The sequence below is a fragment of the Apodemus sylvaticus genome, chromosome 11, assembly GCF_947179515.1.
Source record: "Apodemus sylvaticus chromosome 11, mApoSyl1.1, whole genome shotgun sequence".
Lineage (NCBI taxonomy): Eukaryota > Metazoa > Chordata > Mammalia > Rodentia > Muridae > Apodemus > Apodemus sylvaticus.
The window spans coordinates 79968021-80109056 of NC_067482.1; the positions used below are offsets into that span (position 1 = coordinate 79968021).

The 141036-nt window shown below is 48.4% G+C and overlaps 4 protein-coding genes and 1 long non-coding RNA gene across 9 annotated transcripts in view; 3 read left to right on the forward strand and 2 right to left on the reverse strand.

Annotated features, from left to right (window-relative positions):
- The first annotated feature begins 1023 nt into the window (after positions 1–1023).
- On the forward strand, positions 1024–24121 carry Nipsnap1 (nipsnap homolog 1). Its single transcript, XM_052199740.1, has 10 exons — positions 1024–1147; positions 13346–13473; positions 13685–13730; positions 13997–14091; positions 18558–18628; positions 18770–18910; positions 19172–19203; positions 19525–19619; positions 21175–21258; positions 22847–24121. Exons 1-10 carry the CDS (start codon positions 1050–1052, stop codon positions 22909–22911), a joined length of 855 nt encoding a protein of 284 aa, XP_052055700.1. The 5' UTR covers positions 1024–1049; the 3' UTR covers positions 22912–24121.
- Positions 24122–24841: 720 nt separating this feature from the next.
- Thoc5 (THO complex subunit 5) lies at positions 24842–55746 on the forward strand. 3 transcript variants are annotated; one of them, XM_052199737.1, is made up of 21 exons: positions 24842–24932; positions 28706–28821; positions 30652–30795; positions 31920–32033; positions 32169–32266; positions 33840–33986; positions 35891–36005; positions 37701–37833; positions 38504–38539; positions 39856–39933; positions 41249–41289; positions 41511–41610; positions 42094–42202; positions 44746–44847; positions 46523–46619; positions 47152–47266; positions 48856–48959; positions 49070–49157; positions 51599–51714; positions 52896–53086; positions 55558–55746. In XM_052199737.1, the coding sequence occupies exons 2-21, from the start codon at positions 28726–28728 to the stop codon at positions 55619–55621; spliced, it is 2088 nt and encodes a 695-aa protein (XP_052055697.1). In that variant the 5' UTR covers positions 24842–24932; positions 28706–28725; the 3' UTR covers positions 55622–55746. The 3 variants fall into 3 exon arrangements, with proteins under 3 accessions (XP_052055697.1, XP_052055698.1, XP_052055699.1); XM_052199738.1 differs by lacking the exon at positions 38504–38539; XM_052199739.1 differs by lacking the exons at positions 51599–51714; positions 52896–53086; positions 55558–55746 and adding an exon at positions 50285–51300.
- On the reverse strand, positions 39927–49443 carry LOC127696829 (uncharacterized). The gene is made up of 3 exons (XR_007980306.1): positions 49390–49443; positions 41215–41353; positions 39927–40132 (listed from the first exon to the last, which is right to left on the reverse strand). It is a non-coding gene; the product is annotated as an uncharacterized LOC127696829 (long non-coding RNA).
- An 11495-nt stretch (positions 55747–67241) lies between the features above and the next one.
- Nefh (neurofilament heavy chain) lies at positions 67242–76068 on the reverse strand. The gene is made up of 4 exons (XM_052199380.1): positions 75142–76068; positions 73251–73450; positions 71873–71997; positions 67242–69669 (listed from the first exon to the last, which is right to left on the reverse strand). The coding sequence occupies exons 1-4, from the start codon at positions 76022–76024 to the stop codon at positions 67809–67811; spliced, it is 3069 nt and encodes a 1022-aa protein (XP_052055340.1). The 5' UTR covers positions 76025–76068; the 3' UTR covers positions 67242–67808.
- A 41708-nt stretch (positions 76069–117776) lies between these two features.
- Positions 117777–141036, forward strand: part of Ap1b1 (adaptor related protein complex 1 subunit beta 1) — a 55824-nt gene continuing 32564 nt past the window's right edge. The window contains exons 1-2 of one of the 3 annotated variants that reach the window (XM_052199354.1): positions 117777–117983; positions 140238–140300. In XM_052199354.1, coding sequence (XP_052055314.1) covers positions 140264–140300 — 37 coding nt within the window. In that variant the 5' untranslated portion in view covers positions 117777–117983; positions 140238–140263. Of the gene's footprint in view, positions 117984–137058; positions 137148–140237; positions 140301–141036 lie in introns of those variants that run through there. The other 2 variants (XM_052199353.1, XM_052199356.1) reach the window with 2 other exon arrangements.

Consider the following 141036-nt stretch of genomic DNA (forward strand, 5'->3'; position numbering starts at 1 on the left):
GAGAAAGAGCATCCTGCCTGCTCAGAGTCTTGTCCGTTGACTTAAATGGCCCAGGAGACAGTTCATCCTTTAAAAGCTCTTGGAGGAGACCTGAGTTTGAATTCAAGAACCCATTAGAGTGCCTCAAAACCTCCTTTAAAACTCCAGCTCCAGCATATTGGAGGCCTCTGGCCTCCGCAGGCGCGAGAGCAAGCACACACACACACACACACAAAATCTTTTCAAAATTGTTATAGAGACCTGGAGAAATGGCTCACAGGTTAAGAGCACTGACTGCTGGTTCTTCCAAAGGTCCTGAGTTCAATTCCCAGCAACCACGGTGGCTCACAACCATCTGTAATGGGTTCGGATGCCCTCTTTTGGTGGGTCTGAAGACTGCAACAGTGTACTCACATATATTAAATAAATAGTAAGTAAGTAAATAAATAAATCTTCAGCTGGGCAGTGGTGGCACACACCTTTAATCCCAGCATTGGGAGGCAGAGGCAGGCGAATTTCTGAGTTCGAGGCCAGCCCCAGGACAGCCAGAGTAAACCCTGTCTCAAAAAGCCAAAATAAATAAATAAATCTTTTAAAAAATTGTTACAGAGTTTGTTCTTTTGATGAGATAAATATTGCCTGTTGATGCATTGACCCGGAAGAACACAAGTGTAGACAGAACACTAGCCACGTGTGAGGTCCTGGGTTCCACCTCCAGCACCCAAGGAAGAAGGGAACTCACAGGTACACATAGTTTGTGAACAATTTTAGGGGTATAAAGACTATCTTTAGTTTATCCTCAGAATGTCCAGGTCATTCGATGCCCGCAATTATCGAGAGGATTTCCCAGGTACAGAGGGGGAAAGGTCGCTGAAGGGAACAGAGCCAGTTAGCTGCAGAGTTTCAAGAGCTCGCAGGTGTGGGTTTGGACTGTGCATTTATAGATTTGGGGGACACCCACTTGGTTGTGTTTGAAAAAGAGGCTGGGGAGGGGAGGGCGTGGTTTTCTCTAGTCCTGCCTCCGCCACTGGGCTGGGGCGTGGCCTTCCTCTAACCTGCTCCGGTCCAACATGGCTCCGCGGTTGTGCATCATCTCTGCAGCGGCACGGCGGCTGCTCACGAAGCCGGGACCCCGTGCTGGGGACCTCGCGGCTGCGGGTGCTGTGCGGTGAGAGGCCGACGGGGCTGACCGCGTGCTTGGAACAGGGCCAAGGGAGGGGGGCTGGAATGAAAAGCAGAGACTCTCGGGTTTGGAATTCAGGGGTTAGCGGCAGAGCTGCCAGGATGTAGGCCTGAGGGGAGGGTGAGAAAGAATGGGGAAGGTGGAAAGGTATGGGGAAGGCTTTGTTTTTTAAACAGGTTCATACTACATGTGATTCGACCTCGGAATCCTCTTGCCTCTGCCACCTAGATAGTGCTGGTGTGCACGACCATGCCTAGCTAGGCAGGTTCTTTGTCCTGTTTGGGACCTGGATCTGGGCTGAGAATAAAAAATGAGGTGAATGGGAGGGACAGGTCTTGAGCCCTGGAGCCGGCACGAAGGAATGGGATAGTGGCAGCCTTTTGCCTGGCCTTTGTGGTTTAGCATGTGCTGGGGTCTTTCTGAGCCGAGCGGCTCTACCCTCAGGAAGTTTTAGAAGGAAGGAGAGGAGGACTAGGGTACGGTGGGAAACCCCAAAGTGCTTCCGCGCCAGCTTTGTACAGGTGGGTCAACAGAATGGGGTGGGAGCTGTTCAAGGTCAGCGTTCGAGCCATGAGGAGGCAGCTCTGGATGCAGGACCCAGGTCTCATGATGCACTCTGCACTTTGTACCACCACTGGTGGCCTCCTAGGAGAGAGGCCCAACTCTGCCTTTGGAGGCTTGGCTTCCCCTGACTGGCTCTGGGCTGCTCCTCCCTCTTCGATACCACGCCCAGTGCTACCCCCACCTCTGCACTTATCACCAGGAGCACTTGTGACCCTGTGCTTTTCCCTGATCTCCTGTTTCCCCAGCCCAACACCCTCACAGGTTTTAGGACAGGGTCTGTGCAGAGAGCATTAGCTAAAAGTGAGAACACCTGCCTCACACCTGTGGAAGGGGAGTTGCGTTACTCCTGCCCCAGCCCAAGAGTGTAGCCATGGAGTTCCATTAGATCGCTGTGCATTGGGACGCTAGGAAAACTCACATAGAGGAGTTGGGACATGCGCCCTTCACCTCCGTGCTAGGTAATGAGGAGAAGCCGACATTGGGAAATGAGCCTGGAGTGTAGCCTGTAAACTCAGCCTTTTCTGGAGGGATGACCTTGGGTAGGAGGAGAAGACAGGATGCGTCTGATAGGCTTATTTTCTATTGCTAGGAAATGAACTCGGGAGTTCAGGTATGCTAGGCAAGTGCTCTCTCCCGAGTAAACCATAATCTCTCCAGCCCTGGTTGATTGCTTAGGCTTAAAGAGACCATTCTTCTGTTACCCAGTGCCCAAGCTTACGCCTCAAGCAGTTTCTGACACTGTGAGAACTGAAAGGACATCCAGGAAAATAATCTTTTATAATATTAAAAAATATATTTTAAGCCTGGTGGTGGCGCATGTCTTTAAATCTAGCACTCAGGAGGCAGGCAGTCAGATCTGCGAGTTCAAGGCCATTCTGGCCTACAAAGAGAGTTCCAGGACAGCCAGGGCTACATAGAGAGACCCTGTCTCAAAAACCAAAAGAAAAAAAATTATTTTGGGCCAGGTGTGGCAGCATACACCTTTAATTCCAGTACTTAAGAGGCAGAGGCAGGAGGATCTCTGGGTTGGAAGCCCTCATAGTTCTACCTACCCAGTTCCAGGATGGTTAGGACTACATAGAGAGCCAAACAAACAAAACTATTCTGGGGACCATGGAGATGGCTTTGCACCTCCGAGCACTGGTGCACCTCCGAGCATTGGTCCTTTAAGAATACAGGGGTTGATTCCCAGCTCAAGCAAGTGCTGGCCCACAGCTGTCTGTTTCTCTGCTTCCAAAGGCCCTGACACCCTCTTCAGGCCTGGTCCAGGTGTGCAAGTGTTGCACTTGCAGGCAAAACACTGACACATAACGTAATTTAAAAACTCTTTTGTGAGCTGGGTGGTGGTGGCACATGCCTGTAATCCCAGCACTTGGGAGGCAGAGGCAGGCGGATTTCTGAGTTTGAGGCCAGCCTGGTCTCCAGAGTGAGTTCCAGGACAGCCAGGGCTACACAGAGAAACCCTGTCTCCAAAAACAAAAACAAAAAAACCCAAAACCTATTTTGTGTTCATATGCAAATGAACATTTATATTCATGTGTGTGTGTGTGTGTGTGTGTGTGTGTACATGTCTATCCTGTGGCACATGCGTGGAGGTCAGTCACCTTGTGGCCTCAAGCATCTATCTCAGGTTGTCAGGCTTGGCGGGTGGCTGGTGCCTTTACACTGGCCCAAGACCATCTGTTTTTTCTAAAAGAATTTTGCTTTTATGTATGTGTGTAGAGGGGAGAGAGAATGAGAATGTGCACAGAGTGCAGGTGTCCACTCAGGCCAGGAGATGAGCGGAATCCCCTGGAACCGGAGTCCAGGCAGTTGTGAGCTGCCCTACTGATGGAGGTGCTGGGAACCAAACTCCGGTCCTCCTCTTAGGCCCCCCCACCCCCCAGCCAGGTGGCCAGCCCACAAGGTCATCTTTTATGAGACCGTGTTTCCCACATGAAGGTACCGAGGCACAGAAAGGAACGGACAGTTAGTGGTAGCTCTTTCACGCGGCAGACACCCTGAGGGCGCAAGGATGGGGGAGGGGCTAGAGGCAGCCTACTGCTTCCAATTTGGCGATCCTGGATTATTGACTGTGAGCCTCGGTTTCCTTTTGTGTAATATGGCCATGGTGATCCCTGCTATGCATTTTCCCCTGGATTGCTGTGAAGACACTGAACACTGGCCAAACCCAGTAGTGAGTGACTTGTGTGGTTTTATGCTCTGGTCCTACACTGAGACCTGAGACCTCCTCTTCTTGCTGACCTGCCTGCTCTCTGTCTCTCTGGAGTCACTCCCGGGGCCAGCAGTAATACTTTCAGCCTCAGAGATTTGGAGTAAGCCCTTTGCGTGATGAGTCATCTGGCTGGCCCCTCACTGTTTTTAAAAAGGTACTGCAATGGGAGAGGTGAATATGATTAAAACACACGGTACAAAACCCTCAAAGAACTAATACATTTTTATTTTTATTTTTTGTCTTTTTTTTTTCTTTTTACTAATACAATTTTTAAAACGTACTATAAGGATTAGCTTTTAGTACATAGTAGTTGCTCAATAAACAATGCTATTAACCAGGCTCAATGGCTTGTGTTCCTATCACTGGTAGACCGAGGCAGGGGAATCATGAGTTAGAAGCTAGCCTGGGATATATAGTGGGACTCTTTTTTTTTTTTAATTACTTATTATTTTATGTATGTGAGCACACTGTAGCTGTCTTCAGACACACCGGATCCCATTACAGGTGGTTGTGAACCACCAAGTGGTGACTGGGAATTGGACTCAGGACCTCTGGAAGGACAGACAGTCAGTGCTCTTACCCACTGAGCCGTCTCTCCAGTCTTCAGCAAGACTCTTTTGAAAGAAACAAATAAAAAGCCATTCTTGTTGCTCCTACACTAATCTTGTTAAAAAAACTTTAGTGAGTTGTGCTGGTTTTGCTTGTATATGCGTTTATGTGTTTATGTGTTTCCCCTTGTGAGGATTGAACATAGGACCTAATGCATGCTAGGCAAGTATTTTACCACTAAGCTATAGCTACAGCCCCAAATATTAGTTCTTGTAGCTGAAAACACCTCTCTCGTGACAAGCAGAAATGTGGCCTCTTTCTAAAGTTAGCCAGCTCAAATTGAGATGTTTTAGGACCTACAGAGAGCTGAGCTTTCCAGTCTAGAAAGTTCTGAGGTTCTTGAGCCATCTCACTTGGAGAGGCATCAGACTGTTGAGTGGCAATGTCAGTAGGAGTGTGACAGCTACAGCAGCTGCCTAAGGAGATGGAAATGCTCCAGTCTAGGCCAATTAACTATGGAGTTGTTGTGTCAGAGGCATTGTGTTAGGTCTCCGGGAGGATGGGCGGGCGGAGGATGGGCGGTCGGTCGTCTGGCTAGTCTGCGGCTTGCTCTACAGCTGTGGAAAAGACAGAGCTGTTTAAAATGAATGAAAGTTGAGGTGGAAATGTTTTCCCAGCCCTCTGCATACCTGCTACCATTCCTAGCCTGGGCTACTTAACTGGTTAGGGTTTATTTTTTTGTTTTCTTTTTTTAAGATTAAAAAAACCGATTTGCTTTATGTGTTGGTTTGCTGAGTCTATGTGAACTGTGTTTATACAGGAGCCTGCAAAGGCCAGATCTCTTGAGACTGGAATTGTAGAAGTGAGATGCCTGGGAACCAAACTCAGATCTCCTGCCATAGCAGTGATGGCTCTTCACCACTGAGCCATCTCCAGCCCTTGGTTTGTGTTCTTGCCACAGGGTCTAGCCTGGGACTCTGTCACAGACCACACGAAGTTCTACCAGCCTCTGCTCCCTGACTGTTGGGATTAAAGCTGTCTGCCACCAGGCTCAGCCTGTTTTCATCTTTAATCATGCGTGTCTGTGTGCATCTGAGTGTGGACTTGTGTATGGGAGTGTAGACCAGGTAGACCAGAGGGTCGGATGAGAGCCCCTGCAGCTGGAGGTGTTTGTGAGCCGCCAGATGTGGGTGCTGGGACAGAGCTCAAGTCCTCGGCAAGAGCAGGAAGTGCCATCTTACCTGAGCCATCTCTCTAGCTCCATTAGTGTGTGTTTTGTTTTGGGGACAGGGTTCCCTCTATGTAGCCCCTGCTGTCCTGAAACTCATGTAATCCAGGCTAACCTCAAACTCACAAAGGTTGGGATTAAATATGTAAGCCATTATGCCTGCATCTGTAGTGGTTTGTTTGTTTGTTTGTTTGTTTTTGAGACAAGGTCTCAGAAGTCCAAACTCACTGTGTGCCTGAGGATGACCTTGAGTTATTGTAGGCCTGTTTTACCAAACCTGGCCTGTACAGGCTTTCAGAACGCTGGCTAAGGTTGGAAAGATGGCGTCATAGTTGACAGTGCTAGCTGTGTAGCCATGAGACCTGGGTTTGGATTCCAGCACTCATGTGACAATGGGTGTTGTCTTTTATGTGCCCTTAGCCCAAGTACTATAGTGGGCAGGGACAGGAAGATCACTGGGGCTTGCTGGCCACCATGCTGACTTGGGCAGGAGGGCAAGCCCCTGGGTCAAGGAGAGACTATGTCCCAAAGGAATAGAGGATGAACCAGCTGCCTGTTTCTTGTGAGCATAGACGTGAATGTATCTCTCTCTCTCTCACACACACACACATTCACAGAGAGATAGAGACAGACAGACAGACAGACAGAGACAGACTCTAAAATGCAGATTGTAGCCATGTGCCTGTGGTTTTAGCATTTCCAGGCAAGATCAACAGTTTGAAGGCAGCCTGTGTGTATAGGGAGTTCCAGGCTAGCCCAGGCTGATTAACCACCCCCCTTCTCCAGTCAAAAGTTAAATTGCCGGGTCCACCAGATAATCCCATCCCCAGAGCTTTTGTAGGCATGGGATGGAGCCTGAGAGCTTTGAATAGAGTCTTAGGCTGTGCTGATAGTGCTGCTCCGAGAAGCACTGTAGGAGGGACACTTGCTCCAAAATTCCCGACTTTAAAAAGGAGGTAGAATCTCCAATAGAGATGTAGAGATATTCAGACTTTGCTTGTGGGCATAGAGTAGGCAGTGGTTTTTGACTTTCCTAAATCTGTATCCCTTTGATACAGTTCCTAATGCTGTGGTGACCCCCAATCATAAAATTGTTTCATTGTTACTTTATAACTATGATTTTGTTAGGAATTGTAACATAAATATTCAACATACAATTCCCAAAGGAGCTGGGACCCACAGATTGTGAACCCCGAAGCAGAGGCGTGTTATAAAAATGCCTTATGGTTAGGGCAATGGCTCAGCCTGTAAAGTGCTTGCCATGTAGACGTGAGAACTTGGCTTCAGATCTCCAGCATCCATGTAAAAAGCCAGGCGTGTATGTCCCTGTGTCTGAGTGCTGGTAGGAGAGACAGAAGGCTCCTTAAGCTTGCTGACTGGCTTGTCTTGCCCTCCATTGAAGTGAGGTGATGTTGCAGAAACTGAAGGAGGAGAGCAGTAGATAGCTAATATCAATTCCTAGCACTTGCGCGCACACACACATGCATGTGTGCACACACATACACTCTTACACACAATGGATGCTCATACATACATGTACATATACACGCATATGAATGCATGCACATACTCTCACACATAGACACGTGCACATACCTGCATGTGCTTACACACAACACACACACACACACACACACACACAACTTTAAAGAATAGAGTGTAGGTCAGAGGTGAAGTGACCGTGACCGTCTGACACAGGCCAGGCCTTGGCTTCTGTCCTAGCACTCTAGGAAACAAAATACTTTACAAAAATTGAGGGGCAGATGAAGGAGAAGGGGAAATGGGGAGGAGGAGAGCCATTGGGAAGCCAGAAGAGGCCATGTTAGCTGCTGTCCACCGTCAGACCTTTCTTCTAACAGTCCCATCCTCCAGCCCCTATTTTACAGATGAGCGGAAGGTGAAGAAGCATTAGCTGGGTTTGTCCCACGACACTGACACGTTCTTTTGTCCTTCTGCTGTGGTGGCTGGAATGAAAAGGCCCCGAGTCTGAGTTCACATTCTGGGTCAAGGTCTCCCTTTTCTTTAACTTTCAGGCTTTCGTATTTATCTTCCTTCCTTCCATCCATCCATCCATCCATCCATCCTACGTCTGTGCCTCTTTCCCATTCATTTGTTTCCTAAACACAGACTGCGCATGTGCTGTGTGCTAGTCTTGTTCCAGTTCCTGGAGACACAACAGAACACAGCAGGTCCCCACCTGTCTTAGTAATGGTTCCATTGCTGTGAAGAGACACCATGACCGTGGCAACTCTTCCTCCCCCCACCCCCCTAAGACAGGGTTTCTCTGTGTAGCCCTGGCTGTCCTGGAACTCACTCTGTTGACCAGGCTGGCCTCGAACTCAGAAATCCTCCTGCCTCTGCCTCCCAAGTGCTGGGACTAAAGGCGTGCACCATCACGCTATTGGCAACTCTTATAAAGGCAAGCATTTCACCGGGACTGGCTTACAGTTCAGGAGGTTTAGTCCATTATCACCATGGTGGGCAGTAGGGCAGTGCCCATGTAGATATGGTGCTGGAAAAAGAGCTGATAACTCTACATCTTGATCTACAGGCAGCAGAAGGAGACTGTGTGTCACACTTCCTCTAACAAGGCTACACTTACTCCAGTAGGGTCACACCTAATAGTAACACTCCCTATGGGTCAAACATTCAAACCCATGAGTCTATGGGGGCCATTCCTCTATTCAAACCACCACACTACCCTAGTGATGTGTCGTGGGGGCAGGGCAAATAAAGTGTAATTATCAACTGAACAAAAAGAGGTCTTTTGGGTTTTGATATGTTTAATTTTTCCCTCAGTGCTGAAGATGGAACCCAGCATGTCATGCATGTCTGCATGCTGGGTTGGCAAATATCTCCTATGGAACTATGTCTCTAGCTTAGGCCTAGGGCTTGGCATGTTCCTGCAGAACGAAACAAGGGAGCAGAGTTTAGGCAGGACAAGGGTAGGAGAACAGCAGGAAGTCACTGGAAAAGTAGAATTTAAAAATTTTATTTTATTTTATTTTATTTTGGTTTTTCGAGACAGGGTTTCTCTGTATAGCCCTGGCTGTCCTGGAACTCACTCTGTAGACCAGGCTGGCCTCGAACTCAGAAATTTGCCTGCCTCTGCCTCCCAAGTGCTGGGATCAAAGGCGTGTGACACCACCGCCACCCAGCAGAATTTGAATTCTTAAAAATGTGTACCCGAGGGCTGGAGACATGGTTCAGTGGGTAAGGGTGCTTGCTGCTTTTGCAGAGGACCTGGGTTCAGTTTCCAGCATCCACATGGTGGCTCCCAACTCCAGTTTCTAGGGATCCAATGCTCTTTTCTAGCACCCATGTAGTATACATATATACATTCAGGTAAATGCATCTTTTTTGAAAATGTACTTAAGGGTGTTGGCTTGAAATTGAGACTTCCCTTAGGTCTGAACAAGTCTCTATTAAATATAAAAGATCTTCCTGCTAAGCCAGTTAAGAGCACTGGCTACTCTTCTAGAGAACCAGGGTTTAATTCCTGGCACCCACACGATACTCACAACTGTCTGTAACAATAGTTCCAGGGGATGATCTGATACCATCTTCTAGCCTTCTGGGAGCCAGGCGTGGAAGTGGTACACAGACATACATGCAGGCATAATATCCATATACATAAAGAAAAATAAGAATTAATTAAAAAAAAGAAAGAAAAGCTGTGTGGGCTGCTGTGTCTTGTTTACTGAACACATGGGAAACAGACCTGCAGGCAGGATTTGAAGGGTTGGAAGAGACCGGAATTAGAGCCCCAGGGCCCCCCCCTCCTGGGGTGGTGAAGCCCCAGGCCTGCTCTTCAGGCCCAGCCTCTGGATGTTTATCTTGGCCGCTACTGAAGTTAATGAGTTACTGAGAGCCTAGCTCTGGAGCAAAGGTCTGAGTGGGCAAATGGAGCCACTTTTCTGTGTGCCACTACCTCTTCCACGGCCATTCAGAGCACAGGCCACACCCTTCAGTGCTCCACTTGAGGGGCTGGTTTTCAAGTGCTGTTCGCTGATTTGTCCTTATGACCTTTGGAAGTTGCTTAAATAGTGAGCTTCTGCTTGATCCCGAAGGTGCCGGCAGTAGAGCCCACACTAACGGTGTGTCGCTTAGGAAGTCCCGCCTGGCTTCCCAGAGCCTGGCTCAGAGGCACTGTAGGTGCACCCTGCCTCACCACGCCTCCCACCTAAGGACACCGTCCTTTTGCATTCTGCTAATTGAACAGACACATGCACAATAGCTGAAGGAGCCCGTGAGTTTAGAAGTGGCTAAGCCAGTAGTCTTTTGGGGTTATAAGAATTTAAATCCTCCTTCTCCCCAGTAAGATTCCTCAGTTGTGGTTACTACCTCGCCCTTTGTTTTTGTTTTGTGACGTGATATGTATGGGAGAGCCTGTTTGGGTCAATCAGTAGAGGCTGAGAAATTGTTATGAGATGGAAATATTGTCTCTCTGAAAGGTCTGTACTTGGTGCCACGTGAGAGCTTGCAGCTGCACTCATCTTGGTCTCAAGACACTCCCAGCAAGCTAGGAGTTCTCATTTTTGGTTATAGCTAAGGGACTGAGATCTTTGTAGGCTGTCTGCTTTTGTGAGGAGCAAATTGGTAGCTGGGACCTCTCCCAGCCTCATTAACCTTGTAAGATGTTTGAAGGAATAAAGTAGCTGAGTGGGCCGGCTGGGTGTCAGTCTTTTCCAAGAAGGCTGAACCCCTTCTTCTCTTTCAGAAAATGAAGGCTTAGCATCTTGGTGAGTTTTCTCTACTGTGGCACTTACTACTGCATTAATCAATAGTTTAGCTTTGGTTTTTTTGAGACAGGGTTTCTCTGTTGTAGCCCTGGCTATCTAGAACTTGCTTGTAGACCAGGCTGGCCTCTAACTCAAAAATCCACCTTCCTCTGCCTCCCAAGTGCTAGGGTTAAAGGCGTGCGCCACCACTGCTCAGCTGGTTACTCTTCTTGTGACCAGACACCCAACAAGAAGCAGTTTAAGGGAGAAAGGGCCTGCTGTGTTTGAGTGTGCAGTGCATCGTGGCAGCCAGAGCCTGACGTAGCTGGTCTATTGTGTGCAGTCAGGAAGCAGGGAGATGAATTCAAATACTCCTCAGGTCTTCCTTTCCAGCCACTGTGCAGGGTGAGTTCCCTCAGTTAAACCTACCTGGAAACCCCCTCACGGAAATGCCCAGAGGTGTGTCTCCTAGGTGATCCCAAACCCAGTCAAGGGAGGAGATATTATAGCCTTTATTTCTGGTTTCACTTTCTGTAGTTTTAGTTGTCTGCTAGCAACTCTTGTCAGAAAATATGAAATGGAAAATTCTAGAACTAGACCACATTCACAAACACTTCATTATGGAATAATTGTTTTAGTTTGTCATTGCTAATTTCTCACTATGCTTAGCTTATGAATTAAATTTTATTCTCTCTTTCTCTTTCTCATTCTCATTCTCTCTCTCTCTCTCTCTCTCTCTCTCTCTCTCTCTCTCTCTCTCTCTCTCTCTCTCTCTCTTTTTCCGAGACAGGGTTTCTCTGAGTAGCCCTGGCTGTCCTGGAACTCACTCTGTAGACCAGGCTGGCCTCAAACTCAGAAATCCGTCTGCCTCTGCCTCCTAGAGTGCTGGGATTACAGGCGTGCGCGACCACCACCCGGCCTCATTCTCTCGTCTATCCCTCTCTCTCTGTGCACTCTTTCTCTCTCTTCCCCCTCTCCTCTCGGTCCCTTCTCATGACGACTTCCCTGGCCTCCTTCCTTGGGGCCAGTGAACTTACCTGTCCCGAGAACAGCTTCCCAATAAACCTACCTTTAATATAAAATTAAAATTTATCATAATTATAAATGTATAATATGAAAAATACATTACTTATGGATTAAACTTTTTATAAATATGTGCACATAAAAATATCATATATCATGCTATATGAAACATTTGGGGAAAATGATGTCTTGGCCATAAAAATTCACCAAGGCATTAACAGAGAGTTTACTGAAAACCACTGCAGGAATGCCTGAGTTCCCTGAGAGGGAAGCCGCACCCCTGAAAAGGAATGGAAACACTTCTTAAAAATAATTAAGGGGATATGCTTGGTTTTACCATTGTGAGATTCTCGGAGCCACATCTGAGGGAATACATGGAACCCTTGCATTGTCTTGTTTAAGTCAATCTTTTTTTTTCTTTTTTTTCCGAGACAGGGTTTCTCTGTGTAGCCCTGGCTGTCCTGGAACTACTCTGTAGACCAGGCTGGCCTTGAACAGGGAAATTCACCTGCCTCTACCTCCCAAGCGCTGGGATTAAAGGTGTGCAACACCACTACCCAGCGTTTAAGTCAATCTTATAAACTGGCGGTTGATGTGAGGTACCAAGAGTCGTTAGAGGTTAGATCCATATGTCTGTGTAAGATGAGGACCTGGGCTGGAGAGATGGCTCGGTGGTTAAGCACACTCCCTGGTCTTCCAGAGAGCCCAGAGTCAGTTCCTAGCACCCACATTTTGGCTCACAACCATCTGTAACTTCAGTTACTAAAACTCAGATGCTTTTCTTCTTCTGGCCTCCATGTGTGTAAAATGCATGTGGTGCAGTTACATGCTGGCAAGACACTCAGGCACACTTAAATAATAGCTTTTTAAAAAGATATTATGGGTGCAGCATAATGGTGCACACCTTTAATCCCAGCACTGGGGAGGCAGAGGCAGGTTAATCTCTGAGCTGGAGGCCAGCCTGGTCTACAGAGTGAGTTCCAGGACAGCCAGGGTTATACAGAGAAAGCTATCTTGAAAAACCAAATCAAACCTAAACAGAAAAAATACCATGGGTAAGGAAGGTCAAATTGTTAACGTGGGACTTTTGTCTTGCTTTTGCCTTTTTCCCCTATGAGTCAGGTAGACTGGGGTGGTGATGTTCTAAAGGGGCTCAAGGTGGGAATCTAACAGTGCATTTTGTAGTACATTCTGGAGTTTGTACAAAAGTTTGATATTTGCTAACTCTGCTAAGATCCAATAGAAGGCTTTTGATTGACGGGCGTCAAGGACCCAATGAGCATATAAGCAGTCGTACTCTATTCCAGAGTTAATTTGGAGGCCTTTCCAGCCAGAAGAGCAACAGCTGACCCATGCCATGGGGTCCAATGGCGGGGCTCTCAGAGGGGCCCAGGATTTGAGTTCAGAATTTCCAGTTGTGTTCTTCTCTCTTCACGGACATGCAAAGAGCTTGGTGAGGCAGGGGAAGCTGCTGGTGCTACAGAAGTTCTGTAGCACATCGAGGGAAATGGAAGAAGGAACTTGTAAAATTATATCACAGAATCCAGAAAGGCAAAAGAAAGAACCGTGGCTACTCATGAGAGTAGAGGGAAGGCCTGCCTTTGGACGTCCATGGGTCCCACCTAGTAGGTCAGGCAAGGTGACTTTGGGGGTTAACTCTCTTAGCAATAGACTGCAGTTGTGTGGCCAGAGATGCTGGAGAGAGGTGGCAGGCAGGACTTCCTCTCCTGTGTCTGCCCAGATGATGCCGTTTCACTCTTTCTAGCTGACATGGGATTCCATGGCCCTGTTTCCAAAAATGTAGGTCATGAGGCTAGGGGAGCATGGGAATTATTGGGACTCCAGGGCCTCCACATGGCCCTCTTAACTCCTCTGTCCTGCAGCTTCTATTCCAAGGACAGTGAAGGCAGCTGGTTCCGCTCCCTCTTTGTTCACAAGGTGGATCCTCGGAAGGACGCCCACTCCACTCTGCTGTCCAAGAAGGAGACTAGTAATCTCTACAAGATCCAGTGTGAGTAGCTGCTAAACTGGCTAGCTCCACCCTCAGGCTTTTTTTGTGGGTGGGGCTGGGGTGAAGGGATGAGGATGAGAGTCCATGCTGTCCTGAGAGCCTTGGCCCTATTCGGGCCAGCTCATTCTGACACTCCTCCTCCTCCACACACAAATACATGCGTGTGTAAGTATTGCACGCACCTCACTTTCTGCCCTGTCCTGTGTTGCAGTTCACAATGTGAAGCCCGAATGTCTGGATGCCTACAACAGTCTGACGTGAGTGTCATGAATTGTTTCCAGCCACTGCTGGGACGTAAGAGGTTAGGGGCCCCTGTCCCAAAGAGAGCCTTCGGACATCCTTTGCCTATTCTCCTGACCTAGTCCAGGGGTGTAGATTCTAGAGCTGGAAGCCCTAAGGGTATTTTCCCACCTCTGCTTCTTAGAGAAGAGACAAGCTCAGACCTGGGGCTGGGTTGGGACCTCCATCTCAGGGCCCTTGGTGGCCAGTGCGAGCCCTGCCCCTCCTTATGCCCCTCCCACAGGGAGGCTGTGCTGCCCAAGCTGCACCTGGACGAGGACTACCCCTGCTCGCTTGTGGGCAACTGGAACACATGGTACGGGGAGCAGGACCAGGCAGGTGAGGTTCCCTTGTCTCCGGTGCCACTGCTGCCCCCCAGCCCTGGTCTCCAACAGCTCTCATATCTGTCCTTCTCTTTCTCTGCAGTATCTCTGGGGTACGGGGAACTGTGTTTCTTTCATACCTCATCGCCCTACTCAAACACGTGTTGGCTATTCAGTGTTCTGAGGTGGCCCGAGAGGCCTGAGAGGCCTTCCTTGCCAGGCCCACAGCCATACTTTGCCACATTCTTCCCTCACTGTGGCGTTCTGCGTATGACTCCTCAGTTCCCCAGCCAGAACTGCTCCACCTAGAACCGTTCAGTTTGGTTTGCTTTACCTGTTTTTGTTTTGTCTGAGATAGGTCTTACTGTGTTGTCAGGCTGACCTTGAATGGGTACTCTTTCTGCCTTAGCCTCCTGAGTGCTGAAATGCTTTGATTGCTCGTCTTTTGTTTTGCATATTTTTTGAGTCAGCCTTTCTCTGTGTCACCCTGACTGTCCTGCCTCTGGAGACCAGGCTGGCCGTGAACTCAGAGGTCCACTTGCCTCTGCCTCCTGAGTGCTGGGATTAAAGCGGTGGTTCTCAACCTTCCTAATGCTGCCACTCATTAGTACAGTTTCTCATGTTGTGGTGACCCCCCAACCATAAAATTATTCTCATTGTTACTAGGTAGGCGCACTTTTGATATTGTTATAAATTGTAATCTAGATATCTGATCTCTGTTGTCTGTGGAGGCTGTGACCCACACATTGAGAAACAGTGGATTAGACACGCGTGGCTGTGCTTGACTTATTCATCTGCCTTTTAAAATTATTTTTAAATCTATTGTGTGTGTGCGAGTGCAAGTGTGCGTGCACGTGCGTGTGCACGTGTGCCATGTTCTGCCTGTGGAGGTCATCTTGTTGAGGCAGGGTCTCCTTTGTTTCCGCTGGTGCACAGTGTGCACTCCAGTCTAGACGACACATGTGTGCTTCTGCACCTGACTTTTTCATTTGGGTTCCGAGGAGCGAGCTCAGTTTGGCAGGCTGGTGTGGCAGGAGCCGGTCCCTGCCAAGCCATCTTACCAGCTCTCACCTGTCTTATGGTTTTGTATTTTTGTGTAGACATGGCGTCCTCCTGAAAGGCTGCGTTCTTTGCACTCTTGCTGGTTCAGGGGCTGCCCCTGACTCTCTGGCCTCTACTACTTGGCTCTTCGTTCCTTGGCCATGTACCCTGTAGCTGCCGATATACTTGTCTGTCTTCTCGTAGGGTTCTGAGAACTATATCTCTTTGTAATATATATATTACACCACTGCCTAGCTCTCTTTGTAATATTGAATACCTAATAAAAATATTTCCTCTCTTTAAGAGATTCATGCTGTAGGGGCTGGAGAGATGGCCCAGTGGTTAAGAACACTGGCTGTTCTTCCAGAGGGTCTCAGGTTCCTTTCCCAGCATCCACATGGTGGCTGGCAAGTTCTGTAACTTCAGGAAATCCCATACCCTCTGCTGGCCTCCACTGGCACTGCATGCCCATGGTGCACAGAGAAACCTACAAACATGTCTAGATATAGAACAAAAAAAGTAAATCGTCTCAAAACATTTATGTTACCCGGAGAGGGAGGTCAGCAGTTAAGAGCAATATTGTTCTTATAGAATTCAATTCTGCCGGGCAGTGGTGGTGCACGCCTGTAATCCCAGCACTCTGGGAGGCAGAGGCAGGCAGATTTCTGAGTTCAAGGCCAGCCTGGTCTACAGAGTGAGTTCCAGGACAGCCAGGGCTATACAGAGAAACCCTGTCTCGAAAAAAAAAAAAAAAACCAAATCCAAAAAAAAGAATTCAATTCTGAATTCAATTTCTGGGACCCATTTGGTTGCTCACAACCATCTGCAATCCAGTTCCAGGAAATTCACAACCTCTTCTGATCTCCATGGACACCAGGAACACATACGGTGTGCTTACATGTGTGTATGCATGTAGGCAACACACTCAAATACATAAATTTAATCTTGAAAAACAAAAACAAAAACAAAATTTGAGATAGGGTTTCTCTCTGTAGCCCTGGCTATCTTAGAACTCTGTAGACCAGGCTAGCTTTGAACTTAGATATCTTAATTTTTTTTTTTTTTAAGTTCATGCTGGCTCATCCTATAATCCTGGAATTCAAGAGACTGATGCAGAAGGACTGCTGTGAGTTTGAGGACAGACAGGTCTATAGAGTGAGCTCCAGGCCTATAGAATGAGGCTGGGTCTCAAAAAACCAAACCAAAAAACTACAAAAAGTTTCAATTCCTCGGTCATCTTTGACACACATCAAGTGCCCGCTGATAGGTCTGCCTGACTCATAGCTGCTATCGGTAGGGAGGGGTAAGCATTGCCCGTGTAGTAGAGTATGGTTTGGGATGGTTCAGCCAATGCAGACAGGCCTTCTCAGCTTCCCTTGCATACTCTTGACAACAGGCACTCGATTCCTCATCCACCAACCTGTCTCAGTCCCGATAAATATGTGTTTGCAAAAGGAGAGAAAAAAAGTCTATGAGCCTGGCATGGTGGGGCACATCTGTGATCCTAGTACAGGAAGTAGAGGCAGAAGTTTATGGGCAGCCTGGTGGTCTTATCAAGTTCAGGCCAGTGAGGGCTTTGTAGAGAAATCCCGAGTCAAACAGTAAAGTGTTTCCTGAGTTCTAATATGGGCACCAGACACTGGATTGAAGTTCTATTCAGTGTTATGTAGGCTTAACTCAGTTATCTACAGAGACCCTGTTTTCAGACCAGGTCACACAGTGAGGCTCTGGCAGGGCATACATTTTTGAGGGGCTACTGTTCAGGCCAGCAGAGAATATGACTGGGGGAAATCTCGTAGGATAAAGGGTTCTCAGGGAGAATGCGGCTGGCCTTTCCCTGGGCCTCTGCTGGGCCTCTTGGGTGTCTACCAGGAGGTCATGCGCACATTGGCATCTCTCTATGTATCTTCCTACCCCAATCATACGCTGGTTCGTTCCTGGTGTCCCAGTCTATTCCTTAGTTTTTTTCCCCCTTCCTTTGCCGCCGCCTTCTTTCCGTCCCTCCGTCCCTCCATCCCTTCCCCCTCCCTCCATCCCCTCTCCTTTCCTTCCTTCCTTCTTTTATTTATTTATTTATTTATTTATTTATTTATTTATTGGGGACAGAGCTTTTATATAGCTTGGGCTGGCCTTGAACCTTTTGACTCTCCTGTCTTCTGTGTGTCACTAGCTAAGTCCAGTTTTTTTTGTTTTTTTGTTTTTTTTGGTTTTTTTTGTTGTTTTTTTTGGGGTTTTTTTTTTGGGTTTTTTTGGATTTGGTTTTTTTGAGACAGGGTTTCTCTGTATAGCCCTGGCTGTCCTGGAACTCACTTTGTAGACCAGGCTGGCCTCGAACTCAGAAATCCGCCTGCCTCTGCCTCCCAGAGTGCTGGGATTACAGGCGTGCGCCACCACCGCCCGGCTCTAAGTCCAGTTTTATGCAGTGTTGGGGATTTGAACCCAGGGCTCAGCAGGCTACCAGCTGAGATACACCCCTAGCCCCTGCTTCCTTCCTTCCTTTCTTTTTTTTTTTTCTTTTCTTTTTCTTTTTTGGATTTGGTGTTTTCAAGACAGGGTTTCTCCGTATAGCCCTGGCTGTCTTGGAACTCACTCTGTAGACCAGGTTGGCCTCAAACTCAGAAATTCGCCTGCCTCTGCCTCCCAGAGTGCTGGGATTACAGGCGTGCACCACCATGGCCCAGCGCTTCCTTTCTTTCTAAGGTGGGGTTTCCCTCTGTTACCCAGACATTGGCTCAAGACATCATCCTGCATCAGCTTCCTAAGTGGCTGGGACTACATGCCCCCCCCCCCCCCCCATTTCATAGCTGCAGCTGTTTTTATTTATTTATTTTTCTTAAATTCCTTGCCTTGGAAGATTCCTGTTTTGTTATTGTTGTTTGGTTGTCTTTGCAGTGCTAGACATGGATACTGGGGTCTCCTGCTGTTAGGCAAGTGGTCTAGCTTGAGCCCTCTTTAGAGTGTCCTGTGTCTGTCCTTCAGACTTATTCCTCCTGTCCGTCCAGCCCCTTATAGTTTCCTATCGATCTGTGTGTACACTGCTGTTCCTAGGATGGAAGACACTTAGATCATCTTTTGCTTGGTTTTGTTTGTGATGCTACAGATGACACCCAGGTCCTTCTGCATGCTAAGCATGTGTTTTATCAGTAGCGACCCCCTAGCCTCCTCTGATCCTCACGTTGCTGCTATTTAAGGAATGTTAGTGGGATTTTATGGAGGAGGACATTGAGTCCTAGGAGGGGTCAAAGGCCCTCAAGCTGAGCAGAACTGGTGGTCTCCTGGGCTGGCCACTGAGGTCAAACCCCCACCCACCCACCCAGTGCTACACCTCACCAAGACAAAGGGAACTAGGAGACCTCCGTTCCGCTGCCACATACAGCCAGCCCTGGTGTCAGGCAGGCAGGGCCCCTGTAGCTCCTTGACCTGCATTCCTATTCCCAACAGTACACCTATGGCGGTTCTCAGGTGGCTATCCGGCCCTCATGGACTGCATGAACAAGCTAAAAAACAACAAGGTATCCCAGCATCCTGTGTGCATGTGGCTTCCAGCCCAGCCCTGTGTGGGAGTGTGGGATAAATTCCTCTGCCACCCACAGGGCATACTGGCAGGGTAGCATGTTCCCCTGGCCTCGGTGCCTGCAATGCTCTTCCTCCAGGAGTACCTGGAGTTCCGGAAGGAGCGGAGCAAGATGCTACTGTCCAGGAGAAACCAGTTGCTTCTGGAGTTCAGCTTCTGGAATGAGCCACAGCCCCGGGCCGGCCCCAACATCTATGAGCTGAGGACGTACAAGCTGAAGGTACCTCACTTCCACAGCGGCCCACAGTGCCGCCGTCCCCGTGTCGTCGTCCCCCCCCCCCCCCCCCCCCCCCCCCCCCCGTCCTCCAGCCTACGGCTCGGAGCTGAGGTGTGTGCATTGGTGTGCACAGCTGACCTCAGGTATGAGTCAGGGCCTAGGAATGAGGCCCTCTGGGTCTGGGAAAGGCTCGTTTCCCATCCCTGCCCCATGATGTTGGGAGTCCAGGTGGGGCTCACTTGTTTCTCTCTGGGTCTCTTTCAGCCAGGAACCATGATTGAATGGGGAAACAACTGGTAAGTCGGCACTGGGGCTGGGAATGTGGCAGTCCCTGATGTCCTGGGACATGAGGGAACCCATTAGGTTCCTAGTGGGCTTGTCTGGGCTGTGACCCAGGAGCCCAGCGTGCCCTTGTCCTTGAAGCCTTCAGAGAAAGGTCTGCCTGCGCAGTGCCGGCTCTCTGGAGGAAAGTGCTACCAACAAGCCGGCAGCAGCACTCCCAGAATCTATTCCCTTGGCCCCACTTTGGACCCCTTCCAAAAGTGGCCAAGGAACCATCTGGGCCACCTTGGGGAACCACTGGCTGAGCTTCTGTCCCATATCTCTGCCATCTCCAGGGCTCGGGCCATCAAGTACCGTCAGGAGAACCAGGAGGCCGTGGGAGGCTTCTTTTCACAAATAGGAGAGCTCTACGTGGTACACCACTTATGGGGTAGGTTGGAGACACCCAAGCCTCTGTCCACCACTTTGTAAAACATGTGGATGCATTTGTGTTCCTGTAGCTCTTACATCTTAGCAGAGGGAGACTGCACCCTCAGACATAAACTAGCAAAAAGGAAAGTTTCAAACTTCACACTGAAACTGGGGGAGACAAGGCAGGGGAAGACAAGGACTTTTTTTTGGCTTGAGTAGACAAGATCGTTCTGAAGGATGAAACACAAATCCTGAGCTGAAGGGTGAGAAAGCCAGCTAGGAACTGTGGGAGGCAGGGGTGGGGGTGGGGGTGCGGGGCTTCCAGTGGAAGGAACGGCATGTGGGCTGGGGAGGCCGTCGATGAGGGGACGGGGGAGAGTGAAGATGGGCTGGACAAGGGCAGCGACCAGACCAGGCTGAGGTGGGAGAAAGCAACAGCCCCATATGAATGAGTGCTGTAGCCGCCATGTGCTTTGCCAAGAGTGCCTGGTGGGGATCAAGGTAGGAAGGTGACGTGGGCTCACTTCCGGTAGTGGCACCAGCATGCTCAGACGGATTCATTGCTCTGTGATGAGTGGGACATGAGAACAGATTGCTGGAGGAGGAAGGAGAGGCTAAGGGAGCATTCCGACTCATTCCTAAGCCGCTCTGTGCCCTTGTCTAAGGCAAGGAGGTCTAGGAGTGGTACGAGGTCATGGGCTTGGAGTGTAATTCTGGGAGTATTATATACTTAGGATGCCAATGCAGGGCTCGTCAGATGGCTCAGTAGGTGGAGGCACTTGCCACCAAGCCTGACAACCTGAGTTTGACTTCCAGGATCCACAAGGCAGAGAGATCTGACTCCTGCCTCTTATCTTCCGACCTCCACACACTCACCCCTCACCATAAATGAACATGTAAATGCAGGAAAACAACTAGAAATATCACATGGGCATTGAATATAGGAGTCCATGGGAGAACTTGAGAGTGGAAGGGAGTCACCAACATAGGTATATGCTTCCAAACCTCTAAGCCCTACCACAGGACCTTTGTATATGCCAATCCTCCCCACACCCAATGTTTTTCTTCAACAGTCTACACTTGGCTTTTTTTCATCTGCTAGTTCTGGAGCTTAGATTCACTGTCCTTAGAGTCACTGTCTTCTCATTACCTAAGACCTTCTGTCATCCCCAGTCCCTTTCTTATAAACATTTGTGGTCATCTGAAATTGATCTTTTTAATATGTGTAACTGAGCAGGGCAGTGGTGGCGCACACCTGTAATCCCAGCACTCTGGGAGGCAGAGGCAGGTGGATTTCTCAGTTCGAGGCCAGCCTGGTCTACAGAGTGAGTTCCAGACAGCCAGGGCTATACAGAGAAACCCTGTCTCAAAAAAAAAAAAAAAACCAAATTAAAAAAACAAAACAAAACAAAACTATGTGTAACTGGATGATATTGACACAGCAGTGTTTGTTGAAAGGCTAAGAAGAGGGATCTGGGGAGGAAGGGACAGTAGGGATTGGGGACAGTGGGAGGGCTCCTATGCTGAGGAAGGGACTGAGTTCTCTGAGGGATGAGTCTGTGCCTTCCTCACAGCCTACAGAGACCTGCAGTCCCGGGAGGAGACTCGAAATGCAGCTTGGAGAAAGAGGGGCTGGGATGAAAACGTGTACTACACAGGTGAGTGTGTCCTCTGGGCTCAGCGGCACCTTTGCGAGGGCTCTGCTGGGAGACCTGGGGATGCAGGGCTCCTCTGCTTTCTCTGCAAGGACAGCTAACATCACATGATCACCTCCAGTGTTTTGTCTCCTGTCGTGCTCCCCATCCCCCACCCCTCACCTTTTGAACCCATGTCCTGCTGCATTGCCCAAGCTCATTCTGAATGAACATCTTCCCTCAAGTCTTTGAAGCTGCTGGGTTTACGGGCATGTGCCACTGTGCACAGGTGGGAACTTACTCTGACATGACTTTGACGTTCCACACGATGCAATGTGTCCCAAGGCTTTAGGACTCTAATATAGAGACATGTGGCCCAGGCTCAGTTCTGTACCTCTCAGAGGCTGCTTTCTTGTCAGATGGCGATTTAGAGGCCATCGCAGCTGCAGGGAGGACTGGGAGTTAGTTTGTGGAAAGTGTTTTGCCCTGATAACATCAAAACATGCAGCAGCTATTTTGAGTGAATTTTTCCTGAAACTGTTGCCATTGCTAGAAGCCCAAAGATGCATGTAGGGTCAGGAGACAATGCCTGGACCTTCACTGTGTGCTGTGTAGTGGGGGCATATGAGTGAGCACGAGGTTGTCCCGCCCTTGATGCCTTTAATCTGTCACACGTCTACTGGGTGGGCAAGCACATGTCTGCTGAAGGAGGTGGCATGAGCCTTGCTATCCCAAGTGTGGTCAGCACTGGCATCCACTGGTTACTTCAGAAAAATGCCTAGTTTGCATCTCCTAACCTTCTGTGAACTAGATTTGTAGGGATTTGTATACACATCAGAGTCTGAGAGATTAAGCACAGGAAGCAAGGATCTAAACTCCAGGCTGGAGAGAGGGCTCCATGGCTAAGCATAATACTGTCCTTAGTGAGGACTCAAGTTCAGTCCCCAGCTCACAGCTAGCTGCCTGAAAGTCCAGCTCCTGTGGATCCGACCTCCATGGGCCCTGTACTCAAGTGTATATACCCACATGTAGACATATACACATGAAAAACAGATAAAATCCTTTAAAAACCAAAACTATCCTCCAAGGCACTCTCCGCTGACACCCCTCCCCCACTGTCATGGCCTCCCGAGCTGTACCAGGGGCAGCTGCACCAAATCTAACCTCAGGCTTTGCGGCTCTTACCATGCCGGTGTATCCGCCACAGTTCTCTCTTGCTTGTTGTTTTGGTGTTGGGGATCGAATCCAAGACCTCTCTCATGCTAATCAGCACACACTTCCTCGCAGAAGCACTGTCCTCGCCTTGGGACTGCTTCTTCAGCCAGCCTGTGTCTTTATTTTCACAGCGTAGGCTTGTGTGGCTTGCTTGTTTTGGAAGCACTGACATATGTTAGGGAAGTGTACTACCACTGAGCTACCTTATGTCTACTTACACAGAAGGTGAATAAAATTTTCAACATATTCAACATACTCAGCTTATTAACACTGGGAACCATGGGTCTCTCTCAGTAGAGACCCCTTCCTGTCTCAGGCTTTTGTGAGCTTTTGGGTGGTGCCCAAGGGTACCTCCCTTGCCTCAAGCACCCTGTAACCTCTGCTTTTCTCTCCATAGTCCCCTTGGTCCGGCACATGGAGTCACGAATCATGATCCCTCTGAAGATTTCTCCTCTCCAGTGAGGCTGGCACGGCCTCCACCTCCTTCCCTTTCTCCTGCGGACTAGCCTGGAACGGAGGAGCTTCTAGGCCAGCTGGCAGTTTCCTTTCAACTCTGGAAGACTTTTGATGGGCGGTGTTCAGCTTAGACAAAGATGACGTTTTTCTGAGAACTTAAGTCTATTCATACCCAGCCAACCTTTCCCATGCTGGATAAGTTTTTAACTTCCCTAACTGCAGAATAGCAACCTTTTAAGCAGTCGTATATTTTCCTCTTAAGATTCGTCATCTCCAGGACATAAGTCCCTAGCTAACACTGTGGCCATGGCTTCGTTGCATAAAGGCTGGTATAACTGGCCATTACGAGGTATGGTATGGCCGTTAGGGGGTATGGTGTGAAGGATGTCACACTGTTAGGGGGTACGGTGTGAAAGGTCGTCAGTCCAGGTGTGGCCCAGGAACTCTCGGGGGGTCTACTGTTAAAAACGCAAGCCTGGGCCTTTAAAAACAAACAAACAAACACAGACCTGCCATAAACTCTGAGGTTATCAAAGTCAGGAGAAGATCCAGAATTCTGCTTAAAGGGCTGGGAAAAAGATGGAAGTGGGAAAGATTGGGATACGTGAAACAGGCTTGAAGCAGGAACCCTTCAGAAATGGGCACATAGGGTCCAGAATTTAAAATACAGAATTAGGAAGATAGAACACAGATAACAGGATCTTTGTTTGTTTGTTTGAGAAAAGATTTCTCTGTGTAGCCCTGGCTGTCCTAGAACTCACTCTGTAGACCAGGCTGGTCTAGAACTCAGAAATCAGTCTGCCTCAGCCTCCCGAGTGCTGGGACTAAAGGCGTGTGCCACCACTGCCCAGCGAGATGACAGGATCTTAAGGGAGGACCATGTCCCTTAAGACAGATGGAGAGGCTTTATCCATGTTTTCCTACACAATGTGGTTAGAACGTGAACATGCCTCAGTTCTTCTGCACGTCTTCCTTCCTACAGGCAGAAATGCAGGCTGAGACCTATAGTCCTGTCGAATTCTTTCTTTCCCTACTTGACATTGTCCCCCAAACCCTCATTTTGCAGAACCATTAGGTCTGTGGAGTGGATACAGTGATTCTGGGGTCTCTTCAATGACCCCCATACCTCATGATCCCCTGCTTAGATAGTCTTGCTACCACATCAGGAGAATGCACTGGAATAGTTGATGGAACCAAATTAAATATTTACTGTAAATTGTGGTGCTGTCTTCATCTGCAAGGAATCTCAGTAGCTGTCTAAGGCAGGGCAGCTTTCAGTTGGCTGAGTGGTCTTGACCTCTTAGGGAGAGCGTCTTCATCTTCATCCCAGGGCAAGAGAAGGAACTGTTTCTGCAGTCAAGTATTCACCGTACTTGTTTCAAGCTGCAAACAATAGAATTTACCCCAGAAATGCCACGAATCGGAAATACCTGGAGCTTACAGATGCTGCATTAGAGTACTGATTTTTGTCTTGGGAAAAATCAAAAATCTGTGATGCACTTGTGTGAAGCAGGAAGCAAGTGTAATATAGGATTATGCCCCTGCCTAACTCAGTTCCTATTTTGGTGTAGCGACTCGATAGTATCAAGAAGTCAAGTTAGAGCCGGGCATAGTGACACCTGCCTTTTAAGTCCAGTGAGACCAGTGCAGGCGGATCTTAGTCACCAGCCTGAACGACATAGGTTCAGGGCCGGCAAGTGATACTACGTGGTGAGCCCCTTTCTCTAACGAAATCAGAAAGCAAAATCCACTTCTGCCCAAATTATAGCACAGCGATAACTGTGCTATCTTCAAGTGAGTCGGCGGACGGCACACAGCTTCACGCGCCGGTGAAGGGGCACGAAGCACAGAAGCACTCCACTTTCCCAACATGATAGGTTGCCCAGCTGGGGCACGCCCCTTCCTTGCTTCCCAAGCTGCATCTGGCTTTTTATGTCTCACTTCCGGCCTGTGGCTCTCTTCTTCCGCTTCTCTATGGTCGCGAGCCGGAAGTGGCTGCCTGGCTGGAAGGCGTGAGGAGCGTTCTGGTGAGCGAGGGTGGAGGGCTGCTGGCTGGGGTTGCGGGTCCTCGCTGTGCGCACGGGGCTTGAGGTGCAGACGGCAGGATGCGTGTTCGCGGGCTGGGGTCCTCACCAGTCGGGTTCCCCCAGGCTCGCGGCGGTTTTCTGGGAACCAACCGGAGTTGCATCCTCTGTCCCCATTGTAGTCTTCTGATCGTGCTGATGGCAGTGGTGCTGACCAGACCTCGTCGATGATCCTCTTGTGTGTGAAGGAAACACACACTCCTGTGTAGCGGTTGGGATTTCCCGGGTTTTGCGTGCCACCCATGTGGTTTTCGTCAGATGAGCCCGCCACTTGGTTAGCTGTCACTGGCAGCTGCGGTCCTCCGAGGAGAGGCATTGTTGACTTAGTGTACTTGTTTCATTAAGTATTTTGCTTATCTTAATTTTTAAGAAAAGGAAAACAAGAATTTTATACTGCAAAGGGCCCGCGCAGTAAGAAGAGGACCCACCTGCTCCGTTTTAATGAAGATTTTAAATGCAGTCACTATTAGTCCAGTCTGGCAGGCAGCCAACTCCAGGTTGGCTTCACATTCGTAAAGATCCCTCTGCTTCAGTCACTCAAGGGCTGTGATTACTAATGTTTACCACTATCCTGTCTCACAGCCTCCACCCCTTTTTTTTCTCAGAGACGGGATTTTATTATGTAGCTCGTACTGACTTTTGAATAAATTATATAGCATAAGATGATCTGGAACATCTCATCTACCAGTTCTAACTGTGACCTGCCCTCATTTTAGACGTGTCCCACCACACAGTTTTATGCGGTCCAGGAGATCAAACACAGGTCTTTTGAGTATGCTAGGCCAGCATGCTACCAGCTGAATAATATTCCCAACTTCACAGTCACTTTTTTTTTTTTAATTTGGTTTTTTCGAGACAGGGTTACTCTGTGTAGCCCTGGCTGTCCTGGAACTCACTCTGTAGACCAGGCTGGCCTTGAACTCAGAAATCTGCCTGCCTCTGCCTCTGCCTCTGCCTCCCCCTCCCAGAGTGCTGGGATTACAGGCGTGCACCACCACCGCCTGGCCATCACAGTCACTTTTTAAACTTATAGTTACTTTGGTAGAAGTAAACTTGAGACCTGCATGCCATAAACAGGAAACAGCTTGCACTTATCTTATGATAATGATATGACTGCATATTATACTTAGTATGATGAAGGCATTTATTAATAAATTCTGTCTTGGTTTCCTTGTCTAAGACTCTGAGAGAGAATCTATTTCTTTTTCTTTTTAAATTATTTATATTTTATGTGCATTGGTATTTTGCCTGCATGTATGTCTGTGTGTGGTGTTAGGGTTTGGAGTTACCGACAGCTGTGAGCTGCCATGTGGATGCTGGGAATTGCAGCTGGATCCTCTGGACAAGCAGTCAGTGTTCTTCAGAGTCATCTCCAACTTGCGAATCCATTTCTTACAAGAACCTTGGCGTTTGTAAACATTAACAATAAAGTAGGAAACTTGAAGCAATTAGACATGTCGTTTGTGATTATTTTGTTTTTTGAGATGTTGTCTCACTGTGTAGGCCAGGCTGTCCTCTGCCTCACAAAGATCCACTTGCCTCTGCTCCCCACTCATGGAGTGCTGAGATTGAACGCATGCGCCAGCACAGCTAGCCAGAAAACTGATAGTGCAGCACTGTGACCTATAACTATAATTTCTGCACTCTTGAGGCTGAGGCAGCACGGTCTCCATATTGAAGCTGCATGAGCTGCATAGACTCGTCCAGAGAGAAGGCCAGGCCTATTAACCCGTTCTCTGGTGTTTAGCATAATGAAGGATCACTCAGGCTCCACCCTGAGTCAAGTCCCTCACCCTCTGGGATGCGATTCACACGACAGCGCTCCTACAAGCCCTGCAGGACTTTTTAATTTGATAGGAAACAAGAATGAAGTGGTTTGTCCATGGGTCTAGAACAGTCAAGTGGAGGTTCCAACTCAGGCTTCTCCCACAAATAAGGGACAAAACTACTCCCGTCCCTTGGAAGTTGGGGGTGACTCCAAGAGGTGGAACCTCATAAAATGTAGGCTTCAGTCTTTACTTGTGTTTGCTTCTTTTGGCCTGGAGTTCATAGAGATCTTCCTACCTCTGTCACCCTAGTGCTGAGATTAAAGGTGTGTGCCACCGTGCCTGGCTATTCTTCATTTGAATATTAGAGCCAGACTGGGAGGCAGCAGGGATGCTGTTGAAACTGGGCGAAGTACTGCAGCTGTCATAAGTACTGATGTAGCATCAGATGGGCCCATATTAGCTGTGCAGTTTTGGAAAAGCATCACCTCTCTAAGCCTTGCTTTTCTCATCTGCGAAATGGTAGAGATGGTGGTGGTTCTTATCTCACTGGCTTTGTAAAGTAGCCAAGTATCCAGCAAGAGCTTACATCAGAGTCGACTATTCAGTGGTCAGTCAGTAGTACTGCGAGTAGGTTTATACAGCAGGCAGGAAATAATTCTAAATTTATGAAGTGCTTTGACAAGCTCCTGAGTAAGAGCAGAGCTCATCATCCTGGCAGGGACATGGTTGTTTGTTTTACTTAAGATAGGGTATCTTATCTTAATATATCCCTGGCTGTCCTGGAATTCACTGTGGACCAGATCGGCCTCAGACTCACAGAGATCTAATTGTTTCTGCCTCCTGAGTGCTGAGATCAAAGTTGTGTACCATCACACCCAGGTTAATTCTGAAACATCTCAAAGCTTTCTTTCTTTTTATGATGGTTGTGAGCTACCCAATGTGGGTGCTGGGAGCTGAACTCAGGTTGACTGTAGAACAGAACATGCTCTTAATTATTGAGCCAACCTTTCAACTGCTGATCCTGGGAAATCTTTTTTTTTTCCTTTTGAAGTGTTCCCTGATGAACCTCTGAAACTCATTAGTATCCATGTGACTTTGAATGTTTGTTTCTAATATCGATTAGTTAAATTTTTTTCTCTCTCGTGGTTAGTTTGGCTGTGAGTTTGTCTTTGTTAAGAACCAGCTCTTTTGCTGACATTTCTTTTTTTCTCTTTTTAAATGCAATTTATTTCTTCTTATGTGCCTTCATGTTTTGCTTGTATTGATGTCTGTGTGAGGCTGTGGGATCCTCTGGAATTGCAGTTACAGACAGTTGTGAGCTGCCATGTGGGTGCTGGGTGTTAACGAAGGTCCTCTGGAAGAGCAGCCAGCACTCTTAACCCCTGAGCCCTTTCTCTCTCCCTTTTTTTTTTTAAAAAGCAAACAGGACAAGTTTCCAGGTGCTGCTACAGGTTATTTCTGATTTTTGGCCTGTTGACTTTAAGATTTATTTATTTTATGTAAGTACACTGTAACTGTCTTCAGAAACACCAGAAGCAGGCATCAGTTCTCATTATAGGTGGTTGTGAGCCACCATGTGGCTGCTGAGATTTGAACTCAGGACCTTCGGAAGAACAGTCAGTGCTCTTACCTACTGAGCCATCTCTCCAGCCCCTTTTCTCTCTTTTTTTAAAAAAATACTTTTATTAATTATTTGAATTTTTCATACAATGTAATTTTAAACATTTATATGTATGTGTGTTTTTCCTACATGTATATCTGTACACCACATGTCTACTTGGCACTTTCAGATGTCAGAGGGCATCCATCAGATGCCCTGGAGCTTAGTTCTAGATGGGTGCAGGGAGTCTAACCTGGTTCCTCTGGAAAAGCAACAAGTGCTCCTCATTGCTGAGCCATCTGTCCATTTCTCGGTGGGAAATCCTTACAAGAGTTCTCTCCTTACAGCCTTCTGACCTGGAAGCACAATGTCATCAGAATCCAGCAAAAAACGGAAACCCAAAGTGATCCGAAGTGATGGAGCTCCAACTGAAGGGAAACGGAACCGATCTGACACGGAGCAGGTGAGATTAGCCAGGGCTGCTGGCTGGGAAACTGCCTGTGAGTGTGGAGGAACTGAGGGTCACGTGTGCCAGAGACACGCTTCTGGTTGCCCATACTAGACCAGATGACTTGAATTCCCACAATGTGACAAAAGATGAGCGTTCGCACCCAGTGCTTGTCTGTTGGATGTCAGCATTGCACAGAGAGCATGTCCCAGCACACTGTTCCCAGCTTGCCTACCCGCTGACAGCTCGGCTCTAGAGCTTCCAAGAAAGCTCATGTTTGGTGCCAGAGGCACGTTCCCACAGGACTTCTGTGGCCCAGGAGCTCATCACCAGCACAGTCTTCTCTTCTTTTATCTATTTCTCTCTCTTGAAATCTGTCAAGCTGGTCCATGACTTAACATGTAGTTTGTTTGTTTGTTTGTTGTTTGTTTGTTGAAACAGGGTCTCAGATAGCCCAGTTAGCCTTGAACTTGGTATGTAGACCAGGCTGGCCTCAAACTCAGAAATCCGCCTCGCCTGTCTCTGCCTCCCAAGTGCTGGGATTACAATGCGCCACCACAGCCCGGGAACCTTGAGTTTCTGATCATCTTTCCTCCACCCTTACCCATATAACTTAGCTGTTTTGATTGTTTAGCAATTTTTTAAAAAAGTTTATGCGTATGGGTGTTTTGCCTACATGTCTGTTTGTGTAGCTCATGCGTGCAGTGCTCCTGGAAGTCAGAAGGGGACGTTGAATCCCTAGAACTGGAGTTTCGGATAGTAGGAAGCCCTTACGTGGATGCTGGGAATTGAACCTAGGTCCTTTAGGAGAGCACTGGTTGCATTTAACACCTGAGCCTTCACTCCAGCCCCAGGCTAATTGGCTCCTGATTGATTTTTGTTGTTGTTTTGAAACAGGGTTTCACTATGTAGTCTGGGTTAGTCCAAAACTTAAGACCATCCTGGATCATCGTCTGGATGTACTGGGGTTCCTGGTGTGTGCCACCACAACTGGCTTGTTTGTTTTTTGAAGTAGACCAAGGAAACGTATCAGTTTAAATTTAAATAAAAAAGCAACATGGGCTTGTGTGTAGCTTAGTGGTAGAGCCTGTTTTCAGGCCCTGCAAGGCCCTGAAAAGTAATACTACTTTTATCGCTTATTTAAAAGTAGACATTACTTTTAGCACTTGTTTATTTGTTTAACTTGTAAGCAGTAACTTCTAAACAAGTGCAGGAAATAAGTCCTCTTTTACAACCCAGAGCTCATTTAAAAAAAAATGTTTGTTTTTATGTGTATTAGTTTTTTTCCTTTCAAGTGTTTTAAGCTCACCATTGTATGCAGTGCCTGCAGGGGCCAGAAGAGGGCGCATGCTGTCGGGAGTGAAGCTGGGTCTTCTGCACAATTACTCCAGATCCTTAGGATTCAGTCTGTATACATAAATGGGAATTTAAGGACAAAATGAAGTAAAGAGAAATCAATGAAATAACAGCATTTTCCTTAGTTGCAGGAAATCAAGATTAATGTAGAGATTTTTTTTTGTCTTTTTGCCAGTTTATTTGTTTTTTTGAGACAGGCCTGTATTGAAGTCAACATTACCCTGCCTCCATCTCCTAAGTGCTGCACTTATAGGAATAAGCCACAATGCCTGATTAATAGTGTTTTTCACATTTTTGTATGCGTATGTGTGTACACGTGTGTGGAGGTGTCTCACTGTGTTGTCCTAGTTGGCCAGGAGTCACTGTGTAGTCTAGACTGACCACACACTGGCAATTGTAACGTCCTTACATACTGAAGGTTTTCATTATTACTGTCCCTGATCCTGGCATGGAGACCCTCACCCAGGACCTCTCTTCTTGCCTTCGCAGGAAGGCAAATATTACAGCGAGGAGGCGGAGGTTGACCTGCGGGACCCTGGCAGGGACTATGAGTTGTACAAGTACACTTGCCAGGAGCTGCAAAGGCTGATGGCCGAGATCCAGGACCTGAAGAGCAAGGGCAGCAAGGATGTGGTGAGGAGGGCCCGCGTGCTGAGCCTGGTGTGGCTGCGAGCCGCGCCGGGGTCCTGAAGCACCAGCCCCAGGACAGACCCATGTCCCATTATAGTAATCAGAGTACAAGATATCTTTTTTCCTATGGCTATAATGTGATATTATTGATTTAATTTTTTTTACATGCCAGTCATTTTGCTAAGTGTTAGAAGTATATTCAAATAAAGCATAGATTCCAAAATAAAATTATTTGTGGATGTTAAATGCATTACTCAGGGAGATATAAAACTAAACAATGTCTAAAAATTAGATGGATGATTTAAAGAGGAATTCACTTTTCCCAGCACAGCAGTCTTACTTATATGACCAGTATTGTTAAGTTAGTTATATTCTATAGCTCTAGCCTTATATGACCAGTATTGTTAAGTTAGTTATAGTCTATAGCTCTAGCCTTATATGACCAGTATTGTTGTTAGTTATATTCGATAGCTCTAGCCTTATATGACCAGTATTGTTAAGTTAGTTATTTTCTATAGCTCTAGCCTTATATGACCAGCATTGTTGTTAGTTATAGTCTATAGCTCTAGCCTTATATGACCAGCATTGTTGTTAGTTATATTCGATAGCTCTAGCCTTATATGACCAGTATTGTTAAGTTAGTTATTTTCTATAGCTCTAGCCTTATATGACCAGTATTGTTAAGATAGTTATATTCTATAGCTCTAGCCTTAGATGACCAGTATTGTTAAGATAGTTATATTCTATAGCTCTAGCATTATAACCAAACTTTATATAGTAGTTCACCTGCTAACCCTCCCTCCCTCCCTTTCTCCTTCCCTTCTTTTCTTTCTTTTTTGTTTTTTTCCTTTGAGACTATGTAGTCCTGTCTGGTCTTGAAACTCCCAGTGTAGACCAGGCTGGCATTGAACTGTTGCCTCTGCCTCCTCATTACTGGGATTAAAGGCCTTAGAGTGCCATCATGCTTAGCCTAACTCTTTCATTTCTTTCATGACATTTCTCCCTGTTCCAGGCTCCCTTTTGGCTCTGCTTATGGCCCTGCATGGGGCTGGCTTGGCAGCCAGGGTCTGGAGGGAACTGAGCTATCTGTCGGCTGTCAGACGATCGTCTGGTCTCTTTGTGCACAGGCCATTGAAATTGAAGAACGAAGGATCCAGAGCTGTGTACATTTCATGACTCTAAAGAAGCTTAATCGATTAGCCCACATCAGGTTAAAGAAAGGGAGAGATCAAACCCATGAGGTAGAGTTGAAAGGCTTAATATCTGAGCTCTCATCCCTCCTCTCTGTCCTTCTTAACTAGCCCTCTGCCCTTCTCTGACTTTGCTGATGGTCAGTCCTGCCCCAGATTGCCCTGCTCACCTCATCCTCTCCTCAGGCCAAGCAGAAAGTTGACGCCTACCACCTCCAGCTGCAGAACCTGCTCTACGAAGTGATGCACCTGCAGAAGGAGATCACCAAATGTCTGGAGTTCAAGTGAGTTTGGGAGGGCAGGGCTTTGGCGTACTGTCTGTGGTAATGCCTGTTCTTCTTGGCTTGGTGTGAGCCATCCCTCTGAGGAGAATGGGTGAGCTTACAAGACGACAGGATTTGGGGGAAAGATCGGGAGATTACTTTGACTGGAGAAGCTCAAGCAGTCATTTCAGACAGCACAGAGATGCCCCTTTTGAGGTTTGCACTCAGCACTTGGTAAAAGCAATTTTTCAGCCAGACAGTGGTGGTGCATGCCTTAAATCCCAGCTCTTGGGAGGCAGAGGCAGGCAGATTTCTGAGTTCGAGGCCAGCCTGGTCTACAGAGTGAGTTCCAGGACAGCTGAAGCTACACAGAGAAACCCTGTCTCCAAAAAAACAAAAAAACAAAACCAAACAAAACAAAAAGCAATTTTTCTCCTCAACATGTGTTGATGTTTATTCAGCTTCTGTGCCATAGAAAACCAGCTGTCCTCTCCCTCTCCAGTGCTGTTTTCGACAGTATGGCAGTCGAGAATGTATAAAGACAGCATCAAAGAATGTTGCCCTCCTGTAATCTTAGTCGGCCAGATCAGACTATAACGGATCAAGCAGGTGGCCACAAAGGATCCAGGGCTCTGCAGTTAATACCCAGGCTCTGCCTCTCACTAGCTGTGTAATCTTGGGCACATTTGAAAAAGGGAAAAAGAACCTGATAGTGATGGCTCACACTTTTAACCCCAGCTCTTGGGAGGCAGAGGCAAGCAGATCTCTGTGAGTTTGAGGTCAGCCTGGTCTACAGAGTAAGTTTTAGGACACCCAGAGCTAAAAGAGAAACCCTGTCTTGAAAAAAAACAAAAACAATAATAAAATTCCAAACACACAAAATGAAAAATGCAAGAAGAATAGAGTATGGTAAATTATAATATATATAATAAAGGGTGAAAGGTTTAAAACAGAGCTTAAGCCCCATCTCCTAAGAACTGCGTGAGGCGAGGACAGAGGTGAGCTAGCATGTGTCGATGTTTAGTGACTGTGGTGGCTGTGATGTGGCCATGGCATGAGCACTCATGACATTAATCCCACATTCGCCTTTTCTCTAAACAAACAAGATTTAAAGCCTCTAGATTTTGTTCACTTCTAGTTCTGGCAAGCTGGCTTTTTCTTATCTTACACATATGCAGTGAAAATGTTTTAATTATGATTAGACTCTTAGGTTTCTTCTTCCCTGGTGACGTGTCTTGGTTTCAGCATGATGGCATAAGCCTCGGCTGCAGGGATTCTGAGTTTCTTAGCTAATACTTCTCCTGTTCAACCAGGAGATGTTTGGAAATCCATTACACATCCCTTTCAAGCCTTCAGCTGATTTGTGGATAAATAGGTTGGGCAGCATGGGCAAATGACTTTGTGGATGTCACTAATAACCTCGCATCACACTGAATGGCTGCCACTGAGCATTTGCTGAGATAGAATTCCAGGATCTCTGGTAGCTATAGGCTGGGGTGGCGTAGACAAATGGACACCCACCCCACCCCACCCCCGCCAAGCCACAGCTTGGGGTCCTGAAAATGGCTGCCTGAGAACTTCCTTTTGCTTGTAGGTCAAAGCACGAAGAAATTGATCTGGTCAGTTTAGAGGAATTTTATTCAGAGGCTCCACCAAACATCAGCAAGGCCGAGATCACCATGGGAGACCCTCACCAACAGACGTTGGCACGTTTGGACTGGGAGCTGGAGCAGCGGAAAAGGTAGTGCTTCCCCCTTCCTGACCTGGTTAACCACACAGTGACAGTGCTTGGTCATAACCCACGACTAGCCGATAGTCTCCAGGACCAAATCCCACTTTCTTATTAATTCACCCTGGAGTATTCAAACGTGCCTGACCTCCTTCCGACTGTTAGGGTTATCAGTAGGAAGTTGGAGGTGACGGTATGTGGCTTAGTGGTGCAGTGTTTGCCCACCATGCACAAGGCTCTTGGCATAGTGCCCAACACTGCAAGGGGGGGTGTCTGCACTGGAAGATGGCTCAGTAGGGACCGTACTTGGTATACAAGGCTGTGGCCCTGAATTTGGATCCCAAGTAGATGTGAAGAAGCTGGGTGACGTGGCGTTCGTTTGAGGTGTAGTAACAGCTCCCACGGCGTGTCTAGCCAGCCAGCCAGACTAAGCAGCGTGCTCTAGGTTCACAAACTAGGCCGAGAAGAGTGAAGAAAGACAGTTGGGTTGACCACTGCTCTCTGCATCTGCACTCATGGATGAGTGTACCCACACATACATTAGAGAGGGAAGGAAGACATGGGGACACACAGGGGGAAGCAGTCAGGGTGACAAATGACAAGGTAAACAACTATTCATGAAAATGTCCCCGTGAACCCCATTTGTCTGTTTACTAACTGTATGAGTTACTTTCCTTGTTACTCTGACAAAATACCCTAATAGACAGCCTCGGGGAAAGGCTGATTTTGCCTCATGGCTGAGGGTGAAGCCACTGGTCACTGTGTTCCCAGTCAAGAAAAGAAGGGAACACTGGCGTTTGCTGGTGTTCTCTTGGTCTTAGTATAAAACCCAAGCCAAGGGAGTGCTGCTGCCTGCTTTAGAGATTCCAAATATTATTTATTTTTTAAGATTCATTTATTTATTTCATGTGTATCAGTATACTATAACTGTCTTCAGATGCTCCAGAAGAGGGTATCAGATCCTATTACAGATGGTTGTGAGCCACCATGTGGTTGCTGGGATTTGAACTCAGGACCTCTGCAAGAGCAGTCAGGGTTCTTAACCACTGAGCCATCTCTCCAGCCCCAAGATTTCAATTATTTTAAGCAAGCGTGTGTGTGTGTGTGTGTGTGTGTGCACACAACTGTGAAATTAGTTCTCCTCCCACCTTTCCATCAGTTCCTAGGGTGGATGTCAGACCATTAGGCTTGCCAACCAAGTGCCTTTACCCAGATGTACGGCGTAGCCAAGGGTGGCCGACCTTCTCTTCTTCCCTCCCACCCCTCTCAGTGCTAGGGTTTAGATATGCATTGTCACATCTGAATGTATGTGCTGCTAGGCAAGCACTCGACCGTCTGAGCTGTATCTTCAACTCCTAGATGCCTTTGTTGCTTGTCTTAGGTAAGGTTTCTATTGCTGTGATAAAACACCATGACCAAAAGCAACGTAGGGAGGAAAAGGTTTATTTCAGCTCACAACCCTCAGCTCACACACACTCCACACTGAGGAAGCCAGGCGGGAACACGAGCAGGAAGCTGGAGTCTACCTGGAGCAGAGCAGTGAAGGAAGGCCGTGTACTGGCCCATTCATTCCCCTTGGCTTGCTATAGTCCTAGCTACAGCTCGGAAGGAGAGAACTGACGAGTGTAAGTTGTTTCTGATCTCCACACGCGCCATAACACAAGGACCTCTCCCTGCCTCACCCCCACACGAAATAGAATAAATATTAAAAATAGTTTTAAGTCAACATATTTGAGAGTTTATGGAATTACTAAGATAATAGTGCTTGTATGGAACTTACTAAAGGACTTGGCACAGTCAGTGCTGGCTGTCATTAGAATAGTTGGCGCTGTTACAGTAGTGCCGTTCAGAGAGTGAATGGAATTTGGCGGAATCACTACAAGGCGTTCCTGACAGTGCCCTGTGTGCCCCTTTAGGCTGGCAGAGAAGTACCGAGAATGTCTGTCCAACAAGGAGAAGATCCTGAAGGAGATTGAGGTGAAGAAGGAGTATCTGAGCAGCCTCCAGCCTCGCCTCAACAGCATCATGCAGGCGAGTGTGACTCTGCTTTACCACAGCGCAGCCAGAGTCCCCATGTGCTGGGCTTCCCCAGCTGGCACCCTCATCAGGTTCCCCGGGACAATGGTTTTTCTGAGAGGGATGAGTTATGTTCTGAAGTAAAAAAATTCTGGGCCTCTGGGTCAGGAGCATACCCACATGCCTGAACTGTTGTTTATCCATAGCTTTCAGGTCCCTCACCAGCCTGCTGTCTCTAGACAGTTAATATGTCTTGCTTCCTGCAGACATATAGTTGGTTCACCCAGTACCTTAGGGGCTGGGGAAGAAAAGTGGATGGTCCTCTGAAAAGAACTGGCCTCATTGGGGCTGGAGAGATGGCTCAGCACTTGAGAGCACTGACTGCTCTTCCAAAGGTCCTGAGTTCAAATCCCAGCAACCACATGGTGACTCACAACCATCCATTACGTCACAACCATCCATTACAAGATCTGACTCCCTCTTGTGGAATGCCAGAAGACAGCTATAGTGTACATATATATATTATATATATATGTTTTTTTGGATTTGTTTTTTTTTTTTTTTTCCCCGAGATAGGGTTTCTCTGTATAGCCCTAGCTGTCCTGGAACTCACTCTGTAGACCAGGCTGGCCTTGAACTCAGAAATCCGCCTGCCTCTGCCTCCCAGAGTGCTGGGATTACAGGCGTGCGCCACCACCGCCCAGCTGTAAATACATCTTTAAAAAAAAAAAAAAAAAAGAACTGGCCTCATTTGGAAAAGCTTCCGCTATACATATATAGAATCAATCTGTGTGTGTACATACAAACATATATACATATATATATTTGTGAGTATGTGACCTGATTTTTGTTTGTGATGCCAGATTTGGTCTAAATTCTTATAATTTTATAAAGCAAGATAAATGGTTAATGAGGAACTTTGTAAAAGGAGTCGAGAAAAATTTAAATATGTTTTTCTAGGACTTGGCAAGGTCTTCACTTCTTCCTGTCAGCTGTAGACATGGAATTAGAATTGTTAGCAAAAACATATTTTTCTAGTAGAACTTCCAAGTAGGAGAAAAAGGAACACGGAGCTGGGCTGCTGGGCCTGGGAAGCTGCAGCAGGAAGCCTGAGTCTGAGGCCGGCCTGTGCGGAAAGAGCAGGCTCTGTTCTACCCAGCTACCTAACTAAAGTTGTACTTGCTGGTATATGCCTTGAGGCTAGCCTGGTCTGCATAGGAGCTCCAAACTAGTGGGGTCTACATAGTGGATCCCATCTCCTAATCAAGCAGGGGGGTAGAGGAGATCCAGGGAGAGCGAGGCGGAGCCTGGATGGGACGGCAGTGCAGGCTGCATTTGATCTTCCAGCCCTCCGCGTTGCTCTGTGTCCTGCACTTACTGCTTGAAGGCCCTGCAGAAGCCAGGCAGTGGCTGTGCATGCCCGTAATCCCAGCACTCTGGGAGGCAGAGGCAGGAGGATTTCTGAGTTCGAGGCCAGCCTGGTCTACAGAGTGAGTTCCAGGACAGCCAGGGCTACACAGAGAAACCCTATCTTGAAAAAACCAAAACCAAAAAACCGAAAAAAAAAAAAAAAAAAAAAAGAAAAGAAAAGGAAAAAGAATAGAAAAAAAAAAAAAAGGCAGCCCTGCAGAGCATGGGCACATACCTTGGAGAATAACTAGAGAGAAAAATCTCCGTGTGGGTAGACTAAAAACCTTGTGTTGCTTGCAGGCTTCCCTGCCAGTGCAAGAATACCTGTTCATGCCGTTTGACCAGGCACACAAGCAGTACGAGACTGCCAGGCACCTGCCCCCTCCGCTCTATGTGCTGTTTGTGCAGGCCACCGCGTACGGCCAGGCCTGTGGTGAGTATGGGGGCTGGGCAGGGAGGGGGCTACGGGAGAGCAGCCATAGTGAGGAAGGACTGCCCGCCAGGAGAGCTCCCCAGCTTTGCCCAAGAGCCTTCGGGTGGCAGATGCTGCCCCCGCTTTGTACCCTCAGCATGGCTACTACACCAGCTAGCCTGAGGCTTGACCACTGTGACAGGCATGTCAGAATGGACGGCTTTGGATTTTTATGAGCCTGGCTGTACAGCCCTTAGGTGCAGCCTGTCGGCTCTCAGGTGCTCCCTCTGCAAGATACACATGGCAGGTGGATCAGTGTTGTGTTTTGGGGGGTGGGGTGCTTGGTGAACTCGGGTCCTAGGCAGCACTCCCAGGCAGGCTTCCCCATGCCGGAAACAGCCTGCATGAGAGAATGCAGCGTGCAGGTGAGAGGATGGACCCCTGGCCGCTCAGCTCAGCCCTGACTCTGCTAAGGATTTGAAAGTTTTTGCTCTGCCCAGGGCAGCTTTCACTCAGCACTAAACTTTTCTTCCTTGTTCACACTTATCCCATGGCATCAGACAGACATACACTGTTCCTGTGCATGCCCCGTCCCAGCCATGGCACCAGGACATTACTGTGTCTTTTCTTGTGTCTCCCTGGTCCGTCTGCCTCCTCCTCCCCCTTTGTTCTCTTCCGTTGCCATCCTCAGCTCATATGAAATCCTCCTCCCAGCCCCCTAGACAGGGTGAGTAACCTTCTTTTGTGTTTCAAGTTCTACTGTTTGCACTTCTCTTTTCCTGTAGAATTCAAGACTAAACTAGTAAAGCCTGTTGTAGGTGAGGACTGCCTCTGGTAGGGTGACAGCCTGGCGCGTGGAGAACTGGACCCTCAAGGACGCTTCCGGCGCTCACCCGGGGCCAGCTTGCTTGCTTGGGATGGGATGGTTTCTGTGTTGTTTCCAGATGTAAAGCAGTAGTCGGCTGTTGGGGAAGGCCTCCTTCCTTCTTCACAGTGTGGTGGGCAAATGGCATCAGGGGTCTGTGACGCTGCTACCCTTAAGTGGAAGAGCTGGGGTGTAGCTTAAGCCCTGATTCCATCTCCCACTACCATCAGGAAAGAACAGGCAGAGAAACTAGAGAGTCTCACTTGCTCACAGCGGTAGGCTCCCAGAGCTCCACAGAGACAAACCGAGAGACTGGTCATGACACATTGGACAGATGGAGCAGATTGTTACTGAGTGCTTGAGAGACAAGCTCAAGTCCCGCTGACCTGAAGTGCACTCTGCTCTGTTTCCCGGGTGTGGTTCATTACTTCATGAGCACTAAGTTTCTCTACTGTCTATACTAATAGCATGCCCACACGGTTGTGAGACTTGGGAGTGTATTGCTTTACTTGTTTTGTGGTGCTCGGGCTCAAAGCCACAGCCTTATGCACGCTAGCCGTGTGCCCTTCTGTGCTACGATCCTCACCCAAGACTAATGTATCTAAACTGTAACCCTCAGTCATTGATCTGCCGCTCTACAGCTACTGGTTCCCAAGTGTGTCTTATAGATATGGAAACTGAGCCTCAGGTCAGTAAGTTCATCTTTCAGGTCACCAACGTAGTCATGAGTGGGACAGGAATTCATTCATTAGGCCACAGTACCCACATTCCTATCTGTTCTTCTCTGCTGCCCAGGAAGATGAGACAAGGCAGGCCAGGTGCTTGGCGACATGCGGAATACAGAACGTTTTATAGAGAGTGATCCATCATCTTTGGGATGGGGATGGGGATGGCTTGTGGACAGCTGGTGAAAGAGTCCTGTGGGGTGACAAACCCCAGGTCTATGTGCCTGGGCTTTGCACCAGTCTTGGGATGTTTAGCTGGGAAACAGTGCTCTGGATTTGTTCTTAGTAACCATAGAGAAAAGAGTTTAGGTGCCGTCTCCTCTGTGTGGAGCGTGTGCCCTCCCACTCAGTCGTCAGGAGTGGCGGGCGGGCGGGGGGTGGGGGGTGGGATGGAGAAGTGTAACTGCTCAGCAGCCTCCAGCAGGTTTCCAAGAGGCCTTTTCTCATCTCCAGATAAGACGCTGTCTGTGGCAATTGAAGGCAGTGTGGACGAAGCTAAAGCTCTTTTCAAACCCCCTGAGGACTCCCAAGGTAACATGGTGAAGGGGATACTCACCAAGGGCACCAGTTCACTCCTGCAGTCTCGGTCCTGGACTGGTGCAGTATAGAAGGAGGCGTGGCCTTATGTCAGCCTTAGGGTAGGCCCAAGAGAACTCAGTCCCCAGAATCACCACGCGCAGCCTTTGGATCTCAGCCGTGCCACCCACTAGCACCCAGCAGCATTTTGACCCTGAGGAAGGCAGATAATGTGTTTGACTCGTTGTAAAGGTAGCTGGTAGCTAGTTATAGGTTAATGCCCATAATCCCCGAATTCTAGAGGTTGTGGTGGGAAAATTTACACAGATTTGAATCCAGATTGGTCAATAAAGCGACTTCCAGGCCAGCAAAGGTAACATATTGAGATGTCTCAGTGTTCCCCTTTTGCCCCCCAAAAAGAGAGACACATTTTTCATAAAGAATCATTGTGTAGATGACACGAGAGAGCGGTCTTGTCTTTTGCACACAGCAACATCTAACTATACCAGCAGCATTGTTACTTATGCTGCTCTCAAAACCACCTCCAACAAAGGGCTTTATGCTTCATAAAAATGACAGTTAAAAGACCTTTGAAACCAGGACTGGGGCTGGGGAGGTGGCTCAGCAGGGAGATTGCTTGCTGCACAGACATGGAGACCTGAGTTCTGGTCCCCGGCACCCACATCAACAAACAAAGCAAAGTAAAGCAAAGCCTAAGCCTGGGTATGGCGGGTGTGCTCTGACGTCAGTGCTGGGTGATGAGGGCAGGCCCCAGGAGCTGACTGGCCAGCCCTTCAACACGAACGTCCAGCTCTGTGAAAGACTGCCTCAGAATAAACACACAGCTGGGCGTGATGGTGCACGTCTTTAATCCAGCACTCCAGGAGTCAGAGGCAGGTAGAGCTCCGAGTTTCAGGCTAGCCTGGCCTAGAGAGTGAGTTCCAGGACAGCCAGGGCTATATAGATTCTGTTTCCAAAAATAAAACCAAAATCAGGTGGAGTGCATCCAGAGTACAATATCTGGCCTTGTATGTCCATAGGGGCAAATCCACACCCAAAAAATGCACATGCACGCACATGCATTCACACACACACACACACACACACACACACACACGCACGCACAAAACCAGGGCTGATGGAATTATAAGTGATTCTTTCCATGGTACTTTCTATGCCAAGTAAGAAGTAGCTAGTTAACTCAATACTTATTTGAAGAACTCATACAAAGGACCGTGTGGGTGGCCCCTCAGTCCCTAAGGATGAGGTTCGTCATTAGGGCACCTCTGCAGTTACCTCGCTTCTCACTGCCTTCTCTGTGTGGCTTCAGATGATGAGAGCGACTCAGATGCTGAAGAGGAGCAGACCACGGTGAGCCCATTTTCTGTTATGAGAATATTATGTAGCCATGCTGATGTTTTCAAGCACTGCACCCCTAAAAGCAAAAGGAGGAGGGCTGAATAAGTGTCTGCTGGGACAAGAACCTGGCAGCGGGTAGCTGAGGCAGAGGGCCCCAGGCAGCTGTGAACTGGGAGGTAGAGATGCAAAGGGGACAGTCGTGTGACTTATGCTTGGGTTTTTCTTTTGTCCAGAAGCGGCGTCGGCCCACTCTCGGGGTTCAGTTGGATGACAAGCGCAAGGAGATGCTGAAAAGGCACCCACTGTCTGTCCTGCTGGATCTGAAGTGCAAAGGTCTGACTGTGTTCACGTAGCTCCATAGTGCTGACGAGCTTGGCCAGCTGTTGGTACAAAGCTCTGGGAAGCTAGAGGCTCTGCCTGGAATATTTCAGTGCCCTATTTATGATTTTTCTCCTTTAAAACGTGTGTGTGTGTGTGTGTGTGTACCACTGTAGCAGGCATATAGAAGTCAGAGAACATTGGGGATTGATTCTCTATGTCTCAGGAATTGAGCCAAGACCATTAGGTGACATGTGACTTTACCTTTTGAACTGTCACTCTGGCCATAGCATGGTGTTTTTGTTTCTGTTATTCTTTTGAGATGGGGACTTTAGTAGTCCTGACTGTTCTAGAACTTACTATATATACCAGGTGGCTGTGAACTTAGAGATCCTCTTGTCTCTGCCTTCCAAGGGCTGGGGTTGAATATATGCACCACCACACCTGCCCTCTGGTGTGCTTGATTCATAACCGAGTTCTTCTCTTCCTGCTCTGCAGACAGCAGTGTGCTTCATCTGACATTCAGCTATCTCATGAACCTCAACATCATGACAGTGAAAGCCAAAGTGACGACCGCCATGGAGCTGACCACCCCCATCAGTGCAGGGTATGGGGATGGAAGGAAGGGCGTGGGAGGGGGACATGCCACAGCCCTGGTCCCCAGTCCTCCCGCTGGCTACCAGAGGATCCTTTGCCATGCTGATTTCTGTTACTATGTCCTCAGAGTTTGGGAATCCAGATAGTCACTGAAATTTAGAAGTGCTCTCTGATTTGCATTTGTGAGACCTCTTACTAGACAGCAGATAAAACAAGTGATAATATCATATTTGCTGTTTAGAGCAGAGCCACACAGGCTTTTTACAGCCAGTAATGCATATAAATGCATGAATGTGGTATGAGACATGACCAAATTGACGCATTTTGGCCCTTTTCTCGTTTTTGTCCCAAAGTGCCAGGATATTGTTTCCCAGCTCAGCTCAGGCCCCAGTTTTGTCCTTAACTTGGTGGTAAGTGGAGAACTATAAACAGGCAGCAACAGTGTTCCAGAAAGCCCCGACATTGGGGCTAGAGAGATAGCTCAGCAGTTAAGAGTACTGACTGCTCTTCCAGAGGTCCCGAGTTCAATTCCCAACAACCACATGGTGGCTCACAACCATCTGTAATGAGACCTGATGCCCTCTTCCGGTGTGTCTGAACACAGCTAGAGTGTACTTATAAATAAATAAATAAATCTTTAAAAAAAAAAAGAGAGAGAAAGAAAGAAAGAGAGAGAGAGAGAGAGAGAGAGAGAGAGAGAAAGAAAGAAAGAAAGAAAGAAAGAAAGAAAGAAAGAAAGAAAGAAAGAAAGAAAGAAAGAAAGAAAACCAGCCCCAGCATTGGTAGTCTTGTTCTGCAGTCCAGATTAGAAGTGTTGGTCTTCGTGGGATGTGCTGGGTGCAGATAACCTTGTTCCCGCAGAGCGAGCCCAGAGCTTGTTTCTTCTAAGTTCCACATGGTAGCCATGTTTTTCCTTCTTAGCAGTTCTAGGACTCTTCCTCTCTCTGTCTCTGTCTCTCTATCTCTCTCTAGGTGTCCCTGTGTAGTCTTGGCTAGCATGGAACCTGCTATGTAGATCTTCCAACTCGCAGTGATCCTCCTGTTTCTTGAATTCTTGAATTCAGGTTCTAGCTGTGCTAGGCTGTGTAGAAAGTTCCAGGCTAAGATATGTAGTAAAACCCTATCTTCAAAAGAATAAATAAGTTTAGAGAGGTAGAAACACTAAGTACTCTGGTCATTACTCGTTGAATTTGTTTGTCAAATTACTACACCATAGTATGTATACTGTCTTTCCATATGTACAATATAGAGAAATTGCATGCATCAAGGACTTAGACTCAATGTTCAGCTCACTTATAAAAATTGAATTGCTCAGGTAAAATTATTGTGGTAACTATTTCTGGCAGTATTTCTTTCTTTTTTTGGGGGGGGTTGGTTTTTTGGATTTGGTTTTTTCGAGACAGGGTTGTCCTGGAACTCACTCTGTAGACCAGGCTGGCCTCAAACTCAGAAATCTGCCTGCCTCTGCCTCCCAAGTGCTGGGATTACAGGCGTGTGCCACCACCACCTGGCTCTGGCAATATTTCTATTTATAAGTTCATGTGGCTTTCCTTCTCCAAAGTGCTGCCTGGCTACCAGACACCTGTGTGTGTGTGTGTGTGTGTGTGTGTGTGTGTGTGTGTGTGTGTCTCGCGCGTGTGCAGATACACGTGTGGAGTCCAGTGGCTCGGCATTGGCCTTCCTCAGCCACTCTCCACTTTACTTTTGAAACAGGTCTCACTGAACTTGGAGCCTATAGACTGAGCTAGACTGGTTGGCCAGGGAGCCCAGGGATCCTTCAGTCCCACCCCCTCAGGGGTGATAGGTGTGTGCTGCTGTGCCTGGGTTCTTATTTGGATGGTAGACATTGAACTCAGGCTGTCATACTGTACAGCGAGCACTTTAGTACTGAGTTATGTTCTCAGGGGCCAGGGACATGGCTTCTTAGATAAAAGCACTTGGTACCCTAGCTCAATGACCTGAGCGCAGTTCCCAGAGCTCCTATAAAAAGCCAGCTATGGTCTCTTCTTTCTCAGCCCAGATTGCTTGGAGTATACCATACCAAGCAGAAGCAGAGAGACCTTCTTCAGTAAGATAGAGGGCAAGCAGTGACTACTGAGCACTGTCTTCTGTGTGCCACAGTATACACATGCACACAGAATAAAGAAAAAATGCTCTTCTTTCTGATCAGGGGCTGTGATTTGAGCTTCAGTGTCCCACTTTTAAAGCCTTGAATTTATACATTGAGAAATGGGATGATAATCCTTTCTGTCCACTGGCTTAAAGCACATCTGACTGACAAGAAGCAGTGAAAGGTAGCAGTGCAGCCAGGTTTGCTGGTGCACGCCTTTAATCCCAGCGCTCAGAGGCCAGTCTGGTCTACAGAGTGAGTTTCAGGCTACACAGAGAAACCTTATTCCCCTCCATCACCACCCCCAAACCCACCACCAGCCAACAACAGAAGACGGTGGTGGACATCCTGAAAGCTGAGGGGTACACTGCCACTCTCCAGCGCCCAGGTCCCTTGGAGCTCCATGCTAGCCGGCATTCTCACCGCGATCTTTCCTTCTGCAGAGACTTACTGTCTCCTGACTCCATCTTGAGCTGCTTGTATCCGGGAGATCATGGGAAAAAAACTCCAAATCCAGCCAATCAGTATCAGTTTGATAAAGTTGGGTGAGTGAACAGGGTTTCAACTTTTCCTGGTTCTGTGGCTCTATCTGGAAGTTCAGGCCAAGCCAGAGACCTTGGGGCTGGAGGGAACAGCTTCCTGTCCTTAGGTTGCCGGCACGGGGATGTCATGGGAGGAGGAATGCTTGGGGACTGTAGGGGTGCTAGTGTCAGGGATATGACTCTGTGGTAGCTCCCTAGTGCCACACACACACACACATACACACACAGACACATTCAGGGATATCATTCTGTGGTAGCTCCCTAGTGCCACACACACACATACACACACAGACACATTCAGGGATATCATTCTGTGGTAGCTCCCTAAACACACACACACACACACACACACACACAGAGTATTGATGATAAAATGTATGGAAGTGGCCTAAGGTGAAGATGGGCCACTAATCTCTTGTCCCAGAAACCCTACAAAATCATTCAAATCAAGACATTTAAATCCTCATGTTCCCTTTCTGAACACCCAGAAACTGCCCAGGCCATCAAGGGTATCCATATCTGGAAAGTGTCTGAAAGATGTCACATTAAATAAGCCATGGGTGCCATTGGGCTGTACAACATGCGGTCAGTAGGTGTGCCCAGGCCAAGCAGTAGGGGTTGGATACAGGGTCAGTGGTCAAAACAGAGTGTTGAAGTTTTGCTCCACATGCTTAAAAATGCGAGAATAACGCTGACTATACGGGCTTGGATATAGATTCTCTGTCATTGAATAAAGTGCATAAGATGTGCAGATGCCCCCAGAGCTCATGGCCAGATTAACCTGTACCAGCTCCCCACACTGTGATGATCTGAGAAGAAAGGAACAGAGGGTTCCAAAGCCCAAAAAGGATGCCACACAGAAGAAAAAGATATCCATAAAGAAATGAAAACTTAAGGCATGGGAATGAATTCAGCATAAGTTCAGATAAAAGTACAAACAAACAAAGCCAATAAAATGTCTGCATTTAGTTCTCTTTAAGAGAGATTTAAAAGCCATTTGCAGGCAGGTAGCACAGCGGGAGAGGTCAGTATACTGCCATTTTGAGATCTGTCTTATGACAAAAAGATTCCAAGGCAAAAATAAGTAAATATTGGAGATAAACTCCAGAAAGCGATCTTATACAGTTAGGGAGTTCAGCTTGTGGAACTGGGATGCAGGGGACTGTATCCTGGGGCCGTGTGGGATGCAGGGGACTGTATCCTGGGGCCGTGTGGGATGCAGGGGGACTGTATTCTGGGGCCGTGTGGGATGCAGGGGACTGTATTCTGGGGCCGTGGGGGATGCAGGGGACTGTATTCTGGGGCCGTGTGGGATGCAGGGGGACTGTATCCTGGGTTCGTGTGGGATGCAGGGGGACTGTATTCTGGGGCCGTGTGGGATGCAGGGGGACTGTATCCTGGGGCTGTGTGGGATGCAGGGGGACTGTATCCTGGGGTCGTGTGGGATGCAGGGGGACTGTATCCTGGGACCGTGTGGGATGCAGGGGGACTGTATCCTGGGGCTGTGTGGGATGCAGGGGGACTGTATCCTGGGGCTGTGTGGGATGCAGGGGGACTGTATCCTGAGGATGTGCAGCATTAGGGACGAGCATCAGGCCTTATGTGAGGATGCCACTCCCTCTTGGGCTGCATTCCCAACTTATAACATTATTTTATTCTCTCTTGATTTTTTTACCAGCATCCTGACTTTGAGAGACTATGTACTTGAGTTAGGTCACCCCTACTTGTGGGTACAGAAGCTGGGTGGCCTCCACTTCCCCAAAGAGCAGCCCCAGGTATGTATTCTGACCCTGCCCTCTTGGCCAAGGGGCTGTACCTCTTCTCATCCTGGACATATTATCGAAAGGCCTCTGATAGCTTCACAGGATTTTGATGTAGCAGAATATCTTCTTTTGAGGCTATGATCTGACCTCCATTTAATATCCTACCTAGTCTTCTAGTGTTGAAACGACTTGGCCTTCCCTAGGGGCTTGGCAGTCATCTAAACCAAAGATATCTTGGTCTTGCCTCGGATATGACACAGCTACAGCTCTGCTGCCCTTGGACTTATGAACGAGGATATTACAAATGATGGGCAGAATCCTGGGCCAGACACCTTAGAAGCCTCTTCTCAGAAGCTGGCCACAGATTCATGGGAACCCTGGTATCTTGTGTTTTTGCCAGGGCTTAGCATTTTACCTGCTGTAGTGGGCAAACTCTGCCATTCCCAAACAGCACCTGTCTTAGGACATGGCCATGCGGTGTGGCTGGTCCCAGGGGAAGGGAAGGGGAGCGCTCACGTGTATCCTTCACTGTCATTCACTATAGCACACAGTGATGGCCGACCACTCACAGAGCGCCAGCCACATGGAGACCACCATGAAACTGCTGAAGACCAGGGTACAGTCCCGCCTGGCTCTCCACAAACAGTTCGCATCTCTGGGTAAGCTGGGCAGGGACTAGGGCCTGACAGCCACTCCTTCAACATCCTTTTCCTCAGAACTTGTGAATCCTGATTACAGATCAAAGTTACCTTACTGAGCATTGGATGGTAGGGCCGGTGGGGAGAACTGCAGGCTCATTCAGACAGAGGCCTGAGCTCCCTGTACGCTCGTCAGTTCTGTGTCAGCCCTCTCAGAGGACAGCAAAGCCATTGGCACAAGGTCACAGGTTCTTCAAGGCAGTGTATCCTAGGTGCATGAATCACAGATCCATGTGCATTTCACAGGTTTTGGGTTTTTTGTTTGTTTGTTTGTTTTTTGTTTTTGGCTTTTTCGAGACAGGATTTCTCTGTGTAGCCCTGGCTATCCTGGAACTCACTTTGTAGACCAGGCTGGCCTCGACATCAGCAATCCACCTGTCTCTGCCTCCCAAGTGCTGGGATTAAAGGCATGCGCTACCAGCACCCGGCACTTGACAGGTTTTTAATGAGAGTCCAATTCATGCTGGTGCCCCATATAGCCTGAGAGGGGGAGCAGTGGGACCCTGTATGCACTGAGTTCACACTGAGCTCACTGATCGGAGTTATGCGGAGTCACCCCGTTATCCGTTCCTTAAGACCTGCTGAGCCCCTGGGTTTTCTCCTAAACTCCCAGGTGATTATGATGAACCACTGACCTAGGCAGTGGCCACATGGCTTCTTGTAGTTCAATAAAACCCGACGGTATTTACAAGACACTTGCAGGGTAGGAGTAAGTTTTGGACGGAGTCAGATCTTTTTTGGTATTAAAGAATCACTATCTGCTGGGTGTTAGTGGCACACGCCTTTCCCAGCACTCAGGAGGTAGAGGCAGGCAGACCTCTGTGAGTTTGAGGCCAGCGTGGTCTACAGAGCAAGTTCCAGGTTATCTAGGGTTACACAGAAAAACCCTATCTCAAAAAACCAAAAATGAAATAAGTAAATCAAAAGAATCCCTGTCAAGCTAGGCGTTGGTTTTCCAGGACCCATCTGGACCAGAGCCCTGTCCCTGGCTCCAGGTCAGCTCCTTGGTTCCATATGGGCACTGATCTCCAACAGGCGTCACACGCCCTCAGGCCCTGCTCCCCTCTCAGCATTGCCAGCATTGTCAAGGTCGGATGATTGTCATCACATAGTTTCCCCCTCTTGGCATATTTGTTGAAACACCAGCAGGGAACTGACACAGAATGCTGCAGTTGTTTTTTCTGTCAAGGTCAGCTAAGAAAACAGCCCTCTCGGCAGCTATTTGATCTAATTAGCAGTTTGTGTCGCAGAGGTGCTGATGCTAGTCAGGGCTTCAGGGTTCTGTTTTGCTACACGTCTGCATCGAGGATAAAGCACCCATGCATGCAGGTGCTGGGTCTGACCCCAGGCACATCGTCCTGCATGAAGTGCTGTCAGGTTGAAATGCCCCTATTCCTGGCATGTAACGAGCAGGTACTTCTTGCGCATCAGATGTACTGGACAAGTGGCAAGACCACCTCAGCCCTCCAGCAAGTCCCAGGAGGCAGATGCTAGTCCCCCACTGCGGCACCCGAGTTCTCCCTGAAATGCTGCTTCCTACTCTCTTTTAGAACACGGCATCGTGCCAGTCACCAGCGACTGCCAGCACCTCTTCCCTGCCAAGGTTGTTTCTCGCTTGGTAAAGTGGGTGATAATTGCCCATGAAGATTACATGGTAGGTAGAACTATAGTTCTGTGATTGTGTCACCTCTCCGATCCTGTCCCCAACCCCTGCCATCAGTGCAGAGGCTTAGGAGCAGCAGCTCACATTTGTTCCTATTCTAGGAGCTGCACTTCACTAAGGACATCGTAGAAGCAGGACTGGCTGCAGACACCAATCTCTACTACCTGGCACTTATTGAAAGGGGGACAGGTAGGCAATCGATGGCTCTGCTGATTACAGGGTGCTACTCAAGGAGCCTCTGAAGTGTCCCACATGCCTGGAAGTTGCCCAAAAGAAGCAAAAAGGTCCTAGAATCCTCCCTGGGGATTTATACACACTAATGACTAGGGGACCACCCCTTTCAGTGAGGACTTGTTCTGTAACACAGCCACAGTTTCACGTCATTAAATCCTCACAGTGGTCACTGGGGTGGTGGGCTTACCTCACTCACTAGCTGAGGAAAGTCTGTCGAGTCACAGCTTGGTGTCCCCTCAGCTTTCAGTTTGGTTTTGCTTTCTGTTTTGCTTCTCCTTCCGGCTAACAGAAAAGCAGTGCTGTTTCCCCGATTGTAAAGATTGGATAACGGACCCTCCCTCCTACACGGTCCCTGTAGAGTTGTGGAACCCTGTAGTTCCTTCCTCTTCTGACATCTGATCCTGCCAGGGCCTTCCACAGGGGCCACACTGGTCATGCTCAGGCGTTAGGCTGTTATCCTACCCCTGCCTCACAGCTATGAACACTGGACTGAGGATGTCATTGGTCCTATATTTGTCAATAGGTTGAGTGATGTAATAGAATTTGTGGGCTCGGGATATAGTTGAGGGGTAGAACACTTGCCTAGCATACCTGAGACCTTAGATTTATTCCCTAGTACTACAAAAGATAAGTAAAACCTAATTTTCCAAAGCTAAAAGCTATATAAAGAAGAGCTTATTTAGCTTGTAAGTTTGTAGGTTTGCTTGTTACAATTTTTATTAAATTTACTTAATGTATGTATGTACACTCGGGTGTAAGATATACCCCCCCCATGCACATACATGGATGAGTTATCAGAGGACAGCCCGAGGGAGTCACTTCTTTCCTTCAACCCTATGGGTTCCAGGTATCAAACTTGGGTCATGAGGTGTAGAGGCAGGCACCATCACCTACTTAGCTATCCTACTGGCCTGTTTTGTTTGTTTTATTTTGTTTTGTGGAGACAGTCTCATGTAGCTGGTCTGGAACTCACAGAGATCTATCTACCTCTGTTTTAATTTTGTCCTTGCGATCAGCTCAGGCTGGCCAGAAACCCATTATGTAATCCAGGCTGGCCTTGAACTCCCGATCTTTTTTCTTAGCCTCCAGCGCACTGGGATTGTACACATGAGCCGCAATGCCTGGTTCAGCTTCAGTATTGAAGGCTAAAAGTCCCAGTGCCCTGATGACTGTCTGGTGACACTGCAGAGATGTGGCGAAGAAGGCCCAGGTGAAAAGGAAGCCAGAGGGAGTTCCAGGAAGACTGTTCTCGAACAGCGCTCTGGACACTGAGCAGAGTCTCCAGAGAAGTCCCTTAATCCTTTCCGAAGGCAATTCCCTCTCATCCAAAACCCAGCTGCATCTCACTAGAGCCCGCTTCTACAGGCTAAACGTGGCAGCACCCCAGGGGAACCAACTTCTTGTATGAATATCTTTGAGTAATGCATATGAGCCAAATCAGAAGTACCAATCCAAAGACATCTAGGAGCCAGGGAGAGGGAGGGCTCAGTGGGTTCAGGTGCTTGCTGCACAAGCCTAATGCCCTGGACTTGATTCCCAGAGGCCACAACAGCATGCGGAATGCAATGGAGTGCAGCTCTAATCCCTGCACTCCTCGGGGAAGAAGGGTCAAGGGCTGCCACCAAGGGAAACTTAATATATGCAGATAGGTTAGTCACTGATTATATTATGAATGAAGAGTTGATGCCAGGCAGTTCTGGTTAAACTCAGTCCTGTACTTTTGCAGCTACTTAGGATACAGAGCAGATGTGATGTGAGAAGGTGGGAGTCAGAGCAGGAGGAGCAGGAGTTCAGGGTCGTCCTTGATTATATACTGAATTGGAGGCTAACTTGGGCTATGTGAGACTCTCTCAACATCATCAACAACAAATTCTTTAAAAAAAAAAAAAGAGGGAAGGAAGGAAGGGGCTGGAGAGATGGCTCTGTGGTTAGGAGCACTGGCTGCTCATCCTAAGGGCCTGAGGTCAATCTCAGCACCCACATGGTGGCTCACGACTGTTTGTAACTTCAGTCCTAGGGATCCAGTGCCCTCTTCTGCATCCCAAAGGTACTGCTTACATGTTGGTGCCAAGATACATGGAGGCAAAAACCAAACACAGGCATACACATACATGCACACACAATTTTTTTTAAAAAAAAAAATTATGGCGTTCTTGAGGTAGCAGGCTTTTTAATCCATTGACAAACACCAGCACGTAGAACTTGGTCTTTGGAGAAACCAGAGTCGCTGTACCTTAGACTGAGGACCTGCCAGCTCGTCCTAACCCTGAAACAGTCGGGACCTGCATCCTTGGCAGCGCTTCAGTGAGAGGAGGCATTCGTGTTGGCTCTGGGCACGTGTGGAGACCACCCCAGAAGGCTGGATAATTACTGATTTCCTGCTTCTCCATCCTCAGCTAAACTTCAGGCTGCTGTGGTACTGAACCCTGGCTACTCCTCCATCCCACCTGTTTTCCGACTCTGTCTAAACTGGAAAGGGGAGAAAACCAACAGCAACGATGACAATATTCGGGTAAGGCCTACAGAGTGGCTGGGGGACAGGGAGAACCATAGAGAGGTGAGCAGTGGCCACGCCTGCAGCTGCTGAGGCCATGGGCAGTGTGGCAGTCTCAGGACAGGGACTTACCAGGATTTTCAGACCGTGCTCACAGCTGGATTTCCCTGAGGCCCACAGCTTTTCCCATGTGGCACTGTTAGCACTGTTAGCTGGCAAAGTGTCTGTGCACCACCTGACTGGGGGTGGTGAGGAAATGAGGAACAGCAAGACATACAGACACACAGACAACTGGAATCTGGTGGTCTGACTCAGCTGGAAAACCCTTAGCCTATCCCCAGTGTTTATTACATAAGGTTGCATAGGGAAGCAGGGCCGTGGTCCAGAGACGGATCAGGAGCCCGCCCCAGGCTGTAACTGTCCAGAAAGAGAAAGCTGTGGTGGGCACTTTCTGTCCACACCATCAACATCTACACACAGATCTGGAGAAAGAAAAGGCTCTGGCTTTCCTCCTAGGCTCATGTCGGGCAGGGGAGGCTCTACCGAACTCATGTGGGTCTAAGGCTAGGGTCCTAGATAGGCCAGTTCATGTCAACAACACACATCCCCTGGGACTTCATACACTCAGGTTTCCTACATGCCCTTCAGCAAGGTGTGGTGGCACACAGTTTTATTTGCAGCACTGGGGAAGCGGAACAGACAGTCACTCATTTCAAGGCCAGCTTGGTCTACATAGTAAGGTCCAGGCCAGCCAAGGCTACCTAGTGAGACCCTGCCTCCAAAAAACCAAGAGGTTTTCTTAAAATCTTGTCACCTTGGACTTCTGGGAGATGGTAAATAAACTCAGAAGCATTATAGAAAACTGAAAATTCAGTAAGGGTGCTGTAGTTACTGCTCAAGGTCAGGCCTCTCTGGGACTGTGTAGCCTCTGGCTGCAGAGCATGTCTTCCCTACATGCCTGAGTGTCCTTCTGGAGGCATTCGGGGTGGGAAGGTGGCTGATAATCAGGAGGCTCCCATTGTCTTGAGGAAAAGGGGTCTGTGGACGAGGCTGTGGCCCAGCTGTGTCCAGAACCTGTGCAGGCACCAGCTGCGGCTCCCGTGGAACCATCAGGCTCAGCCATGAGGTTAAAGCACGGCCAGTGTGCCCAGCCGTACTGAGGAAGCACGTGCTGAGGTGCTGGCTTCCCACCCACACAGGCTATGGAGAGTGAAGTCAACGTGTGCTATAAGGAACTGTGTGGCCCTCGGCCCAGTCACCAGCTCCTGACCAACCAGCTGCAGAGGCTGTGTGTGCTGCTGGATGTCTACCTGGAGACCGAGAGTCATGATGACAGCGTAGAGGGCCCCAAGGAGTTTCCCCAGGAGAAGATGTGCCTGCGGCTTTTTAGGTGAGTAGACACTGGGCTCTGTGACTTCTCTTGAGGACATGCACAGGGAGTGCAGCCCTCTAGGAGACTAGGTCTCATCGGACAGGGCCTGGCACAGAGGACATCTGTCTTTGTAGCAAAAAATTCTGCCGCCAGATCTCCAGAAACAGCTTGTTTTCTCCTTCCTGAGGCTTCTCTGCACCTGCAGCCTGGCTCACCTGTGCTTCTTGGTCACCCCCTGGAGCAAGCAACCAAGGAAATTCACAGAGCCATACCACAAAGCTTTGACTGAGCTTTGATTGGTTTTTGTGGGAAACAGCAGGGCCTGTTTACTTTTAGTATCCGAGCGAGCCAGCACTTAAAGGTAGTGCATCTGCACTGTCTCTAGTGAATTTGTTGGCACCTAAGCCCCTTGGTGAGACTCAAGACAGTGGGCAATCAGGCAGCATAGGGAAAAAACAAAACAAAACCCAGCTCTTCTAGAAGCAGGCAGGTAGGCAAGCGTGCTAGGGACCAAGCAGTCCATTCCAGCCAGCACTGAGCTAGGGCTGCAGTGGGGGAGTGAGATCTTCTCTGGAGCACAGGCAGACTCAGATAATTTGTCCCCAGATGATTCCTGCTCCACGTTCAGGGCTCGAAGTATGCTCTCGGCAACCTGCTATTCACAGTGTGTGAGCTTGCAGTACCTTACACTAGTTCTCCATTTTTATGGATATTAGAGTTTCTTTCCTGTTCATCCCCTAATGTGTTTTGGGTTTTTATTATTTGAAAACCCTAGAGATGACTTCTTAGTCTCCCTTCTGTTTTAGACAAGGGAGTAAAGAAGAACTGTGTTTGGATTATCTTTATAATCTATCAGGCCTGGTGTCACAACTGATGCCTATAATCTTAGCACTTAGATTATAGCACTTAAAACCAAAAAAGTTCCTTACCTTGCTCTCAGTCTTATTAGCATACAGGGAGTATGTAGCGTACAGGGAGGTATCCCAGCATTGTCCCTCATGTCTGGCACCTATGCTGCCCTGGTTCACGGTGTTGTTTAATAATAACCAGAAATGCCCCAAGTGGCTACAGGAAGCAGAGCTGACCACCCAGTACCAGCCTGAGTCTTGCTCTCTGCAGTGGTCTGTGTGAAGTCTCAGCTCTTCCCACCTCTCCTCCTACTCTAGCACATTTGCAGGATGGGAGCCCCACACAGCCTGTGCTTGTTTTCTCTTGAATGGTTCCTGGAAGACTCATTTTCTCATGTGTTGAGCTGTAACCAAGCCGTGGCAGGACTTAACATCATAACTGATGGGTGGGTTGCAAGGTTCTCGGCCTGGAGTCCCGCTGACTGCTGGGGTTAGATCATCAAGAGCCTGAGTGCAGGGTGCTGCTGTGAGCTGGCAGACCTTAGCTGCAGCTCGGACTGAGACGCTGCCACTCTGCCCAGGTGTGCCCTGCTGCTGTTGGAGGCGTATAACGCTGTGAGTGATCTCAGCTCCAGCTGCCACCTGAGAGATAAGGAGCCTCTGTATCTCACCCTCCAAGCAGCACATACTTTCTGTGTTAATGGAAAAACTAAACTGAGATTGAGAAGTGTCAGCACAGTACAGGCTGGAAAAGAAGGTTTTAATCCCTTCAGCCTCTGGAGAAAATGAAAACTTAGCTTACATTTCTACTCTCTGCTGCCCACTCACGTCTTAGTTCTGTTTTACTGTGATAAAAACACCATGGCCAACACCAGCTTGGGGATGAAAGAGTTAACCCCAGTTATGAAGAGAAGGCAGGGTGGCAACTGCGGCAGAGGCCATGGAGGAGTGCTGCCGACTGGCGGGCTCTCCACGGCTTGTGCACTCCACGCGCTTCTTCCCATTTGACTCTGACCTGTGTTAAGTTGAGGAAGAACTATTCTGTACACATACTCCCTTAGCCCAAGTCCTAGAGCATCACCTGTTACTGCTCGTTGGAGCCCTTTTTCTAGATGTTTGTCTTTATGGAGCTGTGTATAACATGTCCCTCTGTGAAGTTTTTGCTTGAGGACACAGAATTGCTGCTAAAATCTTCACAGGAAGGAAGTTTGAACATAGATCTTGGCCTGCCGGGAGCAGACAGGCTTTGGTTTCAGCTCTCAGGTCGTGTTCTGTTGCTTCCTGGCCACGCACTATTGTGCATAGTCTTGCTTCCCTTGCAGCTGTAGAAATTAAGTGTTTGTGGATAATGTGATAAGCAGTGATCCAAAACATGTTTGGGCACTGGGCACTGCCCCCAAAATGTCTGATTAAGGGGTCCTCCAGGTTCACACATCTGTAAGCACATAGAGACACTTTTACAAAGATGGTGTCACTCCTTCACCAGTGTGGTCTGCTTCTCACCGTACCCGGTGCCTGAACTATGCAGCTCTGACTTTCCCCCAATGACAGCTACATGGCATTCTCTTGTTGAGTGAACTGTAATTTATTTTATCAGTCCAGAAGGCATGCTATTAACTGCTCTCCCTCTTGTTTCTCTAGGGGTCCGACTAGGATGAAGCCATTTAAATATAACCACCCTCAGGGATTCTTCAGCCACCGCTGACCCCCCTCTACTTGGCATCCCACAAAGCCCACCCTGGCTCCTGAGTATCTGGTTTTTGCTTTGGCCACATGTGGTTCTTGATATTTTCCAAAGACACCAGCTAATTAAAATGTCATCTGACCAAATGGCCTCTGTTTGTAGCTCCTTGGGAAGTCTGGAAGAACAGGTGGGACCATGGCAGCATGAAGACTTTTCATGCGTTTTTTTAAGGGTGGCTGAGAAATGTAGGATGTAGCCTGCTCATCTACGTTGTTCCTAAGGAAAGCGTGTCAGGCCTATCACAGCCATGCCCCAGTCCCTGGTACCAACGTCTGTCTTAGTTAGGGTTTACTGCTGTGAACAGACACCATTACCAAGGTAACTCTTATAAGGACAACATTTAGTTGGGGCTGGCTTCCAGGTTCAGAGGTTCAGTTATTATGGGAACTTGGCAACATCCAGGCAGGCATGGTGCAGGAGGAGCTGAGAGTTCTCCATTTTCATCTGAAGGCTGCTAGCAGAATACAGGTTTCTAAGGCAGCTAGGATGAGGATCTTAAAGTCTACACCCACAGTGACACACCTACTCCAACAGGGCCACACCTTATAATAGTGCCATTCCCTGGGCCGAGCATATACAAACCTTCATAGAAGGTAAGCACATCAGGCTTAATTAGCACTTTTTTATAGGAGATTGAGACTACATAACACTTGAAAGTCTTTGGGATAGTGAGTTAATAAGTGTCTTTACTCCCAAGACTGCAGAGGTGGGGACAGGCAGATCTCTGTGAGTTACAGGCCAGCCAGAGCTTCACAGTGAGACCCTGTCTCAAAAAAAAAAAGATAAAAATGCTGGGAAAATGTTTGCAAAACTATCTCCTAGTCCCCAGCACATAAAAAGAAGGGCCCTCCCTGTCCTGAGGATCCTTGGACACTTGTCTGGAAAAACTCCGCTTTCTGCCTGTAACCAATATTAAATTCACAATTCAGCTTAAGAAGTGAAAGACAAGGCTGAGAACGTCGCTCAGTGGCGGAACACATGCGGGTGGTGTCGTTCCTCAGCACCATAAAGTAGTGAGGGAGCCAGGACACAAAGTGGAAAATTGAATTATTGAGGGGCACTTTGGAGAACGCCTTTAATCCCAGCAAATCCAGGTGGATCTCTCTGAGTTCAAGGCCAGCATGGACTTCATAGTTCTGGGACAGCCAGTATTATGTAGAGAGACACTTTCAAAAACCAGAAAAGTAAGAATTAGTCTGTGTCTGCAGCTAGGGATATATCTCTGTTGCTAGAGTGTTTCCCTAGAATTCATGAAGCAGTGGGTTTGATTTCCTGCAATATATAAAGGAGCTTTAGTGGTGCATACCTATAATCCCAGCATGAGGTAGAATCAGGAGGTTCACAAATTCAAGGTCACTTTCTGCTACATAGGAAGTTTGAGGGGAGCTGGACTACCTAATACATTTTCTCAGCAATAAATAATAACTCTATTATGGAAGTATAGTCTAGTTTGCTAACTCAAAGACAAAGTAATTGTCTTTTATTATAGTTCCAGTCAAGATTTGTCAAGCTTTTCCCCCTGTAGAATAGAGCAAGAACTCTTTGCAAGTACATCTACTGTGGTGGATGGAATAGAAATGTGTTTCCCATGACCTGTGTTTGAATGCCCAAGACAGGGAGTGGTACTGTTAGGAGGAGTGACCTTGTTGGAGGAAGTGTGTCACTGGGGAGGCAAGCTTTGAGGACTCATCTATGCTCAATCTAGGCCTAGTGTGACAGTCTCCTGTTGTCAGCCAATCAAGATGTGAAGCTCTCAGCTCCTCCAGCACCATGTCTGCCTGCATGCCCTCCTTCCCACCATGATGCTAATAAGCTAAACCTCTGAGACTAAGCCCCAGTGAAAAGCTTTCCTTTGAAGAGTTGTCTCAGCCATGGTGTCTCTTCACAGACTGACTAAGACTAAGTAGATGATCTGTGACAGCATGGGCCTCTCATATAGAAACTGCCCTTTCTGCCCTTTCAGCTGAGCATCTTACAGATGAGGATTTGGGGGAAGATGGGGCTGCAGAGATGAGATGGCTCAGCGGTTAAGAGCATGCCCACCTCTTATAGAGACCCCCAAATTACCCCCAGGTTGGGTAGCTTACAACACCTGTAACTCAGCTTCTGGCTGCTCCATAGCCCCGGCATTCATGCATGTGCCACCACATAGACACGCTTAACTTTAAAAAATGTTTGTTAAAGGGTGCTGGGAGATGCCAATACCTGCCAAGCACAGTCCAGCAGGAGGAGAATGGTACCTGAAGGTAGCCTTGAATGTCCGTATCTCAGGCCGGGCAGTGGTGACACTCGCCTTTAATCCCAGCACTTGGGAGGGAGAGGCAGGCTCCCTTCAACCATCCCAAAAGCACTTTCCCAAGCCCTGTCTTCTGACTCAGCTGACCCAAGATGGGCCGAGGAAATATATTTGTAACAATCTCGCCAAATGCATTTTGCCCTAGCCCTTCTTTGAAGGCATTGAACTTTTTGTCCCTTCTCGTCCCTCACTTTTCTTGGTGGCACAGAGCACAGGCGAGCCAGCTTTGCTAAGCAGCTCCGCCTCTGCTGTCTTCCACAGCCTGAGCATCTAAGTGTGTTTTGTGTGCACAGTAACGTCTTGTCTTTTTCCTGACCTAGTTGCCTGGGACTGGTCCCTGCTGGCATCTCCTTGGTCTGGCTACTTCCAGGCCTGTATTTCACTGCCTGTGCTGAATAAGATTAAAACAGGCTAAAAATAGTTCCTTTAATGGCCCTGCATTGCAGACGACGCTTCTGGTCTTGGCTGGCAGGGGCCCAAACTGACTCAGCTCAAAAGCTCACCTCTAGAAAGATGCAGGGACAGTTGCAACTCTGGGAGAGGCTCGGTTGCTAGGTACAGCTTGTCCCCACCAAAAGAGGGTTTTTTCTTTCAAAGAGCAAGCAGAACAAAGGAAGGTTTTGGCCTTACGGGGAAAGGTAGTAGAACAAATGGAAACAAATGACGGTCCAGACCCTTCGGGATGCTTAGTGCGGCCTCCGTGCCTAGGGTGGGCACACGGGAAAGACCTCACAGCTGCTTCTACCGGAACTGTCCATAAGCTCTGTGAGCTAGGGCACACCCCAAGATGCAGCACTTGCCCTGAACCAGAAAACCCCATTCGTGTTCCTTGACCTTATTTACTGCAGTGCTGGGGATCCAATGCAGGGCAGCATGCTTGCTACGTGAGTGCCACTGAGATGCAGCCCTCAACCAGCTGCCTTAGCATTGCGATTGCTGGGAGGAGATACTACAACCAAAAGCAAGTTGTGGAGGAAAGGCTTGTTTGGCTCACCCTTCCACATCACTGTGCATCATCAAAGGAAGTCAAGTCAAACGGGGCAGGACCCTAGAGGTAGGAGCTGATACAGAAGCCATGGCGTGCGTGCGTGCGTGCGTGTGCATGTGTGCCTCTGTGTGTGTGTGCACACGTGCGTGCATGCATGTGTGTGCATGTGTACCTCTGTGTGTGTGTGTGTGTGTGTGTGTGTGTGTGTTGCTGCTTACTGGCTCCTTCCTCAGTACTTACTGGCTCCTCCTTACTCAGCCTGCTTTCTTAGAGAACCCAGGGCCGCCAGCCCAGCAGTGACCATACCACACTGCCCTTTAGTGAGATCAATCACTAATTAAGAAAATGCCTTACAGGCTTCCCTGTTTCCAGCCCCAATCTTGTGGAAGCATTTTCTCAACTGAAGCTCCCTTCTCTAGCCCATGTCAAGCTGATATAACAAGCTAGCCAGGGCACCATGCTTGTCTTTCTAAAAGCTAACCTCCGTATCCTTGGTCTCTCTTCTTGCTATAGCTGAGGATGACCCTGAACTCCTGACTCTCCCCCTCCCCCTCTAAATCCTGGCATTGTAGGTGTTCACTACCACACCTGGCTTCTCTTCCCTCCCTCCCTCCTTCCCTTCCTCCCTCCCTCCCTCCCTCCCTTCTTCCCTCCCTCCCTCCCTCCCTCCACAGCCTGCACTTTGCCGCTCTCTCTACAATTTAAATGACCCTTGTCGTTTTAAGGGCATTCTCACTGAGCACTGCGATGAAACGAACCTCTCCTTCTCCAGAGAAGGGTGTGGTTGCCACGCCTCACAGGAACTCAACCTTGTCTGCACCTTATGTGTTCTGACCAGAGCAGACATTAAGCCTTTTCTTTAGGTAAGACCCTGGACCAATCATAACCTCACATTTCTGGCCTATTTAATTGCAGCCGCCGCCAGGATGCATGGATTCCCTTTATGGCATGACTGGGGTGGGGTGAAAAGTCTCAGTATGTAGATCCTATTGGCCTTGAACTGGCCATTCTCCTGCCTTTGTCTGCTGGGACTACGGTACCCTATACACGCATCCAGCTCCGCTTCCTTCATTTTTACCGTACAGGAAACTGGCTCAGAACGCAATAACTGTCCACGCTCCTATGTCTCTGGAGCTGCCCCAGGTTAGAGCTGAGAGGTCTGTCTGCATCTAAGGCTTACGCAGTAGCTGTAGGCTAAAGCCTATCCAGGCTATCACTTTCTCTGGGCTGCCGTCCATTTCAGCAATATTACTGTTCATGTCATATACCCAGAGGAGCCTGGTCACGAGGAACTGCAGTTTAGGGTCCTAATGGCCCGCTGGGTCCTTTTCCACCTATGAGCAGCTGCTTCAGCCTGGACAGGTTGTTTGACTCATCCTTGGTATTGGAATAAATCCTCATTTCCAAATGGGGATAGCTGTGCACTGGTTGTGGGCATTAAGAACCCACTCTTATGAGCTGGAGAGATGGCTCAGAGGTTAAGAGCACTGACTACCTTTCCAGAGGTCCTGAGTTCAATTCCCAGCAACCACATGGTGGCTCACAACCATCTGTAATGAGATCTGATGTCGTCTTCTGGTGTGTCTGAAGAGAGCAATGGTGTACTTATAAATAATAAATAAATCTTTAAAAAAAGAACCCACTCTTAGGGACCACCAAAATAGCTGGATGGAGTAAAGGGATCCTAGGAACCCATGTGTACTGCCTGGTTTTGTGTGTCAAATTGACACAGGCTGGAGTTATCACAGACAAAGGAGCTTCAGCTGAGGAAATGCCTCCATGAGATCCAGCTGTAAGGCATTTTCTCAATTAGTGGTCATGGGGGAGGACCCCTTGTGGGTGGTGCCATCCCTAGGCTGGTAGTTTTGGGTTCTATAAGAGAGTAAACTGAGCAAGCCAGGGGAAGCAAGCCAGTAAGCAGCATCCCTCCATAGCCTCTGCATCAGCTCCTGCTTCCTGACCTGCTTGAGTTCCTGTCCTGACTTCCTTAGGTGATCAATAGCAATGTGGAAGTATAAATAGAATAAACCCTTTCCTCCCCAACTTGCTTCTTGATCATGATGTTTTGTGCAGGAATAGAAACCCTGACAAGACACCATGAAAAGGTGGAAGGATACACACACACTCACACAAACACACACACACACACACACACACAACTCTACAAAATGTCCTGTGACACCCTCATGCCTGTATACCTACTCACCCAGCATACACACAATGATTAGGTAGGTGGCGTGAGGGCTGAAGATGTCCGGTGCACAAGTCTAGTGACCTAAATTTTGATCCTAGGATTCAGGTAATGGAAGCAGAGAACTGATTCCCACAGGTTGTCTCTAGACTTCCACACAAGGACTGCAACACTCATGAGCCCGCCCACACACACACACACACACAAACCATAAATAAATATATGTAACTGAGTGGTTTGGAATAGGAATGGCCCCCATAGACTCACATGTTTGAATGCTTGGCACACAGGAAATGGCACTATTAGGAGATGTGGCCTTGTTGGAGGAAATGTGTCACTGTGGGGGTGGGCTTTGAGGTCTCCTATGCTTAAGCTCTGCTCGGTGTGGAATCGAGTCTCCTGGCTGCCTTTGGTGGAGATGTAGAACTCCCAGCTCCTTCTCTAGCACCATGTCTGCCTGCGTGCTGCCAAGCTTCCCGCCATGATGATAATGGACTAAACCCTGAAATGGTAACCCAGCCCCGGTTAAATGTTTGCTTTTATAAGGGTTGTTTGGTTGTGGTTGTCTCTTCATAGCACTAAAAACCTAAGAGAGAACCTTGTGTTCGTTTGAGACAGGGCCCCCCCCTGTAGTCCTGGATGGTGTAGAACTGGTCCACCCAGATACTTCCGGGCTTCACATCTTGAGACCCTTAACCTCCCAGTTCTTACAGAGTTCCTTGTACCATAGGGCAACAGCTACAGGTTCTGGAGACAAGGTCCTTCATATCTTTGGGGGACCATTATTTAGCTCATTACATAGTCTGACAGTAGGAGGTGCTGCTCCCAAGTGAGAAAGATGTAATTCTCTACAAAGGCTGGAAGCTACAGAGCAGAAAAAGCCACCAAGGCCTCTAGAACAACTCACGTGACAGACGTGTGACAGCTTGCATGCTAGGTTGTTACTGTGCTAGGGGGTTCCCATGTGCATTGAACTGTATACATAGGTCAGGGGACAACTATAGTTCTCTTACTCTCTGCTTCCGCCACGTGGGTCCCAGGGACTGAACTCAGGTTGTCTAGCTTAGCAGCAGCTGCCTTTACCTGCAGAACCACAATGTTGACGGCCACTCCTAAGAGTTTTTGTGAGTTAAGTCCATACATTTGTGTTTGACCCAATAATAATTTTATATCATGTGAGGCAAAGATCCAACTTCTTTTTCTACATATGAATATCCAATTATCCCAGAAACCAGAACAAATATACCATAATATACTATTCTTTCTTTTCCCCATGGGATCATCTTAGCAATCTTGTCAAAAATCAATCTCTCTGGTATGGTAGTACATACCTGTAATTCTACACTCAAGAGGAGGAAGCAGGAGGATTGCTGAGAGTTCAAGGTCATCCTGAGCTATGTAACAAGTACTAAGAAAGCCAGAGATTCGATTTTGTTTTGTTTTTTTTGGGGGGGGGCAGTTTCCGAGACAGGGTTTCTCTGTGTAGTCCTGGCTGTCCTGGAACTCACTCTGTAGTCCAGGCTGGCCTCGAACTCAGAAATCCGCCTGCCTCTGCCTCCCAAGTGCTGGGATTAAAGGCATGCACCACCACCGCCCGGCCGGAGACCGGGCAGACCCTGACAGAGTTAAAGCAGACAAATGAACTGAGCAATGCTGTTAAGGGTTTGTCTCTGGACTTGGGCTCCATTGGTTTGTCTGAATGTATGTTTTGTTATTGTGACTGTGTGGCATGATTTCAGAAGGTCGGGGCCTATGAATGGTCCAGCTTTGTTCTTTTCCACTATTTGGTAATTTGGGAGCCTGTGCAGTCACATGTCAGTTTGCAAATCAGTTTCCCCATTTATGAAAAAGTAAAAATGTTTAGCAATAGAATTCTAATTACTATTGTTGAATTTGTGTGTGTGTGTGTGTGCACCTGCATGCATGCATGCATGTGTGTTTGTATGTGTGTAAGTAGAACAACTTTTTTATTTAAAAATGTTTTTCATTAATTAGTCAATTTATTTATTTATTTATTTATTTATGCATTCACTTTACATCCTGATTGCCCACTCCACATCCCTTCTTCAGTGGCAGGCGAGAGCCAGAGACAGCCTCTGCTCCAGTTGTTAGGGGACCCACATGAAGGCCGAGCTGCACATCTGCTACACATGTGTAGGGGCCTGGGCTCAGCCCCTGTGTGCTCTTTGCTTGGTGGCTCAGTCTCTGTGAGCAATATGGGGAGAACAACTTTCGAGAGTTGGTTTTTCCCTTCACCTTGTGGTTCCTGAGTCACCTGTTCACCCACTAAGCCATCTTACTGGCCTGGGCATGAGAATTTTGATAGGGATTGTAATGATGTGGTAAACTGCCCTTAGCAGTATTGCCATTTAAACAAGAGCAGGGTGCCGTGGTGCACACGGAAATCCTAGCACTTGGGAAATGGAGACCGGGAAGCAGGAGTCATTTCTGTAAATGTAGTGTGAGGCCAAAGTGTGCTATGTGAGCCCTGTCTCAAAAATCAACAAAACTAACAAGGTTAAGTATTGCAAGCCTAAATACGAGGTGTCTTTCAGTTTATACGGATTTTCTTTTCTGAGCATGAAACTCTGTGTAGACCATACTGGCCTCACACAGTGATCTGCTTGCTTCTGCAGCGGATCCTTTAATGCTATTATAAATTATTTTTTAGCTTCTCTATTTAGCCAGATGTGGTGGCACAGTTGTTTAACCTCAGCACTCAGGAAGTAGAGGCAGTAGATCTCTTTGAGTTCAAGGCCAGACTGGTTTCCATAGCAAGTTCCAGGCCAGATTGTGTTACTGGGTGAGACCCTACTTAAAAAACAACAACAACAAACAAATACAACTCTATCTCTGTTAAGATTGTTTATTGCTAGTGTCCTGTGTTCACAGTGCCGTGTTCATTACTAGTAGTCAGAGACACAAAAGAGACTCAGTTATTCTTCTATTTTTTTTTCAGACAGGATCTCACTTTTTCCAGGATGGCTGTCTCTGACTTTTATTTTTAATTATTTAATTATTTAATTTTATATGTGTGAATGTTCTATCTGCACATATGTCTGTGTATATGTCTGGCTAGTGCCTGTGTAGGCCAGAAGAGGGCATCAGATTACCTGGGATTGTAGCTATAGAGACAGTTAAAAGCCCCCATGTGGGAATCAAACCCGAGGTCTCTGTAAGAGCAACAAATACTCTGGACCCCTGAGCCATCTCTCCAGCCCAATACAGCTTGTGTGTAGTGCTAGGGTGACCTTGGCCTTCTAATACTCTGACCTCCACCCCTTGAGTGCTGGGATCACAGGTGTATACCACACACCCAGTTTACATATGTGTTTATTCTGTGTTGATCTCTACTCTGAAGCTTTGCTGGATATGAATTTTATTAACTCTAGTAATTTGGTTTTTTACTTCTAGAGTCAAATCCAAGCTCTTTCCTTTACCTGTGGTGCCACAATCTTCTGAAAATATCCCTCACGTTCTAAGAGACTGGAACTTTTGCAGCACCTCACAAATTACTAGCACACCATTGAGGTCACTTAAGCCTGTTCTTGGTTAATCTGCACTTGTTTTCCATTAAATGGCTCCAAGAGAAAATGCTTTCATCTCCTTCCTTAATACAACATGGATGCATCATTAGTGACTCAGAGTTAATCACTAATTAATTCATTTAATCTATAAGGCAGCCAATCAGCTTTGGGCTCCCACTTTGCTGCTTTCTCATCCTTTACCTGCCTTGAGAAATAGAACTAAGGATGTAGTTTAGTTGGCCGAGAGCACAGGCGCTGGACCTGGTCCTTGGGACTACATAAACCAGGGTCAGGGGTACACACCTGTAACCTCAGCCCCTGAGAGGTTAAGGGGGAAAGGTTGGAAACTTGGGCCTTCTCTACAATCATACAGCATTAGAAGCTAGCCTGGACTACACAAGGCCCTGTGTCAAAAGAAAGATGCCCACATAGACTGGAGTATACATTACATTTACATAGTATGGCTATCTCTCACCATGCTGTGTCATCTTTATAAGAAATTTGGAGCATTCAGATGACGGTAACATCTCTAGGCAAGCCAGATGGGGAGAGCCAGGTGTGGAGGCTCATGCCTGTGATAAGGACTGGGGTTTTGTTTATTGTTCTGGTTTGTTTTGTTTTGTTTTGCTTTTCTGCCTTCCAGATTCTCACTTTATGTTCAGATGTGGCTGCGTGCTAGGGCGTATGGATGTCTGACCTCCCCGGGGCAGGCAGCTCAGCTTTCAGACAGTGATCACGTTGATAACTTAAGTGATTATTTTCCAGGGGCCAAGGTGCAAGCCTAGAATCCAGCCCTCGGGAGGTGGAAGCGAGACTGTGACAAACACACACACACAATCTTTACTTAAAGGTGACCACCCTAACCTGTCTTGGCATCCTTTAAATAATTCAATCTTTGTGACAGATGGAGGTGGGGTGTCTGTCTATCTGGAGTGTTAACCATGAATATAATGTTGGGGTACGGAAAGAGGGTACCTTGCTCACTCCCTGAAGTGTCACCATTCTGTCACTCTGTCACTAGCATACAATTACTATTTTTTTTTTTTTTTTTGAGACAGGGTTTCTCTGTGTAGCCCTGGCTGTCCTGGAACTTCTCTGTAAACCAGGCTGGCCTCAAACTCAAACAGGCCTACCTGCCTCTGCTGGGATCGAAGGTGCTGCCACTGCCAGTGCTCAGCTAAAAACAAAAAACAACAACAACAAAAAACAACAACAACAAAAAACAAACAAACAAACAAACAAAAATGCCCCCTTCAGTCACTGCATTATTCAGAACTCTTCTGGTCGTAGAGCAGGGTTGTAACCGGAGGAGTTTGGTAAAGAAAGGGATTGATCACTTTGAGGAATGGCCAAAAGCGGTGGGTTGGATCATCAGAAGTCCACCATAGCTCTCTAGGTATTTTGTTCCTGTTCATCTTACCCTGTCTCACACTATCTTACTATAGGTCTGGAAACATGACTGCCCATGGCTTCCTATTCTAATCTCCCTACCAGCTACTCTGGTCCCAAGTTTAAAATCCCAGAAAAGAGCTCAACTGGCCTTTCTGAGCTAGTCCTATGACTGGCCAAAAGTAGGGAAATTAGACGGGATAGCTAAGAGCCATCCGTGGGGGCAGGAGCAGAGAGGCAGTGCCCAGGAGAGGTGTTGTGCACACAGAACAACGGGCCTCGGCAGTCCCACCATACGAGGCCTTAACAGTCAGGATGCCATGGAAACCTGCAAGAGGACCGTGTAGCTTTCAAAATTATCTCCAGAGCTAGGCACAATGGTGCGTGCATGTAACTCCAGATACTTGGGTGGCAGAGACAAAACTATGAGTTCAAAAGTCATCCTGTGTATTTAAGCAAGACACTGTCTCAAAATAAAAATAAAAACATAAAAAGGGGTGCTAGTGGGGTGCATACTGAAAAAGAAAATCTATGCCCAGAGAAGCACATTGAATGTAAATTAGGTGACTGTTGAGAAGCTGTCACTGTCTTCACAACAGATGAATTATCCACGTGTGGCCCCTTACCCATGGGTACTTCTCATCTAGCATGCAGAGTCCATGGACCGTTCGACATCCTCCTGGGGGGCCCAGTGTTCCCAGTATCTCAGCATCAGTGTTCATTAGGGTAAACTGGGATTTGGCCAGATGTGTACTTTCCACACCTCCCTCAGACTGCGATGTCAATGGTGTGCAGTCAGGAGTCTGTGGAGTTTATTATTATTACCATCACGTGACGTCATCACCACCATCATCATTTATTTACCGTGAGTGCTCTGCTGCATATACATCTACTGGCCAGAAGAGGTCATCAGATCCCCTTATAGGTGGTTGCTGGGAATTGAACTCAGACCTCTGGAAGAACAGCCAATGCTTTTAACCCCTGAGCCAGCTCCCCAGCCCCGTTTGTGAGTTCTAAGGCTCTCAGGTGACGCTGATGAAGGTGATCCACAGAGCACACTGAGGAATGAAGTCCTAGGCCACCAGCCTAGAGCTGATATGATGTCTAGACCTCCGCCCCCTGCCTCTCGCCTTCCCAGAGGAAGAGAACACATAAGAACAGCCACAATTTTATTTCAGAAGCACTTGGTTTTATTGCATGGAAGCAATTGAAAGTGGACTTCAGTGGAGAGTACACCCTGGCATGGTTCAGTGGCCAGCACCCTACCTCGCCTGCTGCAGCTTATCCGGAGCATGTACTGGGCAAGGGCCTGACCACTCCTTTGGAAAAGAAGAAGGCATTCAGGAATAGGTTACAACGTTTCAAGCATAATGCATTTCTAACTGCTCATTCATTATTGCGGTCATCTGTCAGTTGGACATACAGGAAATAAATGCACTTACTCGGAAAGGAGGGGGCAGTTTTTAGACACGTGTTTTACGCGTAGCGTTCAGCATACATCACGTTCAGCTATGATAAGCTATCATAATCGTCCATCACCTGGGGAGGGCTTTCGGCGTGGGGGGCAGGGCTCAGGGTTATCTTCTCTTGCTAACTTAATCCTAATAGAAATTCCTGTTTGGTGAGGACAGGACCGGCATCTAAGCGGTGTTTCTTCTTACAGAGGGAAAGGAAGAAATAAAATTTATTACGCCGACCCTTGAGTACTGGGACTGTCCTGAGTTTCTTTGGCTATTCTGCGTGCTCCGCTTGTCCTCTTACTTCTCTCCCTTGGCGGCCTTGTCCCCTGTGGCCTTCTCTGGAGGCTGGCTATCCTTCTGGTCTGTGCTAGAGGACTTCTCCGCCTTTTCTGCCTTGGGTTTGCTAGGCTCTTTGGAAAGGCCCTTGTCGTCCTCCTCCTTGGCCTTGGCCTCCGTCTTGGGTCTCTCCTCAGGCTTCTTGGACTCTGAGGTCTTCTCCTCCTTGGTGTCTTTCTTCCCTGGCGCTGCAGGTGCCTCCTCTTTCTTTGGCTTTTCCTCCTCTGTGGGCTTGCTAGGTTCTTTGGCCTTCGTGTCTTCTGCTTCTATCTTGGTTGTCTCTGGCTTCTCTTTGGGTTGTGTGTCTTCCTTCACACCCGTCTTGGCAGGAGTCTCCTCCTCCGGGGTCGCTGCTTTCTTCTTCTCTCCAGCCTCTTCCTTCTTGGCTTCTGCTGCAGAGTCCTTGGGCTTTTCTGTAGGAGTTTCCTTCTTCTCCTCCACCTTGGGCTTTGGGGTCTCCTTGGGAGCTTCGTCTTTCTTACTGTCCTTCGCCTCTGTTTTTGGCATAGCTGGTGTCTTCTCTTCTTCTACCTTCTTTGGGGGTTCTTTGGCTTTTACGTCCTCCTTCACAGGGGACTTTACCTCTTCCTTCTTGGGAGCCACCTTCTCAGAAGTCTTGGCCTCTTCCTTCTCTGGGGACTTGGCCTCCTCCTTGGCAGGACTTTTGACCTGCTCAGGATCTCTGATGTCTGCAGGGTGCTTCACTTCCTCCTTTGCTGGACTCTTAGCTTCCGGAGACTTCACATCTAGAGTCTTGGCCTTCTCAGGAGACTTTGCTTCCTCCTTCATGGGGCTCTTGGCCTTCTCAGGTGATTTGACCTCAGCTGGAGGCTTGATCTCTTCCTTCACAGGGGACTTGGCCTTCTCGGGAGACTTGGCCTCGGCTGGGGATTTTGCTCCTTCCTTCACGGGGGTCTTGTCCTTCTCTGGAGATTTTACCTCAGCTGGAGACTTCACCTCAGCTGGAGACTTGCCCTCAGCTGGAGACTTGCCCTCAGCTGGAGATTTGGCTTCAGCTGGTGACTTGGCCTCACCTGGGGACTTCACTGCAGCTGGTGACTTGGCCTCAGCTGGGGATTTCACTGCAACTGGTGACTTGGCCTCAGCTGGAGACTTCACCTCAGCTGGTGACTTTACCTCAGCTGGTGACTTGGCCTCACCTGGGGACTTCACTGCAGCTGGAGACTTGGCCTCACCTGGGGACTTCACCTCAGCTGGAGACTTTACCTCCGCTGGTGATTTTACCTCAGCTGGAGACTTGGCCTCACCTGGAGACTTCACTGCAGCTGGTGACTTGGCCTCAGCTGGTGACTTGGCCTCAGCTGGCGACTTGGCCTCAGCTGGGGACTTCACTGTAGCTGGAGATTTGACCTCATCTGGGGACTTCACTGCAGCTGGAGATTTGACCTCATCTGGGGACTTCACTGCAGCTGGAGATTTGGCCTCAGCTGGTGACTTGGGCTCAGCTGGCGATTTGGCCTCTTCTTTCACAGGAGATTTGGTTTCTTTTTCTGGAGATGCGGCCTCTTCTGCAGGGGGAGATGTAACTGCTTCTTCTTCTCCTCCCTCTTCTGCCTCTTCTCCTTCCTCCCCTTGGGCCTCTTTGTCCTCCTCTTCCGTCACTTCTTCCGTCACCTGGATCTCTTCTGTCTGTTCCTCTACAATTACAGTTTCCTTCTCGGATTTTTCTACTACTTTTATCTTCTCTTCGCTTTTGACTTTTATGTGAGTGGATGTGGAAGGAATTTTTGGGAGTCCCTCAGTAAGAGAGAAGGGACTCGGACCAAAGCCAATCCGGCACTCTTCACCTTCCAGGAGCTTCCTGTGGGGTGGATAATGGGATACACGGTAACTCAGAGCTGCAATCCTGGTTGCCTTTCTGAGGCCCAGTGCATTGAGGGACAGGGTTTGGTGAATGAAGAGAATGGATCAGTGGCAGAACCCCCACTTTCTTTCCCTTGCTCCCTTTTCTTCTCTTCCTCCCTCTCTGTTTTCAGGTTTTTCATTTTCATTACTAGTAGACATTTTGAACTTACTTCTTTTTTGATGGTACTGGGGATGGAGTCATGCTAGCACACACTCTGCCCTGAGTCACAGCCTTGGCAGGAAGCACTTTCAGAGTGGAGAAAGCTACTTCATGAAGTATTCTGGTAAAGCTTACAAAGCCTGACCCTCGTGGGGGCTGCACTGCTGCGTATGGGAGGAACCTTCTCCCTAAAGCATGGCCCTCAACAGAAAACCCCTACGTTGGCAAAACTTACACTCCATGTCTCTCAACTAACACCTAAGTCAGGCATGCCTTTAATCCCAGCACCTAGGAGGCAGAAACAAGTGGACCTCTGTAATCCTGAGGCTAGCCTGATCTACAGAGAAAGCTTCAGGACAGCCAGGACTACACAGAGAAACCCTGTCTCAAACAATCCCATCCCCCAAAAAGAAAAATTCAAGAGAAAGTTGAGAGGTCTAGGGTTATATCTCGGTGGTTATTGCTGGTCCAGTATGTATGAGTCCCTGGGTTTGGAGAGAGAGAATGACTCCTGAATGTTGTATAGAACATGCGCCCCATACACACAACCCTGCACACACACAATAACATAAAACATAAACCCCTCCCATGACTGAAGGGAACAAGGAAGCCCGCACGTACACATTCAGGCTGACTGGGTTCCTAAATGCCATTTAGAGTGTCCTGTCTCCTTTTGGAGCCATTCTTTGGGATCTCTCCTCTCACTTGGCTACTCACAAGGTGGTGACCTTATCCAAGCTACCCAGACGCTAAAGGCCTTCATTTCCTCATTGGTAAAAGTCTGATCACCAGAGTCCTTACCTCAGAGGGCTGCTTCTGTAACAGACTGAATATTAAGGGCCTGGCGGGGTGGGGTGGGCGCTGCTCAGTGGAAGCTTAGGGGTTTCCCCTGGAACAGTGCTTACCTTTTGAGACAGGGTTTCTCTGTGTAGCCCTGGCTGTCCTGGAACTCACTCTGTAGACCAGGCTGGCCTCGAACTCAGAAATCCGCTTGCCTCTGCCTCCCAAGTGGTGTACCACCACACATGGCAGTGGTTTCCAAAATTTAACAGCTTATAGATTACCTTGGGTCTTGTTAAACTGCAGATCTTAATCTACAGCCTGGGGCAGGATCTGTCTTTTTATCTCTAGGATCACTCTGAACCTTGGCTACTGTACTACACTGAGTACCAAGATTAGAGCAGAGCCAGGAGGTGGACAGCCAAGGACCACCAAGCAGGAGAGGCCTTCGAGATGTCAGCCCTGCTAGACTGTGACGTCTCATCTTTGAGAACTGGTCTTTTCATGACTACCATTCAGTGGGCTGGCTGAGCTCCCATCAACCCATGGTTTGGATGTTGTTTCTGTTAATTTTGCAAGGGATGAAGGCCCAGCAAGCTAAGAAATTCCGAAGGGTGGGACTATAATAGTGTCTGACTACCTAAGCACCTCTTTTCTTCCAAAGCTAGTTTCTGACTAACTGACTTTGGGGTAGAGAAGGAGCTTTAAGTCACCATCAGAAGATAACAAGTCACTCCTGAGCCAATGAGGCAGCTCAGTGGGTAAACACACTGGCCATGAAGCCCAAGGACTTGGTAAGTTTGGTTCCCAGGAACCACATGGTGGAAGCAGAAAGCCAATCCCCTAGACTGTCCTCTGACCTCCATATGTGTGTGCATGCAGGTGCACACACACACACACACGAAAAATAAACAGAAATACTCTGGTCTTTAGCTAGGTTGTGGTGACACACACCTTTAATCCTAGCACTTGGCAAACAGAGGTAGGTGGGTCTCCCAGATCTAGAGACCACCTCACATGGTCTACATTGTGAGTTCAAGGCCCGAGAGGGCTGCCTAGTAAGATGTGTTTTAAAAAAACAAAACAAAATAAAGACCAAAAAAAAAACCTCTTTTCTCTAAAATGTGGTCAGACACCCAAACACAGCCTGAAACTGAAGGCTTGGTACTTTAGGGAAAGCCTGGCTCTGCACTGCCTTAAGGCTCCTGGGCCATCTCACCTGTAAGCCGCAATCTCGATATCCAGGGCCATCTTGACGTTGAGCAGGTCCTGGTATTCTCGGAGCTGAGCAGCCATCTCCCACTTGGTGTTTCTCAGCTCATTGTCCAGCTGCTGAATAGCGTCCTGTGGGACGACAGATCAGGAGAGTCATCTGTCATCTAGTACCTGGCTCTCAGTTCCAGGTAAGCTGGTGCTACCCTGCTCAGCCACCTGGCTGGGGACAAAGCCCCACCCTGTCAAAATTTCAATGTGCTTATGTACAGTCATGGAAGCAAAAGTCTCAGCCTGAGGAAAGTTCTGGAAAGAAATAACAACAGACACGGGCTCAGTCAGAATGATGGGTGAACTTTTACACGTGTCTTAGAAGATGTTCCCTGAAAGGTTGAGGTGTAGCGGGGCGGTACATTCCACAGGGCTGCCTGGGGCTAGGGCAGTCTTAGCTACTTTGTTTTCTGTTCTTTCCAAAAGTGCCTGCAAGTGTCAACCCTAGGCAAGTGTGTGCTAGCTGATTACCTGGCAAGCCCAAGAACACCCAGAAGCATACTGAACACAGATGAAACGTCTTTTCCCTGCACACTGCTTAAAGCAGTGGTTCTCAACCTGTTCTCACTGGGCTTTAGCAAATCTCTTTCTCCAAAAAATAGTTACATTGTGATTCATAACTAATAAAATTTCAGTTAAGAAATAGTAATGAGGAGAGAACTGAGGTGAATAACGTGCCACCCTGTGTCCAAGAGAAGAAACAGGCTGTTAGAGTTTTGGTTGATGTTTTGCTTTTTGTTGCTTTGCTATTTGTTATGTTATAAATTAATGTTATTATATGGATATTATGGATTTTATAAATTATTGTTATTGCTTTTAATTTTTGTTTATGCTTTTCACTTTTTATAGTAATTTTCATTTAAACCCCATTTTCTTATGTATTTCTGATGAATAAAAAATTATTAGAAACTCAAAAAAAAAAAAGAAATAGTAATGAAAATAATCTTATGGCTGGGTGTCACCCCAGCCTGGGGTCCCGTAAGAAAGAGTCACAGCATCGGGAGGCTGAGAAGCACTGCCTTGAAGTGAAATGTCACGAAGACCCTTCACTTCTTAATGTTTCTCCAGGTGCCAGGCTGCGGCTATCACGTTTATCAGGTTCTAGGAAAGTGACACTTTTCTCCTCAGGCTGTTTTTGGCTGAAGAAATCTTCCAAAGCTGTGCAAAGGCCACACCCACGGACCCAGGTGACTAGAATGCCTACTCTAACCAAGATCATGCTGAGCAGTTATACTTCATAAATTCTTTATTAGGTGCTAAGACGGAGCCCAGGACCTCACGCGCTGACCACTGAGCTGTGTCCCCCAGGTTGTGAGCACTCTTAATCTAGTCACCTGGTAGGAGGCAATGTCTGCCTGATGACGGTCCTCTAGCTCAGAGCGCTGCCTCTCCAGAGACTCCTTGGTGCTTTTCAGCGCCTCCAACTCTGTGGTCCTGGCCTGCAGCTGCCGCCGGTACTCAGTTATCTCCTCTTGGGCTGAGCGCATAGCATCTGTGTTTACTTTGGCTGCCTCTGAGAGTCGGTCCAACCTCACTAAGTAGGGATGGAATCAGGACACAGGGTTAGCAACATATAAACTTAGGTTGCAATCTGAAAAGTGGCATGGGTTGGAGACCTACTGGGTGCCAGGATGTTTGATACACCCTTTCCTATGATGGTCACATAGTTATTGTCCAAAGCCACCCTGCTAGTGAGTGGCAGGATTCAAATGGCTTCAAAAAACAGACTGTGTCTCCCTCGACTCGATCCATAAACTACTCAGGAGATAAGAAGCCCCCATTCATGGTCCCAGTGCCTGGCAGAGCTCCTTAACAAAGGGCTGGCACACTGCACTGAGGGGTTCAGATGGGAAAACTAGCATGAGGCCTAACCCTGAGCTGAGGTGTGCAGACTTGGGAAAGAAGTTAATATCCCTGTGACTTCTCCAGGCATGAACACTGTGGGACTGGAGATCAGTTACAATGTAGCCATGGTAACGTCACTGCAGATTTCTGCAGAGTCCAAGGTCATAGGGGAGCACAAGGCCAGTGAACCAGCCTGTCCCTCCTCTTCTGACTTCCTTGTCTAGCACCACAGCTCCAGAGCCAGTGCAGCCTCTGCCACCAACTGGCACCTGGTTCTCAGACCTTGTCCAGGCCAGTGGAAATCAGACATTGGTCTTAATCTCCCGGAAGTGAACATACTACATCCAAGAGCTGAGTCCTGGTAGAAAGAAAGAGGCCAGCTGGTGGGAACACATCCTGGTGTGCTCGCTCTGCTTGGTGAAGGGCAAACCATAAAGAAGACAAGAGGTCCCCTCTGGGAGGAGCCTTACTGCAGAGATGGGGGAAGGGACTGACACTGCAAAGGCGTGGAACATGAAAAGGGAAATTCCAACCATCCCAATTCCAGCATTGCCAGCTTTCCCTGCTGTTAGCAAAGACTTAAAAACCACTCAAGTGATGACTCTGCAGCTGACACTAAGAAGCCCAGTTACTCTATGGCCCAATCCCAAAAGAAACTAGAACGAGAGGCCAGTGTTGGTCAAGGTCACCCTGCAGCTACTGGGCAGGGTTTCAGGGCAACTGCAGTCTAGCTGACTCAGAACCCCTGTACATTTTGGGGAAGAGGTAGGGGATATTAAACAACACAGAGGCTTCCTCAGCCATTCTCAGTCGTGAGGGCCACATGCTGGTTCCATACTGGCTAGAAAGGGCGTGAAAATAAATGGCTTTCATTTTTACACAGTAGATTACTAAAAGGCGAGACTTTATGCACTGAGCAAGTAGTGGGACGGTGCCTGATAGGTGTCAGCAGAACACTCCTGTTCCACCCACTGCGCAGGGTCAAAGACAGGTGAGCAAAGTTGGCACGGCCAAAGTTGGCACGGCCAGCGGCTGCTAGATACCCGACACCCTGGGTCTAAGAAGGGGCTTGCTCCTTTTTAGATGGGAGCCTGGTCTGAATCCGGGGTCTGTCTAACTGTGTGGAGGACAGGGGTTGGCCCCGGTGTTTATGTACAGACACAAATAATGTGGAGGGTGGCAACTAAAGGAAAATCCAGAGTTGGGGCGCCCCCAGGGAGGGAATGAGTAAAACCGCTATTTTGTGAGCTGGCATGCACTTCTCAGAGGGTCCAGCTACTTCTGAGAGGCGTCCTCCACCGTCCTCGCTGGTGAACCCACAGGCGTCTCACTACCCCGCCAGAAGGGGGCGAGCCCTTCCCACCCCGCACTCCCGCGCACCTCGGAACCACTCCTCGGACTGCAGCGTGCTCTGTACAGTGTGGCCTTCGAGCTGCGCGCGGATCTCCCGCAGCGCCGACGTCACGTCGCACTTGAGGGCGTCGCGAGCCTCGGCCTGAGCCTGCGCCTGCGCGGCGCCGCAGCCCTGGATCTGACCGAGCAGCTCGCCCACCTCCTCCTGGTGGTGGCGCCGCAGGTAGCCGCACTCGTCCTGCAGCGCCTGCGCCTTCTTCTGCAGCTCCACGCGCGCCGCTTCCGCCTCCTGCGCGAAGCGCGCCAGGGCGCGCGCCGCCGCCTCCGCCTCCTCGCGCTGCCGGGCCTCCTCGTCCAGCCGCTGGCGGACGTGCGCGATGTCCTCCAGCAGGTGCTCCTGCTCCAGGCGCAGCTGCCCGCGCGCCGCCCCCAGGCGCAGCACGGCGCCGCGCATCTCGCGCACCTCGCGCTCGTACAGCTCGCCCATGGCGGCGCGGCCGGCTTGCTGCTGCCGCAGCGCCGCCGCCTCGCCCTCCAGGCTGCGGTTGTGCGCCTCGAGCTGCCTCACCTTGTCGATGTAGCCCGCGAAGCGATCGTTCAGAGCCTGCAGCTGCTCCTTCTCGCTGCGCGCCGCCACCGCCGCCACCACGCAGCCCTCCGGGCCGTTGCTTAGGGTGTCGAGCGAGTCGGTGCTCGAGGCGGCGCCGGCGCCGCGAAAGCGGCTGGGCGAGGCGGACACGGAGCTCACGGATGTCCGCGCCCACGAGTGGAAGCCGCTGGAGGAGCCGGCGGCGGAGCGCGTGCCGCCCGCGCCTGCCTTGCGGCTCAGCGCGTAGTGCAGGCTGCCTCCTCCGTGCAGAGGCGCGAACGGGGCGCCCAGCAGCGCATCGGCGCTGCCGAAGCTCATCATGGCTTGGCCGGAGCAGGTGCGGCCGCCGGCGGAGCGGGAGTGCGGGGCCGGGGCGGGGCGGGCAGCACTGCGGCAGCTCCGGGATGCCGGCTCTTTTATATCCGCGGTGGCCCGGTCCGGCCCCTCGGCAGTGGGGGGCTGGGGAGGAGGGCCCCGCCCTCTCCACCTCCTCCCCCGCGGCCCCGGGCCGACCGGCTTCTCCGCAGTGAGAGGGGCGGGGCTGGGGGGGACCCAGGAGTGAAGGGGAATCGACGCATCGTCAGTGAAGCCTCCCGAGGTCAGACCAAGGAGTAAAGGACTTCTGGAGCGGACAAGTGGAGACCTCCAGGTGCATGTCGGAAGACCCTATTGGTCAGAATAAGACCCTCAGAATAAGAGAGGGTACTCGAAATAGGGAGAGGACTGCAGAACGGATGGGTCAAGGCGCCTTTGGGTTGAAGCAGTGGGAGACTGCAGTGATTACTAAGAGGACACCCCCGCTTGAGAAGTAACACAGGGTTCCCTAATAGTTAGAGAGGACCTTGAGATGAGGAGGGTAGACTGAGGCCACCCACGAAGGGATTCTGTATGGGGTTGTATGATGGATGCTACTGAGGATAAATGGGGACCTTCTAGCTGGAGGCGCAGTGTTCCCCAGATACTACAGCCACCCAGAGGGGCCTAAGGAACCCTACAGCTGGCTTCGGGGTGGGGGTTGGGGGGGACGTGGAGTTTGAAAGGACTGCAGAGCTACCCTGAGGGAATATGGAAAACACTGCAGAGGGAGAAAGGGGGCGCTGGGTGAGAGGAACTTGATGCTCTCTAAAAACTCCAGTGGCCAAGACTGGAAAGTGGAGTCTGCATCTTGCCCAGCAAGGAAAACTGTCTGCGAAGAAGCAGGGGGTCCCTGAGTAGACAGCAAAACCCTCAACACCCAAGACAAGTTCTGCAAACAGGGTGAAGGGTGGGGTTAGCTTCTGTGCTTCGCTAGCTGAATGACCTTGTACAAACTGTGTTCTCCAGCTGTTTGGTTTTCCCTTGTGTGCAAGAGACAAGATGCAACTCCAAGCCCCCATGTACCCCCTAGGGGTTCGAACTTGGGAAATCTATGGCTAAATTTGGGGAGAAGAACCCACATATTGCCAGTCGGAATGGTACCCACTTCCCCTCACCCCAGAAGTTTGTCTTTTTCCCTTCCTTGCCCGACTCTTCTGTTTCATCTTGTCATCCCACTCCTATTCCCACAACTAATACTGCCATAAGCATCCTCCTTCATGCTCCGAGGAATTGGTGCCGTGGTTTCTCAGTACCAAGGTCCACCGACCTCCATCATGAGCCCTACTGAGGCTTCAGGGGAAAGGGCGGGGGGTGGCGGAGAGGCTTTGTTATAATGACTCGTTCTTGGTTTGGTTTTCTGGTCAAAAGCGGTGTACGCGCCGCCGCCGGGACCCTGCTATCGCTTCAGCACTGCGGACAGCACCTACTCTGTCGGGAAGGGTTAATCTATGCCTTTCAGAGTAGGGAAGGGTTCGTAGCTTTTCCAAGCAGTCCCTCTGTGCAGTACTGGGGAGGAATGGGTGAGTCATATGACAGGGGCTCGAAGCGACCTATGATTGTATGTAAGTGACCCACCCTGCTTGTCCGATCCAGTGCCTGGCTTTCTGTGAAGTTCTTTCTCCCTGTAAACCCCCTCTTCCCCAGAGCAGAGAGAACCCCACTCCAGTGTCCACTGACAAGCTCTGGGAAGCAGTGTAGACTTCTTCATATCAGAACTTCTCCCAGGCAATACCTCAAGCCTCACTGCACCCCAGTTTACTGTGGTTTTCTTTTTTGGAGGGATCCCCAGGATGAGAACTGACAGATTCCCTAAAAGAGACCCCTGCCTATCTCTTTCCTTGCCTGCTTCTCATCCCCAGCCTGACTGCAGGCTGACCCTCATAGCTACGGAAGTGGTGGCGCTGTCCCTTTAACCACGTTTTACTGGAAGGAGAGTGCACTAGGGAGGAGGGGGAGGGGTTTCTAGATTTTCATGATGGAGCAGAACATGATGAAGCATTTTCCCAACTTAAAGGTCCAGGCATGCTGCTCTTAGCAGGGGGCAGAAAAGGCTCAGAGGCAGGTGTTGCTGAAAGGCTGGGGTGAGTGGCTTGTGTGAGGCACTGCAGAATGTCATGGGGAGGGGGCTTGGTCACAGACCTCTACCCCCTTACACCCACATGGCTTCCCCATTTATCTTCCATTCTGCTTGGAATTTTGCTATTAGATCCTTGTTCCTTTGAGTCTCTTCAGCTGTCTGCAGAATGCGCATGCCCTTCTTGGGGATGAGAAGTCTGATAAGCAGTTGACAGCACACAGGAATGAGAGGAGTGGGGGGTGAAGGTAACATGTGGCTTCTAAGAGGCACCAGGTGTGGGTGTAAGATTGTCATGAATGCTGGAATCCTGGTCAGTCCTTCAGACTCACCTTCAGAAAGCTGCCTCCTTCCCTTCACCCTGAGTCTAGGTCATTATCCCCTCCTGGGGTGCTGTGGTCCCCAGTGCTAATCCCTGCCTGTGTGCTGCTTCCCAGTCTGTCACGTGTCCTAGGAGTTCTGTGGTCCCCAGGTCCCTAGTACGAATCCCTGCCAGTGTGCTTCCGAATCTGTCATTGTGAGTGGATAGATAGATGATTTCTAATCAGTTCTCTAGCAAAATACATGACCCAGAGAGAACTAAGAATGATTCTGTTTGCTGTGCAGTGGTGGAACATGCCTTTAATCCCAGCACTCAGGAGCCAGAGGCAGGCAGGCAGATCTCTGTGAGTTTGAAGCCAGCCTGACTTATAGAGTGAGTTCCAGGACAGCCAAGGCTACATGTGAATCTTTTCTAAGACCTTTCAGTTCAAATAACTTCTGCTTTCCTTTCAGCATTCTTAACATTTAGCAGTGAACAAGACACATATCTCTCCAGCCACCCATCCACCCACCCACCCATCCATCCACCCACCCATCCACCCACCCACCCATCCACCCACCCATCCACCCATCCATCCATCCCTTAATTGCATCCCTGTCTCTTTCCTTGCCCATTGAGCCTCTTCTGCGTGTGCTAGGCACACATTAGATGATGGTGACATTGGATGATGGTGACATTGTATGATGGCGCCACTGACCCCAGTAAGCCCACCCTCCCAGGTGTCTCCTAGGAATAACTCTCAATTCTTCCAAGATCTCAGCCCAGAATGTCCCAGGGTACCTTTAAGATGTTTAATGCTATGTATGATTTGGATCCTGAATATTCCATGTTAGAGATTTAGTACCCAGGAAGTTGCCATAGGAAGATGGTGAAGGTTTTAAGCAATGAAATCCTGTGCAGAGGTATTCAGAAACTATAGGCATGCTCCCAAAGGAGGCTATGAGTTCCAGGTCTGTTCCTTCCTCTCCCTCTCCTCCTCTTCCTCCTCTTCCCCTTTCTTCTCCTCTTCAACTTTCTCCCCCTCCCTTTCTCTCCTCCCTTCCTCTCTATCTTCCTTTCTATCCTCTCTTCTTCTTCCTCCTCCTCTTCCTCCTCTCTCTCTCTCTCTCTCTCTCTCTCTCTCTCTCTCTCTCCTTCTTGCTGTTGATGACTGTCTTAGTCAGGGTTTCTATTGCTGTAATGAAACACCATGACCAAGAAGCCAGCTGGGGAGGAAAGGGTTTATTTGGCTTACACTTCCACATTGTACTCTATCATTGAAGGAAGTCAGGACAGGGACCTGGAGGCAGGAGCTGAAGCAGAGGCCATGGAGGGTGCTGCGTACTGGCTTTCCCTGCTCCATGGCTTGCTCAGCCTGCTTTCTTATAGAACCCAGAACCACTAGCCCAGGGACAGCACCACTGGCCATGAGGTGGGCCATCCCCCGTCAGTCACTACTTAAGGACGTGCCTTATAACCAGACTGGTGGAGGCATTTCCCCAGCTGAGATTCCCTCATTTCAGACAACTTGTGTCACGCTGACATAAAGTTATTCAAGGATGCTTTCTCGTTTTCTTTTTAGACAGATCTTGCCTAGGCTAGCTTTATATTCTGCCCTCCTTTCTTGGCTTCCCAAGTGTTGGCATTATAGGCAGATTTATTGGCTCATTGAGGCAGTGTGTCACTATGTCACCCAGACTGGCCTTGAACTCCTGATCCTCCTGCTGAAGGGCTAGGGTTGCTGGTGTGCACCCTCGTGCCTGAAAATTCATTTCTCTTTTCTTTCTGGCCGTGAATTGAGGGATGTTTTGTTTGTTTGTTTGTCTGGTTTTGTTTTTCGCTCCATCACGCTGCCTCACATACAGTGCCAAGGCAATGGGCCCAACTGATCCTGGACTAGAACCTCCCAAACTACAGGCCTAGATGAACCCCCTTTTCTGTAAGTCCCAGTTACAAAAGCTAACAAATGCAATGGACATTCCTCCAACAAAAAGGAAAAGAGAAGCCAGGTGTGATGACTTACCACTTCTAGGATTTGGGAGGCTGAGGCAGGAGGATTGCTGTAAGTCCAAGATCAGGCTGGCTATATAGTGAGTTTCAGGTCAGCTTAGATTACAGGGGCTGTTGTGACTAAGTAGGCTAACTAGGGTTGTTAGAACATGTCTTTCCATTTTGTGAAGAGCCCTGGGGATCTTCCAGAGCCAAACATACATGCTGAGTATCTCCTGGAGAAAGGCGCAGTGGCCCACAGTGAAGGACTTAGAGTGGTGCCTCACCCTTGGCAGAGGAAGAGGGGGGGAAGGGGGCAGCTTCTGCCAGCATTCAGTGGACCTTGTGGCTGGTGCTCCTCAGGGTTTGCAGGATGAAGGATAAAGCTGCAGTCTTCCCAGCAGGCACTGCTGCCCCCACTCCTTTCATTCAGTATTGCTGGCAAGTCAGAAGAAGGAGGTTGTGGTGGAAGCAGGGCCCTCAGCTCCCAGTGCACAGCATAGAATTTCACAGTATATCGTCCTTGCTAATACAGAAGCATTAACAAGTGCAGGGACCTTTCTTCCTATTTTACAGATATGTAAACCAAGGCCTGAGTGAGAGATTGTCTTATCTGAGTTAACTCAGTGATAGAACCCAGGGTCTTAAATCATCCAGACCTAAGCAGTTCTGCACATACCCATGTCTCCTCCACGGCAGAGCCCAGATGTCTGAAGGCAGGAGAATGAGAAGCCCCTAAAGGGGGCTGGCAGTTTTCTGGAGCTGAGACTGGGGAGAGGGCTGGCTTCTGCCGAGAGTCCTGCGGTCAGCATCTGTACATCCTGGATTATGTTTCGTTTTTAGTGTTGAATTCAGGCCCACATTCGAGCCAAGCATTCTTTCTCCCATTAAAAAAGAGCATCACGTCTCACACCAGCTGCTTTTCTGCTGCTGTGATAAACACCAACAGGGGACCAAGTATTCACATGTCCGGACATATGGGGGAAATCTCATTCAGATCCTTACATATTTGCCTACTTACATACATGTGTGTATGTGAGTGCAGGTGCTGCACACATGCCATAGCATGAGAATGCAGGTCAGAGAACTTGTCACTCTCCTTACATCACATGGGTTTCAGCACTGAAAGCTACCCACCCACCTCTCCTCATATCGGGAGGCCTCCACTGGCCCGAGACTCATATATAGCTGAGACTGACCTTGAACCCATGTATCTACTTCAAATGCTTTTTTCCTCTTTCTCAAAAATCTATTGCGTGTGTGTGTGTGTGTGTGTGTGTGTACACGTGCAAAAAAATGCTACTGCACATGTATAGAGGTCAGAGAATAATGTGGTTCTTTCCTTCAACCATGCATGGTCTGGGGATTGAACTCAGATTGTCAGACTTGGCAGCAAGTGCAAGCACCTTTACCCAATGAGCCATCTCGCCAGCCCAGCTGTTTTTCTTTCTTCTAAATAAGGTGTGCCTTGTCCTCTCTCACACAGTGAAAGGTTTAGATGGGGAAGTACTTGTCCATTGCATACCCTGCTGGTTCCACCAGGCCTCGGACTAACGGTTGCTTGCAGTAGGAGCCCAGCAAGGACTTGGGAAGTGTCAGCAGTGCTCCTCAGGAGCGTCTCAGCCCCAAGCATGTGGGCAGCTTCCAGTCAGCTCTGCAGGGCGCTGGGGGAGGTATCACCCAGCCCCTGCGTGGTCCCCTCTGCGGAGGCTCAGGCCACACCCACTGCCCCCTGTAGACTCACCTTTTTTGGTTTAGCAATTTCATGCCTGTGACGTCTGCTAGTTTGTTTTCTCTGGTGGCCGTCACACCCCACATCCTCTGCCTCTGCCCCATGTCCCATCCTTTCTCTACTCCATCCACCCCTTCCCCTCCCCCATCTCCTCCACCTCCTCTCTGCTCTCCTGCTTCTTCTGGGATGTGCCTCCTTTGTTCTCCCTGGTTTCTGTCCTTCTGTCCTTGTAATCTCTTCTTCCTAAGATGTGTCCTCTTTTTGCAGATCCGATTTGTAGTAAGGAGAGGGCAGCCCCTCCACCCTTATCCACGTTAGGGAGCAAGCTGCAAAGACAGAACCAGGTGCAGTTTTCACCCTCCCTTCATAGCTCCAACCTTCCTCCTCTGGGCTGCCCAGTGCCCTCAGTAACCCTCCATGCAGGGCGCACACTTCTGAAGCCCTGGGACGCTGCTGTGGGGAATCCTGCCTCACAGGCTGGTTGCTGGTGGTGGGCTCACGGGTCTGGCTCACCGCTATTCTGAGCTGTTTTGGTTGAGTGGTTTTTGCACTGTGGGTGCTGAGCTTCGGAGTGAGGCAGTTAGTTTGTCCCCAGGAACCTTTGTCTAGTGACTCAGTGGGGTTGCTCGGCAGGGTCCTCTGCAGCTCTTAGAACTCTCCTTACCTGGAGAGCACACGTGAAACGTGTGGTCTATGGACAGAGAACGCGGTCTTGTTTACATACTTACTTACTTATTTTTTATGCTAAGAGTCAAGCGCAGAGGCCTTTGCTTCCTAGCTGGCTGGTGCTCCACCCCTCAACTACATCCAACTCTTGGTCTTACCTGTTTTGTTCTGTTTTGTTTTTCTGATTTCACAGTGTCTTCTGTGCATGTTTGTCTGTAGTGCATATGTAGTCCCATGTAGGTCCTGGGAACTGAACGTGGGTCCTTTGGAGGGATACTTGTGCTTTTAACCTCTGAGTTCTTCTTGTTTTGTTTTTAAGGATTTATTTATTATATGTAAGTACACTGTAGCTATCTTCAGACACTCCAGAAGAGGGTGTCAGATCTCATTATGGATGGTTGTGAGCCACCATGTGGTTGCTGGGATTCGAACTCAAGACCTTCAGAAGAGCAGTCAGTGCTCTTAACTGCTCAGCCATCTCTCCAGCCCTCTTGTTTTGTTTTAAAGCAGGATATTACTACATGGCTTAGCCTGGCCTTGAACTCTGTATATAGCATAGACTGGATGGACTCAAACTTGTCATCCTTCTGCCTCGGCCTCCCAAGTTCTAGGATTACAGACATATGCTTCCACTTTCACAGAGTCTCTGCTCTTGGGCTGGAGAGATAACTAACTCAGAGGTTAAGAGTACTGGCTGCTCTTCCAGAGGTCCTGAGTTCAACACATGGTGGCTCACAACCATCTATAGTGAGATCTGGTGCCCTCTTCTGGTACACCAGCATACATGTAGGCAGAGAACACTAAATATAGTAAATAAATAAATCTTTAAAAAAAAAAAAAAGGCCCTGTGGAGCCAGCACCTCTCCGGTCCCTGCACTGGCTAGAGGATTTGCTCCGTGGGTCATTCTGACACCTTGGGAGCAAGGGTTGTTGAGAACTGGCTTTGTGTTTTCTGCCTTTAGGTTTCTCTTTCCTCTGGGTTGTCTTGGGAGGCATGGGAGAGGGAGAATTCCCAGGTGGCATAGTTAGGAAGTCAAAATGATGATGGGGTCAGCTTTCTGATACGGCCCGTCCCGGAGACGCCTAAGTCAAAGAAGTGACTGGCGAGCGGGAGATTGATTTTCACCGTGTACCTCTGAGTCACTAAGGAAGCAGCTGAGCAGCCTCAGCCGGTTCCGGCTGCTGACCTGTGTGGTACTGGCAGCAGCTCTGCCGGGTTTGCAGGGTCCTGCAGAGTAGGACTCCGAGGTCAGAGAAAGAATGTTGGCAAGGTTGCAGGGAGAGGAGCTGGGGGCGGGGCGGGGGGGGGGGGGGCAGGTCCACACCACTTCATCTGTGCCAGAGGAGGAGGAAGTCCGCAGTCCAGAATAGCCAATGTCAGAGTTTAGAGAGAGGTGTGGGAACTCGAAATAATTAATTTCAATATTCAATATTCAAATCATTAATTTAATAATAGTTAGATGAAAAGTTTATTCCTGACTAGGCAGAGTGGTAAACACCTTTAATCCCTGCACTTGGGAGGCAGAGAGACCAGCCTGGTTCACACAGTGAGTTTCAGGACAGCCAGAGCTATATAGTGAAAGCCTATCGTATCCTCCTCCTCCTCCTCCTCCTCCTCCTTCTTCCTCGTCTTCCTCTTTCTCTTCCTCTTTTTCAAGATTTATTTTATATGTAGGAGTACACTGTCACTGTCTTCAGACACCAGAAGAGGGCATGGGATCCCATTACAGATGTTTGTGAGCCACCATGTGGTTGCTAGGAATTGAACTCAGGACCTCTGGAGACAGGAGCCCCGAGAGCCTGTCTTCAAAACAAGAAACAAGAAAATTTCATCCCTGGTGGTCAAGTTTGAACTACAGGTCACTGAGGCAAGACTGGACTTTGAAGCCCAGGGATGGCCACTGGTCCTCTCCTCCACACCCAGGCAGGCGCGGGATGTCTGTAGTCTCAGCACTTAGGAGACAGGCAGGAGGAGCAGGAACTTAAGGTCATCCTCAGGTCACAAGTTTGAAGATGGCCTTGGATACATTAGCCTCATTGAAATCAAGAACTAAAGGCTCTGCAGCTCAAGGTGAATGTGAAGCTAGCCCTTCCCGGGACAGCACATTCTGACCAAATCACTCTGTAGCTGGACTGTGTGAGGACAGAGACAGTCTGACAGCACAGAGGCTCTTGCTCAGAGGCAAGAGATGCCAATGTGGAAGACTGTGTGCCAGGGGAGCTACTGGGGCCTTGGCTAGGGACCAGAGTGGGCGCTTGAGCTATGACTGTGAGCTGTCAGCGGCAGAGGAAGGAGGAGGCAGAACAGCCATTGAAGTCTTTGCTGTCTGTGAGGGGCGATTGGTGGAAACCATTACTGATTGGTTTGTGTGTGTGTGTGTGTGTGTGTGTGTGTGTGTGTGTGTGTGTATAGTGTGTGTGGTATGGTGTGGTGTGTGTGGTATATGTGTGTGTGTATGGTATATGTGTGTGTGGTGTGTGTATGTGTGTAAGAGAGAGAGATGTTGGGATCTGGTAAGGACTCTACCCCAGAGCCTACACTTGCAGCTCTAATTTTTTCTTGTTACTGTTTCGAGACAAAGTCTCTTGTGGAGCCCAGGAGGGCCTGAAACTGACTTCCTCCTCTTCCAGCCTCTCTACTGCTAAGATGATAGGCATGAGACGCCGCACTTGGCTTAGTTTAAAAACTAAAATTCGGTCTGAGAACATGGCTTGGGGAGCCTGATGACCTAAATCTGATCCCAAGAAATCCTTACAAAGCTGAATGCAGAGGCTGGGATGTGGTGGCGGGAATCTTTACTCTGAGTTCTTCTGCAACAAAGTGCAAGGGAGGCAGAGACAGGAAAATCAGAAGGCAGTTCTCAAGCCAGCCAGGGTGGAGTTAGCTCCATTGCAGCAGGACTGAGAGAGACCCCCACCTCAATGAGGTCTGAAGCAAGAACAACGGACTCCTGAAGGTTCTCTGACTACGGGTGCCCACCAGGGCCAAACGAGTCATGCATATACACACATATATCCAAAACACATTCTTACGGATCCCACTTCAGGACTGTTTGTTGGTGACAAGTCCCTGGATCCTTTAGATTATCCAGATCAGAATCTCCAAAGTGGTCCCAGGGATGCCCCTTCTGAGCTAATGTCCCTAAAGCAGAAGTTCCTTTGCATCTGGTCCCTGTAAGTGACCACGCTGCTGAGTCTTGGGCACACATTACCTCATGTAGATGGCACAGTGATGCTGAGAGCCCTCTGGGATGGAAAAATGTTAAGTCCCTGGCTGAGCATGGGCGGGGAGTGCAGCTCAGGGGGAGAGGGAGTGCTTGCTGCTGCTGAGCTTGCTGAGGTTCTCAGTCCCAGCCTCAGCACTGCGAGAGCAGCAGCTGCCAAATACAGAACCGGAATCGGAAATTTCACAGCCTGACTCTGGAAGACCATGCTGTCCGCTGCCCGTCTCGAGAGCTGGCCTTTGGCCAGGATGCCGTCCTCATCGTCCATGTTGTCTTCTCCTTGGCACAGTGTGTCTTGCTCTCATCCTGGGATCTAGACAATGGCATATACTGGAGTCCATGTTGCTTGTGTCTTCTGACCCTTCCTAGGTCATGAGCCTGTGAGAGCAGGGGGTGATTCTTATATCGAGAGACCCAAGATTTGGGCACGAGTGGCCATTAGTGACTAGATGCTGGGATATTTCACTTGAAATGCTCCTACAAAATCGGCCTGTGGGCAAGGCTATAGTGCATTTGTTTAGCTAGTGATTGATATAAGCCCGGCCCACAGTGGGTGGTGCCATCCTTGGACTGGTGGTCCTGGGGTCTATGAAAAGGCAGGCTAAACAGCCTAGAGGCACGCAGGGAACAAGCCAGTGAGCAGCCCTCCTCCATGGCCTCTGCATCAGCTGCAGCCTCCAAGTTCTGGCCTGGACTTCACTCAGCAATGCAGCGTGTCCTGAGACCCAGCTGAAATAAACTCCAACTTGTTTATGATCAGGGTGATTGGTCGCAGCAATAGAACCCTGGGAAGCAGTGCTGGGGTTACAGGCTTGTACCATCAGTCTCCACCACTGTCACCACTGTGTGTGTGTGTGTGTGTGTGTGTGTGTGTGTGTGTGTGTGTGATGTAAGACCTCATACACATTAGACACGTATCCAACCACTGAGATACCCAACCACCCTTCCATCTTGAATACTTTCTGGATAATAAGACCACCTGAGATCCAGCAACATCCATCCTCTGAGTGTTTCTCTTTCTTCCCCTCCTCCTTACTTGTTCTCTCTGTCTGCCTCCCCTACCTCCCTCACGCCTGGCGATGACCCTTGGGCTTGTACATGCCAGACAGGCTCTTTCCCCAGGTCTGAGAATGTCTAATGATCATCCATTTCTTGCCTCACTCAGCAGATCCAGGTGACAACAGGCAGATGCTTTCAAACGTCTGCAGTGGCTGTGACACTTGCTTCCTGCACCATCTAGAACCTCCCCCATCCCCGCCCCTGAGGTCAGACTGAGCCAAAGCTGAAAGCCAGCACTGCCACTTCTGCCAGGTGCTGAGGTACCTCTCCTCTCTGGGTCTTAGTGTCCGCCTTTTTCTTTTTTCTTTTTTTTTTTTTTATTATTCGATATAATTTATTTACATTTCAAATGATTTCCCCTTTTCTAGCCCCCCCACGTGGAAACCATTGGTGTTACTGGGATTTGGGGAGAAAACTCTCGGTAAACAAAACTGGTGGCAAGTGGGTGTCTGTGGTGCCTAGCCCCTCCTTCTGGGACCATGATGGTGTCAGGAGGAGGAGAGGTAGAGTCCTAGTGAGGGTGTGGAAGATCCAGATTTAGGGCTCAGGCCATCTTGACCTCTGAGGCTTCAGGTGTTCCTTGCCCAGCCTGGGGTGATATTAAAGAAACTTTTAGCATATCTCAGGCTGGCCCCTGGGGGGAGTGTCCTAGCTGTGTGGGGATAGAGAGATGGCACTGGGGTGGCTATCCTAAGCTTTTAGTAAGCACCATGGGCAAAGTATGCATCTGCCACCATGCCCCTCAGGTGAGAAAAACTGCAGGATCATGAAGGTTCTTGTTCAGGAGAGACAAGGTGCTAAACTGTCCTGTGTGTGTGTGTGTGTGTGTGTGTGTGTGTGTGTGTGCGCGCGCGCACTCTTGATTTAGAAGATGAAATTTCCTGAACTCTGCTTCAGGCACGCGCACACACACACACATTGTATACACATGGCTGTGGAGACCAGTAGTCAATGTTAGGTGTCCTCCTCAGTCTCTCTGCATCATTTTTATTGAGAGGGGGTCTCTCAACTGAGCCTGGAGTTTGCTAACTCAACTAACTGGTCAGTAGACTCCAGGATGAGCCCCCTCCTCCAGGCTGGAATTACAGCTCTACACCACAGGCCAGGCTTCCACATAAGTACGAGGGGTGGAGAAAACTGATTTAGATTTTGAGACAAGGTGTCATGATGTAGTCTGCGTTAGCCTTAAACTCTTGACCCTCCTGCCTTAACCTCTAGGTAGCAATAATTAATCTGCCACGATTCTTTTTGTGTGTTTGTTGCTGGGGCAGGGCCCAGAGCCTTAAGCACAGACCAACCCTCAAATGAACTCTTGATTTAGAAGATGAAATTTCCTGAACTCTGCTTCAGGCAGCGCTCAGCTCTTGGGGTGCAGCCATGAAGACAATCTCTCCTCGTTAGGAACTCTAATAATAAAAGCACAAAAGTACTTTCTAAAAGTTTTTTTTAATTTATTTTTATTTCATGTACATTGGTGTTTTGCCTACACGTCTGTCTGTTTTGTCTGTCTGTATGTATGCATGTATATGTGAGAATGTTGGATCCTCTAAACTGCAGTTACAGACAGTTGTGAGCTGCCGTGTGGGTGCTGGGAATTGAGTCTGGATCCTCTGGAAGAGCAGCCAGTGCTCCGAACCACTGAGCCATCTCTCCAGGCCTGTAAGAGTGGGGGAGGTAAAGCCTAACTTCAGGAGGTGCTGGCGGAGTGTCTGCTCCCCCGGATGTGGAACTCGCCCCAGCAAGCTGACTTAAATAGCGCAGTGTCCCTTCCCTTCCTTGGCCCCTGTTGTGCTGGGCCACTCAGTGTGGTGGCATCAGGTACTTCCCAGGATGCCAGTCTCCCCCTCCACCGAGTGGCCGAGCTGTTCTATGTTGCATGGACAGCATGCACAGCCAAGAAGGGTCAGCAACTAAGGAGAGCTTCAAACGAGGGAGCAGAGCTGAAGGACTGGGAACAGGGCTTGTGACGAAGTCAGGTGCACTACTGGGCCTGGATTTTTTCTGACAGACACCTCAATACAATGGAGGGATTTAGGGCTGGGGCCTTGAGCTGGGGGTGGAGGCAAAGGCCCCCCTCCACTGGGGCTCCCTAACTTTAGGGTCAGAAAGAAGAGGATTTCTGGGCTCAGATGGCCCTGAGTTTAAACCTTTATCATAGTTTGGTCAAGATCCTCAATTGATTTATGTCATGGGTCTAAGCCTCTTCCATCAAGGGAATGGTGCTAGCCGTGCTGAGGGGTAGGGATGCAGCTCGTCCAGCGTGCGAAGACTGTAGGTCCCATCCACAGCACCGTCCAGGGGAAAGAAAGTGCCTTGTTCAAAAGGCACTCGAATAGAATATGACTCTACGTGACATATCCAGAATAAGCAAGTCTAGATGAAATACTGTAGGGTGGTTATCTAGAGCCACAGTGAGGGGACTGAGGTTTCTTTGGAAGGTTGGGAAATTTTAAAAATCCATTGCAGTGGCAGTTATATACTGTTACTAAAGATATGAAAATCCAGGAAACTGACTTCCCACCATTGAATATAGGGATCATGTCTCAGTCAGCCTGTCACAAAAACATTGTAAAGTATGGCCAAGCCAGGCAAAGTGGAGCACGCCTTTAATCTCAGTGTTCAGGTGGCAGAGGCAGGTGGATCTCTGTGAGTTCAAGCCTGTCTGCTCTACAGAGTGGGTCCCAGTGTAGTCAAGGCTCCACAGTGAGGCCTTGTCTCTGAAAAAGCAACATGGAGGCTTTGCAACAAGCCACAGTAGAGCTGTCACATGGTCTAGCTCTGTCACTCCTGGGAACTTACCTGGAGGACTGGTTTTCTTTTCCTTTTTTTTTTTTTTTTTTGCTTTTTCGAGATAGAGTTTCTCTGTGTAGCCCTGGCTGTTCTGGAACTCACTCTGTAGACCAAACTGGCCTTGAACTCAGAAATCTGCCTGCCTCTGCCTCCCAAGTTCTGGGATTAGGGTGTGCCGACCAAGGCCTAGGGTTTATTTTTATTGTTTGTAATAATGTGTGCGTGCCTCTGTGTGTGTGTGTGTGTGTGTGTGTGTGTGTGTGTGTGTGTGTGCGCGCGCGCGCGCGCGTGTGTGTGTTGATATGCGCACATGAGTGCAGATACCCACAGAAGCCATAGAAATCAGATAACCCTGGAGGTGGAGTCAGAGGCCACTGAGCTACCTCGTGTGGGTTCTGGGACATGGACTCCCGTCCTCTGGGACAGCAGCGTGAGCTCTTCGTCCCTGATACACGGCCCCAGTCCTGGGTCCTACACTTTCTGTAAACACGTAAAATCATTTATATATAACACGGAAGCAGAAGCAGCATGGAGAAGGAAGAGGACTGCCACGACTTGGGAGAAGAGAGGGTATGGAGGGTTAGTGTGGTCAGGATGCACGCTGTGAACAGGAAAGTCTTTATACTCCTCACTGGACAGAAACTGCTGAAAATAAACATGACTAGACAATTGGAGGAGAATCTGCCTGTCCGGCAGATCATGAATGTACCTAAATGTTCATTACCCCCCATGTTCCATGGACAGCCCTTCTTCCCCTAGAGAAAGCTGGGGGGGGGGGTGGAGCCTGGCCGCTCTAAGCGCAGGGAAAGGGGAGGCTGGGCAAACAAGGGGTATGCCTCCCTGGACGTTTTTCTCCTGAGGGAACCGGAGTGGCTTCCAGGGGCCTGTTACCTCCAGAGACACTAAAGCTGGATCAGACCACGGGGTTGGTATTCCTCTCTCTGCCCTGAGGGTTTGGCTTCCTTCATCCCTAACAGCTGTTTTCTCAGGGCTAATGTCACTCAAGGCGCTGTACGTGAAGTAGAACAGGAACCCCCCTCCCTGCTGGCGCTAGGAACCCAGGGGCAAGGTGACTTCTCCAGGTGCTGAGATGGAGCTATGCGCACTGTCATTGTCACTGCATGTTACTCAGGCCTGGGTTACCTCTTCTGTGAAATGGGGCTGGCTAGGACCCCAGTCAGGTTGTATTGGGGATACGGTGACCGGCAGTTTCTTTCCTCAGTGCCTGGAGTCTCTGCTCCCTGCTCTGTACCAGAGTATTTTCAACTACTGTCACAAAAGGGGACATCGTCCACAAAGTGGCATTTATGATGCCACCCAGCTACCTTGTCAGTGAGTTGTCATTGTCCTGCCCTGAACTGTCAACGTTTCCCTTTGATCTTTCCCACTTGGCCCTTCCTGACCAAAAGCCTCCTGCTTCTGGTCTCCCTTTCTCCTGCTTTCAGGAGTCAGGGCCAGAGGCCTTCCTTCCTCCTGCCTCTCCTTGCACTGAGCTGCAGGGTGATCACCAGGCAGCACTCGGGGCCAGTCTGGCCTTCAGATCTCACTGAGCTGGAAATATCTGAGCTCAGCTCAGCTCAGCATTGGCTTGCAAGTCCCTCCCCCTGCAGGGCCAGGGCCACCATAGGGAGCTGCTGGGCCCTGGTGCTGGGCCCTGCACTGCACCAGAAGCTGCAATGCCTGATTTATGGCTCTATCTGGGCCCTCTCCAGGAAAACTGCTGGCAAGCAGTCCTTTTGGAGAGTTCTGTGTAGGTCCCTGTTTGCAGATAGGTTCTTTCAGACCACAGCTTGGGTCACTCAGCAGGCCTCCAAAATGTTACGGCAGGTTGTCCCAGCATAACTGGTGGGTTGGGTGTCTTCAAGTGTCTTAGGGGGAAAAACAAAACTCTGTGCCTCAGTTTCTCTATTTGTCCAGGGAAAATGATTTGGAAGCTAGCTATCTACCAGTATCCATACTTCTGATTCTTCTCCACATCTCCCTACCCATGAGTCCATTGACTTAAGCACTTGTGGATCTGATGTGTCTGCTGGGGACCATGACAACCAGGCAAACAGGAGCTGACCAGAAAGAGATGTACAATAGTGGTGGAGGAGAAGCCTACCCAGCTTTGGGATCCTGTGGCTTTGGGCAGGATTCCTGCCTCCCTCAGGTCTCCAACCTCCAAGGCCAGCTTTCTCACCCCAGCCATTAAAACAAGATTCTGGTGCGGGGCACACCATTAGCAAGTGATCATAAATGTGAGTCACCTGTTCCCTCAAGGCCCAGCCCGGCACTCCTGAACCTCATTTCTAGGGCTCCAGGCCCAAGTTCCAGCCAACAGCAGGAAGATGGGACATCGATGGGTGTCTCTGTGGGTGTCTATAGTCGTCAAGGTAGCAGTGACAGAGCACTTGGGTGGAGGTTTCTCCAAATGTTCTAGGTGACCCCAGCTCCTTGGCAGGCAGGACAGCAAGACTGGGTCCTAACACTGGGGATCTGTGGGGAGGGTATAGGACTGCCAAGAGCGTGACAGGCTGTTCCCTGATGGTTGTTGTGCTCCTGTGGGAGGCAGACCTCCAGTCCCTTCCTGTCTCAGTCAGGGTTTCTATTCCTGCACCAACATCATGACCATGAAACAAGTTGGGGAGGAAAGGGTTTCTTCAGCTTACACTTCCACATTGCTGTTCATCACCAAAGGAAGTCAGGACTGGAACTCAAGCAGGTCAGGAAGCAGGAGCTGATGGAGAGGCCATGGAGGGATGTTTCTTACTGGCTTGCTTTCCCTAGCTTGCTCAGCCTGTTCTCTTATAGAACCCAAGAATACCAGCCCAGGGATGGCACCACCAACAAGGGGCCCTCCCCCTTGATCACTAATTGAGAAAATGCCCCACAGCTGGATCATGGAGGCACTTCCCCAACTGAAGCAAGCTCCTTTCTCTGTGATGACTCCAGCCTGTGTCAAGTTGACACAAAACCAGCCAGTACACTTCCTTCCTTCAGTAACTGTCCTTAGATGGCACCACTTGGCTCATTTAACAGTGAGGTTACTTAGCTGGTATAGCCCAAGGTCACTCAGAAGAAACTCGGTTGACCCAGGATCCAAAGCCCACTGCTGCTGTGAACAAGGCTGCTCTTCAGCTTCCTGTTCTCAGTGCTGCCTCCTTCCTACGACTTCTGGAAAGATCTGTCGACTCTCAGACTCACAGCCTTGCTCTTGCTTCTCCCCTTGCTCATTCGCTACCCCGTCTCCACGGGTTCACCCCTTCACTGCTAGTCCAGACTCCACTGTGAGCCCGGTATGAGGGCACCAGTCAGTGATGCCAGTCAGGAGTTCAAGGCCTGCCAGAGCTCCATGAGAACCTGTCTCAAACAAACAAAAAACAGCTGGGTGGCCCACGCCTTTAATCCTACAACTCTGGAGGCAGAGACAGGTGGGTCTCTATGCATCCAAGGCCTGCCTGGTCTGCATGGTGAGTTTCAGGCCGGCCAGAAAGACGTGGTGTGACCCTATCTGTCCCCTCACCCCGCCGCGGGAACCTTTCTTCATTGTCTCTGCAGGGATGAGTGAGACCCCTTCCTGTGTCCCCCATGCCACTCTCATCTTAACACTCATCTCCCTCCTTAAAAAAAATGTGTGGAGACTATGATATAACTGAGTTTTTCTTTGTTATTATATGTGTGTGTGTGTGTATAAGCATGACTGTATCCCCCCACCCCTCTTTGTTTGGTTTGTTTGTTTGTTTGTTTGTTTGTTTGTTTGAGACAGGTTTCTCTGTGTAGCCCTGGCAATCTTGGAACTCTCTCTGTAGACCAGGCTGGTCTCAAACTCAAGGATCTCCCCACCCATCTCTCTATTAAAGGTGTGTGGCACCACTGCCCAAAGACTGTATATTCCTACAAATATAAATACGACCTGCTCATTCTTTTACTTGTATGTGTATTTTCGGGGCTGACCATTTGGTACTGGATAGCCAATCACTGTACTTTCTTGTGGGGAAGACTGTTTCTCCAGCTCAACACCATATCTCTTGTTTGTCAATGTGTCTGACTCTTCCTTCAGACTGTAGCCCTGGATCCTCACCCTCGTACTTAACCCTGACTGTGGGACAAGGAGATCGCTAGGAAAGGTTGTATGTGTCTATACAGATGTGTATACTGCACCATATAGACTGTGGTGCTGGGGCTGGAACATGACAAGCTGGACAGTCACTCTGCCTCGGGTTTTGAGTTTTTAAAATTGTTTATAAATGGCTCAAAAGTCCAGAAGCCTTTCTCCAAGTGAAGACAGGGCAGTCACCCATTCCCTGCCACAGGTATCATCCTTGAAAAGCAGCACAGAATGAGTTTCCAAATCTTTCTAAACAGGTTTTGATACTCCCAGACAAGTCCAACCTGTGTTTCTCAGAGCCCGTGGGATGTCTTCCACCCTAGGCTTCTACTGGGAGCCCACCATGCCCTGACAGCCGTGGGGGACACTAAAGTCATTGGTGCCTGCTCTCCGAGCTCTAGGCTCCCCTGCCTGGCCAGCTCTCTGCCTGTGCCACACTCCTGCTTACTGCCCTGGTCACTGCTGTGCTACAGGGCTTTACCAGGTTGTGGGGGCGTCACCCTTCACCCAGCTCTTTGACACCCCCACACATACAGCAGGCAAATGAGCCCCCAGAGGAGTGTCTATTCTCAGAGGAATAGAGATAGCACTTCCTAAGAGGAGATGAGCTGCTTTAATTACACAGACCCCGGGCTTCTCCAGTGCCTGGTACCCAGGTTACAGAGAGGCAGCAGGGCCTGGAAGCCGGTGCTTAGAACTCAGGTCCTTTCACACAGACTGGAACAGTGCATGCATCAACAAGGTGTGGTTATTGTCCTTATTGCTATGCTTTTACCTGGTGCCCTTGGGTAGGTGGACAACAGGGCTCTCCACCCTCACCCCCACCCCTCCCGGCAGGTGGCACTCAGTGGATCAAAGGGGAGCAGCTGTGTGTGTGTGTGTGTGTGTGTAGGCTGTGGGTGAGTGTGCAGGCTGTGGGGAGGAGGGGAGGGCTAACAGAAAGCCAAGTCTGGGTCCACTTCTTACTTTGTTACTCAGGAACATTGGGGCTGCCTGAGCCTCAGTTCCCACCCTGAGAACCAGGCTTGATCTTTCCTATTCCATTAACCCCATGGGATATGGGATGGGGTGGGGGGGATGCCTGAACAGGTATTTGCCACCTGCCGAGAAGTCACAAGCAAGTGGCACAAGGGACTTGGAAAACTGACTGTCTTGTTTGAGGTACAGCGTGAGCTGTGAGTGTGTGTGTGTGCGCGCATGAGAGAGAGAGAGAGAGAGAGAGAGAGAGAGAGAGAGAGAGAGAGACCTCTGGAGGGACTGAGACAACTGGTAAGATTGCCATATTTATTGCGAGACAGGATGTAGCCGAGGAGGCTTGAACGCTTGGTTCTCCTGCTTTCTGCCTCACATGCCAGCTTTATGCAGCCCTGGGGGCTGGATTACTGGTGCTGTGCATGCTCTGCAGGCCCTACCATGTCCATCCCAGGCCTGAGATGCAAAGTGAGCCAGTGTGGTGGTGGTGGTGTTTGAACACTCAAATATTTTATGCTTGGTTTTCTTTGGTTGGTTCGTTCGTTGTTGGTTGGGTTTTGTTTGTTTTCAAGACAAGGTTTCTCTCTGTAGCCCTGGCTGTCCTAGAACTCATTGTATAGATAAGGCTGGCCTCAAACTCAGAGATTCGCTGCCTCTGCCTCCCAAGCTCTGGGATTAAAGGTGTGTGCCACAACCTCCTAGGTATTTTACATGTTTTTTTTTTTTAAATGTATGGATGTGAGGTGAAGGGATTTGAAGTTTTGTTTTGTAAGAGAAAAATAGTCCTTTAGGGAACTCAGGAGGGGCAAATGGGAATTAAGTAGGGTGGTGTGTGTGTGTGTGGGGGGGGGGGGGATTGTGTGCCCTTGATCCAAGCCCTTTGCAACTATGTTGGACCATGTACCTGGGGAACTGAAACTTGAGAAATCCTGGCCCCTACACACCCAAGCCAGTACCAGCCAGTCAGAGTTTCCCATCGGCTGGCCCTAACCAGAGCTGTTTGGCAAAGGGGCTTGAGAAAAGAGGTTTGCAGAGGTAAGCTCTCAGGAGGCTGAGCATGCAGAGGCCATGACAGTACAAGGTCGGACAGTGTGCCTGAAATCACTTCAAGTGACCAAATGGCTGGAACAGTTGCCAACATTAATCAGAAGCCCCTGAGAGGAATACCAAAGCATTCGGGTGGGGTTCCAGACCTGCCCAGACTTCTCCATGGACTTCAAAGGACAGTTGGACCAGCAGGAAGGAGGCAATACAGTCCTATAACCAGCTACTTAGAAGGCAGATGCAGGAGGATAGCAAGTTCAAGGCCCACCTGGACCATACATAGAAAGAGGAGAGCCAGGCTCACACCAGAGGCCTCTTAGTTCCAGCTCTGGAGTTAGTGGCACTCTAAATCCAGACTGCAGCCAGCACCCAGGACCCTGAGCCTCAAGAAGCAGATTCTTCCTAGACAGAGATACTGGCACTTCCATCACCTGGAGACAGGGCTGCAGGATAGGGGCAAGAGCAGAGGGTACCACACAGTGCCTGGGAGTCAGGTTACCATGGTTACAGAAAGGAGCAAACCAGGGCTGCTCTGTTGCCTGGGCCTGCCCTCTGAGCCCCAAGAGCAGGAGAACTCTGCAGGAGAACTCTCCATCCTTCCACCTCCTCCCCCCCCCCCCCCCCCCCCCCGCCTCCTCCCCGCAGGCAGCACACTGGCAGAACTTCATCCTCTGGAGAGGGATGCAGGAAAAACGCTCCCTTTTTGATGAGACAGCAATGAGGTGATGTCTGGGATTTTATAGTCCCATGGCTGAGCTGGTGCCAGATGCCAGTCCGGCCAAATCTCATGAGCCACATTTGTCCTCTGTGCTCCTGGCCTTGGGGAGACCTTCTAGGGGTCTACTTTGAGATCCAGCCTTTGGGAAAAAGTTGTCTTTAGCAAATAAAACCTATAACCTCCACTGGGGACACAGGCAAAGTCCTTTTTTTTTTTTTTTTTTTTTTTTTGATTTGTTTATTTTGAGACAGGGTTTCTCTGTGTGGTCCTGGATGTCTTGGAACTCACTCTGTAGACCAGGCTGGCCTCGAACTCAGAAATCCTCCTGCCTCTGCCTCCCAAGTGCTGGGGTTACAGGTGTGCGCCACTATGCCCAGCACAGGCAAAGTCCTTAAGTCAATATCCCTCCCTCCATTCCTCTCTTCTGTTGTTTCTCTCTCTTTCAGTTTTTGAAGTAGGGTCTGAGACCAGGCTGGCCTCAAACTCAGAAATCCGTCTGCCTCTGCCTCCCAGGTGCTAGGATTACAGGCATGCGCCACCACACCCGGCTTAATATTTTCTTTAATAAAGACATACTATTTTTATTTCATCTTACAAAAGTAAGTTACTCTTTGAGGTGTAAGAGCTGCCGCTGATCCCTTTTGGAGGATAAGCTGAGTTTTACAAGTTTACTGCTTGCCTTTAGGGACCCAGGGCTGAGTCCAGTGTGGCTGCAGGCTCTCCATTGTTCCTCCGACAGACTCCAAGCTCAGAGCCATCCTGTCATCTGGGTCACTCTGGGTCCCTTGCCGACTCCCAGAGGACGATGCTCTACAAAAGGACCAGTGGCCCAGGGAATTTGAAATTGTCGACAGTCCTCTATACACATTTCATTTCACTTTAAACATTTTTTTTGTTCTATGTTACTTCTTTTATAACAGGATTTCCCAGTGTAGCCTGGAACTTGCTGTGGCTATCGAGCAGGCCTTAAACTCAAAATCCTCCTGCTTCAGTCCCCTGGGTGCCGGGAGCATAGGCATTTGCCACCCAGTTTAGGATTGTATTTTAAATGGAGAAGAATCCCTAAAAGAAACATGGAAAAGAAAAATCCCATGACAGATGCGTGTGTGGGGTGCAGTAGGAGCCCAGGAGGGTCTGCTCTCCAGAGATAAGCCACGGGGCTGGCCAGCATGCGCCTCCTCTAGACTCCCTCTGCATTTGCACATGCATCTTAAAGCTTCGGTCTTAAACAATCACAGTATATTTATTTATCCTGTTCTTTTGTTGTTGTTTTTTTTTTCAATTTGCCTTTTGCAAACAGCAGCAGCTCTTTGGGCATGAAGATGAAAGAACACAGAAATCAAAAACCAATCAAAAAGGAGTAGCTCTTTAAATGCAGAGATTCTTAACATGACAGGTAGGTCTGGTAGGAGTGGAAGTGACAAAATACTGTGTCGTGTGCGTCTGTGAGCAATTTTTAGAGGCAGTGGCGATGACCCTCTTCTGAATTTTAAGAATGATCCAGATGTAAGCTGTTTGTTATTAGGTGGGGGAGAGACCCAGGTGAGGCAAGCGGGGAGCCGACCCCTCCGATGGCCTTGGGATCGGTGCAGAGAGCTACAGCTGCCTGAACCTGGGCATCCTGCCCTGGCCTCATCCAGGACTGGGTCCTGCAGAGCCCGAAGGAGGGCGAGGGAACCAGCCTGCCCAAGCTGCCAGGACAGGCCTCTGCAGTCCCCGACTGAGAGATTTACAGCTGCCAGGCACGCAGAGGTTGCAGAGGAAAGGCCTGGTGCAGCACTGGACACTCTGCAGTGACTGTAGGAGGCCTGACTTCTCCGGGCTCCTGGCTGCTCTCCCAGAGCTAGCCTAAGGTAAGTGCGAGAGGGGAACCTGAGCACTGGTCCTGCCCCTCTCCTTTTATTTTGGTGGGTGTTGGGCCATGTGTCCGCTGGGCAGGAGCTCAGCTCCCAGCCCGTCTGAGAATGATTACCCTGTACAGCCAAGCAGGCCTTGTGCAGCTCGGCTACGTGGGTCTTTCCCAGCTGCAGCTGGATGGTCTTGTGTCACCCACGAGCGGCCGCCCTTACTGAGTGAGTCTCCTGGAATAATCAAGTGCACATACACCCACTCCTGTCCATGCTTCATCCTTGAACTTGCCCCAGCCAAGCTGCCCCAAACCCAGTGCGGAGGCTCTGTTAGTCTCCCTGCTTATGTGGCTCAGAGAGGCCAAGATGCTAGCACGGCAGCTGGGGGCATCACTGAGGCAGCGGGGCCATCAGATGTGGAGCAGAGCCTGACATGCCAGTTCTGAGGTCTCAGCAGGCTGTCCCCAAACTCATATGAAGATAATGATGACCTTGGAGTGATCCTCCTGCCTCCACGTCTAAGTGGCCGATTAACAGGCATATACTATCATACCTGTTTTTAGGCAGTGCTGAATATGGAACCTAGGGCCTTGCGCTAAGCACTCTATCAAATGAGCTACATCCACAGCCCCTATAATTCTTTTTGTTGCTATTTTTGGGGTATGACAGTGTGTGTGTGTGTGTGTGCACAAGTGTGAGTGCATACTTGTGCACCTACATACAGATACACTCTCCAAAATGCACGAGACACCTGCTCCCCCAAAGAAGAATAACAGCCCCACCCCTTGGCATGTCAGTCCTCCTCAGGGACCTGCAGACAACAGTCTTGGAGAACAGCATCCTCTTGGTACCCCAGCAGGTAGGGGCCACGGGAGCAGCTCCTTTAGGGGATATGCTAGGTTGCTTTTATCCTGTTGGCTGTGATAAACACTGACCAAAAACAATTTGGAGAAAGAGTTGATTTCATCTTCCAACCTGCAGGCCACGCTACACTGTAGCAGAGAGTGTGAGGAAGCAGTGTTTACTGGCTTGCCTTTCCTGGCCTGCTCAGCTTGCTGCCTTACACAGCCAGGATCACCTGCATAGGAATGGAACCGCCCACGCTCGACTCCCATAACAATATATGGAGAAAATGCTCCTACAGACTTGTCTATAGGCCAGTATGATATAGGTTCCCTCTTCTCAGGTGACTCTAGTTTGTGACAAAAACTAACAAGTTTAGGGGGTTTCATGGTGAGGAACTGGGCAGGAGGCCAGGGCCGGGGGACACCAAAGCAGCCCCTTCCAATGGCGACTGAAAGGCTCCTGGGGTGGGATTTCCTTGTCTTTGGATTTGGAGAGTGGACACTGAGTTTTGAGCATGTCGGTGGTTTCTCATTTAGGCACTGGTATGGTTAAATCTATTCCCCAGTACCTCTGTGTGGGAGCCCTGGTCCCCAGCCTGGTGCTTTGAGGACAGGTGGACCCCTTAAGAGGAAGGGCCGAAGCCAGGTGGTGGTGGTGGTGGTGGTGGTGGTGGTGGTGGTGGTGGTGGTGGTAGTGCACACCTTTAATCCCAGCACTCTGGAAGCAGAGGCAGATAGATCCCTCTGAGTTTGAGGCCAGCCTGGGCTACAGAGTGAATTCCAGGACAGCCAGAACTACACAGAGAAACCCTGTCTACAAACAAACAAACAAACAAACAAAAAAAGATGGCCAATGGGACATCTTTGGGTCCCTAAGGATTGTGGAACCCTGGTCTCTTCTGCTTTCTCTTTCATGTGCTGATTGTAAGGTGAGCGGTTTTATTGTCCCTCACATTATGCTGTGATATACTGTCAACGTAAGCCCAAAGCTGTGATTTTGCACTATGAGCTAAAAGAACTTTTTCTCTTTATACAATGCTTCTTGTAGTAGTGCAGAACTGACTGACCTGTCATTCCAACAAAGATTTTGTTTTTGCCTAGCCTAAGTGTCATTACTCTGCCACCCTGGTGAGACCTCGGGGACACCCCTCGCCTGTTGTTCTGACCTCTGGAGCATTTGAAACATGTCCTCCAAAAGCCAGCCTGTGTGCCGGTTCCTTTAGCCAGTCTCCTGGTCCACAGGCTGTGTGCCCTGGACCGAAGTGGGCTGGAGAAACCTTGGTACCTGTGCTGGACCAAGAGGATGAACCTGGCCAGCCAGAGGAGTAGTGAGAGGACGGGAAACAAGGAGGGGCACAGGTGACCAGGGGCCAGATCTGCCTCAGCCCAGGCATCCATTCACACAGCCTGCCAGACAACTATCCCCATCCTACAGAAGACGGGGAAGAGGTTCCAGAAGAGGTAAAACGTCTGAGTGCTGGGATGGTGTGTGCGCACCTGTGATCCCAGTTACACTGGAAGCTGAGGCAGCGGGATCCTTGAAGTTTGAGATCAGCCTGGGCAACATAGTTGAGACTTTTTTAAAAAAGATTTATTTATTATTATATGTGTAAGTACACTGTAGCTGTCTTCAGATACCAGAAGATAGCCTCAGATCTCTATGGATGGCCGTGAACCACCATGTGGTTGTTGGGATTTGAACTCAGGACCTCTGGAAGAGCAGTCAGTGCTCTTAACCATTGAGCCATCTCTCCAGTCCCACAGTTGAGACTTTATCTCAAAAATTATAAAATTGTACATTTTAAGTGAGAAGCTGTGGTGGCTTGGGGCAGGGAGTGGCACTTTTAGGAAGTGTGGCCTTGATGGAGGAAATGTGTGTCACTGTGGGAGTGAGCTTTGAGAGACCTTCCTCCTAGCTGCCTAGAAGCAAGTCTTCTGTTTGCATTTGAAGCAAGATGTAGAACTCTCAACTCCTCCTGCACCATGCCTGCCTGGATGCTGCCATGCCCCCGCCTAGATGGCAATGGACTGAACCTCTGCACCTGTAATCCAGCCCCAATTAAATGTTGTCCTTTATAAGAGTTGCCCTGGTCATGGTGTCTGTTCACAGTAGCAAGACCCTAACTAAGAAAGAAGGGAATGAAACGCCCAGTGTCACACCGCTGGAGGCAGCATGGCCACTCATGTCCTCCTTCCCCTTCGTTGAGATACAACCCACTCAACATAGTACATCCACCATGTTCACGTACACACAATGACTTTACCACAGCCACGAGATATAAAGCCATCACCTAATACCAGAGCACTTTATCCCCTCCAGAAGAAGCCCCTACCCACTGACCATCCTTCCCTGCAATGGTTTGGGTAAACAATATCCCCTGAAAGTCCATATATGAAGGTTTGGTCTCAAGAGTGGTGGTACTGGACAGCGATGTGGACTTTAGTCAGTTAAAGTTAGGTCACTTGGGGTGTAAGACTGGGATTGTGAGACTCCACATGTCTGTCTGTCTGTCTGTCTCCACCTCCCTCTGTCTCTGCTTGCTAACTTATGACATTACAACTTGGTGCAGTGCTCATTGCTCCTCACTGTCCCCTCACCAGAGCCTGTCTAGGTTACTTTCCTGTCACCGTGATAAAAGTACCAATAATAACCAAGGCGACTTAGAAAAGAAAGTGTTTAATTTGGCTTAGAATTTCAGAGGGTGAGAGCCCATGGCAGCGGAGCAAAGGCACAGCTTAGAGCTCTCACATCTTAATCCACAACCAGGAGACAAAGAGCCTGGGAAGCTCACAGTCTTTCAAAATCTCAAACCCATTCCCAGGGCCACACCTCCCGCAGCAAGGCCACACCTCCCGCAGCAAGGCCACACCTCCCCCAGCAAGGCCACACCTCCTAAGCCTTCCCAGCTTTCAGTCCCTGATCTTTTTTATATTTTGTTTTTGTTTTTGTTTTTTTTGTTTGTTTGTTTTTTGGATTTGGTTTTTTGGAGACAGGGTTTCTCTGTGTAGCCCTGGCTGTCTGGCTGTCCTGGAACTCACTCTGTAGACCAGGCTGGCCTCAAACTCAGAAATCCACTTGCCTCTGCCTCCCAGAGTGCTGGGATTACAGGCGTACGCCGCTATCGCCTGGCCTTGATTTTGTTTTTCAAGACAGGGTTTCTTTGCATAGGCCTGCCTGTTCTGGAACTTGCTCTGAAGACCAGGCTGGCCTCAAAATCAGAGATACATCAGTCTCTGCCTCCTGAGTGCTGGGATTAAAGGTGTGCACTACCACCTCCTAGTATCCACCCCCGATCTGGAATTTGAACCTCCAACTAAACAACCTGTTCTCTTTATCAGTTGACAGCCCCAGATCTTCTGCCATAGTTATACTAACCTGGCTAATACTCCAGTTCTCTCCAGTCTATAATCCCAGGCAACTGCTTCATAATGGATTTGTCTATTGTGACCATTTCAATAAATGAGATATATACAATACTTGCCTCTTAGGTCTGGATTCTTTCACTTAGCAAGTTTTCAAAGTTCTTTCACGGTGTAGTGTGAACTGGTATTTCTTTTTTTTTAAGATTTATTTATTTATTATGTGTAAGTACACTGTAGCTGTCTTCAGACACTCCAGAAGAGGCTGTCAAATCTTGTTACAGATGGTTGTGAGCCACCATGTGGTTGTTGGGATTTGAACTCAGGACCTTCGGAAAAGCAGTTGGTGTTCTTAACCACTGAGCCATCTCTCCAGCCCCCCACCCATTTTTTAAAGATTTATTTATTTATTTTTATTTATTTATTTAATGTACATGAGTACACTGTTGTTCTCCTCAGACACACTAGAAGAGGGCATTGGATCCCATTACAGATGGTTGTGAGCCACCATGTGGTTGCTGGGATTTGAACTCAGGACCTCTGGAAGAACAGTCAGTGCTCTTAACTGCTGAGCCATCGCTCCAGCCTATGAACTGGTATTTCACTGCTTTGTATAAATGCAAGCATCTATCCAGTGTACAGATGCAGACATTTTTTCCATTTACTCCAAACTGAGGTAATTTATTCTCCGAGCCCATTCAGTGCCTTTTTAGGTAGCCTCAGCGCTAGCCGCATGACCTTAGGACCTTAGAAGCTGTGTCATTGCTGGTGTCCCTCTGTATCATCTTGACTATGACAATGTTATGCAGGTTAATGGCTGCACGGTTGAAGATCTGAAGTGCTCTCAAACCAGCAAAAGGCTCAAAGGGCAGGATGAAGGCAGGAGCCATCGCTGAGAAATTAGTGCCTGCAGTCAGGAAGGAGGAAGGACAGGAAGGGGGGAAGGAAGGGGAAGAGGAGGAGGAGGAGAAAAGGATTATGCCCATGGCAATGACAAGACAACCATGGCATGTTGGCCAAATGATGTGTTCATGCAAGGCCCCTGCGTGAAGTAGGGGTGCCAGGACCCTGTCTTGCACTTTAGGGGTTGTAGGGAAAGCTTAGACTCGGGGTGAGGTTTGCTGAGGGGTGGGCCCACAGAACCACGCCTTCAAGTCAATAGTCAGAATCACCTTAAGAGTAATAGCAGACTGGGGTTGCCGCTCACTCGGCAGAGTTCTTGCCTAATTAACTGGCATGAGGCCCCTGGACTCAATCTCTACCACCACATAATATGTGAGACTTAGTGACCCATGCCTGTAGGATCAGGTGTCCAAGGTCAGCCTCAGTTTTAGACTGCCAACACACACACACACACACACACTGGCTGGCTCACCTCATGTCAGCCTCGGTTTTAGACTGCCAACACACACACACACAAACACACACACACACAGGCTGGCTCACCTCTTTTGTAGCTATGCACCTTACCTCCACTAGGGGTAAGGCGCTATGCACCTTACCTCCACTAGGGGTCAGGCTTGCATAAGAGTCACTTCCCTGTTCACACTCAGTTTTCAGTTCAGTCCTCAGTTTTCACAGGCATGGCCTGAGGCCCAGAGCACTGAAGAGACTTATCCAAGTCACACGGCTACTAATCGAAACCTTGGTCTGCTCTGCACCTCAGGGCAAGGCTTACACAGAGATGCCTTTTCAGAGAGCCCTCATCCTTCCTGGGCCTTGACTTTATTGTCTGTGAGGGTGTAGTCCCAGGAGGCCTGTGGGACCCAGGGCCTTGCACAGAAGCCACATACATTAACCAACTGTGAACAGGATGCTGGGGGCAGGGCCCAGTGACAGCACCTGCTAAGCCTGTGTGAGCAGGATGATGGTGGCGGGGCTTGGGGACAGTGCATGCTGAGCCTGTGTGAGGCCCTGCAGTCCATCCCCAGCACTGAGGAGAAGAGAACAAAATGGCAAAAGTCTGGGACGTTCTGTCTTGTTTCAGACCAGGCCGGGGTGCGCAGGCGTACTTTTCTGGCCAATGTATTGGATTCTATTATCCTTCAGCCTTCCAGCCCTTGTTCCGCCACAGTTCCTTCTAGCCCCCAACACGAGGCAGGAGAAGGTTAGAAGGGCAAGAGGTATAGGCCTCTTTAGGCTGCTTCCTGCTGATTACGGGTGTTGACTTCCTTGGAGCAAGTCCAATCTTCTTCATCAGAATATCCCCAACCAAAACAGGAAACAGAAGCAGCAGCAGCCACCCCAGGTCCTCTGGAGTCCCCAGAATTCTAAACATAAGCTTTCTGCAGCTGGCAAAAAGCATACCCTCCCAGAGCAGGTGACAATCCTAGTTAGCAGGTGAGGGCAATCTGAAGCAATCCCACACCTGGGATTAAAACAAAAACATATTTAAAGACCATGACTGGGTTGGTTTTTTTGTTTGTTTGTTTATTTGTTTTTTTTTTAAGAAACCAAAATTCTTATTATAGAGGTATTCTGTCCTGGGTCCTGTGACCATCCTATTCTCTGGACAAAGACCAACAGCATGGGTGACAACTAACAGGAGACATGAGACAGATTTTCACAGTGCTGGTGTAGTGTGGGTTCGAGAAAGCAAAACAGTCCAGCAGCTGGGTGGTGGTAGCGCACACCTGTAATCCCAGCACTCTGGGAAGCAGAGGCAGGTGGATTTCTGAATTCAAGGCCAGCCTGGTCTACAGAGTGAGTTCCAGGACAGCCAGAGCTACACAGAGAAACCCTGTCTCAAAAAAAGCAAATCCCCAAAACCAAAACAAACAAAAACAAAAAAACAAAACAATCCAGCCTGGTGTGGATGGGGCCCTTCTTGGAGAAGTGGGCGGTGTCCTGTGGAGACACAGAGTTCTGTATTCAGTACTGACTCACATACAGCAGTGCTGAGTAACTCCAGCACAATGGAGGCAGGAGCAGGTGGATTTCTGAGTTTGAAGTTCGTCTGGTCTGATTACCCAAAGAAACCCTCACTGCACTGTGGGGGGAAATACAATCCTTTCTCTGTGACTCCAGGAAGATCGAGTGTGGAAGCCTCTGACGTTGACACGTAGCAAAGGGAAGAGGAAGAAGAAAGCAGCCACAGCTAATTCCAGAAGATTCCAGAACTAACCAGGCTACTGGGCGGCTGCCGGCAGGCAATAGCTCAAACCGCATAGAGCACTTGGGGCAAACATCAGTTCTCGAAGCCCTGAGTGTAGTGTAGTTCCAAGGGGGCTGAGAGTAGTGGGCCCCAGCAGGCCTTACAGAGGCAACTGGGAGAATCTGAAAGAACAAACAGGAAGAGACGGGCTGCGAAGAGGCCAGGATGGGTGGCACAGGCTACTGGCCAGGACAAGGGAGAATGCCCACGGGTTGGACAGGCAGCTTTATGGCCAATCGGCAGGCCTCTGTGCGGCTCCAGGGGGAGACCTGCGCTTGTCGTGAAATCCTGGTCCCAGACTAGGTGTCCTGCTTCCTCAAGGCCTTCTCCACAGGGAAGAGGGTGCAGGCCGTGCACTGAAGTGAAACAGCGTGGTCTAAACCCAAGCCACAAAGGTGTATTTCAATTTCATGTTCTGCAATGATTGACCTCTGTGTGCTCAGAAAGGGTAAGTGTCTTGCTCAAGCCCACACAGCCTAAAACAGCACAAATCCAAGATGTCCAGACCCTTATAACCGTGAGCTAGACCCTTCCCGGGAGCACTGGCTCCTCCCGGCACAGGTCCTGGGCTTTGTGTGTCTTTACTTTTTTTTTTTTTTAACAGAGCTGAGGACCGAACCCAGGGCCTTGCACTTGCTAGGCAAGCGCTCTACCACTGAGCTAAATCCCCAATTCCCCTTTGTGTGTCTTTATGCAGTCAGGACAGCAACTCTGCTTATCCCAATATTGTGTGAACAAAGAGAGGGAGGCATTTGCGTAGTCTAGGCTCCAGGGCAGCGGTTCTCAGCCTGTGTGTGGAGACCCCACAGAGGTCGCATATATTCACAGTACGATCTATAGCAGTCGCGAAAATACAGTTATGAAGTAACAACAAAATAATTTTATGGTTGGGGGGGTGTCACCACAACATGAGGAACTATTAAAGGGTCACAGCTTTAGGAAGGCTGAGAACCACTGCTCTAGAGCACCGTGAGTTTTAGACTAAGGATCCCAATGTCACGGCCATATACATCATTACTAGAAGGTAGACACCAAATGAATGATTTAACCCGGTCGTTGCACGGGGAAGGAAACTGAGGCCAGACAGGGCATATGGATCATGGCTGATCATCAGGAAAGAAACTTCTAAAATCCTCCTGGGTATGATGCCTGTCATCTCCAGCCTCCTGCCCTGGCTGGTGATTCATTCCCAGGCGTGTAGCCGGGACGCCCAGTTTCACAAGGTGGACCTCAGGTAGTCACGGCATCCAGAGTTCAGCTGCAAAGGAAAGTCTGCCCTGCCCTACCAGCTGTTGCAGACCCCTGGGGCAGTTCAGCTCCCACCCCACTCTTCCAGGGATTCAGCCTTCTCGGTGTTGTCTAATGTTTTGTATTAAGCCTCCTTGCAGGTGTCTTTTGTTTTGCACCCTTAGGGACAGAACACATGACTTTATCGCCCCCTACTGGCAAGACCGCGCAGAGCACGATCCGGTTTAGCTCAGCAGGCCCCGCCTGTGCTTCAGGTCAGCTGAAGGCCCCTGCTCAAGCAGGTTTCTCAGAGTCACACCTGCTCTAGGGGAGCTATGGCCTCAGATCGGTGGGGTGATGGCCTAGCACACGCTTGCAAAATCCGGCCACATTTTGTGACACCCATTCCAGGTGTTCCACTTATCAAAGCTCCTATAATGGGGAAACATCGGACATTTTAGTGAGAGAAAATGGGGTCTCCCTGTTTAGGTCATGTTGGCCTCAAGGTCTTCTCTCCTGACTCAGCCTCTCCTTTAGCTGGATCTACATGTGTATACACCACACGTACACTACACCAAACTAGGATCCTTATCTAAGAGCATATAGGCTCTTTATGCTTATATTAAAGAGAAGGTCTTTAGTCCGGCCTGGCCTGTGCACTCTATGTAGCCAAGGATAGCCTTGAAATCCTCATCCTCCTGTCACCACTTCCTAAATGCTGGGACATTAGGTGCTTGTGTGCTGCCACACTGGTGGGGCTCAGAATCAGGAGGCAGAATCCTGAGGTCACAGAATAAAAGCTTGTCCCAGATGCTTGGACTCATGATTGTGGGAGCTGCATAAGAACTTTCTGGAAGGCTGTCACCCTTCACTCTTCTGTAGGAACTTTAAGTACACAGAAAGAAAGGAAGGGGAATTCAAAGTGGGAACTAGCAAGAACATGCTGGAACCCACCACAGAAAGCCCAGGAGCAGAGGTGAGTGGGCGGAGCCCCAAGCCAGCCCCTGCAGACCAGGGACAGATGCTGCCAGACGCCCTCTCACGGCCTGGGTGTTAGGAAGCCAGGGCCATCCACGGGTGAGCAGAGCAGCTGTGAGGGCTCTGCAGCTTCCCAACAACGACAAGAGCTAGAAGGTCAGAGGTGGCAGGAGAGTGCCACCACCAAATCCTGCAGTGCTCCTTCTATGTCCCACCCTCGTCCCATATGAGGAAGGTCAGTCCGGCCAAAATGGTATGTTGAAAATCTACCGCGATAGCCACGTGTTGTGGTCACACCTCTAACTTTAGCACCTGGGCGGCAACAACAGACTAATCTCCTAATCTCAGCGAGTTCACATGCAGTTTGGCCTAGGTAGCAAGTTCCGGGCAAACCAGGGCTATATGGTGAGACCCTGTCTCAAAAAACAAAAACAAAAACCAAGCAGACTCAAGGAGGCTGCAGGTTGGCTCAGTTTGCAGAGTGGGTAATCTAAGAACTGGAATTTGATTCCCCAGGATCCACATAAAACAAAAAGTACAAAAACAAAACCAAATCCAATGACAAAAAACTGGGCATGGTGACAAGCACGTGTAACCCAAGCACCATAGAGAAGGCAGAATTCAAGTGCAGCCTAATTGGTTAGCTTCACGTAGCCTGCCTGCCACATGGAACTCCAGGCTTGAACTCAGGTGTCGGGCCAGGCAGCACGCCTTTACCCACTGAACCATCCTGCCAGCCCTACTGGCTTTTCTTTTCTTTTTTTGGATTTGGTTTTTTCAAAACAAGGTTTTTCTGTATAGCCCTGGCTGTCCTGGAATTCACTCTGTAGACCAGGCTGGCCTCAAACTCAGAAATCCACCTGCCTGTGCCTCCCAGAGTGCTAGGATTACAGGCGTGTGCCACCACTGCCCGGCTAGAGAGCACTTTTGAGAGTCCATCCATTCTTGCCTTCCACCTTGCTGAGACAGGGTTGTAACTTTATTTTTTTCAAATCCTATTTGTTTACAAGCTTTATTTTATGTATATGAACACACTGTAGCTGTCTTCAGACACACAGAAGAGAGCATCAGATCCCATTATAGGTTGTTGTGAGCCACCATGTGGTTGCTGGGAATTGAACTCAGAACCTCTGGAAGAGTAGTCAGTGCTCTTAACCACTGAGCCATCTCTCCGGCCCCCAAATCGTATTTTTAATGATGGTTCTTAACCGCTTTAACCTTCCTTGTAGCCCATCACCCACCAAAGGTACTTGTTTTAACAGAACATCCTCCCTCCTGTGTCTGCTTCAGTGTTTTCCCCAGGAAAACACAATCCAACCGACTTTCTAAAGACTCATTGCGTTTCCCCGTCACATGGTCTCTCTTATTGCTGACACTGAGCACTGTACTGGCCTCCAAGCTTTGGGCCATTTCTCCTGCCCTTGTTGCCCACTGTGCCAGAGGATCACAGATTTGCACCAACTCATCTGCTTTTCTGTGGGCTCTGGTCTCACACACACACACACACACACACACACAATTCTGGTGAGCCCAAGGAGCCCAGGCTCCTATTTTATAGGAGACTTCTAAAAGCAGAGATTTTTGTCCAGTCGATAGCAGAAATGGAAGAATTAGAGCCTGAGATTTGATGTTGAGGAAGCTCTCTCTCCATTGCTAAGATGGAGAGCCACAGGGCAGGACTTGAGCACAGCCACAGATTAGCGTCCGTCCGGCTGACAACTGCAGACAGAGTGGTGACACCAGGCTTTTGACCATGAGGAAATGAATCCTACCACAACTGGTGGGCCTGGAAAGGAGGCGGGGACAACAGCAGCAGAGAGAGGCAGCCAACGCCTTGTTTTCAGCCCAAGCCACATTTTCAGTGAAGAACCCAGACAAGCAATGCTGGAAATCTGCTTCTGGAACTGTGAACTAATAAAGGGATGCTTGAAACTGCGAAATAGCTGGTAATTTGCTAGCCAGCAATAGAAAACAAAGACAGATTTGCTGTAAGGCCGCTAACATTTTAAACCCTGCCCCCCCACCCTGTCCCATTGGGCTTTTCCTGAGGGTTGAAAGGCAGCAATGAGCACCTATCATGAAAACAAACTGGGCTGTGTCCTGTTCCTTCCCCAGTGATAGACAGGGAGGGCCCAGTCCAAACCATTGCATATTCTGGACACTGGAAATGTCCATGGTAAGGCTAGGGCTACAGCCATGCAAATGCTATAACTGGAAGCCAGCAATTTTGGACTTTAAGCAGTTGGAGGGAGTGGGGTTTACCCGCAGTTTCTGTTGTAGTAGACGATAGGGTGTGCTGACTTGACATTTTACAAGTTTGCCTCTCACCACTGAGAAGTTCCAGAACACCTCATAGCAATGAGTGTACCCAGCACTTAGTGCGGGATTTCTACCCTTCTCAATAAAAGATGTTTGGAAAAATGGTCGATAGTGAGCAGGGGTGGTACAAGACCAGCCAGGGCCAGCTTGAGCTGCCTGAAAGTAAGGAAGTTATCAAAAAAAAAAAAAAAAAAAAAAGAACAAACAAACAAATAAATAAAACCTACCGGACTCGGCAGCCACACCTGTAATCTCTGCACCTGGGAGACTCCAGTTCAAGACTATCCTGGACTACAGAGACTTAGTCTCAAAGATAAATAATGCTGCTCCTGGAGAGTTGGCTCAGCAGGTAAGAGCACTGGCTGCTCTTCCAGAGGACCTGGGTTCAATTCCCAGCACACACATGGCAACTCACAACTGTCTGTAACTCCAGTTCCAGGAGACCTGACACCCTCACACAGACATACATACATGCAAAACAGTCATGCCCATAAAATAATAAAAAGTTATTTTAAAAAAAAATACTGTGCTGGGGGGTTGTAGGGTAGTGGTGCACACCTTTATTCCATCATTCAGGAGGCAGGGGTCCTTTGTTCGGTGAGTTCCAAGCCCGGGTTACATAGAGAGACCCTGAATCAATAAATAAATAGAAGATAAATAACGTTAAGAGTTTATTGGAGGAGTCAACCTCAAAGAACTCTTTACAGTTGAGACATACTTAATGATAGGACACATATATACATGTGTGTGTGTGTGTGTGTGTGTGTGTATGAATATTATTCAGCTGTAAAAAGAAGGCTTGTGCTGGTTAGACGACTCAGCAGGCTTGCTGTCAGGCCTGAGACTCTGGATTTTATCCCTTGGGATGCACATAACAAAGGAGAGGACTGACTCCTGCAGGTTGACCTCTGTTCTCTAATCTGTGCAAACACACTCACACACACACACACACTCACTCACACACACACTCACACACATACACTCACACACAAACACACACATATATAAATTAAAAAGGTTTGAGCCCGATGTGGTGGCACATACCTTTAGTCAGAGCACCTGAGAGGTGGAGGGAGGTGGATTTCTCTAGTGAGTTCCAGGATAACCAGCGCTACATAACAGAGAGACCCTATCTTTCAAAAACACCAAGTAAATAAATGGAAGTTAGCTTAGTGGAAGAGTGTTTATTTACCTGGGCTCTACAAGGCCTCCTTCCATCACAGCCCTGGAAAACACGTGGGATCCCGGCATGGGTTGCATCATGTATGAACCTTGAAGATATTATTTATGATTAAAAACTTACCTAAATATAAAGGGACAGGTATTATTAGATGCTTTAGTAGAGTTACTATTGCTGTAATGACATCGTATCCAAAAGCAACTGAGGGAAGAGAGGGTTTATTTGACTTACGTGTCCTGTCCTGAATCATTGAGGGAAGCCAAGGCAGGAATTCACATGGGGTGAGGCAGGGAGGAGCCTGCTTTCTTATAGTGAGCGCCCCACCACCTGGGGACTGCACTAGTGACTGCACTGCAGCCTAGGGACTGCTGCTCACAATCACTGATTACGAACCTGCCCTCCAGGCTTGCCTGCAGCTCCATCTTACGGAGGCTGCTTCTCAACTGAGGTTCCCTCCTCTCAGAGGGCTCCAGCTTGTGTCAAGTTGACGTACACCTTGCTAGCACTTGTACCAACTTTGGCTAACTTTGTCTGAGGTGACCTGAATGGTCAAACGCACGGAGAGGGAAAACTAGAATAGTGACTGTCAGACACTGGGGAGGGAAGGCAGTGGGAGCCGATGGGCCTGGGCACATTGTTTCAGTCTGAGGTGAGGAACTCTGTCTCTGTTGGGGGAGGGTGAGGGGGGCGTGGGGGGATATGGGTCAGAGCTGCACAGTAGTGTGCAGGTGCTCAAAGGTGGAGCATAGACCAGTGGTGCAGCGTGGGAGCTTGCTGCCCTATTCTTTGTGCATACTTGAGGCTTTGGTTTTTCTGGAAATTGAATCCAAGGCCTTACATATGATAGACAGGTTCTTTGTACTTTCTGAGAAACAAGGTCTTCCTAAATAGCCCAGGCTGGACTTAAATTTGATATGCAGTACAAGCTGGCCTAGTCTGCCTTCTGAATGCTGGCAATATTCCTGTGTACCACTCGCACACGGTGCCTTTAGAAACTGCACTCTCAGTGCTGGCTAGCTGTGCCTTAAGAACTTTTCCTACGTAGAAAATATCTAGATTTTCTTGATATCTGTATAAAATAAGGTATTAGTTTCCAGATGGGACACTGAGGCTCAAAGAGACTGAATTACAGGCTCACGAACACATTCAGCAAGTGGCTCAGCAGAACAATGCCAAACAGTAGATTCCATTCAGCAGGAGTATCAAGAAATCAGGCATTGAACATAAATGCTGAGACTTTATCTCTATGAGAGATCTCTCAAGGAGACTTAGTAGTCCCATTTTCTGGGTTGAGGACAGATCTCCCATACCAAGGGATTTGGAGCCTGGGTGGGCATCTCTCTCTCTCTCTCTCTCTCTCTCATATACCGGAGATTGAAGCTAGGCCTCTGAGCATGCTAGACTAACACTGTACCCCTGAGCTCTCTATTTCCAGATTGTTTCTGTTGCTACTTTGTTTCCAAACCAGTTCCCCGGTAAAAGAAAGCTCAACTCAATCAGTAACAATACAAGCTACAAGCCTAGATTGGGCGACCTCCCACTACACTACTCTATTCCATCTATATTATCCCATATAATTTGCGGTTTTTCCAGGCCACATGCTTCTCTCCCTCAGATCCTCTCCGTTCCTCCCTGGTAGCTCCTCCCCGGTAGCTCCTCCCCTCCGGTTTATTCCCGTCGCTCCTCCCCTCAACTCTCAGCTCCTCCCACTTCCTCCTGCCCAATCATTAGCTTAAGCCTTTATTTGAAAAGTTAAGGTGGGGAGAAGGTTCATCAGGCAACTCCTCATCTGCAGCCCCTCTGAGGAGTGGAATTAGCATCAAAATACAAGCCCAGGGCGATCCACAGCAGTTGCAGTCGTGGGGTAGAAACTGGTCCAGCCTGGGGACCGGAGCAAGCACAGGGCTCTGAGAGGCAGCCTGTGGCAGAAGAGCCTGAAGAGCTGGACAGAATTTGCTTCTGTAAACACCACCAATGGTGTGGTGGAAGGAGGGAGCCCTGGAGGCCTCGAGGCCCCTCTACTCTGCCAGCTGCACCCCACAAGATGAGGGGGAGGAGGATATGAAGCTGCCCACCTCCTGCGGGGGGGGGGGGGGGGTCTGCTGTTGGCAGTGAGGTCCTGAACACAGTCACTTTAGGGCAGCTCTTAGGGATTTAACGGATTAAAGCAACAAGGAGCAGTAAGCAGAGACTGGGATGGCAGATTCATAACCATATAGAAAGAAAAGTCTAGAAACTTGAACTAGAAGAACATGTGCAAGGCCTGTGCTGAGAATAAGGTTAAAGAAAAGGAGGGCAGCTAACAGCACTTGTGCGCCCTCTAGTGGACACAGAAGCGAAGAACACTATCTAGTTTGTCCAAATTAAGTCTATCTTGCTTTGTACCAGGAATCTGGTACCAGGACCAAAATCCCCGAAGGTCCAAATTGAAATATGATATTTGCATAGTGCCGACTTGTATCCTTCTGTATACATTAAGGTGTTGCTCAATGATTTATGTAACACAGAGTAGATACTATATAAAGAGCCGATATACTGAGGGCTGGGGACGCAGGTTCAGTGCAAGACTTTGTCTCATCCCAACTATTTAGTGTTCGCTCACTTTCAGAGACCCTGCTACACAGCAGGGATTTACAAATCTGGAAACCTCAGCTGTCTAGCCAGTTCTCTTCTGCAGGTCTTCTCTTGCAAGTCTTCTTGCCTCTGGAATGTGCGTCTTTGAGTTCCCTTTCCAGCCATGCTGTCTTAGCCTAGGAAGAAACCACATTCTCATTCAGAAGATGTAGAGAAAAAAAAAAAGGCCACCTGTCCCTGGGGGCCAGTCCTTAGGAGGCAGGTCTGTGTGTGACCTCTGTTTCCTTGGTGATTTTTATTTTGAGACAAAGTCTCTTCATGTAGCACAGGCTGGACTGTAGCTGATGATCCTCCTGCCTGTCTCCCAAGAGGTTACAGGTGTGCCCACCACACCCCATCCCTGGGGTCTTTCAAGTTTCACCTCTTCTATTACTTTGTCACTTAAACGTGAACTCTCTCCAGCAGGGTGATTTTCTGGCTTTTAAATTCATTGTTGACTAATTCTTCTCTCTTCATTTCACGTTCCCAATTAAATGCTGTTTTCTCTATGATTGACAACTGCCGACGTTTCTCATTACAAATGTTTCCTCCAGACAGTTGGACGGGCAACATGATATGTTCATATATAGTTACTCTAGATGTGCAGAAGAAATACCTCAATAGGACACAGCAGGAGGGCAGCTATCTGCAAGCCACAGAAAGGTTCCAGAAGAAACAACTGGGTCTTGACTTTAGATATCTAGCCAGTAGAACTATGAGAAAATACATTTCTGTAACAAAAAGGGTTTTTCCCCATTTTTAGTTAAAAAAAGAGAGGATTTAAAATGGAATAAAGTCTTAAACTGAGACAAAGATTATTAGATTTTAGGGGCAGTATAAAGAGATAGAACGGCTGGGCAGTAGTGGCACACTCCTGTAATCCCAGGATTTGGGAGGCAGAGGCAGGCAGATTTTTGAGTTTGAGGCCAGCCTGGTCTACAGAGTGAGTTCCAGGACAGCCAGGGCTACATAAAGAAACCCTGTCTTGAGAAAACAAAAACAAAAAAAAAAAAACAAAAAAAAAAAAACAAAAAAAAAAAAAACAAAATCAAAAACAAAAAAAAAAAAAAATGAAAAAAAAGGGAGAGAGAGAGAGAGAAAGAAGGCAGAATGAGACCAGGATCTGACCTTAGCACTCGAGACCATGTTTACTAGCACACAACAGAGAGGGCAGCCTCTCTTGAGGGAATAGAGGGTCTCGCAGGGGGAAAAGCTGGCTGAGACCCTCTATAAGGAGCAGGGTGGGGGCAGGCTTGGGCTGAGGAAGTTCATGCAGTTGTGGGGGCTATGTGCAGGTTTGTGGTCTCTCTTTCCTGGAATTGTCTGTTTCGAGTAAGGCAGATCATCTTGGGAGATGGGCTGTCGCTCCAGCATTCTTCTCTGGGCTGAGCAAGGTCGGCTGTAATCTCATACAGATCCTGTTTTTAAAACCAAAGCATTCTATGAAAAATGTTTTATCAATGACAATTTCCGGGTGTTACTATTATCCTATGTGTATACATATCTAAATGTCACCACTGAAGGAAGCTGGTCGAAGGGTACAATGTATTCTTTTTGTTGTTGCTTTGTTAGTTTTTGAGACAAGGTCTCACTATTGTAACTTTGGGAATTTTCTATGCAGACCAGGCTGACTTTGAACACACAGAAATCTACCGGACTCTACTTCCCAATTATAGGCATGCACCAGCAAGTCTAACCTTTTTTTGTTTGTTTTGTTTTTTTGAGACAGGTTTCTGCCTGTGTAGCCCTGGCTATCCTGGAACTCACTTTGTAGACCAGGCTGGCCTCCAACTCAGAAATCTGCCTGCCTCTGCCTCCGGAGTGCTGGGATTAAAGGCATGCGCCACCACTGCCTGGCAAGAAGATTTTAGATCCTCTAGGACTGGAGTCACAGATGGCTCCATGTGGGTGCTGGGAATCAAACCCATGTTCTCTGGAAGAGTAGCTAATGTTCTTAACTGCTGAGCCATCTCTTCAGCCCAGCATATGGGATTCTGTTTTGTCCATTTTAAACAATTTGCTGTAACTCTACAATTATTACAAATCTTTAAAGAATGTAAAAACAGCTGGGTGTGGTTGTTGCCACCTTTAACCCCAACACTGTGTGTGTGTGTGTGTTGAGGGAGAGAGAGAGAGAGAGAGAGAGAGAGAGAGAGGAGGGAGGCAGGCAGATTTTTGCTTGGTTTTCAGTTTTCCAGGTCAGCCACGGTGACAGCGATTCAGTTGAGTGCTTACATAGGATACACAAAGCTCTGAGTTAGATCCCAGCACTACATAAACCAGGCATGGAAGCGCATTATTACTGCGATCTCAACACTGGGACCTGCTTGGGTTACATAGCAAGACCTTGTCTCAACAATAAACACACAAATAATAAAATAAAAAGTTAGACATATCACATCTAGTAGGATAAAGTGTTAAAAAAAATGATTGTCTCAGGAACCTACATGGGTTATTTATTTATTTATTTTGGTCTTTTGTTTCTTACTAATATATTTCTTTTTATATTTATTTTTTAAAGATTTATTTATTTATATGTATGAATACACTGTAGCTGTCTTCAGACACACCAGAAGAAGGCATAGGATCCCATTACGGACAGTTGTAAGCTACCATGTGGTTGCTAAGAATTGAACTCAGGACCTCTGGCAGAGCATCAGTGCCCTTAACTGCTGAGCCATCTCTCCAGCCATTAATATATTTCTTTTTCTCTGCAATGTAGATATGATTGGTTTAATAAAAATGCTAAAATAAAGATTTTATAATGTTTTAAAGGAGATGAACACAAGTTATCTATTGGCAGTGGTGGCACATGCCTTAATCCCACCACTTGGGAGGCAGAGGCAGGCAGATTTCTGAGTTGGAGGCCAGCCTGGTCTACAGAGTGAGTTCCAGGACAGCCAGGGCTATACAGAGAAACCATATCTTGAGGAAAAAAGAGAGAAAGAAAGAAAGAAAGAAAGAAAGAAAGAAAGAAAGAAAGAAAGAAAGAAAGAAAGAAAGAAAGAAAGAAAAGGGGGAAATGAATAGGACCAAAGTCAGGAATGCATGGCTATATGAGTTGAGGTTCTGACCTCAGCTCACGGTGAAGTACCCCTTGGATGAAAAGTCTTGGATGTTGCTTATATTTTCCTCCTAGAACAATGAATTTTCCAAGGACAGCAGAAAAAGTCTAGCTTTAGCCTAGCAGACAGGCATAATCCAGCCGCTGATCAGATTTACAGCTCCGATTTTGACTTTCCCCTTTACTAAGCCAGCGATGTTGGCCTCAGTCTCCCCATCTGTAACTGGGAAAGAGATGGACTTTAAAGTCTTCCAAGAACCTTTCGATTCCTGGCGAGGGATTCCGAGCTAGGACTCCCCAGACCGCCTCAGGCGCTTGGCTCGCCCAGATCCTCAATTCTCACGAAGGCCGGCCCCGCTAGGGCCCCGCCCTTCCCACACAGGCCCCGCCCAACAGGTACCCAGCCCCTCCCTCCGGGTTGCACCCTTGACCCCGCCCCCGGGGTGTGCGTCCACCGGAAGTTCCGCGCACGGGCCTCTCACTTCCGCTCGGCAGGTGACAGCCCGTGGAGCTTGGAGCGGCCGGCTGCTGCGACGCACCGGGGGAGAGGGAGGCGGAGGCTGCGGACATTTTGCTGCTGAAGCGAGCCGAGCCGCGGAACCCGGAGCCGTTTGGATTTGTGGGTGAGGAAAAAGGCAGCCCGGCAAGATAGAAAAAGAAACCTGAAGGGGTCCGAGGTGAGGGGTCTGCGAGGTCAGAGGTCACGGAGAGGACGCCACGCTGGAGGGGCGTGAGCCGCGGGTGGGCGAAGGTGAAAGGGCTGCGTGCTCATTCATTCCCGACGGCTTGGCGGCCCGGCGTCAGCCGTCATCTCAGGTCCGCAGTCCTGCTTGGAGAGGACGGCGGGAGAGACTCCTGGACTTAGGCCTCTGCTGCGCTCTGCACCCCCTTCCCACTCCTTGGCCAACCTGAGGCCTCCTCGTTCAGGGCCTTATCTCTTGGCCACCGCCCCCAAAATGGGGCAAAAATCTAGAAATGGCCTTCTGCCGCCCGCCCCTCGTCCTTTGGGTCCTCAGGGACACTTGTACTAGTTGTAACACAACAAGATTGTCTTGCCATTGGTTATCCAGCCCTTACTGACTTCGAACCTCTGTGCTTACTAAGCACTTTGTGTCCCGAGCTCCCAGCAGCCCCAGTCAGGTAGCTACTGTTGCTTCACTTTCTTTACTCATGAGACACAGGCACGGGAGGTTAAAGCACACAGGGAAGGTCATTCGAGTAGAAGAGGCAAAACCAGGCTTCCTATGCAGGTCTCCAGAGACCATCAAAGCGCGGGGACAAAGGTACCTGGTTTGGGGTGTAGGAGTGATTTGATATATTGTTGCCATTGCCTTATTTGGATTGGTGTCAGGATGCTGCCTTCTTGTCTCTGGTCTGGTCTGACGTTCATGAGCGTTTGATTGACTTCCATTAGGAGGAGGCTGGCTGTTCAGTTGCAGGTTGTTGCTGTCAGTGTTTGGACTTTCAGGTCAAGAGTCTGAAGATTTTCCTGGCTGTAAGACACCCAAGGGCTGTTCTTGAAACTGATGTGCAGACATTCCCTTCATTGTGTTTGCTTGAGTCCTTTTGCAGTAAGGAGGGGAACAACAGGATCCCTTAGGGGATCTTTCCGTCCTAGAGGAACAGGTCCAAAGGACCAGGCTTTGGCCTGTCATGGTGCCTGGGACGAGTAGTCTGCCTGGGAGATGGGAAGGCGACTTTAGAAGCTGGAGGGTGAGGCTCTTTTCCTTTGGAGACCTTTGGTTGTTGGTTCCTTATATCTTAGTTTCTCTGACAGCAACACAAGAGAGACTTACTATCTTCCTACTTCCTCTTGAGTGCAATCAACTATAATGAGCCTGTGAAAGTTTCCTTGTGCTTTTGAAAAAGTAGTAAGTAAAAATGTTACATTAATTACTTTTTTTTTTTTAAGCCAGTTTCACTCTGGCCCTGTCTGGCCAGGATCTCATGTGTCTTGAATTCATAGCAGACCTCTTGCCTCAGTCTCCCAAGTTCTAGGATTGATTACAGAGCTGAACCACCACACCCAGCTCTTCTGTCTGTCTCTGTCTGTCTGTCTGTCTGTCTGTCATGAGCTCTGTGATGTTTTCTAGTTCTATTGAATTCACAGGAACTTAAGAGTGTCACCTTATCCCTGTCCTTCCAAGGGATAATTGAAGATAAAGCAGCTTGTAGGAACATAGACAGAGCCCTGGCACTCTGTCCTGAATGGGGCCCTCCAGTCCCTTTGCCTCTTAGGCAAACTGTCAAGAGGGCTTTGCTAGTCCCAGAGAACCAGACCTTTGGTGTTTCTGTAGAGATCGTTGGATGAGCGTGGGTTGACGGGAAGCCTCACACTGGGTAGCTTGGAGGACTCAGAGGTCCAGTGAGCGCTCTGACTCCCTGCCAGCCAACTCCTGGCTCTAGCCCCAGGCCAGCAGCCTCCTAGTTGTATGACCTGGATAACTCTCTTCAACTGGGTTTCTATCCTAATAAAATATGCAGATAAAGTGGTAGAGCACTTCCCCAGTGTTTGCAAGGCTGGTTTCTATTCCCAGCACCAAGAAAAATAAGGGTTTTGGGGAGACGTGGTGGTCCACACCTGTAACCCCAGCCAGCACTCATGAAGCTGAGCAGGAGGAGACCCATGTGATGTGCATGGTAAGCACCAGTCATGGCTACACAAGAAGACCTCGTCTCTGAATAGTCATGAGAAAACCCTTCAAAGCCACCGCTGCAGGCAGGCCCTGGGGGAGGATGCCTTGCAGAACAGGTCACTACTGACCCTAAGGCATGCTGCCTGCTGGGGTCTGCCCTGCGAGGTAGACCTCACAGGGGCGGAGCCCTCTCCCGCTGTCCTCACTTCTCTTCCTAAAAGTAGCTGAGAACAGTTTGTTGTGGGTCCAGCTGGGGCTGAGCTTAGACTTTCATCTTCTGCTGTGACTGCTTACTTCCCCCCAAACCCTCACGCTGGCACCAAGGCCTGTGATGCCGACAGGAAGCAGGCTGGTTTGCTTAGGGTTTTTAGTTTGATGTGTTTCAGATGGTTGAGGGGTGCTTGTCCCTTGAAGGCACTTCTGTTTCTCAACAGGTCTTTTTTCCTAAGATATGCTGCTGAGATTCTCACAACCAGAAGAGATTTTTTTACCCTGATGTTTATCAATTTACATAGAGAGGGGAGAAATACTCTAGGGAGAAAATTGGGGAAATTAAAAAATATATATATTACTTTGCCAGGTTTGGTGGCGCATGATTTTAATTTGTTTTAATCCCACCACTTGGGAGGCAGAGCCAAGCAGATCTGTGAGCTCGCTACCAGCTTAGTCTATAAAGAGAGTTACAGGACAGTCAGGGCCGTCCAGGGAAACCCTGCCTCGGGGAGGGGGGGGACAAAAAAACACAAAAGGAAAAGTCCTCCTGGAACTCTGTCAGTGGTTCCTCCTTTCCCTCAGCTGGAGCTAACTTCTCACGCAGCATCCAGTCCCTTCCAGGCTCTGCTTCTACCTGACTCTCCATCTCAGCTTCCCACTCCACTCTGACCTTCCCGTCAGACTCAGACGCTGCCACCTCTGCAAGCAGTGCCCGTGCCTGCCTGCCTGCCTTCGCTCTGCGCTCTTGTGTCCGCGCACAGCCCACACCCGCGGGCTGCTCGTGCGGGCTCCTTCTGGTGCTGGGCTGCCTGCTCCTGGTGCTCGCATTGCTCCATCCCCATGGTGCAGAGGCTGGAGCTGGTGTCCTGTGGCAGTGATCACAGTGAATGTAATCGCCTGCTTCCTTGCCTGCCGTCTTAGTAAAGATCTCTTAGTCCTTTGCAAGCACTTGCCTGAACTGTGTGTGTCCAGCATCTAGTGAGGTACGTGGTGATGTCTGATAAGTGTCCGGGGAAAGATGAAATGAATGAATGTTCCGTGGCATCCTCATACCATCCCGGTGGAACGGGAAAGCATGACTGTTAGAGGGACTTACGTGCTTCAAGCATCCATGGCTGCTCCCCGTCAGCAGCATGCCTGAGCAGAGTTCTGGGAAGCAGGGAAATGGTAAACCTTCAGTAGAGTTGGCTGATGTTTGGATTGCACACGTGTTGACCAGTTTTAACTTTGGAAACCTCTAATTCTGGGATGGATCCTGTTAGCTAGTGGGGCTAGAGGCTTGGCTGTGGTTCCGGATTTGAAGCTTCCTTGTGTCTTCAACCTTAGGCTGGATCTCTAATAGGATGGTGTCTAAAGACGGGAGGACCCTTCTATTTAAGGGTTAGGATAGCTGGTTGACTACAGAAGTTCCAGAGTCCATTAGCTAGGATACCATAGTCACTGGTCCCCCCAGGTTCCATCTGGTCCTTTTAGTGCACCCTAAGATGACAAAATTCATAGAGAATGATAAAATTGGGGGAATTATACTTCAAAATCTCTTGTTTTACATTCTGTATGTGTGTGCCACTGGGTACCTGTGCATGACAAATGACAACTCCCAGGACCTGGCTCTCTTGCCGTGGGAGCAGGGATCACACCCAGATTGTCAGGCTTAGCAACAAATGCCTCTGCCCACGGGGCTCTGTCACCAGCTCTGTTTTGTTTTATTTTTTAGTACTGGGGGATAAACACCAGGAAAATAGACCACCCCTTACCTATATTCCCAATCCTCAAAAGCTTTTTTAAAAAAAGTTGTGTGGGCCGGGCAGTGGTGGCGCACGCCTGTAATCCCAGCACTCTGGGAGGCAGAGGCAGACGGATTTCTGAGTTCGAGGCCAGCCTGGTCTACCAAGTGAGTTCCAGGACACCCAGGGCTATACAGAGAAACCCTGTCTCGAAAAAACCAAATTCAAAAAAACAAAAAAAAACAAACAAAAAAAAGTTGTGTGTATGGCTACCTGCATATATGTATGTGCAGCATGTGTGAGTTTGGTCTCAGCTCTTGGAGACCAGAGTAGACCAACAGGACCCCTGGGACTAGAGTTACAAACAGTTGTGAGCTGCTATGTAGATATTGGGAACTGAACCCGGGTCCTCTGCAAGAGCAGCAAATGCCTTTAATCCATGGAACCGTCTCTCCAAGACCCCTTTAAAACCTTTAATTACATTTATTTTGTGTGGGTTCAGTGACACTGTTGCCATGGCCAGTGAGAATCAGAACACAACTTTTGGAAGAGTGTTCTCTTCTGCCACCATCAGGGTCCCACTCAGGCTCAAACCAGGCTATCAGATAAATAGTTACCCACTGAGCCTCTCCCTGACCCTTTCCTCAAAGCTTTACAGCCAGTGCTTTGGTGTTTGTTTTAAGTATTTCCCCAGCTATGCTATACACAGGAGTAGACTTGGGCAGCTTATACTTTTAACCACACCCTGGTGGCTTTTTAGTGTTTGAGGTAGAAAGACAGTTTTTGTGTCACTAGCTGCTGGTTCTGCTTCCATTTTCATTCTTTATGTAGAACAGTTGGAGTGCTTGGTGTTATGATTCTGACAACAGAGACTTCCTAAATTTACCATTCATCCATCCATTCATCCATTCATTCAGTGTTTATTGAGACCCACTAGAGTCTGGCACTGGTAGTTAAACATGCCAGAGCTAGTTTCTGCCATAGTGTTGCTTTCTCTTGGGGAGAGACAGAGCAGAAAGAGAAAACAGATGCCATAATGCAGAACTAATAAGGTGTGAGGAAAACAGAAGACAGAGCAGCCAGAACCTGCTCAAATGGACACCTAGCATCTTCAGAGGCTCGTGCATACCTGTGTCAGGATTCCACTACGTCAGGGTAAAGCCCACACTTTCAGTGGGGCAAGCTGCTCTTCTGACACTCAGTGCTCAGTCCCATTCAGAGTGTCCTCAATGCCCATCCATGCACTCTCCTCAGACGCACCAGGCGCGCGCGCTCCCACTTGTGCTCTGCTGGTGGCATGGTACCTGGGACCTCATACTTGCGAGCTTCTGCTCTGTTTGTTGCTGAGCCCCATACCTTGCCCCCACCCGTTCCTTTGGTCTGGCTCCTGTTCTCCAAACACTCTTCCCCTCAAGGCGGCCTTCGGTGGCCACTAGCTAAATTCTCTCTCTCTCTCTCTCTCTCTCTCTCTCTCACTCTCTCACTCTCCCTCCCTCCATCCACCCCCTCCAGCTCTGTCTTTTGTTGTTTTGTTTTTGTTTTAATCTTAATCTTGCTTGTCTGCAAAGATTTTTCTTTCCTTCAGTGCACAAAAATGGCTTCCAGGTCATGGTAGGTGCTTGGCAAATGTGTGCACATGTACTGGAGAGCAGCATTATAAATACCTTCTTAAGTAGTAGATGCAGGGAATGTGTCTTTAAAGTGATGTCATCTAATCTGAGATTTGAAGGATAAATTGGAGCAGCCATACCCAGGGCAGGAGAGGATAATCCTGGTAGGATCAGCAGGTACAGCGACACTGAGGACCTGATGGTCTGAGATTCTGGAGGACTGGGTGGCGCTTTCTTTGCAGCCCGTGGCACAGTGCCCCACCTCTTAGGATATGTTCACTCTGAGCCTGCAGGAGCAGGTTATAGCCTGCCTCACTGAAGAAAGGGGCCTGAACATGTCTCTCCTCCAGTTTATTATTGTCTTAGTTACTTTTCTATTACAATTGTGAAGAAACAGCATGACCAAGGCGATTTATGAAAGAAAGCATTTAATCTGGGGATACATGTTCCAAAGGCCATCATGGTGGGGAGCATGGCAGAGGCAGGCGTGGACCTTGAGCAGTAGCTGAGCTCACACCTGATCCTCAAGCAGGAGGTAGACAGAGAGCTAACTGGAAATGATGTGGGCTTTTGAAACCTCAAAGCCTGCCCCTAGTGACACACCTCCTCTAACAGGGCCATACCTCCTAATAGTTCCCAAATAGCTCTACCAACTGAGGACCAAGCCTTCAAACATCTAAGCCTCTACACTCAAACTACCATAAGTATGTTTTTTTTTTTTCTTTTTCTTTATCCGAGGCAGGGTTTCTCTGTGTGTCCCCAGCTGTCCTGGAACTTACTCTGTATTCCAGGCTGGCCTTGAACTCAGACATCCACCTGCCTCTGTCTCCCAAGTGCTGGGATTAAAGTCGTGTACCACCACTGCCTGGCAAATATGTATTTTTAAGTAATGTTTTGCGTTCCTGAAGATGAATGGAACCTCTGGCTTGTGCGTGCTAGTCAAATGCTTTGCCACTGAGCTCTCCTTAGTCCGTTTCCCCCGTCGGAGACGATGCCGCCTGGTCCTCTCCTCTGTACCATTTCTTCTCTCTGATCATTTTGTTTAACCTTCCACATACTGGTTGTGAAATGAGCTTGGTGGTCTGGCATTTCCCATTTCACAATAGTCAACACTAGTTTAAGACTGGGTTACAAAACATGAAATCTCCCTAAGAGTTGAGCATTAGTTATCAGTGTGTGCTGAGCTCCTGTTTGCTTGATGTATGAGGTAGGAATACATTAGTGAGCTAATCTAAGTCCTAGCTCTCATGAAATCTGCATTGTGGAAGAAGAAATAGACACTATAAGTACTGTTTATAATACGTGATACTTCAAAAGAAAAAAATAGGAAAGAGGGTTAGACAGTGTTGGGGATTGAAGAAGTATACTGCTTTAGATTAAGCAGTCAGCTGGCATAATAGTACAAACCTGTTACGCAGCACATGGAGGCTGAGACAGAAAGATCATGAATCCCAGGCTATCCTGGGCCACTAGTGAGTCCCAGGCCAGCATGAACTAAATAATAAGACCTTGTCTAAAAATAGATGCATGTGGTGATGTACACCTTTGATCCCACAACTCCCAAGTATTTGGGAGGCAGAACTCTGTAAGTTCAAGGCCACCCTAGTCTACTAGCAAGTTCTAGGCCAGCCAAAGCTACATTTTACAACCCTGACTAAAAAAACATTAATAATAAAAAAACTAATGTAGGGCTGGCAGGATAGTTCAATGGATAAAGGCACTTGCCACCATGCCTGACAGTCTGGATTTGATCCTGCTGGCACTTCACATGGTAGAAGGTGAGAACCAATTTCTAAATTCCTAATTTTTTTGTTTTTGTTTTTGTTTTTTTTGTTTTTGTTTTTGTTTGGATTTGGTTTTTTCGAGACAGGGTTTCACTGTATAGCCCTGGCTGTCCTGGAACTCACTCTGTAGACCAGGCTGGCCTCGAACTCAGAAATCCGCCTGCCTCAGCCTCCCAGAGTGCTGGGATTACAGGCGTCTGCCTCCACTGCCTGGCTTTCTAATTTCTCCTAGATGCCCCCTGATCTACATATATATAGTGTATGTGTGTGAGAGAGCGAGGGAGAGCTACAAAATCAAGTACGTGGTCAGAGAAGCTGTAAGAAGAAGGTAACAGCTGGGTCTGTTTCAGGCCAGCCTGGTCTATATAGTAAGCACCAGAATATCCAGGATTACATAGAGAGGGCTTGTTTTTTTATAAAAAAGGAAAGTGGCGTCAAAAAGAAGGTGGCGTCTGAACCAAGGCTCAAAAGGAATAAGATCCAAGACATGAAGCTATCCAGAGAAAAAATCTTCCTTGCAAAGTAGACAGTTTGTAGATTAGAAAAGAAGCCTGGGCTGGAGAGGTGGCTCAGTGGTTAAGAGTGGTTCTTGAGGACCTAGGTTGTTGAGTTCCCAGATATGGGGTATGGAGCAGACATGATGAAGTGTAAAGGTAGCTTTTATTCACCAGGTGTAATTGTTGTTTTGGAGGATTACTGACGAATAATAAGCTCTCCCTTTCTGGCTCTTTCTGAACTCTAGCTGCCTTGTTCATCTTAGCTGTTGTGGCTCAAACTCCTCTCTGATCTGACTGATTCAATCCTGCTTTTCTTAGCTTCTCACTGAATTGCTCTGCTTGTCCTCAAACTAGCTCTGGCAATTTGTTTCAATCTTCTGGCTCCTAATTCTCTGGCTTCCTGAACTGCATGAACTCACTGCACTGACTCCCGGTGTCTCCACTCCTGAGGGTTGGGTGTATCCTACCTCTGACTCATTCTGTTAAATCTTTCTCTCACTCTTCTCTCAGACATCACTTTCAAACATGGCTGCTTCCTTCTACGAACTGACCGTACCTCCATTGTTTGGGATTAAAGGGATTAAAGGTGTTCCAGCTAGAGAGATTAAACATGTGGCATTCCAGCCAGATCACACAGACCTAGAAGGTCTATGGATATGAGCCCATGCAAGATCAGCCATATTGTTGTATTTAACTTCCTCTGCAGTCACGAAACTGAGGTTTCAGTCCTGGAGCCTGTTACACGGATGGTGTTGGTAGAAAGCGGATGATGAAAACTGCAGGGTAGCACTTTGGGGAGGAAAGACTGCCAGAGGTTAGTTGTGATCTTGTGCAGTTTGAGCCCTTACTAGTTACAGAGGCCTTCAAAAGGAGCCATTATCAGTTAGGAGGCGTGGCTAATTGAACTGGGAGTTGCAGTGAGAGGTTGCAAGTGTGAGTTGTCAGAGTGTGGATGAGATCTCCAGAGGTAAAATTGTGAAGATGGAGAAGGGGAGAGGATTGGGCCTGAGCCCCTCAGCTCTCCTGTGGAAGGAGAGGAAGAGGCAAAGGAAAGGAGGAGGCATGGTCTGTAGGGTGGGAGGAGAAAGCAGTGTGAGTTCCTGGCATGCAAGGGGAGAAAATGTCTAGGAGGTGGCATTGCTGGGCAGTGGCAGATGCCATTTGATATTTGACAAGACGTTTGTGTCCTCTGCGGCAGAGGCCACTGCTCAGCCCTCCAGGGCCATCCCTGAGCCTTTACCTCCTTCTCCAACCTCATTTGCTCATCTCTTCTCCCAAGTCTTTGTTTTGTGATATGGTCTTGCTGTGTAGCCCAGCCCAGGCCTCAAACTCCATTCCTCTTGGCTCCACTTCCCAAGTACATGTGTCACCATATTTGGCTTAGCAGTGGTTTTTTATATATTAAGGACAATAATTGCCCTTGTCACTTACTCCTTAATACATGAGCTTCTTTGGGCTTGAACATGGTGTTCTCTTGTAGGTGTCCTGGCCCTTGTTTTAAGTGGGGTACCATGACAGTGAAATGAGTTGGAGCCTGCTTCTAGCAGCATTGGCAGCCCCACTGTTCTCAGGTCCCTGCCTTGTCACACTGCATGCGTTGAGTGAGTGCTCTCCCTGTCACCCGTCTTTCCATAGCTGCCCAGTCTTCACTCATGCTCCACGCATCCAGGGCTTTGGTCACAATTGTCTGAAGGGCAGGATCGATCACTCTCCCGTCCTCTGAAATTCTGTCTTTGGCCTACTGTATACAACTCCCACGTGGCATGGTCCAGCCTACAGTGGTTGACACTCCACACTGTGCCCACTGAATGGATGGCCACAATTCTCCAGGAAGTGTTCCCTTTGGTGTGTGGGCGCAGAGATTATAATAAGCCTGGTTCTGTGGGCTCTGTTTTTTTTTTTTTCTTAGTTTAATTAACATGAGTTTTGTTCCAAAGAAGTACTAATTTATTTTGTTTTATTTTTTATTATTATTTAGTTTTATTTTCTAAAACAGGGTCTCGCTATGTAGCTCTGACTGTCCTGCAACTCACAGAGATCCACCTGCCTCTGCCTCCTGAGTGCTGGTCTCAAAGGGGTGTCCACCACCTGCCTGGCGGGGTTGGTTGTTTTGTTTGGTTTACTAATTCAGAGGATTGTGGCTCTATTGGTAGACTAAGGGAAACTGACACCTGATTCTGAAATGAGACTCTTGAGGCTCACTGCTGATGAAGAACTTTTGCTTGCATGTGGTACTTTCCTACCTTTGGGTCCTTTTCATTTTTAAGCTTTTAATTACTATGAGCCTCAAGAGATGGCTTTGATTAATCAGCTCTCATCCAAATCCCAAGAGACTCATGGCTTGGCAAGCTTATGCAGACAGGCTTTTACTAACCATGTTACCAAACCTGATGTTCCTGCTGTTTGAGTAGTAGATGGGGCCTAAAGTTACCTGCTATTCAACACCTGAGGAGTTCTGCTGGGATATGTAGCAGCCTATATCCTGTACCCTTTAGCTTGACCTGTATCCAGTTCTGCCAAGGCTTCATCAGAGAAGAGTATTTGCCTCCCTGGGCTGAGTGGACATGTGACCTCCTCCTAAGATAGTGTTAGAGGGTGTTGACTCTACTGTTTTCCAGCTGTGTGACTCCAAACAAATGCCTTAACCTCTCTTGGCCTCTGTTTTCCTTATATGTGAACCTGTGCTATTGTTAAAGTCTTCTTCACAGATATTATGAAGATGGAATTTTTAATTGATATACTTTTGTTATATAGTGTGTGGAAGGCAGAGGACAACTTTACAGGGTTTTTTTCCTCTCTCTACACCACATGGATCCTGGGAGCCAACTCAGTTCATCCGGCTTGGTGGAAAGCACCTTTACCAGCTGAACCCTCTTACCAAACCCATGGGACAAAATTTAAAACTCCGTGTGGGGCGTGGCCCACAGTGTGTGTCTGTTTGTCATACTTCTATAATCACTGGCTTTGTTCTGTATTTCATGCCAAGCCTGAAGAACATGGAACATTTTCTCATAGTTGCTGAGCTGACTTGAGCCTGTTTGAATGAGTCTGACAACCATGTTGTCTCAGAGAAACAGTCTGAAGTGGTTTCTCCACTGACGACTCACCTTTTGGTCTTTGAGTTGGACTTACCTGTTTCCCTGTTTTTAAAATGAATTTTTGGCTCACCTATGAGGAACCATTTCTTTGTTTGTTTGTTTGTTTTGGATTTGGTTTTTTCAAGACAGGGTTTCTCTGTATAGCCCTGGCTGTCCTGGAACTTACTTTGTAGACCAGGCTGGCCTCGAACTCAGAAACCTGCCTGCCTCTGCCTCCCAAGTGCTGGGATTAAAGGTGGCGCCGCCGCCACACGCCCGCCACTGCCACCGCCACCACCACCCAGCTCACCATTTCTTTTTTTAAAAGACTCTTTGGTGGAGGGTGTCGGTAGCTCCTGAGTAGAGGGTACGGCAGTGGATTCAGTCACCAACGCCACTAGAAACACTGAGTAATCAGATGGGGAGAAATGCCTGGAATCCTACTCAGCCTGGGGGGGGGGAGCACAGTTAGGCAGGGATAAGTGCTGAGGGGACACTGGTGAGATAAGCCCCAGTCTCTGTCCTTGAGACAGCTGGAAGAGCTGAGCACGCTTGATGACCAGAGTGCAGCTCTTCTGTCTTAGGTGACAGAGTAGTAGACAGCCTCCCCGCTGTGTGTTTCCACGTGTGCCGGAGGAGTGTGTGGATAGTCACATGCTTGCAGAGGCCAGAGGTCAACTGGGAGGGCTTGTTCCTCAGGGGTTAGCCATCAGGATCTTAGATAGCTTCTCACAGGCCTCACTGAATTAGTCTAGTTTGGCTGGTTAGTAAGCCCCGAGGATCCACCTGGTGGTCACAAGTGTAGCACCAGCTTTCTTACCTGAGTTCTGGAGAACTCAGGTCTTCAGGATTGTTTGGCAAGCACTTTACCTGCTGAGCTTTCTTCTTGGCTGAAGAAAGCTCTTTTTCATTACCTTTCTTTCTTAACCTTTCCCCTTGCTTTTCTTTTTTTCTGAGACAGGGTCTCACTAGGGAATCTAGGCTAACCTGGAACTCCTGACCCTTGTTCCTCAGCCTCCCAAGAGCTAAAATTGCAGGTATGGGCCTCTGCCCATTCTGACTTACCCCTGACTGTCCCTGAGATCCTTACAGCCAGATATGGCAGGTTTCTGAGCAACTGTCCACAGGACAGGACCGCTGGTCAGTGTCTGGCCTTGTGGACAGTGGAACATTTTCCACCTCAGAGTATTGTGGTTTTCCTTCCTCCTGAAGACTTAATAAACCAAACATGGTGGTGTGTTACCTGTAATCCTGTCTGCCAGCTGAGGCAAAAGGATCATGAGTTTGAGGCTAGTCTGACCTACATAATGGAGTCCTATTTCTTAGTTACTTTTTTATTGCTGTGATAAAACACCATGACCAGAAGCAGCTCGGGGAGGAAGGTTTTTTGTTTGTTTGTTTGTTTGTTTGTTTGTTTTTTAAAGATTTCTTTATTATATGCAAGTACACTGTAGCTGTCTTCAGACACACCATGTGGTTGCTGGGATTTGAACTCAGGACCTTTGGAAGAGCAGTCAGTGCTCTTAACCTCTGAGCCATCTCTCCAGCCCCGGAAGGAAGGTTTTATTTCAGTTTACAACTCCACAGCACAGTCCAGTGTAAAGGAAGCTAGGGCAGAAGCTGAAGCAGAAGCCACAGAGGCGCGCTGCAGACTGGCTTATTACTCTGCGTGCTTTCTTCTTCACCCAGGACCACCTGCCCTGGATGGTACCACCCAGAGTGATGTGGGCCCTCCCCCACACAATCATTAATAAGATGTCCTACAGACTTGTCTACAGACAATATGGGGAAGCCATTTCCTCAAGCCAACTTCTTAGATATGCTTAGTTTGTGTCAAGTTGACAAAAACAAAACAAAACGAAGCATCAGGATATCCTGTCTCAAGAATTCAGATCTGTCTGAATTCCCTGGCTGTCCTGGAACAAGTTGTCCTCTTGTTGCATGCACATTTCCAGGGACAGACAAATAAATGTTAAAAAAAACCCTAAATAAATGGAAAAAGATAATAAGGTTGACTGGCTCTGCCTGGTTGCATGATGAACTTTCCCCTCTTGACCCCTTAGAAAGATATCTCATGCATTCACAACGGTCCCATTCTGCTTCCTTTTATTTGACACCGGAAGAACATCCATTGGTGGGGAAACCTTCATTGAGTGTCAAACCAGAACATATGAAATGTAATTGACTGGTTTTTAAACTCTGCATTGACCTGTGGGCTGCCTGAGCCCGGGTGAGGGGGGAAAACAAGGGCTTAGTTGAATGAGTCAGGCTCTGCCCCCAGCTTTCTTCTGTCATCCAATTTCCACCTTCACCTGTTGTACAGATTGAAAAATGTGAGGCCAGAGTCCGGAGATTTACCTCCAAAGCCACACAGCTGTTTGTAGTAAAGCCAGACTCTGGCAGCCATCTTGGCGTTGGTTCAGCCTTGCTGTATCTATTGAAGGTTAGTTACAAAGCCTGTTCCTGGTCTGTCTGTTGCTTGTCACAGAGTTTGATTGGTTGGGAGCCCTTGGTCTTGTAGCTTCCTTGGGAACCTGCCTTTTCATTCATTGAGCCGGCCAGCATTTGGTGAGTTCCTGGAATGTGCCAGGCACAGTGGCACCTCACGTTGTCATGTTGTCATGTTGACAACATTAAACAGAACAGATCTCAAGTTAGAGGCATGAAGAAGGCTCTGGAGAGGTTGAAGTTACAGGTGGATTTCTGAGTTTGAGGCCATCCTGGTCTACAGAGTGAGTTCCAGGACAGCCAGGGCTACACAAAGAAACCCTGTCTCGGAAAGAAAAAAAAAAAGGAGCGAGTCTAATTCCAGGAGGCCTGTGTCCCTTGCTACAGAGGTAGGAAACTGTGTGGGGCAGGAGAGTTAGAGCTGAGGCTGCAGACTGTGCATGTTGGTGGAACCAGTGATAGGAACAAGTGCACCAACCATACATCTAAGCTGCGTTATGTTAGAATGGGTGATGTGTACACACAGCACAGAGTTTCAGAGTTTCCACGTTAGAGCGGTGGGGAGAAGAGCCTGTCTCACCCATTCCTCAGTCACCCAGCCTCCTTTCTGGAAGGAACCACTGATAACTGTTCTGTCCTTTTAAGGACAGCAAATGCACTTGCAAACTTGAAATATACTTGGCATCTTTTATGGCGACCCTGGTGTGCTTTGTGTGATTTCCACTTGCTTTCCCAGTGACTGTCTTTGATAGCTGTGGCAAAGGCATGTTGAGCTGGAGAGATGTCTTGGTAATTAAGAGCACTCACTGGCTGATCTTCCAGAGGACTCAGGTCCCACAATGGTCCCAGCCACCTGTATTTCCAGATCCAGGGGATCCCATCCCTTCCCTGGCTCCTGAAGACACCAGGCATATACAAGGTGCACATACATATATGCAGGCATGCACAGAAGACTTTCTAAAAAGCATGTATAGCTAGAGATAGTGGAACATTCTTTTAATTCCAGCACTCAGAAAGCAGAGGCAGGTGGAATTTACAGTTTTGAAAGCTACTGCCAAACTAAGAGTTGTAGAAGACAATTTAGATTCTTGTTGACACCATATGAGGGTTCTTATTTTCTACATTTGTACCAGCATAGAATCTTACCAGACTTTGGTCTTCCATCAGAACAGTATCTGATCAATAGCGTTTGATTGTAATTCCGGTTTCTGTCTCTTGTATTGTGACTGGGTATGAATGTCTTATGTTTGATAAACTGTCTACTTACCTGTATCTCCAGGGGTTTTGTTTGTTTTGTGACAAGGTCTTGTTATGTAGCCTAGGCTGGCCTCAAACTCGCCATCTGTTTCCCAAGGACTGGGTACCCCATGTACCACTGTACCTGCCTCAGTTCTGGAGTTTGCCATGTATGGAAATGATTTTGTCTTTGTCATCAATGTAATGACAATTTTTGTGAGTTTAAAATTTGCCTCTTTTTGTTTATACTATGTTTTGGTCATGCAGGAAAACTGTTTATAGTTGGAACTTTAAGGCTAGCTTTTATGCCACACAGAAAGGCTTTTTTTTTCCCCCTTGGATTTTAATCCAATCTACCTTTTCCTCTCCAACATTGGCTCTTACTGTTTTTTATTGTTTGTTTTTTTCCCGGACAGGGTTTCTCTGTGTAGCCCTGGCCGTCCTGGAACTCACTCTGTAGACCAGGCTGGCCTTAAACTCAGAAATCTGCCTGCCTCTGCCTCCCAAGTGCTAGGATATTTTTTATTATTATTATTATTATTATTATTATTATTATTATTATTATATAGCACATCCATACATTCATAGATGTCAGAGGATGGCCTGCACAGGTCTGCTCTTTCCCTTTTGGGGGTTCAGGGATGGAACTAAGTTTGTCAAACTTGGCAACAAGTACATTTATCTGATGAGCTGTCTTACTGACCTAAAATAATCGTCTTCTCTTTCCTTTCTTTCTCCCCCTACCCCCATCTGTCTGTCTGTCTGTCTTTCTGTCTCATTTTTTGTTTTTTGATAGGGTCTTTGTAGCCCTGACCTAAAATTTGCTTTATAGACCAGTCTCCCAGGCTGGCCTCAAACTCAAAGAGATCCTCCTGCCTTTGCCTCCCAAATGCTGGGATTAAAGGTATATGTCACCACATCCTATTAAGAAATTGTTTTTAATGTTCCTGTGAATTGTTTAATGATTCATAGCTCGTGGCGTGTTCAGCTCTTAGCTACACAATGTACCAGTATATGCATCAGGACATAAATAATCTTCGTCACTGCATGGGACATCCAGCCCCACTGTAGCTGGGATCCTCTGACCTGGCCAGAACCCCCATAAATAACACAGAGCTGCTTTTCCATATGACGTCCCATGATGGAAGCCTAAGGTGCTTCCATCATCTGTCTGGGTGACTGTGTGGTTTGATGCTGAGGATCACAGCCGGGGTTTCCCGAACGCTCGGTTCTCTCTGTCCTTCTCAGGCACATCTCTTACGTCTAGACTCGTGTTTGCATTTGATCTTGTCACTGACTTTTCAGTCCCAGGGTGAGCTACATAAATCAGCAGGCAGTGATCTCCCCATTTTAAAATGTGGAAATAAAATAGTGGCCAGTGTAATAGCTTGGGAGGTAAAGGCACTGCTGCCAGACTTGATAAACCCGAGTTCTATCTCTGGGACCCACACAGTGGGAGGAGAGAATCTAATTCTGCAAGTTGTCCTCTGACTTCCACACCCATGTTTGAACATGGGTGTATATCTACACACAGTAAGTGTAACTTAAGAAAGAAAAGCGATGAAGTTAACTGACTTTAGTACAGTAGACTAGTCTTTCCTTTAAAAAGTTAATATTGTAGGAGTTAGAGAGATGGCTCAGTAGTTAAGAACACGTTGCTTTTGCAGAGGGCCTGGGTTTGATACTTAGCACCCACAGGGTGGTTTATAACCATCCATAACTCCAGTTCCAAGGGATTCAGGTTACCAAGCACACACGTGTGCACATACATATATACATGCAGGCAAAACACTCATGCACATAAAATTTAGAAGATTTAAAATTGCCATTAGGGTGCGGAGATGATTTAGTGGGTAAAGCTCTTGCCACACTAATATGAGAATCTGAGTTCAGATCCCTAAGGTGTGATGTGGTATATGTGTCTGTAATCCCAACACTCAGACAGGACACTCCCTGAAAATGCATGGGCCATTGTGCCTGCAATATACCACAGGAAATAAAGGATCATGTCTCAAACAAGATATAAGGCAGGAATTGGTACTTAGTGTGGCCCTTTGACCCCCCCATACATGATACATGTGCTGAGCTATGAGTGTGCCTGATTTTACGTGCAGACACTTACAGGTTTTTTGTTTTTTGTTTTTTTTTTGTTTGTTTGTTTGTTGGTTTTTTTTTTTTTTTTTTTTTTTTTTTTTTTTTTTTTTTTTTGGTTTTTTGGATTTGGTTTTTTTTCAAGACAGGGTTTCTCTGTATAGCCCTGGCTGTCCTGGAACTCACTCTGTAGACCAGGCTGGCCTCGAACTCAGAAATCCACCTGCTTGTGCCTCCCAGAGTGCTGGGATTACAGGCGTGCACCACCACTGCCCGGCTCACTTACAGGTTTTTCTTTCTTTTTTTTTTTTAAGTTGTTATTACTAAGAACTGGAGGAATGGTTCAGCAGTTAAGGGCACCTGTTGCTCCTGCAGAGGACCTGACTTCAATTCCTAGCACCCGCATGCTGGCTCACAACCGTCCATGACACCAGTTTCAGGGGATCTGATCTTTTCAGGCATTAGGCACACATGTGGCACACACACACATACATATATGCAGGCAAAACACTTATACACATAAAATAAATAAATCTGAAAATTTAAAAACAAAGTTATTATCAGCTGGGCATAGCAGCATACACCTTTAATCCCAGGACTCAGAAAGTAGAGGCAGTCCTACCAGGGCTACATAGTGAGAGTGTATCTCTCTCTCTCTCTCTCTCTCTCTCTCTCTCTCTCTCTCTCACACACACACACACACACACACACTTTACTATTAGCAATTTTGAGTGGCTGGAGAGATTGCTCAGCAGTTAAGAGCACTGACTGCTCTTCCAAAGGTCCTGAGTTCAAATCCCAGCAACCACATGGTGGCTTACAACCATCTGTAATGAGATCTGACACCCTCTTCTGGAGTGTCTGAAGACAGCTACAGTGTACTTACATATAATAAGTAAATCTTTAAAAACAAAACAAAACAATTTTGAGTCTTTGGAGAAAGCTCATTTAAAAATTTCCATATAATAGCTGGGCGTGGTGGCGCACGCCTGTAATCCCAGCACTTGGGAGGCAGAGGCAGGTGGATTTCTGAGTTCGAGGACAGCCTGGTCTACAGAGTGAGTTCCAGGACAGCCAGGACTACACAGAGAAACCCTGTCTCAAAAAAAAAAAAAAATATTTCCATATAGATTTAAATTCATTTTATTAATTTAAAATAAATAGTTTATATTTCTTGTTTTAAAATCTAAATTTAGGGGGCTAGGGAGATAGCTCAGCAGTTAAGAGCACTATTTTTCCAGAGGTCCTGAGTTCAATTCCCTGCAACCACATGATGGCTCACAACCATCTGTAATGGGCTCAGACCCCCTCTTCTGATGTGTCTGGAGAGAGTGACAGTGTACTCACATATATTAAATAAATAAGTAAATGAATAAAATCTTGCTTAAAATTTAAATTTAGGCCAGGCGGTGGCAGCGCACGCCTGTAATCCCAGCACTTGGGAGGCAGAGGCAGGCGGATTTCTGAGTTCGAGGCCAGCCTGGTCTACAGAGTGAGTTCCAGGACAGCCAGGGCTACACAGAGAAACCCTGTCTCAAAAAACCAAAAAAAAAAAAAAAAAAAAGAGAGAGAAAAAAGAAATGTTCCCTTCCACTCACAAAGATAGGATCCTAGCCTTTATACTTTTTCTTGCCTGAATTGGCTACTTAAACCTTTAAATGTGGCTTGTGTACTTGATCAGATTCGTCAGAGAGCAGGGTCCTAGCACCTTCGGCCTCGCTGAGAGGAATGTGCTGCCGGCCACAGCTGCCTGGGAGCTGCCTTCCTAGGCTTCTGCAAGAAAGTGCTTTCCAGGCTGAACTGTTCTTTTCCATTTCTGCACAGAGAATGCAAGATCTCTCCTGGACTGACCTGGCTCGGGTGTGAGGAAGCTCGTTAAAGAGCAGACATGGAGAGCACCCTACAGCGGATCTTTAAGCTGTGGGTGCTGGCTTTCACAGTGGAGTGAGGGTGTCTTTATTTTTCGCCTGGACATTTGGGTAACTTTCAAATCATTTTTGCTTTTCCCTGTATCCCTTTCCTCTCTAATTTCTGGACCTGACCAGCTTCTTTGGAATATACTTTCTGTATCATTTGTCCCAGTGGGCCTTCTGCAGAGGATTCTGCAAAGTAGATACTGCAGAAAATAGCATATTAGTGTCAGCTCAAATTTGTGTGTAGTTGTTATACTATGAAAGAAGATGTGTCAAAAGCTCTGCTGCAGAACTACGCTGGTTTGACAGGCTGACCTGTTGTGCTTAAGCAATCCTTGCTTCAGCTCCTAAGGAGCTGGAGTGTAGATTGTGCCATTTTCTTTTTTTCTATTTATCTGTCTTCCATCTACCTACCTACCTACAAAAAGAGAAGCCTTCCTGTCCTTTTGTTCTCCTGGTCAGCTACCTGCAACATCAAATCTATCCCTGGCAGGTTTTGTCCTGGGAATTAGGGCTCCTAGAAGATAATGCTGTGCCAACAGAGGAAGGAAAGTCCCTGATGGCCTCTACTGCAGAAGAAAAATCCCAGTAGCCCAAAGTTGGATATCAGAGGTAGTTTTTTTCCTCCATTTTATTCTAATAGGTTGTTTGCTTGTTGCTTTTAGTAGCGACAAAATGATCTTATGATGTACTATATTCTCAGCCTTTCTTGGCCTCCCAAGTGCTGTGTACCTCCATGCCTAGCTATTTCCTTCTAGATTTAATCCTGGAGGGGCTTAGATGTTACATTCTGTGACTTTCTGGGCTGTAGTCTTAATCATTCTCTTAGACTCAGCAAGGAACACAGGCTCTCCTGTTTTGGACCCTTTGGGCAGTTGTACTCTCAATTCTGACTTCTTAAACTAGGTATCCCTTTATGATACAGTAGAAAGCCCATTATCTTTTTCACCTCATAATTAGCATTCTGAAAAAAGTGGCTATGTGCACTTGCAGAAGAACATTACATAACTTAGCTGTCAGTAAACAAGTATCCCTGGGATCTGCAGTAGCCCTTTTATGTTTCTCTGAGGAAGTGTCAATTAAAAGCTGGTCTTATATAGAACTCTAATGGTGGGCCCTGGCAGCTGTGAGGCAAGCCTGTAAGCCCCTCGTCTTATGGGTTGTTTCTAGCCCTAGTGCTGGCTTGTGCTATTTTCTGAAACAGCATGTAAGGTTTACATCATTAGATCCAGCATCTCTTCTGCTGTTTCCTGCAGCCCAGTGTGAAAGAAAGGGCCTTCATTCTTTTTGAACTTTGCAAAAGAAAAGTAGAATTGTGTCTTTATCTTTACACTGTTGTTAGTGAAGTCTCTCTGTTTTTTATTTTTTAGCAATGGCTCTCGACCTTTCTAATGCCGCAGCCCTTTGATACAGTTCCTCCTGTTGTGTTGACTCCCAATTATAAATTTTTAAAATTTATTGATTGATTTATTTGGTTTTTCGAAACAGGGTTTCTCTGTATAGCCCTGGCTGTCCTGGAACTCACTCTGTAGACCAGGCTGGCCTCAAACTCAGAAATCCGCCTGCCTCTGCCTCCCAAGTGCTGGGATTAAAGGCATGTGCCACCACCGCTCAGCTATAAAATTATTTTTTTTTAAAGATTTATTTATTTATTATATGTAAGTACACTGTAGCTGTCTTTACACACACCAGAAGAGGGTGTCAGATCTTGTTACAGATGGTTGTGAGCCACCATGTGGTTGCTGGGATTTGAACTCAGGACCTTCAGAAGAGCAGTCGGTGCTCTTAACCACTGAGCCATCTCTCCAGCCCATAAAATTATTTTTGATGCTACTTTATAACTAATGTTGCTACTGTTGTGAATTGTAATATAAATATTTTTGGAGATTTGAGGGGTTCTCCCACTGAGCCAGGAGCTCCCTCATTCAGACTGGCTGACGAGTGAGTTCCTGGGATCCACCTACTTCCACCTCCTGTCCTGCATCCCTGCACCTGGCTTTTACATGGGAACTAGAGATTTGAACTCTACTGAAGGAACCATCCCCAGCTTTTAACTTCATTTTATTGAAAGTCTCGAGGAGGCTGGGTAGCTTGCTCAAGGTTACAGCTTGGAGGTGGCTGAGTGGGACCCTAGTTCTACCTGAGCTTGAGGCATGTGCTCTCTTAAGGAATTCTTCCCCATATGAGGGAAGACAGAGCTCTGACCACATTTGCATGGCCAGTGCTTTTCCCTGCAGAGCCTGGGTCTTGCCTGTGTCCCTCCCACTTCCCCTTACTCCTTCAGCTGTGATCAAGAGCAGAGCTGTTGTGTACTGAGCTGAGGCTCAGTGAATGTTTGCTAGGGAATGTGGGCTTCAGTACTGTCTCTGACCTTCTGGCTTCTACAGTGCTTTGCACTATGAGTTCTGTGCTGGGGACTGAAAAACAAACAAAAAACCTGACCAGATAGATGTGAGAAATGCCTTCTAGAGATAATAGTAGATGTTTAGAAACTTGATGGAAGTTGTGAAAAGAAGACCTCCCTTCCCCCCCCCCACTTCCCCTACCCCCCCATTTCTTGAGATTTATTTGTTTAGGGGGCTGAAGAAATGACTCAGCAGTTAAAAGCACCAGCTCTTCTTTCTGAGGACCCTAGTTTGATTCTCAGCACCCCCATGGTGACTCACAACCATCTGCAATTCCAGTTCTAAGGGACCTGATATCCTCTTGCCTCCACAGGCACCAGGGACTTGTGTAGTACACAGATGTACATGCAGACACAACACTAGTACACACACATGCAAATGTTAAATATTTATTTTCTGTGATATGTGTGCCTGAGTACATGCATGTGCACCATGTGTGTGCAGTGTCCTTGGAGGCAGGAAGAGTGTGTTTGGATCCCCTGTAACTGGAGGCGCTTGTCAGTGGCCATGTGGGCGCTGGGAAACAAATCTGGGACCTCTGCAGGAGCAGCCAGTGTGCCGGGCGGCGGTGGTGTACGCCTGTGATCCCAGCACTTGGGAGGCAGAGGCAGGCAGATTTCTGAGTTTGAGGCCAGCCTAGTCTACAAGAGTGAGTTCCAGGACAGTCAGGGCTATACAGAGAAATCCTGTCTCCAAAAAACAAAAAACAAAAACAAAACAAAACAAAAAGAGCAGCCAGTGCTCTTAAGTACTGAACCATCTCTCCAGCCCCCTCCCTCACGTCTAATATTTTTCATTTCTCAAGGAAATTTGCATCCCTGAGGTGGGGATGGCCCCTGAGCTTCGGTGACCTGAGCCCACAGCTGAAGCGGATATTTAGAGTATTCTAAACACAAGGAGCGCTTCAAGGGGTGGGGCTATGACTGACTGGCAAGGGATTTGTATTTCTAATCTATAGTTATCTGTAACTGTCTGCTTACTGATAGCCATGAAGTTTCCCAGTAGTATGGTCAGAAATAATGATACTGAAAAAGTCAGAAGACCTTGGGCTCCTGTTCTATGGCAGATTCCTAGAAGGAAACGTGTGTCAAAAGATACAGACATTCAAAACACTGCTAGATTCCTTCAGTTACCCTCCTAAATAAGACCAGCAATAATCCAACAGTTCATTTGCCCGGGAAAAGAGATAAACAGCTATCTTCCCCTGCTTGTGTGTTCTGGATCCTTCCATCCTCCTGTACACACCCTGACTGAAAATGGAATCGAGCACAGATCCACCCTCTTCTCTGTCTTGCAGAGTCTGGCCACAGATAAAGGACCGAAATGACTGACTCAAAATACTTCACCACAACCAAGAAAGGTACTGTATGTTTCACCACACACCTATCTACATCCCCCAGATCTTAGGGAGCACGGGGAAGGTGGGGTGAGGGTCTGGAGGTACCATGGGAATTGATGATGTAAAGACCTAAGTGTTCTTTTTAGAACCCAGCAAGAACATTAACACCAGGCATGGGGGAAAGTCTTTGCCTTGTTCCCCATGGCTTAAAAAGAAGTTAAATATATTCCCTCTCCCTAAAGAAAGTACACAGCCCTGCTGTGGTGGAGGCTGGTTCTTATCTCTGGGCATTATTCTTCATGTTGTAGCAGCTGTTTTCACCCTGTTAGTCATTCGACATCCTCATAAGCATTTCCCAGCCGTTCTCATGACTCGGGGTTGAGCCAGTTAAGTTGCTGCACTGCAGTTTACCAAACTGGGTTAATGTCGTTGGGGAGTGTATTCCTTTTCTGCTTTTAAAGAAATAGTGGAGGCTGTTGAGATGACTCAGCCGACTGCTCTTCCAGAGGTCCAGAGTTAAATTCCCAGCAACTACATGGTGGCTCACAGCCAACTGTAATGAGGTCTGATGCCCTCTTCTGGTGTGTCTGAAGACAGCTACAGTGTATTTACATATAACAATAAATAAATCTTAAAAAAAAAAAAAAAAGAAATAGTGGAAGTTGTTATGGCTGACAAAAGTGCTTTAACCTCTCTACCCTGCCCTTCCTTACCTGTCCTTTCTAGTGCCTTCTGACTTGGGCGAAAGGATCTTAGT

Bases quoted from the DNA above. Each gene is read 5' to 3' on its own strand.
- Nipsnap1 (XM_052199740.1), top strand. From the start codon at position 1,050: ATGGCTCCGCGGTTGTGCATCATCTCTGCAGCGGCACGGCGGCTGCTC. The intron at 1,148-13,345 runs GTGAGAGGCCGA...TCTGTCCTGCAG, and splicing joins GCGGCTGCGGGTGCTGTGCG to CTTCTATTCCAAGGACAGTG. The intron at 19,620-21,174 runs GTAGGTTGGAGA...CCTTCCTCACAG, and splicing joins CGTGGTACACCACTTATGGG to CCTACAGAGACCTGCAGTCC.
- Thoc5 (XM_052199737.1), top strand. From the start codon at position 28,726: ATGTCATCAGAATCCAGCAAAAAACGGAAACCCAAAGTGATCCGAAGT. The intron at 30,796-31,919 runs GTGAGGAGGGCC...CTTTGTGCACAG, and splicing joins GCAAGGGCAGCAAGGATGTG to GCCATTGAAATTGAAGAACG. The intron at 46,620-47,151 runs GTATGTATTCTG...CATTCACTATAG, and splicing joins TCCCCAAAGAGCAGCCCCAG to CACACAGTGATGGCCGACCA.
- Nefh (XM_052199380.1), bottom strand. From the start codon at position 76,024: ATGATGAGCTTCGGCAGCGCCGATGCGCTGCTGGGCGCCCCGTTCGCG. The intron at 73,451-75,141 runs GTGCGCGGGAGT...ATCCCTACTTAG, and splicing joins GTCCGAGGAGTGGTTCCGAG to TGAGGTTGGACCGACTCTCA. The intron at 69,670-71,872 runs GTGAGATGGCCC...TCCACCCCACAG, and splicing joins ATCGAGATTGCGGCTTACAG to GAAGCTCCTGGAAGGTGAAG.